Below are 144179 nucleotides of genomic sequence, written 5' to 3' on the forward strand. Positions count from 1 at the left end.
TAGAGGAATGGGAACCCTCTTGCACTGTTGGTGGGAATGCCAACTGGTGCAGCCGCTCTGGAGAACAGTGTGGAGGTTCCTCAAAATGTTAAAAATAGAACTACCCTATGACCCAACAATAGCACTGCTAGGGATTTACCCAAGGGATACAGGAGTACTGATGCATAGGGGCACTTGTACCCCAATGTTTATAGCAGCATTTTCAACAATAGCCAAATTATGGAAAGAGCCTAAATGTCCATCAATTGATGAATGGATAAAGAAGATGTGGTTTATGTATACAATGGAATACTACCTGGCAATGAGAAAGAATGAAATCATTCCATTTGCAGCAATGTGGATGAAACTGGAGAGTATTATGCTAAGTGAAATAAGTCTGTCAGAGAAAGACAGATACCATATGTTTTCACTCATATGTGGATCTTGAGAAAGTTAATAGAAGACCACGGGGGAAGGGAAGGTAAAAAAGAAAAAGTTACCAATAGAGACGGAGGGAGGCAAACCATAACAGACTCTTACATACAGAGAACAAACTGAGTGTTGGGGGGGTGGGTGAGGGAAAGGGGAAAATAGGTGATGGGCATTGAGGAGGGCACTTGTTGGATGAGCACTGGGTGTTGTATGGAAGCCAATTTGACAAGAAATTATGTTAAATTGAGAAAATAATAAAAATAAAAAATAATAAAAAATAATGGATTAGGGAAGACAAGAATATAGAATAGGTAGGTCCACCAAAAACAAATAATAATATGAAGGATATAAAATTATCCACATACATGCATGCCTTTAATACAAGGAAGTAAACATTAAAAACATAAAGGGCAAAGTAAGGGATATTAAGAAAAGAAAATTAAGGCGGTGTATACACACTTAAAAAAAATTGGTAATAACCTTAAGTAAGTCACAGGAATTATATACTTTTTTTACATGCTGAATAGATAGGGACAGATGGGTTTTTATAAATATGCATATATTTGAGAAGTTTACAAAAGAAAAATAATAATCCCTTAAATTACTGGCTAGATAATTCATATATATTTACATTATTTGTTTTTATATTTATTTCTTTCCAAATTCAATAACAGCTAAATAATTCAAATAATAAAATTATCCTAAGTTCAATGTTCTATGCCTTAAACAATTAAAGAAAATTTGTATACTACCCAAATTCTTTAACATTAGTGTGGTAATATAATAATACTGTTTTCTAGAGTTGTTTTAGAAACCCATCTCTGAATTTTTTGAAAAGTAAAATGATTCTACCCAAAATGCATGTGCATGTTATCTAAAATACTGAGGATCACTAGATCAGGTACTCAGATACTGGCTTCTCACTAGATCATTAGATCAGGATTTCTCAGTTAGGATATTATTGATATCTTGAGCTGGATAATTCTTAATGTGGGGGCCTCTCCTGTGCATTGTAGGATGTTACACAGGATCTCTGGCCTCTAGCAGAGATTACCCCTAGTTGAGAACAAGTGCACCACATGACCTATAAGTATTTATTACAATTCTGAGAAAAGATACGACTTTTATTTTCAGGGAAAGATGATTTAATTTCATTGTATGCTAATTCTCCAGAAACACTGGACATCTTCATTAAACAATATATGTTATATCCCTGAAAAATTTACATATAAATATTACTTGTTTTGAAAACGCGTTGTTATGGTATACAAAAATAAGAAAATATCAAATTCTTAACCTGTATGAGAAAAAAACATTCTGCAGCAAAGATTGAAGAGTCTTGGAAGATATTTCCACAGAATTTCTTGGGACTTTCCTGTTTCTATTTTTGTGCAAAGATCAATTATGACAGGCTAGTGCAAAATCTGACCTTTATTTGGAAGAAATCTGTCACAGGCTGTCATTTATTACACGAGAAATTATAAACATTTTGTACTAAACAAGAACATTATCAGCATTTACAGTGACTGCACATCTGCTTAGTGAGATTCCATTCATACTTAATATCACCCTGTTGCCTGAGTTGGAAATAACCTCACTTTTTCCTCTACAGCAAGAACAAAGGATTTGGTTTATAAAAGTAGTCTTCTTGAATCATACCACCTTTTTATTCTCTCACTGATAGTTATATTTCAAATGACATCTACTTCAGTAGTATGCATATCTTTCCTACATACATTCTTCATATATTCATTTTAAAATGCATATCCACTGATTATTAGAGGGCAGGTGTTATGATAGCTTGACATAAACCTTGAATAAAATGCAAATGTCTGACATTTAAAGAAAGACATAGGCAAGTAAATAAATTGTCATAGCTGATAACATATTTAAAAGAAGTTTAAACAAATTATTTTTTCAGGATTAATTCTATCTGGTATTTTATTTTCAAAAAATGACTTATAATGAGGATTACAAATATAAAGTATTTAACAGCAGGTAAAATATAGGAGTCTCTAAATTTGACATGCACTCACCTGGGAGTACCTGAAGATTTTTCTAGGGAATATTGACAAAAAGATGCATTTAAATGGTATGCAGATCCTCAACAAAGACTAGCCTGTGATCAAAAGGTATATTTTCATAATTACCATTCTGCCATTTATCCACCCAATTCATGAGTGAGGGAAGCAAGATTAGGCAGAGGAAGAAACTGAACTGAAATTCAGTTGACAGAGGTCCTTGCTGATGGCACTTCAGAAGTATCCCATATGGAGGCTATGGGCCTTTCTACTCCACATGGACCAATTTTTGGAAGTGGGCTTCCCCTGAGAGAGGTTATAACTGGGGAAGCTGTTACCTTTAACAATGGGAAGTTCCTTGGGTATCACCTTTCAGCTGTCTGCAATTCTCACTTCTAGCAGTATTGAGTGCTTTGGTCTTAAAGGTGTGGATCTGGGTCAAATCTATAACATCCAACATAGTAAACTTCTTAAATAACTACCAACTGTTTGCTTTGTATAATAACCTCACCTTATCTGGGAACATATTCTCCAAGATTCTGCCTGATTTATTTTCTGGACAGTTTATAAGAAGAAGGTTAGTGGAACAAAAATGTCCTCAACACCACAGCTGATTTCATGGCTACACTATTTATTCATTATTTGTTTCCTATACCCTATGTTTTAGATTTCCTTCACTGTTGGCCAAAATCTCTGCTAGTCTAGGTGACTTACCCATTGAGATGACCCAGATTTGCATACCTAAGTGGTCTGAGTTTATTGATCTCCATGTCCTTCTTAGATCATTGATGTTATACTTGCTCACTTGCCAAAAGAATTGGGCAGAGGAGGTCAAACAGATGCTCCGGGGGATTAATATGGTGGTAAACACTGTCTTCCCAGTCCCCATTATATAAGATCAACCCTATCTACCCCTGGTGGTCAAGATCAATTATCCTTGATAGTAGCATCACTTTTAATTGACTACAGGGCTCTTGGCACAGAGAGCCCAAGGTGATTGTGGGGCAGCAACAGATTATGTTTAGTCAAACTCCTAGAAGCATTCAACTTCTGAAAACTGCAATACCTAGTACTGTAGCGTTTCAGGTCAGGAAGCACAGATAATCCAAATAAATCACTGGGATTGAGGCAAATAAGGGCAATTCCTAGGGCCACCAGTTGGTTCTACACACATGTATTCTACTTACTGGGGACACATCACCGTAAAGAGTGACACCTCTCCCATAACTTCATCTGTATGTCTCTTTACCAGATGTCTATGTCCCCGACGTTTCATATTTCTTTTCCCAATCAGCAAAACCACTCACTACTCTGCATGAACCAGCCTTATAATTATGTCTCCCACCTCTCAAAGCCTAAGAAATATACTTTCCAGTGTACTCCCTTCTGCAGTAATTCTATCCTAGATTATCACTGTTGGACATTTTAGCAATTGTGGTCCTGCACCAATGTCAGTAGCTATGATACCCTACTCTCCACAAGTGATAAGAGTCCTCATTCCTAGCTTGTCTGCAGGACAAGCAGTCTTGGAAACAGACTTTAAGATTTGGCCGCACAAGGTATGTTTAGTAATGTTCTCAGGAACAACTCCAGTAAGATAGTAGTACAGCAGGATTGGGAAAATGGAGAAGTTGAACTGTGGTGCTATTGAAACAGGGGTCCCAGGCAATCCCCTGAGGGGTCCTGCAGGGATGTCACTAATTTAAGCATTTACCAGCTATTACGTGCAGGTCATCCTGTTCTCACTTCCAGAAAGCCAATGGCCATAAGATAGCCTGCATTATCACTTTCCTAGGACTGCTGTAATTCCTCTTCAACAGAATATAATTTTTGATTCTCTTCTTGGGTCTAATTTGCCCCAAACTTAATTAAGTAATTTTGTTTCCTGGCATTGTTGTAGCCTGAGAAGTATTCTTTGACTTGTAGCCTATAGTGCTTCTTCATCCTTAAGAAAAAAGAATGAATTCCATTTATACTACCTGCATCTCTGTTTAAAGCTGTGAGCAGTCATAAATTAAATGTTTTATGTTAATCATAAAAGTTGCCACATTTAATAGGTTCAATTCAATTTTAATTTAACATGAAAGGAAGAGCTTCGTATCAGCTCCAGTTGGGAAAATTAATATGTGAATTAAAAAAATTTTCTAAATCAGCTCATTTGACACTTCTTTCAATGAAGACAGAAATAAGAGCCAATGCCAAATTTACATATACTCACTAATATTAAATTACAGTCCTCAAATAAATTCTTCAATTTTGGGTCTTATTGGAATGTAATGAAATGCAAGTAGAGATTTATAGAATTTTTATAATTTGATGATAACTATACTAAACATAATTACCTTCTACTATTTTGCTAAACATACAGTAAAAAGTAAAAAATGAAAACATTATAGAATATATAATTTATTAACACTTATTAAAAAACCCTACTAAATACAAACCACTGAAATAGTTGTTGCAGTGAACAAACATTAACAAAAAGAGGTATATTTCTCAGAAAGATCTTCTCCTAAAATAGGTTGGAGTTTGAGTGTGGACAGGAATGGCTGAGTCCAAGTAGTGTTCAGTGGTTTAGACAGGGCAGCTGGTATAATGTTAACAATGGGATAAACCAGGTCAAGGAAGGAAATAAACACGGGGAGAATTTGAGAATTTATAAACATCTTTTAAAGATTTAAGCAAAAATAATTATGTCAAGTTCAGTACTGAGGGATGAATATAGAAGCTAAAATAATCCGTGTTGGGTAGCAGAAGAAAATTCAATAAATGCTAGGAGGATTTGAAGATTTTGTTTTAGAGAATTCATAAGATTAAAATATATAGTTCATAATCCAGTTAGCCCATATGAAATAAATAAATGTTAATTTTTGCTTATTTGAAGTTCTGAAATTTTGTGATATTTAAGAAAGATGTTATTTGCATTTACTTAGGCATATTTTCCCATATACAAACATTTCTTATTTAAAAGATGTCACTTAATAGCATATTACTATGCCATCCTTGGCCCTTGGATTAGATATAGGTAATAATTTGGAGAAAATAATTAGGTATAATCTCAGGAACAGGATATAGAACTACTTAACATGGTAGAGTAGTAGTATTTACTCTAAATTTTCTGGTAGAATTTCTAGTTGGAAGGAAAACTGAAAATAGACTCTCTCTTTTTATGGCAAAAGAAAAAATATATACCTTTTGTTTATATCATTTCAAGACCGGTGGATCCCCAATTTTCTGACATAATTGCATAGCTTTACAGTTTTTGGCTTGGAATGAACCCAGGCATAACATTCAAAATGCTTTAGAACCACACAGGTAAAGTAAGAACCAGTTAGAGATGATATCAGCCATTGCAGTGGAGCTCAATCCTGGAGAACCTATGTTGCATCAAGAGATGACAGCATATTATGTACCTGATAGAAGCAAGGTGCAGAAGTGTCCAGAATATCAAGCATGCAAAAGTGAGAACACTGAGCAATGAAGAAATATTTTAACAACCAGTATGGACATACCGTTTCCTCCTGGGGAAATATAAAGTCTGGCCTACCTCTTGGCTCTCAGACATGAAGAGTCATTCATTCGCACGTATCCATCACTTCTTATGAATCCATGCTAATGTTACATACAATATCTTAGGGAAAATGTGGATCTATGTGCATAAGGAACATAGATTTCTCTCTAAAATAATATGACCAAGACACCAACCCCTGACTTTTGAGATTTTAAATTATTTAATAAACTGAGGTGGTCCTGACTGATGCCAAATGGAGGATTTCACTGAAAAGAAATGCACCAAAAAAGATAATGAAGTTTGGATGGATACCAGAATTTAAGGTTAGGTAAGTTTTGTTTTCAGCACAGTTTGTATATGGAAGTCCCCAATTCCAGGAACTTTGGCAGCATTGAGAAAAATGAATATATGTTTAAAAACTAAAGAAGTTAAAGAGTAGAGCTTTAGCTCTGGGAACTCGGATAGGTTTTTTTTTTTTAATTTTTTTGATATAGCAGTGATTGGTGATAACAGAGAATATTTTCTATTCCTTTACTACAATACACATAAGAATTGGAGTTATTGCAGGGTTCATTGCTATAACAAACAGGGCATTAGAAACTATGATGTTTCCTTTGGTCAATAGGCACTGTTTTCAGATTAGGACAAGGCCTGTTTTACACGATGATACCATTTGCCAACACCAGTGGAATGTTTGGTGACAAATGTGGCCCACTGCCGATTTAACAGGCTTCCAAGTTCCTAATATTTCTTACAAAGGTAACAAAGACTGGCCCTTTGGACTAAGTGAGTGACACTAAGGCACTGAATTTAATATTTCCAATAAATTATGTGACCTTATGTTGTTTCCTTCATTCATGAAGTAGAATATAACACATCCATTTAGATAATCAGCAGAACAATTTTGTTCCTATTTATAATAAGAATACAGTGATAATTTGTGGTGGAATCTGTTTTGGGCTTGACATCCCTTTTCCTTATTCATTGGCTTCACAGAACTCTGATTAATGTTTCTAGTCCCCAAACTATAGATGACAATTGAATTAAGTCAATCGTGGTTTGATTTTTTTTCTATTTTTCTCACCACTTTTGAAGCTAGAAGTGGCCATGTGATCTAGTTCTGTCTTAAAGCATGTTAAATTTAAGCAGAAATCTGCTGGGAAAAAAGGTTCTCTCAAAACTTTTGCTCTGTGGGCTATTAGGGGAGCTATGATCGCCTAGAACATGCCATTCCTCTGCTTTGCCTGACTTTAGGATAAATGTGACTTCTAAAACAATAGTGACTATCCTGTAACCATAAGGTTACAGCTTATACAGATAGGCTGGGGGAATTGTAGGACTCACTCTGCATCACAAGACGTCCGAGTCCTTGCCAGTAATGGCCTGCTTCAGACCTCTTCAGTTTCTGTTAGCCTAATACAATAGTAGCTCATACAATGTTGCATTTGAAAACATCATGAAAATTAAAAGGCAAAAAAAAAATGGACTTACTAAGTTAATTTCTTCTTTAAATTAATTTAAAGAACATTTAAATGCTAGCCTATTAATTGAACATCCCAGGTTTTCCTAGAATCGCTAAGTCTTTGACATCTTGATCAAAAAAGAAAGAAAGAAGAAAGAAAGAAAGAAAGAAAGAAAGAAAGAAAGAAAGAAAGAAAGAGATTTATCAGCAAATGAACTAGGGCCAATTTCTTCTCCCAGTTCTTTTGACAATTAATTTAGATTTCATTATGTATTCGCTCTAACCTAAATTGCCTATCCATATTTAGCATCAATTTTCTGGAGGTCATATGTAGGCCTAATTTTCTTTTTTATTTTTATTATGCAAAAAAATTTTTAATGTGATTTGTCCAATGTAATGTATCAGATTAGTCTTTGGCATATGGACAAAGCCAGGTTTGATTTTTTTTTTTTTTTACCTATAAGGTATTATTTGTTACACAAAATGTATATCTATGTATGTTAGCTAATGCCCTTGACTAGTAATTACAACAGTTAATTGACTGATTACTTAAAATTTTAATCAAGTGTTACAGTATATCTCATTCATTGTATAATGATATAATCATTGAAAATATATCCTGAGAATATTGATAAAGTATATGAGTAAAGACAATTTTTCAGCTAACAATCAATATTTTTCATTCCCAAAGTTTTTGATGTTACCCTTATTGGTATACTTAATAGTTCAGTGATGTTCTGTGCTTTGTGAAGCCTGTCAGATACAACTTAGAATAAAGTCACTTGAATATATAAATGGATTTTTTAAATGCCTTGCACAGGCACGGTCTAAAGGCTAACGTTTTAATTTTAAGAGTTAGGTGCTTGGGATACCTGGGTGGTTCATTTGCTTACGCGTCCTACGCTTGATTTTGGCTCAGGTCATGATCTCACAGTCATGAGATTGAGCCTTCTTTGGGCTCTGTGCTGGGCATCAAGCCTGCTTGAGATTCTCTCTCTCCCTCTCCCTCTGTCCCTCCAAGGCTTGTGTGCTTGCATGTGCTCTCTCTCTCTCCCTCTCTCTCTCAAAAAAAAAAAAAAAGATGTACTTAAGAAAAGAGAAATTAGTGTTTTCAGATCTAAAACTCTTGGCTTGCAATAGCAAGAGCACGTATCCTAGGAAATTTAGAGCACAGTTAATACATGGATTGAAAATGTGCTCATGATTGTATAAAAGCTTGCTTTTTTAACCTCCACATAGAAAGGAAATGTGAACCATTCCTGGATTTCAGGTTAGGATTTAAACAAAGAAAGAAGAAAAAAGAAAAATTATTCACTGTTAGGGACTTGCAGTCCCTATATCCCCTCAGATCTGATCCCTAAGGGGAATTAGAAACAACAGAAACCAAAGGTAATTTGAGGTGATCTCAAAGTACAGGGCAAATCTAATAATTTTCCAAAGTAGTAGGAAAGGGAGAGAGCAAACTATTTAGTAGAGTTTCTTGTCCTTTGTGATACCACAGGGCCAGAACATGAATGAGATGACCTCACACAGAGGATTGTGGGCAGTTTTACAGAGACCTACTCTGAGAAATGTGGGGACAATTTTGAAAATTTTAGGAAAAATAGCCAGATGCTACATAGGTGGCATCCTTTAAGGTATTTAAACAAAGCGGCCATTAGACTAAGTTAACTCTAAAGTCTGTGGTGGCCGACATAAACAACCCTAAATCTGTCTATAAATGCCTCAAGTTTATGAAATCAAAATCTAAGGATAACCAATCACAAACAGCCAACTAGGCTTGAGGTTATAGCCAATCAAATAATTTTCTCTCTTTTCTTCCAACCTTCTCTATAGAAATCTTTCTCCTACCTCCTTTGAGAGGAGTGCTTCCAACCACTCCCAGTTTGGCAATGGCTGATTGGAATTAGCTTTGCTCACATACGCTCTTGAAATTGTTAACATGCTTCAGTTTCTCTTTCAATATACCAAAAAAAATCATCTCCGCCCTGATAAGGGACACCAGAGCTCATAGTTGTCATCAACCACAGATGTAAGCAAAGGCAGAGTTAGACAAACACCAAACAGGAGCGACAGCACTCCACAGTGAGGCCAGCAGGTAAGTGCCTGCTAAACTAGAACTGGCAAGAACAAGTTTTATGATTCCACAAGAAATTGAAAGCTTGAAAATCAAGTTGGGTTTAGTTATAGAAATGAAGAGATTCATGTCTTTGGACATTCTAGTGTTATGACTGTGTAATTTAAACCTAAAAGATACTGAATTTCCAATTCAGGTTGACTAGGAATACTTCTTAACATGTGTGTTTGTGTGTTTGTGTGTTTGATTTTTTGGTTCCATTTTATTTTTCAGACAGAAGAGGGTATATGAATGAGACATGACTAAGTTTAATCAGATGACCTGGTTTCAAATTTTGGTTTTGATATCTATAAGGCATAATTTCTTACGGGGATGAGGAGGGAGCCATTACCTTCCCTGCACTTCAATTGCCTTAATGCAAATGAAGTGATACGGCATCCAGCCTAGTATTTAATGCAAACACAAAAGGGATGTTGAATGACGTATTTGGGGAAGTAACATTGCAAATGGCAAAATATTAAATTATCAAATATTGGATAAGTGTACACAATACAGTAGATATTGGAAAACGATGCTTCAATTCTTACTACTTTCCTTTTAACCTATATTTTAGTTATTTCTATTTTTAGTTTCATGAGATGCTTCTGTATCTCAATCTATGTTCTTTCCTCAAACAGAGATTTTTTTGGCAATTGCTTAATCGTCCCATTCTTGACTATTTGTCAATTCTACCTATTCTCTATGATTAAAAAGCAGACATCACTTTGTTAGGAATGCTTTCCCATCTTCAACAAATCTGTGCATATATATCTTAGGTGTCTAGACAGAAGCCTATACAGTTCTTTGTCATTAAATTTGGTTTAGTGTTTGAGAATTACTTTACTTACCTGTACGATTCAGGGTAAGCGCTAGGAGGACAGGACCATTGTGTGCTTTATATCACTTCTCCGGCTCCTGCCAACAACTATGTTATGCACACAGCTACTCTTAATTATATAAATAATGAAAAGCAGATCAGCACATGAAAGTAAGTTCTGGCTAAAAGATTTGTCTAAACCGCAATTTTCTGTTGACTGTCATGGTTACTGAGAGCAACAGGAGCTTAATTATGCTGAATACTCATTATAGTTGTTTTGAGACACCAATGAACTACATTTCCTTTACTACTTTCCAAGTTGAATTCCTCCATCAGTTTCAAAGATTATGTCTGTGTTCATATATATTTTGTTGAGTACCTGGTACAATGTAGTCTTTTATAGTTATTTGTGGGTTTTAATTTACCATGAATTTAGACCGAAATATATGTGAAATATAATAGAAAAATATAGAATCCCTTTAGGAAGTATAAATTTCATGGTATAAAGGCAAACCACAGGAAAACTCTCTAGTACATTGTGTACTGGGGATAAGTTGAATGACAGTTTTTTAAATGGAAACTCTTTTATCACCATTTAGATACAGTCATGCTTATGAAATAAGCTAGGTGAAAATTTACTTGTTTAAGCTTTGTAAGGTAAATTCTTTGTTCACTTGTTTTAATAGATTTTGACATGCATATGCAGTGACTGTGAATTTTATATTAGAGGTCAGTAGGTTATTAACTGAACCTACTTCCTAGTTGTCTGGATTTCAGGATGGTTAATAAGAGAGAGCTAAAGTGCATACAATTCTACATCTGACAAATCTATACATCAAGTGTGAATTTTTAAAAAGGCTATATACTGTTTTTCTTCAATTCTTGCTAAATTAGCTGAAAAGCTGAGAAAAACATGCTTAATCAAAAAGGAAGACTGGAATAAATGTCAGAACATACTACAAAATTTTGTAAAAATTTAAATTGTCCTTTCAAAAGTTTTTCACTTTCACCTTTTCTGCTAATAGGGAATTTAATTTGATAAAATTATTAGAATGTTACACAGTACAAGCTCTTTACATGATAAGTGCTTAATCACTTAACTTGTAAATTTTTATGAAAACCTACAGTTAAATGGCTTTAAAATATGCTTAAAATAAGCAGTTTTGAAAGAGCTGATTATATGAGTAAAATATGCACATTATGAAATGCAGAAAATATATGAAAGAAATAGAATCCATCCAAAGAACCCCACTCAGTGACCACAGTTAACTGACTTCTGGTAAATTTCCCTCTTTCTTGTATAATATTTTAGATGACAGAGTATTTCGCATATATAATTTGATATTCTAACTTTTCACTTAATGTGAAGGTGTAAGCATTTCCAAAACTGTTAACATTTTGTACACACTTTAAATGACTCTATGATTCTATTTATGAATTGGCCACAAATTACATTATTTAATTAATTTTCTAATGGTGTGCATTACTGTGAGTTTATATTTTGTTTTTCTAGTTTGTTTAGCTAATCTAAAAACAGATCCAATGAACATGCAATGTGAAAGACCATGAGTACTTTTAGAGTAATTGAAAATTTCTGAGAGTCACAGAGTTTATTGTGGCCTAAACATATGGTTTCAGGCTGAGCATTTCATATTTTATTTTATAGCAATGTCTCTTGAAAGAAAAACTCATACTATATTCAGGAACGGTATCTGCTAACTATACAACGTTCATCTTATGAAGATGATTTAAGTAAAGGGTTTTCTATTTTGGTAAGGAAAAACAAGAATCTTTTTATGTGCTTAAGCATTAAAGAGGGTTATGACAAATATGAAGATTTCACATGAATTCTGATCATCCAAGGCCAAGGTATAGACACAAAGGAGGAGCATTACTAGATAAAGTATACTTTCTTCAAAGACTATTGACAAAGAGAAATAATTCTTATATAGGTTATCACATTCCTCAAAGAATATCAGATTAGTATCAGAGTGTTCTGGCGTTAACCATCACCATGGAATTGTGAAAAGCACACTTTTCAGAGGTGACATGGCAGTAAGTTTGTATCATGGATAAATCATAAATAAGCTGTGTTTACCATTTGACTATTCAGGAAAATGATGTTTTTGCCTCTCCTTCTCATAAACGTATTCATCTTCTTTCCTAGAATCTTTAGTATTGTTTTGTCCAGAGGAATAATACAGTGGAGTATTTGTAGAAACCTGGTGATGATATAAACCAAAAGTACAATATTATCATTATTTTGCTAGCAATATCTAAAATAATAGTGAATTAATTAATAGACATGTAAAATTTATTTTTATAACTAGTGGGTTAAAATTCTAAGCTACTGAAACCTTTATTATCCTGAATACATACAAACAGATGGTTTGAGTGACCTGATAAAGTGGTTATCATTTATCACAATATCTTTATGCTAATCACATGAAGCTTCTGGGGGCACAGATAGGTTATTTTTTTAATAAAGAATTAGTTTATGCCTATATAGGGTAATAGCATAAGATTTGTATTCAGTATTCTCCTTCTCTAGGAAGCTATCCTTTAGTGATGTTAAAAAAAAAAATAAAAACAAAAAAACAAACAACAAAAAAAAACGACCTGAACCGTTATGAAATGTTGGGAGCCATGTACTCATTAAACTTACAGGCATATGTTTTTCTTTCTTCCAGTAAGTGCTCACTCTAATGCAAGCATGCCTATCTGAAAAGTAAGGAAAATATTTTCATGTCTAGAGCCTAATTTTTCTAATAAGAGACCATCTTTGGAATGTAAAAGAAAGGTACTGAACGATTATATATTTAAAAACAGAAACTTCTCTTTACTGAATTACTTTTTTCAGAATAACCAGAGTGCTTTCACAAATAAACCCTTTCTCAAATATCAATATGTATAATTGATTTGAAAAGAAGATATTATTATAAACATAATTTCTGAGTCTAAATGTCTGGAATAAAGTAAAAAGAACTGGCAGAGTTGTTGACTTGGAGACTAAGAATTAAGTGGCTGTATGACAAGAGTGAAAAGAATTTTACTTTTTGTATTTTTCAGATTGTCTGGTTTATGTATGCATGACTTATTGTAATGAAATTTAATATTTATTTTCAATATTGGGTGTTGAAGGTAAAATATCTATGTTTAACACTCAGGTCATTTACTATATAATTAAAAGTTAATCTTTCCGAGGCTCTTTCCATAGTAGTAAAATAGATAAAATAATCTTGGCAATTTCATAGTTCTTATGAAGACAAACCAATGTTCTATTCAGAAGTACTTTGGTTGCAAGTAAGAGAAACCATCCTCATTTTTCTAAAGAAAACACCCATAAACAGTGGGCTTTATTATAAAAGAAGGAGTTTAGGGAATTTAAAACTTTTATAATGTTCAGTAATTCTGCCTCACCTTTGCCCTGATGGAGACAACACTTTCTTATACTGAGCTTAAAGACAACCCGTCCTTTGAAATGAAAGGACATGTTATAACCTTCCAAGAATGTTTGCTACACAAGTGCGCTTACAAAGATAGCCTGTAATAAAGCCATTGAGTGTCTCCACTCCCAAAATGTTCAGAAAGGCAAGATACATTCTGCAGTTGTGGATATATGTTTGTCTGTGACACTCACAGCCTGCAGAAAAGTTAACAAAAAAGTGATTACTGTCACCATGCAGGAACCAGTGTGTGCCTCTACCAACTGGAACAGTGCAATTCTGGAGTTCGAATGAAGCTTATGATACTTCCCTAGCTTGGAAATATTTTGAAATATAACTTGCCATCACATGGGCAGCCACAAAAGAACCAGATAATTTTAGGGAAATGATAAAACTGTGTGCTGTCAATTGTCCTCTGTGAGACTTTAGACATCCTACTAATGGAAAACACTGTGGCCACTTTTAGAATAATTTAAGAGAAGACAATAAAAAAGTCTACATTGTTTTCCACATTTATTATTTAAAACTTATCATTAGATGATTTGCTGAACATACTAATATTTTCCCAAAGAAAATTGTGTTCTTTATAAAATGTACAGTGAAAATTATATTTTCTTATATTTATTTTTTATTTTAACCAGAAAAAAAAAGTCCATCTCTGAGTCAGCATTTGTTATGCTATCCACCAATTTAGACGCTCTCTTCCTGAACCATCCTGACAAACACACCCCAAAATAGTGTTTCACCAGCTGTGCAGGCATTCGTTGTTCCAGGCAAATTAGTCTACGTAAAATAAGTCATCACAAGTCTTCCATAATCTCCATGTAGGTGATAAAGTTCATTCACTGTATATACAATTTTGGGTAAACACTACTTTGCAGGTCCTTCTGAATAGCTTCATAACCCATTTTGTAATTTGGTTTCAATGATCTCCAGGCTTCCATTGAAATAGAAAATGAGTCCAATTTTAATTCTGTAATCACTTTAAAAATTACACAATTTAGTTTCTGAGCATTAGATTTATCCTAAGAAAGCAATTCATTTTGCTCCTATGTATTTATCATCTATTAGCAAATGGCGCTGAGAAGATGCTCTAGAAAGTGAGATGGACATGGTGGTGTCAGAGATTACTCGTTGTTCAGTGAACTTGCACGTCCCCTGCCATCATCTTGTTCTCCTACACGTATTATTCCTCAAACTCAATGATGTATATTTTAAGGGAGTTATAAGTATTGTTCATTTTTTTTGGATGGACATGTTTCTTAGGTTGTAAAACCCCTGAAAGTAGAAAGTATGTAGTACATTGTTTTGTTTATGTAACACATTAATAATAAGGGCAGTGCATTGCTCAGAAAAGTCATGCAATATATTATTTGTGGTGGAATAAACATTTTCACCACATGTAACTAAGTCCTATACTAGTTCAAAATGCTTAGCCCCATGCATTTGAGTTGCAATTTTATAACATGAAGCATGTGGAATATTCTTAGTAGCAATTCAAGACTGTCATTTTGCTTGGAGGTTTTTGTTTACCTCTCTTCTTTCTACTTTCCCTACCAAAAAAAAAAAAAAAATCAGGAATAAAAAGAAAGTTCACAGATGAAAACCATCTTTTTATTCTAAAATGCATTAGTTAATTAGTTCAGTTGAAAGTTGGTTAACCCCTACTGGCAATCAAGCTGTGTTAAAGAGTTTAATTTATCATTTAATTTTAAGAAATAATGTTTCATCTGGAGGTGGGCTTTCCCTACCACTTTACCTGTGAGAGTGTTAGGGCTTCTCAAGAAAATGATGGAGGACTAGAAGCGGTAAATGGGTTGCTAGAGGGAAAATGCTATATATCATCCTGAAGTCACATCATTAGAATGGATGCTTAATTAAAAAATAAAAGTAAAGAACAACATGGTCTCTCCCTCCCCATGGTTCCTCACTTTTCCCTCCCCTCTTCTTTAGCACACGCATGCACAGGCGAACACACTCAGCAATATTTAAAGCAACAACCATTAACAAAGAAAGGAAGGACCAAATACAAAGAGATGCTAAGAAAATGTAGTTGGATTGTTCATTAAGGCGATAGTTCTCAGGAACAGAGAACCTGTAACATTTAAGTGTGTAGTTGAGATCCTGAAATTGTGGCTGTTTAAGAAAGCAAACAAACAAAACCAAAAAGCACATTTAATTGGCACTTCTCTTTCCTGACTTATTCCACTCCACTCATTCTATATCTGCTGGTGTAATCTTCTTTAAGGTGTAAGCAGCTAGGCAAAGTCTGATGATAAATTAATAAGACCAGTATGAATTAGCAACCCAAGAAAATCTTTCTGAAAACTTATTCACTTTTTGGCGAGTCTTACAAGAGTTATCGTTTTCTCACTCTTATTTTAACAATGTTTAGTCATGAGGGTGGCTGGGTGGCTCAGTCAGTTAAGCGTCTGACTTCAGCTCAGGTCATGATCTCACAGTTCGTGGGTTTGAGCCCCTCATCGGGCTCTGTGGTGGCAGCTCAGAGCCTGGAGGCTGCTTCTGATTCTGTCTCCCTCTCTCTCTGCCCCTCCCCCATCACACTGTGTCTGCCTCTCAAAAATAAATAAATGTAAAAAAAAAAAAAACAATGCTTAGTCATGTAGCTTATGAAGAAATGTGGAAGATCTAAGTAGGTTTTTTGGCATGTTTAAATCTAGTCATATTGAATAATCATTACTATGTGCCTAGTACATGCAATCATGTGCTAAGCTGCTGGAAAGATACTTAAAGAATACATCTTTCTGAAAAGGATTCATTACCCTACGTCCCAGTCTCCAATTGCAATAAAACATATGGTTCCATTTTACATTCAAGCCATGGGAGTATCTACTTTTACCTGCAAAGTTTCTTTGCTCTATCATGACCTATGAGATTTAACTGGAATATTAGTCATGCACCTGTTATTTGCAATGGCTTTTACAGAGCATGAAGTCAAGGACAAATAAACTAATGCTCGAGTAATTGCTTATTTTACAAGAGGAACCAAAATGCGCATGCGCTTGCGCGCATGCAAACACACACAGACACATATGTGTGCATTCATGAACATGGATTCTTATTGCAGGGCAGCAAAGAGTCTTCTCAGAGGAGAGAAAATTGAGCAGCCTCAATCAATTATTAGTTTCTGGTAATTTTAACAATAATTTGAAAAAGGTATAACTTGCCATCATTACCATCCCTTTTCGTCATATGTCTTTAACATGGGGATTATTTCACTCTGCTTAAAACTTTTAATTACTCACTGCAATGAAGAAAATTCTTCAGCTGAGGAAAAATCATAAGATATCATTAAGACAGATACCTATAGCCAAAGTCATTGCAGACACTAAGAAAGGCCTCCAAATACATTAATGCATGAAGAAACAAGAGAAGAGACTGCAATTTAAGATCTGACCCAGTAGATGAAAATAACTTAAATTCTTGTTGTATATCATTGACATAGTGCTACTGATAGTCTTTCAGTTAATTTCTCGCATTAAAGGAATTGACTAGAGTTAGTAAATTCACACACACACATACACACACACATATATTTTATAGATAAAATATTTCTATATATGTTTTCAGACTTTGGCAAAACTAAAACATCCTATTATTGTTTAGATTTTTTCCTCTGCTTTGAGGCGCTTAAAATTTAGTGGGTGTACTAAATGTGTACAGGATATATGTGAGTTTCTGTTTTACAGTAATAAATACAGAAATGAAAAGTAAATGTTTCCATTTCCAGTTAAGACTACAGTATGAACACAATATACATAGTGTGAACAGTATAAAAAATCTATTGGCACAGTAAGACCCTGATAGAGTCATAGACATTTTTATAGAAATATGCCTGTAATATAACCAGGTTTTGTTTGTTCCTGTTTCTCAGCCAAAGTGACATTAGAAACTTGCTTCAATATAGCAACTTTTCAAAGCTACAGTCAATATTTAATAATAATGCTCTTGTGTAATGTATTGTATTTTGGTATTGGAAGTGGGTTCTTTAATAAATCACCTTCAGAGTCCTTTAGATAAATGGACTTTTCTCAGAGATGAATGTTATCAGTGTATTCAATAAGCAAACATTCATTGGACTTGACTCCAAATAACCTTGAATGGCTTCCAAAACGAATTTATTATCAATGAGTGTAAAGTTTTCATCACTAAGGATAGTCAAACGTATGTGTCATGATTTCTGAAATGAAAGAAAAAAATACCATTTTTAAGTGGGACAAGATTGCTTTGGCCGCTATATTGCCTATCAAGCATACTATTTTGAATAATAAGAATATTTCATATAGTTTTCCTTTGGAATGTTTGTCAAATAATTAGTTTCATGGGTTGCTTATATTCTACCTGAGACCCTGATTCAACTTCTTAAAATAACTTCATTAGTATTCTGTTTATATACCACATTGATGAATTGACAACCTGATAATACGCTATAGAAAAATATAAATGTGTGTGCATTTGTGTGTGTGTGTGTGTGTGTGTGTGTGTATTCAATTATTCTTCAACCAAAATTGCAGGTTTCACTTTAATATTTTCTATGCTCTGGTTTCACTTAATAAGCAAAATTTTTCCTGCAATAATTGGGGGCTGTGAGGTAAAAATACAAGTTTCTTAAAAAGGACAAAGTGTTCTCCTGAGGAGACTTGGAGGGTCTGGAAAAATATTGAAGCATAATTTAGTCTATTTTTATTATGTCTCCTGAGAGCTTAGATGCTCGGGAGTTTTCACCCTAAAAAAAGTCCATGTCCAAAGTAATAAACCTCATCAACTTTTCATCTATAATGCTGTTTCTACATTTGTAAAGTTAAAAATAAGTCTAAAGCAAATAACCTAAGACTTTTGGTACTATTATCATGTAAGGAATAAGGAATAAGTGGTGTAAGGAATTTTTATTGTAAGACTTGTGCTCGCTCGGTGAGTACAAGGAAGAAAACAGCGGTGACTCACTATCTGAGGTTCAGCTTCCAGGAAGGCACGGATCGAGGACCCTGGCTCCCAGCCCGAATGTTGCAGCTCGAGTACCTTACCGGAACTAAAAGATTTCACCTCCTATCTTTGTTCTGCTCCCAGTTTGCTAGGAGAACCTGAGTGAAATATTAATTTGCCTCCAATTCTTCTTTTGTAAAAGTGAGAAGAACTGATCAAATTCGCAGGATTTTTATGAATGCTAATTTGTTTGACTTTCCTAGATGTGACTATGGAAATACACAAGACATACTATTATTTTGCATAGAAAAGGCAAATGTTTTCCAGTCACCAGACTATAAAGTATTGTCAAAAGTTTTAGCATTCTAAAGATGAAGGATGAATACAGGCGCAATGATGGCAGGTAAAATTTGTCTTTGTTGATCCTTCCACTCTACCCGTTCTTTTTCTTCTATTTCCTAAAATTTTGTCCCCACTGATCTCAGATCACCCTATTCTTTTATTCTGCCTAAAGGAATAACCTAAATAAATTAATAAATAAAATTAAAGGGCTGATAAAATAATTCATAGGAAGTTTTAGATAATAATTTTTCATTTATTCCAGGGAAATTCGCTATTTAAAGAAAACTACAGGAAAAGGGTTCAGCCAAAAAAGTTAATGTAAACTTGTTCAATTTCAGTAATAGAGTTACCCAAGTAATACCTGAGTAATACCCTCGTAACAGAAATGCTATCTTGAATGATGCATAGAGGCATAACTATTCCAACTAGTCAGGTATTTCTTTATTTTGTTAGCATTTCAGAGGTGGCTTCTTCTCCTTCTTTCAAAAATCTGACAATGCAGCCAACAACTCAGTATCCAGAAAAATGACATTATACCGATGAATTTGTATAATACTTTTCTTTATATTTTGAATTTGTGTTATTTGATAGCTTCTTTAACTGACAATAATTTTATAATTATAAACATTAATTATATATTGTATAATAAACAACTTAAAATTTAAATTGGAAATTTATAAATTGAAAAGACAGAGATAAGTCAATATTTCTTCTGGCATTATTCACTGTTGATAAAGTGATGTATCAAGTATTGGCAATTTTATACGCTACATAATCAAGTATATTTTTTACAAGAAGGAACTTTTATTTTGATGAGGCTATTATGAACATGGAATTCTTCAATTATAACTTTGAGTATCTGAATATTAGAGAAGTTCCATAGACAAGCTTCAGGCTCTATAAATTTCAAACTCTATTCTCTACTATCCATATACTTCCAGTGTCTGATGCTTTGGGATATACTCATATAACAATTATACATGTGTGTGTATTTATACATATATGTATATATATATGTAAATATATACAATTTCTAAAGATGTATGTTACAATGCATCTGGTGCCGGAAGTATGTAGATATGAGTGGGTATTCATATAGAAATTATATGTGTATACATTATATACACAACATTATGCATTATACATCTATATGTATGTGAACATAATTTCTATAGGAGTACATCCCAAATCATACATAGAATATGTACATATGCATATTTATGTGTGTGTGTGTGTGTGTGTGTGTGTGTGTACACATGAATAATAGCACAAAGTACTATGTCTCACTGGAATCAAACTAGTATATTTGATGTGGAGCATGATGGTAAAAAGTATTTTCTAACCCCTACAACAACCACTAAGACAAAACTCAACAAATATAGTTGAAAAGATCAAGTTACGTCAGTGATTGTCAGACCTGGAATGTATGAAATCCCACTAAGTAGATTGCTTTGTGCCTGGATTTTTTTTTTTTTTTCACTAAGTGTTGCTTTACACCCATGTGGGTCAACATTCCAATAAAACTTTATTTACAGAACCAGACAGTGCAGCAAATTTGACCTTGAGACTGTTCTAGGTGATAAAGGGTGAAACTAGTATAGCATGAAACTTTATAAAAATGGACATATTACTTTGATAGTTTTATTTGCTCTACATCTCATCTAATTAGTTAAGCAATAATTGTTTTACAGGCAGGCTGAACTTAAAAATGGCAGGATAGGGGCGCCTGGGTGGCTCAGTCAGTTAAGCGTCCGACTTTGGCTCAGGTCATAATCTTGCAGTTTGTGAGTTCGAGCCCCACATCAGGCTCTGTGCTGACAGCTTGAAACCTGGAGCCTGCTTCGGATTCTGGGCTTCCTTCTCTTTCTGCCCCTCCCTCACTTGTGTTTGTCTCTCTCTGTCTATCAAAAAATAAATAAATGCAAAAAAAATTTTTAAATGGCAGGATAAAATGTCATTAATGGAAAATAGCCATTTAATCAGTGTTATAACAAGTGCTTTGCAAGTTCTAAACTCATAATGACAAAGGATAAAAAAATTATTCCTATGAAGCTGAAAAACTAAAAACTGAAGAGAACAATGTTAAACAACATATACAAAATGTTATAACTAGAACATTTGTAATTATGACTTTAACAAATACATTTGTGTTTTATGTTGTATTAGCCTGGTCATTGACAGGAAATAAGAGTTATAAACAAACCTATAAATTTCAGAGTGACCAAATATTGTCATTGAGATAGTTTTCATAGACCTGTTTTTTGTGTTTTTTTCTTTTTTAGCCATAACTTTATGATTCATTAGATTATCAGCTAAATCATCAGAAATAACAAAAGGTGCCAGCCATAAAAATGGTAAGATAAAAACGAACAACAAAAAAAAGGGTGAATGAAGTCTATTCTGTATTATTCATTTGGAAAAAATAATGTAGCTGTATTGCTAATATGTGTCCATTTATTATGGCCTGAAATGATATTTTGAATTATCAAAAATATAATAAATATCAGTTTTAATATAATGTATCATGTAAGTGTATTTTATTATATAAAGCTTTATGAAAATTGTTAACTAAGTGATGTTTGTTAACTAGGCTTACTAAATCAATGAGAATGACCTATTCCCTAAACATTCTCAAAAAACACTCAATCCTCTATTTATTTTAAAAATATCTAACACTATCGGTACAGAAATTTTAGTCCAGTGACATTCAATATTCTAATAGAAGTTTCAAGAAAGATTGAAAGCACATAAAATGGTCATCTAGGTGTTTCCAGATTTTGCAGTCATCTTTTCTGCTCCCATTTCCATTCAGGCACTTCTCTCTTCAGAACAGATTCTCTGAAAATCATGACAGACTTTACAGAGCATATTCATGTGTACTCCACGGCACACTTTATTATCATTGTTTCCACAGCTTGTATATCCTTTATGCAAATCACAAGAAAAAATATGACAATTGACAGTGTTCCTGAATTAATTTTACAAAATATGGCTTTTTTCTTCATATTCCTTGGGTCAAGTGTCCCATTTATAGCCTTCTTACTGATTTTGAAGGCTTTATAAAAATGTCTTTCACTATTGGTTTTTAGTGCCCATTTGCAATTTAATTCTAATTGTATCCTGTTAACAGTTTGGTGGGCATATTTTTGGTTTAGAATTAAACATATATATATGTATATATATTTATGTATATGAATATACAGAATTAAATATGATATATATAGAATTAAATATATATATGTAATATGTATTCTATTTTAAGTCTACTTCCTTTTTCTTCCTGATCCTTCTTTTTTGAAAAACTGATTTCTATGCTGTCTTCAATTTTAAAAATGAACATTCAACAAGCTTGTTAGGGGTACATAATTAATTGAGTTTCTCTGACAATGAATTTCAAATAGATTTTGTGTATGGGATTATTAAAAGGTAAAGATATTCCACATCTTCCTAAAAGGAATACTCCATTTATTTAATGGGCGGTTTGTTTGCTTAAAGGCACGCTTTCAATTTGTACCACTTGGTAATATACCCACCAGGAGGTAGGTTGCCCTTCTCACCCTAAATATATTTAATGCTTTCTTCAGCCCCCAGCATCCATTTTCCCTAACCAGTTGGGGCATATCTTGTAAACAGAATAAATAATTAGCTACTTAACAGCTTCTTACTTGGAACATGAATTTTTAATCACTTAAGTGCAACATGGCAGAATGAGTGAACATATGCCTATATTCTCCTAAGAAAATAATGATCAGAATCACTATTCTCAGCAGGGCTCTTAAAAAAAAAGAAAAAGAAAAAGAAAGAAAGATTTAATGGAGCTTGGTGGCCTTAGGACACTATTCAGTAACCAAGAATGCAGCTGGGTTTCTTAGAAAAACTTTGGCTTCCACATTAAGAAAGAACACCTGTGAGCTAGATATCTCCTCAACAACTTCTTTTTATGATCCTGCCTGCCATATTAGCCGTCAGAGAAATCCATGCTTTAGTTACAGTACGGGTACCTTGTAATCAGTGTCCTGTTATTGTTCATATATTCCTAAAACATAGTCAGATAAAAGAGAATTCAAAATACAAGTTATTTGAACACTTGAAAGCCTTACCTTACAATTGTTTTTTTTTTTCTATTTTTACAGCAATGGAATTGTTCATATCTTTCATGACTATAAATTTTCCACTCCCCCTTTTTTCCCCCAGTAATTAAAGCAATACTGCCATAAGGATATTATTGTAAGTCACACTGAGGAGCCAATTAGGTTTTTTTGTACATGATTTACACAAGCAAGCTTTAGCATGTCCTGAGATATTTATCCTAAATTAGGTCACATGCCCCAATTTTAAAATGTTACAGTTCTCCTTTGTCTCTTGAGAAAAACAGCTAGTGGGATGAGTTTACATGTGCTATGCCCTTTATTAATTATTGCCTGTTAGACGATATTTTCAAAGTACTGAATCTTCTGATTCATTCAGTTTTTCTTAACGTGTCATATCCTGAGTTGCTCAGTAGAAAGTTTTATTTGTGTACTTACAAAGAACAAGAGCAAGAAACTTTCCTTTCCTTTCCCTTCCTTCTTTCCTTTTCCTTCCTCCCTTCCTTCCTTCCTTCCTTCCTTCCTTCCTTCCTTCCTTCCTCCCTTCTTCCTCCCTTCCTTCCTTCCTTCCTCCCTTCCTTCCTTCCTCCCTTCTTCCTTCCTTCTTTCCTTCCTTCCTTCCTTCCTTCCTTCCTTCCTTCCTTCCTTCTCCCTTCTTCTTCCTTCCTTCCTTCCTTCCTTCCTTCCTTCCTTCCTTCCTTCCTTCCTTCTTTCCTTCCTTCTTCCCTCCCTCCCTCCCTTCCTTCCTTCTCTTCCTTCCTTCCTCTTCTTTCTCTTCCCTTTTTGAATTAAATGGGGGGAGGGGGGGAAGGAAAGCCCTGCTTTCCAATTTAAACCATTAGCAAGACCTGTGGTTGGATGCCATTATGTTCCTAATGGCTCTACAGTGCAATGTGACACCGCTTGTGATCTCCACTGGGAGATACGTGCACATAATACATATGTTTAAGTCTAAAAGGGTATACTAATGGTTTCAGCACTTTAGTGTTAAGTAATGAAAAAATTTCCCCTTTGGTAGGAAACGTGTTGTAATGTAACCCATGTTTTCATGGGATGATAGGGCCTTTTCTCTTTATTGGAATTATGCTGAAGTTTCAAATTAGATTCATGAATTAAGATGGATATGCTGGTAGTTTGCTACAATTAACTCTCACCTCACCTTCTGTCATCTATGCTTCAGAGACCTTATTCTCAGAGTCTTCAACTAGACACATAGGTCAATATCCAGCACATTGCTCTAAGATTGTAACTACATTGAGGTTGTGTGCTTGTGATTCATTACATCATTGTACGGTTTGTTTGTTTTACTGAATTTCATTTGAATGCTTGATAGCTGCTAAGTCCTAATAAGATATATGACTTTAAAAAAATAAATAACAGAAGACTCTAATTCTTCAATCTAGTAAAGACTATCATATGCAAAATTTCAGATTAGGAAACAAAGGTCCTGTGAATTTGCTAAAGCAATAAATCTTGAATCAATTAATTAACTGGTGAATATATTCCGCTTTTTTTTTAATGTTTTCTTATTTTTTTATATTGCTGTTGACAGTCCAAACCATAGTAGGAAATAATACAATTTAGGTCTTAGCTACTGGAAATTTTACATTTGAGAATGTGGAGGAAATATTTAAATTAGATGGGGATATGAGGATATGCTGCTTCCAGTTTGGATTCCAAGAAACCAGAGACCATCAGTGGGGTAACCGGAGAATAAGCACTTACTGTGGATCTCTCACATTCTTAGCTGCTTCCCAGGCACTTTTTTTATCCAAGTAGGGAAGAAAGAACACTCATGATGACCACATTTTCTTAGGGATACAATTTGTCAAGTTGCTAAATTCAAGTATAAATCTTTCTGTTCTTCTCCTTTTCAAATTCAATCTTTACTCAGGAAGGCACACGTTGGTGTAGCATCAAGAATAAAGTAAAAACCTGGGTGCCTGGGTGGCTCAGTCGGTTGAGCGTCCGACTTTGGCTCAGGTCATGATCTCACAGTTTGTGAGTTCAAGCCCCATGTCTGGCTCTCTGCTGACAGCTCAGAACCTGGAGCCTACTTCGGATTCTGTGTCTCCCTCCCTCTGCCCCTTCCCTGCTTATGCTTTCTCTCTGTCTCTCAAAAATGAGAGAACATTAAAATTTTTTAATAAAAAAAGAATAAAGACCAATAAAATAATAAAATAAAATACCCACATAAGTATAAACAAAATCTGGCATTTGAAAGCATTTAGGAAGACTATATGTCCCCTGAAACCATCAAATGTGTAGTATTGAATACTGCATGCTTTGTAGTATGCTGTGATAATATGGATGCTTAGCTCCTTGCAAGATGGATATCAAATAACAGTAGAATACTACAATGTTGCATAAAGATTAGTGACTTGTAGGGGTAGTTTAGTATTAGCTAAGTTTCATTGTGAATATCCGCAGCTTCTTATATAATGTTTGCACACCTTCACTGGCTACAGAGTTCAGTGAAAAAGAGGACATCTACAGATACCAAGCCTTTTATGCACAAATGTGGGTATCTTTAATAGTCACTTCAAGGTGGCATTACAAAAAGAGTGACTTTTCCTAGAGATGATCCAGTGTTAATATTACGCCATCATCTTTTATACTATTATTTCTTAAATCTATTTTTGTTTTTCTTTTGGGTCAGTATTTATGTCATGGAAATGGAGTTGTTAGACAACATTAATTTTGGTATAATTTTTTACAAATATTGCTCATATCATATATTTTTTTCATTTGTTGCTAAGCCTATTAAATAATATTACAAACTGAATAAAATAAAAAAATTAAAGTCTGTCTACCTCAGGAGAGCAAATGTTGCCTAAAAACTTTTAAAATACTTGAATAGAGAATTAGAACAGTTGAGCTTCTGAATAGGATAATATTTCACAAAAAGTTATATTTTCCCTAAACGTGTACTAGTTTTTTAAACTCAAATTGTAAACTAAATGAAAATAAAGCACCCTGGAGGTCTACTATTATTCAAAAACTACGAAATTAATAATTATAACATTTCTGGCTTTTGGTCTTCCAAAGGTCTAAGAAGTCAGCAACATTTCACCTGTTTCATTCAGTTTCTTCTCACCCCACTGATGAAAATACACACAGAGCAGGCATCACATACTCACTGTGCACTAAGTAAACGGAGTTGAAGAAGAACTCTGTGGCTCAGCCATCATTAGAGAGCTGGCTTTCAGCAGGACTAAGGCCAGATTCACATTTTATTTTCTCAATTCACCTGTTCTTTACATTTCAACTCTTCTATTTATGTTAACGATGCAAGATAAAGGCTGTAGCAATAAAAAAAGGTTTATACATTTTAGGTATTAAGTGTGGAATGATACTTTCATACTGCATTTATGTAATTAGATCGTCATGTGGCCTACATCTAATTTTACTTCTTTGCTTAAAACTTACCCAATTGCTTAAAAATTCTCATCATTTTAAAATCTAATGATTGGACAATTCTGCTTTAAGTGGCAGAAATGGTTAATTTGGACACACACTGACAAGAAAAGGCAATGGAAGACAGTAATAGGGCAGTCAATGCCAAGTGAAATAAAACAATTGTGCCAGTAGTTGGAATGCCATATGGAAAAATGAAGCCTGGTTTCATAGCCAGAATGGAGAAAAATCTGTCAAGGGTTATTTTTGTTGCATATTCATGACCTGATAAATTGTGTTAATTGCTAAAAGAATGAAGAGTCAAGCAAGGATGGATTTGTTGTGATAGGAATGGGATACGTTAAGAATAGCAAATGCAGTTTCAAAAATCTATATAGTTGGTAGTTCAAGGTTTTTATTTCACTTAGAACCGGCAAGGGAAAAATATTTTGTCCCTATTAAAATACATTTTGAAATGTCTTACATCTTCCTCATAAAACAGAAATCTTGAGTCATTTAATGTGTACTTAATTTTATTTATTACATATATAAATAGATATGGGATAAAGGCATACACTAAAGGACAAGAGTTTGAGGCAATTTTCTATGTATTTATTTTAAATTCTGTTTTATTCCATAAAATGCTACCTGCTACACTTCTCCCACCATACACAAAATACTTTTGTTGTTGTTGTTATTGGTGGTGGTGGTGGTGGTTTTTGCACAGAACCTAGAAGGAATGGTTAATATTTGAAGTCCAAACAAATGTGAACACGTTAATTTTAGGCTCACATTTCCAAACACCCCTTTCAAATCCCCCAAGTAAATCAAATATAATTTAAAACAATCCACTTTACATAGGAACCATGAACACCCTTTTGAGTGCTAGCTTTCAGCAGATTATAAGAAGCAAGTTTAAGAGAACAAAGACATAAAAACTACTGAGCAGGGGCGCCTGGGTGGCTCAGTCAGTTAAGCATCTGACTTCAGCTCAGGTCATGATCTCACAGTTCATGAGTTCAAGCCCCTGCATTGGGCTGTGTGCTGACAACTCAGAGCCTGAAGCCTGCTCTGGATTCTGTGTCTCCCTCTCTCTGCTCCTCTCCTGCTCACACACACACACACTCTCTCTCTCTCAAAAGTAAATAAACATTAAGAAGAAATTTTTAAAAAACCTACTAAGCAAATACTTCCTGTTTTTTCAGTAGTCAGAGATAAATTTAAAAGATTGTATTTAATGACTAAGCTATGAAAAAGGTGTCAAATTGAGTACTAAGTGAAAGAAGCATTTCATATACTCTTTAGCAATTATCCAAAGCTTTGGCTTAATTTGCATGGATAACTCATAAGATCCATTCAAGGAAGTCTGTGATTTAGGAGTAGTTCTAGAATAAGCTTTTCTTTCAAAAGTTCCCTGAAGTATTCTCATCGCCTAGAACTATTGTATATTCTCACTAGGTTTTCCTAACTCCACACCAATCTCAAAAAGCCTCTGAATTTCAGAATGAACCAACTGACCTAGCTTCTAAGATGTGGAAACTAGCCTTCTTTTAAGTCAGTGATTTCAGAAAACAATTAGATATCTATCTTTCAGTATTCTAACATGGAAAGCAAAGTTATGACTCATTACCAAGAAGTATTTAAGTAAAGCTATAATAGTTGAGATACCATCTACAGGCGAAGTATAAATCTGTCTTTGAAATTACTATATATAGACTTTTGTCAGAGGCATGCCTAATGGCTCCATTGTGCCAACCTGAAACAATAAGAAATATGCACTAAACAAATTGAACAAACCAACTAATGGCGTACTATCCATTGATGTATCCTCAACTTATTCAATAACTTTCACCAGTATCAATTTCTAGGGTAATAAGTGTCTTCCCATTTGCTACCATTATATAGGAATGTTTAGAGAGTAAGGAAGTATTCAATGTGCATTGCATTGAAATGTAATATAAGAATAATACGATATGAAAATAACAGTACTATTTTAATAGATAAAAAGTTGCAGAATATGATTTAGATTCTCCTACTGTAGCCCATATCACACTGTACTTCTCCTTTGAAATACATTACCCTTATATTAACATGTCTTCTTTTTATATTGTAAACTCTATGAGAGCAAGACCTCTATCTGTGTCATCACCACTAGATTTTGCTACTAAGCACAGTGTTTGCTACATAGAATAGGTCTTAGAAATATTTTTGAGTGAATAAGAACTCCTCCTAAAATTTGATTAATTGGAGTACAGGTTTCTGGAGTAATGTAAACATACTTACAGGTAATGAATTTCAAAGTGGTCACAAATTAAATACATGTCTCTTAATAATGAATCACTTTCTTTATAATCAGCCAGTATTAGATGTTATATGAATCCATATGTCACATGGGTCTAAAGCATACATATTCCATCAAGCTGGCTCATTACTAACAAATCTAGCATTTATAAAGCAAATATATAGATGAAATACTGTAAGCTCTTCATTTTAATGCCAATGCCCAATAGTATACAGAAAATCAACACACACACACACACACACACACACACACACACGCACGCACTTTTTTCTCAAACTGAATTGTAGGGAAATCAACCTCTTTACCTAGAGTACCCCTTAATATCAAGTCAATGCTTAACTGGATACAGGCTACTAAACATATTTTTAGAAAGTAATTTATTATGTTTATTTGTTTTAAGAGACAGAGAATACTAGTGGGCTAGGGGCAGAGAGACAGGGAGAGAGAATTCCAAGCAGACTCTATGTTGTCGGCACAGAGCCTGAAGTGGGGCTCAAACTCATGAACTATGAGGTCATAACCTGAGCCGAGATTAAGAGTTGGACGCTTAACCGACTGAACCACCAGGCAACCCTAGATAGTGTTTCTTTTTTCTCCTATTTAATATTGAAAACAAACCAAGGATGAAACTATATGCATATTTCAGCAGGTGGTAAGATAATAACCACAAAGATAAAATATGCATAATAAATACTACTATTTATCAAGCAGCTAGGAAATGTCAGGCAATTTAAAAGGACTTTAAACACACTATCTCATGCCATCTTCACATCTACTTTATAGATGAGGAAATTCATTTTCAAGTGACATGCAGGAAGTTTCAACTATTCAAAGGCACATGATTAAGTTAAAGAGCTAACATTTGACATCAGGTTTATTGAATATTCAAATACATGTATTTTCTTCTGTTCAATATTCTTTTAGTTATGTATATTAACTCTGTAAATCCAAGCTGCGGTTGGCATTCCACATGTTTATTTCTCTGATTGCAATTTCATTTAATGTCATTAAAAAGTAATTTTCCTTGAGGAAATTCAGCAACAACCACAATAGTCTATCCAAATAAGATGAACTTCATATTTGGTAATAAATTTCCTAATATTGCCTATGATATTTAGCCTTTTAATTGATAGCAAGGAAAGTTGCCAGGTTTGACCGAGAATAATAAAGAGTAAAACTTGTTCCACCCCATAATGAAAAGAATGTTTAATATGACAAAAACAAATCATGCCCTCATATGAACATGTACTAACTCCCAAAAAACTTTTCAAAACTCATCCAGTTCACAGAGGTGTTATAATAGAATACAGGAATAATAGTAGATACAGTGACTGGAAAACTAATTGGGTATCGATTCTTATTTACTCATTTTCAGATTGTTCCATTATTTTCATTTTGTCTAAGAATACTTCATTGATTTTGTTGATTATCTTTCCTCACATGTATTAGAATTTTAGTTTGCAAGCTCATTTAGTGTAGTTTCAAACTTTTTTTCCTTGCTCACTCCTATCTATTATCACATTTGATTGTACAGAATAAGTTTTCACTTTTTTTTTTATTGAAGCCTTATTTCTCCCATCCCGTAGTGATATTGAGCATATGAACATTACAGAGCCAATCACCTTATCATTAGGCAACTTACCTCAAGTTCTGCTTACAAGTTCTCCCTCCAATCGCCCAGGCATAGGTCACTTGCAGCCTCCTTTTGCAGTTAGAAGAACAAGTCCCCATTATACACCAAGCTTGGTTCAAGTAACTCACGCTGTTTTTGGCATTCCTTTTTGTTAGTTTCTTTGTTTCTTTTGGGGCACATTGATCATTTTCCTCTTTTTGTTTGTTTGTGTGCCTACTGCAGAGACGCAGAGGGTGAGGCCATCTATTGGCTGCACTCACTCCTCCCTAGCCTCATTGCTTTACCTCATTATCTTTCACCTCCTGTAATAATATCGCAAAGATTTCCTCTTGAGAAGGCCTTCAGAGGTAAAAATAAATAAATAAATAAATTACATAACTTTAAGGCTGATAGAATAATGTAGAAGTCTAGGTCAAAATGTATATTTTGGATAGCTAAATGAATGGGACCAGTATTAATACAGAAATACAAAAGGAGGAGGGAGTTAAAAGATTAGATAAGGAGTTCAGTTTTGAAATAGTATTCGGTTTTGAGACCCAGTCATGTACCTAGGGAACTCTAGGTCTAATTTAGGCACATCAGATAATGTGTCTCTAAGAATGGCTAATGAAAAGAACACTGACCTGCATATCATATTTGTTGTTGCTGTTCTTACCCTTTGTTCTTTACTCATATTTGTTTTAATGTTTTCTTTTTGTTTTGGTGTCTGTGTGTTGCTTTTAACATTAAGCAGATTATTTACTATGTAGATTGTTTCTTTTATATGTAGAAACTATTTTTCATAGTAATACCAGCTTGGTAATTATACCAAGTTGTTATAAAAATCAATAGGTTATACTTATCAAAGAATTTGTACGGCCCTGTACAAAATTAAACTGCAGAGTCCTATACATTACTAGGAATTATTATTAGGTGATTTAGTCCCACATTTAATGAGACTAGACCTAGATGATATTTCTACTATTATTAGATACTCATAATTAGATACATAAGTAGTGTCATTTAAAGATGAATCTAAAACATAGTGTTAACTTGTTCTACATATTACAGATCCTATGACCTCTTGTGTAACATTGTAAAAAAATATTTTAGTTTTTCCATAGGCTTCCACCTTAATTTCTGAGAGCCTCTCTGCATCTTAAAATCCATATATCCTATATATATATATATATATATATCTCACTGGCATAAAGGTTAATTAAGTGGTCAATGAATTTACAATAGATTAAAAGAACTTCAAAATAGTAAACAAAGATTGCAACTTGTTTAAAAATATACTAAGGTGCTGTATTAGTTGTAAGGATATTTTGGAAAATAAAGCCTATGTTTACTGAGTAAATTTCCTTATGTTATATGTTCTAATACTTGAGAAATTTTTCCTAGGAAACAAATTTCCATGACACAAGTCTTCTCAAATTTATTGTTAGAAATTTGCTTTTCCATGCAGTTCATGTTTCCACTGTGGTTTGGAGAGATGTTCCCATAAACTCTCAGAATCACATCCCTCACTTCTTGCATTTCTCTCTGTCTCTGCTGACAGGACCACTTGCTAATGGCTGTTTCTCTGAATCCTCTGCCTCCCCGTGACTTTGCTACTGCCCTCTGACTTCAGGCAATGGATCATTACTCTGTCATGCATCAATTATTAACTTCATATTTATCTAAGGAAAGCATTCCTATTTTCATTCCCCAATTCTATATCAAAGTCTTCGCAAGATGACTGGTACTCAAAGTTATTTTCTCCTTAGAAATACCTTTACTCCTTCCATAGATGCATGACCTCTCTTGATCTTTACATTAGGGTTCCATGTCAGTACATTTCCACAAAATCTGGGTTATTCAGTGGTACTCCTGGTATGTTTATTAAATGCTTATTATTTTCTAATCTAGGCAATACTGACTGGAGAATAAAGGTGAGGTTGGAAACTGAATTTATGCCGGACATAAGGAGAAATTCAAAGTGAAGAGGGGTTGCATCTATGGCAATTTTGGTACCTACTCTCCCTTTACTAATTTTCACACTCTAATGAAGCTTCGCTATAGAAGAAAACAGTAGAGGTTTAGACCTATGGAAACACTTATAAACACCCACCCTGCCAGGCCAAAGTGCATCCAGGTGATGACACAGTGCATCTTCCTCTAATTATGTCTCATTTTGTTTAGTCCTTTATTTGAATTTATTTTATCCTTTTTTGAATATGCCATTTAAGTCCCTCCCTCTAATGGAAATAGTCAGATAAGTATTCTCCAGCAACATTTTCTAATGTTTTCTTCCTGGGTGCACAGCCATAGTGCATTTTCCAGGTTCCAGTGTAGGTGTGGCCCTGTGATTGAATCCAGGTCAGTGCATCTGACAAGAAGTAATAAGTGGAACTTCCATGATAGAACATAAAAATCTCTCCATGCACTTGCATTTTCCTTTCTTCCAGCTACAAACTGATGGTGGCAACTTAGGCTTGACCGGACAGGTAAGAAGAGACTGATGTTGGAAACCAATGCCAAAGATGGGACAATGTCTGGCAAAGTGAGTGTCTGAAAGATTTCATAAGTAGGACAGCCCCCAGTGACCTGTGTACCTGCATAGATACTCTATTATAAATCACTGAGATTATGGTGTATATTTGTTACCACAGCAGAGACCACACAAACTAATGTAGTATCTGTGAGATTCGTGAAAAATTGCTGATTTATAAATCCTGACTACATAAAGGATTTTATTTCTTTATGTCTTCAGTCTTCAAGGTTTTGTGATTTTGTGGACAGTGATGAGTTTTCTTTCTTTCTTCTGTCTAAATGATTGTTTTACCACAGAATAACTAATCTGTGGGAAGTTCAACTCAAACCACCCCAACAGCTATTGAATATCTGGAAATTAAGCTTTTTCCTTTGGGGCAAAAAGGCCTAATTTGTATTCAATTGCCTAATTAATGGTCACAAATCACCTCTGCCTGAAGTGGTTACACTAAGAAGAAACCACTGTATATTCAGATATAAAACACAGTTAATTTCCATTTCACTGGAGTTCTCAATGATCCCTTGAGATATGATTAAGCAATCATATAGACCTTAGCACTGCTTGTAAGTATTCAACAGCATTTGAGATACTTTATCGCCTAGAAATTAATAATTTATTATTAGCATTCAATCTTCATTTATCAAATAGTCAGTGTAGAGGGAATAACATATTGTAAAAGACTCTTTTTCATGAACCATTGATAGAAAGTAAGTAAATTGGAGTTAAGTTATCCACCATCACTGTTGAGTGATGATGGATATAGATATACTTCTGAAAGGGCCAGTATATTCTTTTGGTGGTATATGACAGATCGAAAGTGAGAGACATTTCCTTCTTGAAATTTTGTCGTGATCCCATATATATGCAGAAGTATATGTGTGTCTTGTAAGATATGAGATATACAAGTTTTACATCAAATAAGTGCCATTATATTATAGTGTTAAATGTTGTCTTTATGTTTCTAAGTGGCTTTAAAGATTCCAGTTATCTCTTGTGTAGAACATTTCTCCTCCATGAATTGTTTATATTGCAATCAAGGGTAAAATATCAAATATGCATTGGATAAATTGTTTGAGTGCATTTATATTTTAAAATCTTTACATCATGTCCTGCTCTGTGTGGCATATATGATAATAATAGTTAATGCTCACTTGAGGGCTTACTATATTTCACACACTGTTCTATGTGCAATACATGTGTTAACTCATGTAATACTCTCGATGACTCTACAAGAGTCTACCAAATTTACAAATAAGAAACTGGATTTTAGAAAGGTTAAATATCTTGCCTAAGGTCACACAACTAGACAGAGATGCCATTTGAGCCCAGTTGATCCGGCTCCAGAATTCAGTATATATATTGACCATATTTCTATTTACAAGCATCTAAATAAGCTTTGAGATATATTTTAGGGTTTTTTTTTCACAAAGTTCATTTAAAATTACAAAAGGGCCAAAATAAAAATATCAAGCCAGCTTATTTCATTGCACAAAGATTTTCATAGAAAATGTCTCGAGGTGATTATACATGATGAATTTTATCTGAAGCAGCTTAAGTTAATATTGTTTTTTCATTTCAAACTTCTGCTCAAAATCAAATACAAGTAATGGAAGCCATGAGAGTTTTAGGCTATTTGGTTAAAAACAAGTTAGGCTATTTTTCATAAATTAGTGTTTAAGTTTTGGTCCTAATTCCTCCTTCCTCATTTTCCTACCCCTCACTTCCTTTTTAAAAAAGTATAGTTATTTTTGTGTTTATTTCAGGATATCAGTCAGACTTCGGTTCATTTCTTGCTCTACCACTTAATGCTTCTGACACATAGCATATTATAAACAATCTTAGCATCTTTTTTCTCTTGGAAGTAAATCACAGCTGGTAATTCCAAATGGTAATAGCAATATTGTTTACCTCGTAAAGCTAGGGATCAAGTTAATGTTCTAGGTAAGTCATACTGCTTTTGGTTAGGAACAAAAGGGGGCCACAATAAGTGATATTTAATTATTATAATAGTCATAACAATGCAAATCTGTATAGAAATAGTAAGGTATGTCTTCTTATGGTTAACTTTGAAAATGAATCACAAACTAAAATGTGAAAAAAAAATTATTTTTATGGGCTTTATGAATTACAACTGAAAGGCACCGTAATTGTTCTCGAGCTATTGTTCCTTTAATCCAGCTAACGTCATAACCGCAGGAAACATAACTCCTACCACCCCCTAAAGACTATGATACCTCCTTGAATTCCTACTAAACTTACAATGACAAGAGAGAGCAAAAACAGTGCAAGGACTGTAGTACTGATTAGCACTATAGCCACTGGAGAGAAAAATAGATACGAGACCGGGGTAGATATAACAGAGACTAGATGCTGAGCTCACAAATGTCCAAAAGAAATATTCTCGTTACTCAGGAGGCAAGGGAGTCCTCACTAACTCATTTTCGTAGTCAACCCTTTGAAATGTCTTAGTTTGAAAGTAAAGAACCATCTGAGAATCCATTGCAATCTGCTAACTGTAGTGAGAAGTTAGCAACCATACTAGGAATGGTTTTGAATGTTCTATAGTCGTAGACCATCTGACATTGTGCTAAGATTTATTTTCTTCAGTCAGGTTTATGTTAAGCTACTGCCCTGGAAAGACCAATTTAACTCCACTTAATTCATACACTATTGATATTTATTCAGCCTTTGTAGTATCATTTTATATGCTCATATTAGTTTCCCTCAATTACATTCAAAAAGTCTCATTCCTATAATAATTTTCTTTAATCATTTTTGTCAGTTTTTCTAGTACACTATTAGTGAGTGTGTATATTATGTGATGTTTTAAATGATACATAATATCCTTTATACATTATCTCTTTTAGATTTTTAATTAAATCAACTTGAACCATATTAAGAGGTTGAGTGTTAAATAGATAGAGCTTATTTTTGTCATTTGTGTTGGCAAATTGTACTCTTTTGTCCCATTGCACAGCCAAGAAGTGGTAACTCCGTGCTCATTTACCTCAATGTTCTATTTCAGATAAACATAAAACTACAATGTGCTTATCTACCTTGCTTCAATATAATCCTTAGAAAAATCTTTGGGGAAGATATCTAGATAATGCCATCCATTCTGCTTTCCTGTGTTTCCCCTCTCTCCTCAGATATCAATCCTGCTACCTCTCCAAACCCATGTGGAATTATTAGGGGACAGATTTCCTAGTTTCCTCTGCTTCCTTAGCATTAGTTTCTAATTTGTAATCACCCAAATGTAAATATTTACTCTCTGGCACTAATTTTAGTGTATTTGACCCTCTATTTTTAAAAACAACATTAATTTATAACATTGGTTGCTTATATTTTTACTAAAAATGGTTAAATTCCTTGTTTAAGTTCCAAATAATTATCCCAAGTCAATCCCTTTTGTTTTAACAAATAAATTGAATTGCTTTTCTTTACATGAGAACCAGTTTACATGAACATAGCTGAAATAAAACAGGCAGGAAGAAAAATACAAAACCAACTTTTCAATATATCTAATATATTTTTGCATCCTATGCATATATATGCCTTTTCTAATTAGCTTGTACCTCAGCTTCATTTGGGATGGAGAAGTTGGTATGAAAAAACCAATGAGGATAGTTCTCTCACTCACCAAATGTAAAATTCTCTTAGCTTCATAGAACCAAGACTCACAATATAAAAGTATGGATGGTTTATATTATACAGCATGAATTATCCTCCAAATTGATGGTCTTTTTGAACATTGTCCTAATTGATGACTTCATCACTGCCTCATCTTAGCTGGAGCATTATTCAAGTAATGAAATTTTTGTGCCGGGTCTTTTCTTCAGTACTTCCTTCAAAGTCATTTCAAAATGCATTTTATAAAAATACAACTACCCTTTATAATATAACTCACATAAATACGTGTTATTAGAAAATAAGCTCATCCATGGTTGAATACATTTGAAACATGTTCAGTGAAAAAGTACAACTGGTGAGCGTTAGAGTTTTTAATTAGCTAATGTGGATTTTTAACTCCAAAAGAATGATAGAACATTCAGCATTTCCCTAACCTAATTGACCAAGGTACACTTTCGCCTAGCATCACAGCAAACTAGCATAATGAAATATACAGAATGAGAAAGTTTGGCAGTACAGCACAGTAAACTCCCAAGGGCTGGGGGTTGTTGGTTTGTTGGTTGGTTTGTTTTGTTTAAAGAACAGAACCCATTATGAACACATTTATTTCTTTTTCTTTTCTTTTTTTTTCTTCATGCATCACACACTAGAAAGACTTGCATTGTTGTAGTACCTTCCCTAGCCCACCGTGTTTTATAGGATTTTTTTTTCCTTTTGGTTTCTATGTCCCCTCTGCATTGAATAATCTCTCTTTTCATACACTACTTCTTGAAGATATGGACTGACACCACTAATGCCATATCCATCTTTTATTCCTGACACCTTACATAGTATCTGACACGAATCTGACATGCAGTAAATATTTACTGAATAAGTCAGTAAATATATGTGTAGTGGGTAATGCACACAAACTACAGATGATCAGTAACTGCTTTTGGTTTCCTCTATTCGTTTGCTTAACGCTTTCTTTTGCACTAGCAATCAGAATTTACCATAACTTCACACTATAAAAAAAAAAACTTCAAATTATTAAGGAATACAAATTCCAGGGGTTAACAGGGTAACAAGGAACACTTACTTTCTTTTTCTAATTACAGGAGCTGTGAACTCAGTTAAGCTTATCATAACCTATTTTTACTTTTCAAACATTAAAAGTGGATTCTGTTCTTTAAATTGGATTCATCTGATAGATTTATGATGATTCTATTTTCTTATTAATTATTCTTTTTGAAGAGTAGAACTTATTTGCCAATATAACTTTGTATTAATTAAGAATGTGTTTAGCAGCAAAGAATTATGTCACATCAAACATCTGAAATTCTGGCATTTCCTATATGGTCATAATATGGCTGCTGAATATCCAGTCATTATTCTGTCTTCAAGGCAGTAAGAAGGAAGGTAGGATTCACTTGCATCTATACTTTTTTTTTTTTAAGAAAGTAAATGTTTTCCCAGAAGCCAGATGTTTTCCCAGTTCCTTAAAGTTCCCCAGAGTGGGCTTCTGTTTAGTCACATTAGCCTGACCTGTATCGTATGTCCAACCTTAGCTGCAATTGAATCTAGGAAATGTGGAGTGGGATTTTCTTATTTGACTTCCATTAAGATCCATCCCTTAGGACCAAGCATATTGCAACAGCAGAGTTGTGCTAATAAGGTAGAAGAGGGTATTGTTTACTTGCTTGCCTTTGAAACTTCTTTTTTTTCTATATCACTTAATATGGAAACAGAACCTTATAAATATTTTTGCAACAGAAACAATTATTAAACTACATAAGAATCTAATTGACTTCCTAGGTTAAAATATATATATTTGTTTCTATGATGTGATGGGAAAAGGTCTGTAATATAAACTGTAAGAGGAAGGAGGATTGTCCTAGATTTTCAGTATTAAAAATACATTTCTTTATAATATTACAAAAGTGTATACAATTGAAATTTTCAGTCTTTGAAATTTGGTAATATATTTTTCCGACAATTTCTGACCATTTTTGACAAAGAATTCATGTTTTACAATTTGAAGGCCTGAAAAAGAACAATTTTCTAAAGAAAAGCGGGAAAAAAAGCAATCTTCATGGGGTGGAGGGTGCTGGGAGATAGAGAAGTCTAGATGAACACACTGACGAGGTGGGTTTTCACAGTGGAGGTACCTCCTTTCTAGAGCGGTGATGAGTACTGAGGTAAGAAGAGACACCAAATGAGAGAAGGGAGGAAAGGCAGCACTTCACAGATTTAACTATCTTACATTTTCCAAGGAACCAACAGTTCTTGGTCTGTGTCTTTCTCAAAGTACTTAAAAGGTCTACAGTTTTTAAAAGATTGTATTTGTTTTTCATTTGTAACATTATATTATTAGATAGAACATAGTCATTCAGGCTCATCTGACCACTAGAAAACTTTTGGAGAATTATCAAATAAGTGACACTCTTAATTCCATTTATCTAACTGTATTCATGGTTAAAATAGTCCTGAATTTACATATGTAATGTTTTCTTCTCAGCTTAAGAAGATGCTCTCTTGCTTTGCCCAACAGTAGTCCTAAATATGTCCCCTCAAATACATACTTCTGAATTATTTGTATACTATTAACATATCAAAGAGATGCAGATGGATTAATCAGACTCAGCTGTGATTCACTCCTTTGTTAGACTATCAGAAGAAAAGATATAAAGTGCAATATAATCATCAGTTCCACAGTTTCCCAGCTATAGAACAATGGAAGAGTGACTGGCATTAGCCCTGATATATACAGTATAGTATCCTATGGTTGCTGTAACAAATTATCACAAACTTACCAGTTTAAAACAAGTGTTCTTAATATCTTTATCATCCAGCTTTACTTAACTATTTCGCAAACTAAACTTGCTGTGATTTCTCTTATATTTGAATCTTTGCATATCTAATATTTCAACTTAATCCAGTGCTTCTGCTGTCTCCTCCTCCATCTCCAATTTCTTATCTATAGTTAACTGAATCATACTTCTACAATGTGGATTGGCACTCATCCTGTCTAAGACTAGTTATAACATCCTGTCCAAGACTAGGATAACAATGGTTATCCTCATTGTTTCCTGTAGAACCCTTCACTTATCTCTCATACCACTCCTCATCCATTCCATAATTGCTTCCTTATCTGTATTTCCTCTTACAAAATAAGCTAAGTGAAGACAGGGATATTGCTTTCTCACTTTCGGTTGGATTTCTTCTGCTTAGCACTCATCCAAATAAACGTGTGTTGAATAAACACTTTAATAAATTAATTAAATAATGAGATTTTTTTTTCAACGTTTATTTATTTTTGGGACAGAGAGAGACAGAGCATGAACGGGGGAGGGGCAGAGAGAGAGGGAGACACAGAATCGGAAACAGGCTCCAGGCTCTGAGCCATCAGCCCAGAGCCTGACGCGGGGCTCGAACTCACGGACCGCGAGATCGTGACCTGGCTGAAGTCAGACGCTTAACCGACTGTGCCACCCAGGCGCCCCAAATAATGAGATATTTAAATTGGTGTCTTAAGGTATTTAATGCTCACATTGTCTCATAAAATCCAGGAATATCTGACTAGACAACGACACCAATATATGTTCATCCATTAATGGAAACATTTGCAACTATCATATTTTTACTGAAGATCCTAGATATTGAAATTTAAATTCATCTAGAAAACTTTAAGGAGTTACCTGCTTTCATTGAATGAACCTGGAATGTCTGTCAGTATTCTAAAGAATTTCATAATCAGTACTTCTAGAAATGTTGATTGTTAGGCTGAAGGAATTTCAAATCTGACTTAATTTGAGCACTTTTTTGTTTTTGAAAAAAAATTGTGAATCTTTAGTAAATTCCATTAATTTGGAAAATTTAAAGGTATATATCTAGAAAGCAAATAGGAAAAGGCTTTAAAAATAACAGGGAAAGATATGTCTAAAAGAGCATTCAGAGATGCTGAAAAATTAACACATCTTCTATTCATTCTCTTTTTTAAAGTTTATTTATTCATTTTGAGAGAGTGAGAGAGAGAGTGAGAGTGAGCGAGCATGAGTGAAGGAGGGGCAGAGAGGGAGAGAGAGAATCCCAAGTAGGCTCTGTGGTAACAGAGTTGTGGGGCTTGATTCTAGGAACAGTGAGATCATGACCAGAGCTGAAACCAAGAGTTGGATGCTTAGCCAACTGAGACACCCAGGAGCCCCTCTTTATTTTTTTTTAAGATTTGTTTTATTTATTTATTTTTAGAGAGAGAGAGAGAGAGAGAAAGAAAGAGAGAGACAGAGAGTCTGAGCAGGTGAAAGAAGCAGAGGGAGAGAGAGAGAATCTCAAGCACACTCCACGCTCAGCACAGAGCCCAATGTAGGGCTTGATCCCATGACCCTGGGAACGTGACCTGAGCCAGAATCAAGAGTCATACACTCAATCTACTCTCTCTTTTTGAAAAATAATGTTTTGGGTTTATAGGAAATTTATGGGATATTTGCCCTGTTTTTCCTAATCTAAAGATATTTGCATTTAGAGAAGAGTGTAAAAGGTTAGTGGCAAATTGCTCCAGAGGAGGTTTCTTAGTGTATTAGTTAGAATTCTTCAGAAAAACAGAAACAACAGGGTATGTGTATACATAGAGAATGATTTATTTTAACTTGTCTCACACAATTCTGGAGTTTTGGCAAGTCCAAAATCTGCAGGGTAAGCTGGCAGCCCCAAGGAAGAGTTATAGTTTGAGTCTGAAGTCTGTCTCCAAGGACAATTTCCTATTCTTACAGGGAAGTCAGTCTTCTTATTAAGGCCTTCAACTTATTAGATGAGATTGAACCACTTTATGGAAGGTCATTGGCTTTACTCAAGAACTACTGACTTAAATGTTAACCTCATTTGAAAAATTCCTTCACAGAAACATCTCGAATAATGTTTGAACAAAGAATACCATAGGCTAACCAAATTGATGCATAAAATTAATCATATAACTTTCTTAAGTCCTCATTTGTGTTTTTGCTTTTTAGACAGTGTAGCATGATCCTCTTTCACACTGCACGTCTGTTCCTGTTCTCAAAATCTCTCTCACCATTGGTGATTTATAAAATAAAACTGATAACCACATAGATAATATTTTCATTTTATCTTCACTTAATCCACTATAATACTCTTTCTTTATGTAGAACTGAGTTTCTGACCTACATCATTTACCTTATCTCTAAAGAACTTTTTTTTTTTTTAACATTTCTTGAAAGGCAAATCTACTAGGAATAAATTCCCAATTTTATTTCTCTGAGAAAGCATTTCTCCATCACTTTTAAAGGCAAAATTTCTGGATATAAAATTTTATGAGGGTGATTTTTTTTCTCTCAACACTTTAAATAGTTCCTTCCACTCTCTTCTTGATTGAATGTTTTCTGAGAGAAGTATGATGTAATTCTTATCCTTGCTTCTCTATAGCCAAGTGATATTTTCCTCTGGCTTTGTTCAAGATTTTTTCTTTATCTTTGATGCTCTGCAGTCTGAATTTGATATGCTTTGGTGTAGATATTTTGACATTTATCCTGCCTTGTATTTTATGACTTTTCTGGATCTGTGTGTTGTTTGGTGTCTGGTGCTAATTTGAGGAAATTCTCAGTCATTATTATTTAAAATATTTCTTGTGTTTCTTTATCTTTTCTTTTCTCTTTCTGTATTCCCATTATACCTATGTTTTACCTTTTGGAGTTGCCTCACAGTTTGTGCATATTTTGTTATATTTTTTTCCTCCAATATTTTTTTTCTCTTTGATTTTCAGTTTGGAAGTTTTGACTGACATACCCTCAAGCTCAGCTATTCTTTTCTCAGCTATGACCAGTCTACTAAGGAGCCTATCAAGTACCCTCCATTTCTATTACAGTGTTTTTCAATCTCTATCATCTCTTCTTGATTTTTTGGTTCTTAAAATTTCCACTCCTCTGTTTATATTATCCATTTACTCCTGGATGTTGTCTTTTCTTTTTTTTTAGTATAGCTCATTGTACATTACTCATAGTTATTTTAAATTCTTGGTCTGGTAATTCTAGCCTTTCTACCATATCTGAGCCTTTTTCTGACATTGTTTTGTCTCTTCAAACTATATTTCATGTCCTTTAGTACATCTTTTCATTTATTGGTCAAATCTGGCCATGATACACAGAATAAAGGGAAGTATGGGATGTATGACTTTGGTGATATTAATGTAAGGTGTCAAGGACAGGAAGTTCTGTAGTCCTATGATTAGGTCATATTCTTTTAGAAAAACCCTGTGTCCCTACGATGTGACCTTCACAAGTGCTTCTGAGTTTTTCCCTCCTAGTAGATAGCACAGAAAGGCTAGAGAGAACTGGAGTTGAGTATTTACATTCCCATGGGAAAACAGTTTCTTCTGCAAGCAGGCCTTGTTAGGGAGAACAGAATGCTCAGGGTGTATTTCAAAAGGCTATTTTTCCTTTCTATGTGCAAAAAGCATGAGGGGATTTCTCTCTGACCTTTACTGTAAGAACATGCCAATGCTCCTGCAAGTAAAATCCATAAAAGTTCAGCAAACCTCCATATCACTGAGCCCTCCTAAAGCTTTAACGTTTGGACACGTCCAAACTAAGCGTCTGCAATTCAGGTTCTCCTGCCCTGGCACTGGTTCCTGTGGAACTTCTGCTCCTCAATTTCTATTCCTATAAATTGTGATTCACTGTATCTGTCCAATATCTCCAATATTGGGGCAGTAGTTTCCCCTGTGATCTCATTTCTTTGATAGATCTTTAGAACACTATTGATTTTCAGTGTGTTCAGTTTTTTACTTGTCAAGATGGAGTGACACCTTCCAAGCTCCTAGCATGCTAGCCTGGAAACCAGAAATCCTGACTCACTTTTAAGCAGTCAGTGGTCAATTAGAAACAGAATAATACCTTTGTCATCTTCCTTGAGACAGTGTTTGAAATTCAGTCACACAATATGGTGACTGGACAGACATATACATGATACTCATTATGATACCAGCAGTGAACATGTAAAAGCTAAAATTAAAATGCTGAATAGTGGGACACTTGGGTGGCTCAGTTGGATGGGCATCCAACTCTTGGTTTTGGCTCAGGCCATGATCTCACGGTTCATGAGTTCCAGCCCTGCATCAGTTTCTGTGCTAACAGCACAGAGCCTGCTTGGGAGTGTCTCTCACTCTCCCTTTCTGTCTGCCCCTCCCCGACATGCATTTGTGTTCTCTGTCTCTCTCTCAAAATAAATAAATAAACGTTTAAAAAAATAATGAAATGCTGAATACTTACCACATGACTTTAATTGTCCTTTCGTAACCAACAATTCTTGTCAAACATGCTACCTATTGCCGCTGGTTTCTTCAGGCTGACAGGTAAAGCAATCATTGTCCATGTGCCTTGAAATTACCTATATGAAGGAAAGATGGGAGATTTTAAACAAGGACACAGAACCTAGTTTCCCTAAAACTAAAAAAAGAAAGAAAGAAAGAATAAAAGAAACAAAGAAAAAAAAGGAAATAAAAGAAAAAAGAAAAAATTATGAAAAGCAAAGATATACTAGCAATACTCGAAAGTAAACAAATGGCCCATATTTTAAATTGTCTCTGCCTGATAGGAAGGTAAGAGAGCACAAAAAATTTGAACGATCCAATAATATGTAATATTACGTATAGATATTCCAGAAGATGAAGGAAAAATAAGCTAGATATATATCTCCAAGGTGATGATCAAAGAGGGAGGGAAGGGGTGAAAGGCCCCTGTGAAGTTCTCCTTTCCTACAGAAAACAGGTTGCTCTAAGTGATTGTACCCCCTTAGTGTCATCATTGTCATCATCCTCCCTCAATCCTGTCAGAAAGTTGGGCTTAATGACTCAGTATGGATTCAGAAGAAAACTCACAAAACTGAGACAATTTCCACAGAGTCTCATACATACTGGACTATTCTGCCATGAAATCAAAATTCTGTCTTGTCATCTGGGTAGTAATCTGTATCTCCTTCAGAATCTGTTCATATGATTTGGCAACATGAAAAAATGCTCACATATTTTATAAAGGTAGTGCACATTTCTGACTAAACCTAACTTGTATGTTATTAATAGACAGTATACTAAAAATTGACTTTAAAATTTAGCCTTCTGAGTAACAAGGACTAAAATTTCACATAGATTAATTCATAGGATGTGGGAGGGTTCTGAATTAAATGGCATCCATGGCAATTAGGGAAGTATACTTTCATATAAATCCAGAAGAATAAGTTACATGTATCTGGGCACACAGTCAATTATAACTGAAAAGTTACTCTGAATTCAACAAAACTACATGAATTTCATGACCTGTGTTTTCAGATTCCACTATTTATATAGCACTGCTCTTCTCAGTACAAACACTAGAGATGGCTGGAAATGTACAAACATTGCTACGGAGAGAAATGCAAAGGGGATATATAGAATAACTAAATCCACACAAATTTACAATGATTGGAAAGAGGAGAAAGAGAAACAAAACAAGAAATGTTTTAGGTACAGAAATGACTAAGTACGTGCCATGCTTTTTCCCCCAATGTCCAACCATAAAAACTATGTCTCATTTAAATATATTTTATTATATATTTTAAATATATGACTATAATTTAAATATATAAGCGAACTTTCTTCACCTAAATAAGCTATGTTGCCAAAATCTTAATGTTTATAAATTTCAGGGTATTATATTATAGTATTGCTTTTAGCCCAATAATCAAATTCCTGCTAAATTTCTGAAATAAAGAAATGATAAAATATCCATTCAGGGAATAAGCCTTCCCTCTTTTTAGTCAACAAACTTTCAGTGAGTAATCTGTAATAGCTGTTTTTGAAGAATAGTATTATTATTTAATTCTGTTAGTCACTAATGACAGCAACCTCTGCTGAAAGAGGCAGTAAATATGCATGTTTGCGAAAAAAGAGGGATAATAAATGATGAATTTTGGTTATCAACATAATTTTCATTTCAGCTGTCATAAGTAATAGGGAAAGTAATAGATAGCAAGAAGAGTTTTTATAATTACTATTTCAATCCTACACCCAGCTGCTTACTATTTGTAGTACCAGTGAAATTGTAGGGAAATGTAGATACTGGGTTTATTACATATCGCCTTGTATTGCAAAAACAAGTAACAGCTAAAAAAATTCAATGTGCTGATTGACCTAGCAAAATATGAATATGTCCACTTATATCCATACTCAGACTTTCTTCAGTCAACATAAGATCAAGCACATCTCTGGTAAAATAAGAGTGTCATTTATTTTCTAATATATTATGCTTGGTTAATTATGACTTGGTTATACTCCAGAGGGGAAAAGTCAAAATGCCGTATTTGAAACCCTCTTGAATGTAATAGAACATATTTTGGAAAAAGAAAGAAATAGGTTGCAACTTGAGTTTATTTTTAATGACTTATAATTTTCTGTTTTCATTATCCTCGTTAGTTCTGACATACTTTCATGTCTTGGTAAATTTTCCATGTAACATAATACAGTGCTTCACATACCCAGAGCCCATCCAAGTCTCACTTTTTCAAAACTGTTTTTGAGGAATTACAACACTTCCTTTCATCCTGGAGGTGAACCCATGGTTAAAATATGTACACTATAGGCTTAAAACAAATCATGCTAAGCCAGCTTTGTATTTTAATTAAGAAAACAAAAACAAAAACATTATCACTTAAAGTTCTCTTTTCACAAAATCACAGCTTTCAGAGTTAAAAGCTTTCTCTATAATCTTTAACCACCTGTTTGATTCTATTCTAAATAATCTCAGTTAGACACCCTCACAAATTCAGAAGTTTATTTCCTAGACAGACCTCTAACCATGGTGGAAATAAAACAAAAATATAGGACAACTGAGATAGCAAATGTCCAGAAACTTTCAGCAGTGATCAATGCAAAAAACCTTCAGGTACTGAGCTTAGAGTCTTCTACCTAGCTTATCAATGAATATTGATTAATTGAATGAAATAAATGAATAACTAAATCAGTCCCTGAAAAAAATACTGTGATAGAAAAATAATCATGGACAGGATGGTGAATTGGTAGGGACACCAACTTTAGGGAAACTCTCAACACTTAAGAATATCTTTCAGGATTATGCAAATACCCTGTGTTATAGTAATATTAAGATTATAGTGATATTTAAGAAATAGACAAAACCAAATAAAAATACAGTATTTTTGTGAAAAAAATATTGTGTGAAAACCCACCAAGTTTTTCAGTCTTTCTGAAGCTATTTATTCAATATAAAAAGGACAGTAGAAATCATATTTGTAACCAATCACTCAAATGTGGTACCTCCTAGATCATCATGCTTTTCTCAGGTTTAGCCTAGTATTATGAAATCATCCTTCAAATGAATGGAAGTTTCCTTTAAGCCAAAACTGATGGTTTTTCTAAACATTTACCTTTTATTGCCTAATTCCATGCAGAATGCCTTTGTAAATGGTATCTCCTTTTGTGGTAAGTATGGGAAGCAACGTTTTCTATGCCCTTAACAAATAACAAGGAAGACTCCAGAGATGATAACACTACATTGAGAAGTAGATGAGTGGTGTATGAATACATATGCAGAGACCCTGGGACAAAAACCTGCTTCACAGAGAGAACCAATCCTCAAGTCTAGGTGTTATCTACATAGCAAATCAAAGTATGTAAATGGATTTCCCACCCTCCTCCCCACCCCCACCCCAGGGCAGGGAGGGGAGGGTCTTTGCTTCCTTGCCTCAGTGTTGAAAACGGTACAATTATATTAGAATAAGAATCGACTGCTGTATTTTGGAGAGTCAACACAACCGGGAACAAAAGGTACTATTCTGAGTTTATTACTACCTGACGAATGGGGATTCATTTGACAGATTCTAATCAGGACAGCCATCTCCTCCTGGCACTACTGCTGAGGCTGGAAAATGACATTTTATTAAATTCAGATGCTGGTGAATTGTCAGCACTTATTTTGCTTGTATGTTCTGCAGCTTTCAGCGTTATTGATCATGAAATTTTAATATAAGGCTTGGAAACGTATGCCTGCATTTCAAGAGCAGCCTCAGATTGATTTAGGCCTTAGCTGCCCCCAAGAGAATAGTCAGCACTGGTTTGTGTATGATTCTTCTTTCCTTTTCTCCCCTCTTTTTCTCTGTCTTCTGATCCTCCCTCACCTAATTTCTCCTTCTTTTTTCTCCTAGAAAGGAAGCATGCCACTAAATGAAAGAAAGATACCAAATCTGGTTTGGTTTAATTTGCAATATCCAAAGTACTCTGGATACTCGTAATTGAAAAGGTTTACATAACTGAGCCATGTATTGTAACTTGCTTACATTTACCTATATTTAAACATCAGTACCCTATGCTACTTTCCTGAGTTTTACATAACTTTGTAAAAATAGTAATAATCGCATTTTTTACGATCAACTCACACAAATAATTGTAAACATTCTCTGAAACCCTTTAAATTACTTTACAGTTAGCCATCATTCCATTTTATGTTTGACAGAAATGGCAAATTTCATGATTTTAGGATTTATTTAGACACTTCATGGCCTTTTGAATGATATCTTTTCCTTTAGAGCTATAAAGTCATTTTTCTTTTTATTTTTTTCCCCTCCTCCTATCCACGTTGCTGCTGGCAGAGGAGGACCACTGCCTGTCTACTTGTGTTGGTCTTATAATAAGATTGAAAGTCTGTTCAGTACATTGATTTTTTTTCCCCCAACAACTTGATTACTGCAATTCCCTGTTAGTTGGCCGCTTTTCAACTACAATATCAAATTGCAACATGTACACAGCCGAGCTACCAGACTGGTGGTCTGCAACCACATGTTGGGGGAGAGCAGAACCAGTTTGATTCTTTTTCTTCAGTCTCTTTTCAAAAAGGTGTAGCATGGACCATAATCTCTTTTATTTTAATACAAATTTTTCATATCTTTTTCTATAGTGAAAAATTTTCAAGACCATATCACAGTAGCAGGGAAATAACCCGCAAAAATCACAGACACACACAATATGTCTTTTGTAGAAGTTAACTGCAAGGGTTCCAGTAACTAAATTCGACTTTATTAAAGTATGGAGAGGGTGCCTGGGTGGCTCAGTAGGTTAAGCATCTGACTTCGCTCCGGTCGTGATCTCATGGTTCCTTGGGTTCAAACCCCACATCCTGCTCTGTGCTGACAGCTCAGAACCTGGAGCCTGCTTCGGATCCTGTCTCCACCCCCTTCTCTGCCCCTCCTCTGCTCATGCTCTGTGTCTCTCTCAAAAATAAATAAACATTAAAAAACAATAAAGTATGGAGAAAATTGGTTAAGAGTTGCACTGTGACTATGATGAGGGAGCATAAGGCAAGTTGACACCCAGCAAACACCACCACCCTCTCCAGGTGGGATACCTGTGACATTCCTCAGGCACTCCAGGCTCCCCTAAAGCTAAGAGAAGGAGAAAACAAGTGGTTAACTGATAGAGATCACAGTCATGCAGGCCAGGAGTCTCCATCAGTTTGTAAATGTAAATTATAAGAAAAAGGCAATCTTCTCAATAGCCTAACCTCCAGAAACCCACAGATTCTGTTTCCTGGAGCCTTAACCTTCCCTCTCCCCTCCATGGTGATGTGGGGAACAAAAGCAAGAAGGAAATGGTAAATAAGATTAAATTTCTTTATAACCTGCAGCCCATGGAAAAATACTTGAGGCAAATACATAGTATCACATTTCTCCAGGAACTCCCTACTGTCATTAATGCCTTATTAGAGGAAAAACAACCTTGGTTTGATGATAGCTAGGCCATCAGTACCTTAGGAGTCCCCTTTAGCACCTTAAAGTCATTCTGGAGGCCTCCCTTTTGCCTCTATCTCCCCCAACTACATAGTATATAACCAGCCACTCTTTGCAACCCCAGTGCAGCTCTTTCCTCTCCCTGTGTTTTAATAAAATAACCTTTTGGCACCAAAGACAGCTCAAGAACTCTTTCTTGGCTGCCAGCTCCGGACCCTTGCCATTCCAACACCCCATCAAATATACCGCAAGAGGAACTGCTTGCTCTGAGTGCCATCTGTCAGAAGCATTGATGTGCTTAACAAATTGCCTTTCATTTAGCAGAATGAATAAATAAATGAATGAAAGGAAGAAATTACAAGAGTGATGTGTCTTGGAGAAAACTGGAAAATATTCCGAAAGAAATTTCAGAGTTTGGTTTTGAAATATTGGCATCAGCATAAAAAAAAAAAATTAAAAAATGACACACACACATATTACATAGACATATAACTTTAAAATACTGACATTGTTGAGATAAAATAATTATTGAATCTTTATGTAATAAAGCATCAATAAATGAAAGGAGAAACATACTTTAAAGTATTTTTTGTTTAATATGCAAAATGCTTAATAGTTCTACCACATACAGAAAACTCGTTTTAACTTTGAAGAAAAATACAAATTCATTATTGGATAAATTCAGATGGTCTTGCACTTCATAAGGAAAATGCATCTGTTAGTGACCAAAACATAATACATCTGAAGCTTTGAGATACATTTTTATACTTAGAAAATGGACATAAAACTTAGTAATCAGTAGGTTGTGGCTAAATTCATATACTCACATAGACCTATAATGCCTACTTTGCAATTCTGAAATCCAAACAGGTCTAGAAATCAAAGATTAAATAATTAATTTAAGTTTTTAATGTGGGTAGCTCATTTGACAGCCAAATTTATCTATATTCTTTTGATAGTAAAATCTCACTTCAGCTGAAGTGTCTATTTATAAGTATTCATTATCACAGTACCATTGTTATGAGGCCATTTATTACTATTTACTCCACTTAGTAGGACTATTCATATGTTTTTCTACAAAAATATCAACCTACTTTATTACTTAATATTGTTCTGAAATCCACTGGATTGCTATATAATTTGTGGTATTTGTACCCCATTACCATTCTGAATGGATTACCTAGATTCTAAACAGTCTGAATTCTGAAACACTCTGGTTCTATGGGTTTAAGATAAAGGATCATGGAACTGTACAGTGTTAGTGTCATTGTATAAGGATTTTTTTCATTCATTCATTCATTCATTCATTCAACAAATACATGTTCTGCAACAACTACATTCCAAGGAATGTTCTAGGCAATGGAAAGATGAATAGACCTCAAATAGCTTACAGTCTAAAGGAAAAGACTTATCTGAACAGAATTGCATTTAACTTTGGTGAGTACTAGAGAGATGGAGGATTAAGAGGGTTATGAATCCTTTAACCTAGCCTGTGGGACAGGGGTTGATGAAGGAGATTCTTGCATGTGAGGAAAACATCTTGGTGCCAGCTGAAATCTCCATGGAGTCAGATGCACTAATTGGATTTAGTGAGACCAAATATTGGATGTGAAGGCTCAGACAAAGATAATCTAGCAAAACTTGATCTGGGATCTCCCACATAGATGACTCTGGCTGAAAATGAAGAATGAGAAAGCAAAATTACTACGCATAAGCAAAGGATAGGATTGTTTGATTTATTCAGAAGATTCCAGGATGCTTGTGCAGGATTTTATGCAAAAGCTGAGATGATCATGATTGCTTTATTGATATTGGATTTTTTTTTCACTAAATAATTGATTGGAAGGAGCTAAACCCAATAAATATCTGGGATACCAGGTAGTAGGTTGTTGTAGTAATACAAATAATAATAGATGAAGGCCTTAACTAAGACAATGCTCTGTGAAATTGTACTTCTGTAAAGAATTTTCAAATTCATGTACTCCTTATATGGATTTAAAATGATGTTAACTTTTGTTTATTTATTTATTTTTGAGAGAGAGAGGGATATAGAGAGCAGGCAGGGGAAGGGCAGAGAGCGGATGGGGAGGGGGGTTTGGATAGAACCCCAAGCAGGCTCTGTACCATCAGCACAGAGCCTGATGCAGGGCTTGAACCCATGAACCGTGAGATCATGACCTGAGCCGAAACCAAGAGTTGGATGCTTAACTGACCAAGCCACCCAGGCACCCCTATGATGTTAACTTTTGATAATCAGGTTAAAAGACGAAACTGATGCTGTTAGTCTATATCAACAGTTCTGTACAATATATAACCATGACAACAAAGAAAAAAACCAAAGAGATTAGGCTAGTAAATTTGAAAAAATACATTGCTTTTAAAATAGTTTTTTTTTTTTTTTTTAAAGAACATCCTATCATTTATCTACTGTGGCTTTGAGTGAAACTGGGAACATATTCCTCTTTTAGTTCAAGACAGTAAGTGTACATGCAAAGTAGTAATCTCTGGAACTTCAAGAGACAGAAAATCACAACCTGTCCTCCATTGTTTTCCTATACCACTCCACCTGTATTAAATAGATGATTTTAATGTACTAAGTAATAAAATAAGAACTATCTTGAAAAGAGTGCTGTGTGACAGGCATGGTACATACATTATTGCATATATTCCATAAAAAACATCAATAACATAAATGTTATAGATATCATTTTAAATGTGTTTTTTATGTTTATTTATTTATGTTTTTAGAGAGAGAGAGAGAGAGAGCGCACTCATGGGCAAGGAAGGGGCAGAGAGAGAAAGAGGAAGACAGAGAATCCAAAGCAGGCTCAGAGCTGTTAGTGTGGAGCCCAACGTGGGGCTTGAACTCAGGAACCATGAGATCATAACCTGAGCCAAAGTCCCACGCCTAACTGACTGAGTGACTTAACCAGGGATCGAGATATCATTTTAGAGGTCTGGAAATGAAGTTTAGTAAATGAAATAATTCCTTTTAGATCTCAAGCTTAGTAAATGGCAGAGCTAAAATTTCAAGACTAGCTAACTTGAAAGTCATGCTTCTCTCTCACTGCAATGAGTGAGAAGCCAAACTTAATAACTACAGGTATGTTCTTGACGATCTTTGACAACTGGCATGTATAAAAATTTAATCAAATGCATTTTTTAAATAACTCAGTGCTAAATAACGAGTCTGAGAGCTCCAGTGTTGTGTTTTGACTCACATTAATTTGTTTCGTCCTATGAACATTCAGTTTCATTCTTGTAACAACCAATAGTAAATTTCTTCTTTTTTATTTTTTTATTTTATTGTATTTTTAAATTTTTTTCCATCTTGATTTATCTTTGAAAGATAGAAAAAAAGGGCATGAGCAAGGGAGGGGCAGAGAGAGAGGGAGACACAGAATATGAAGCAGCTCCAAGCTCTGAGCTGTCAGCATAGAGCCCAACATGGGGCTCTAACCCATAAGCCTTAAGATCATGACCTGAGCTGAAGTCAGAAGTTTAACTGACTGAGCCACCCAGGCACCCCTCTTCTTTTTTAACTGAAGTATAGTTGACATACATTATGATAGTTTTAGTGTGCAACATAATGATTCAACTTTTATATATATTGTGAAATGATCACCCATAAAGTCTATTTAAATGCTACCACACTTAGTTACAGCATTTGTTTTCTAGGCTGAGAAGTAAATATTTCTTAAACAGTAAATATTTTCACCTCTTTTTCCTCCTTGTCCACCTTCTCTTCTTCTTCCTATTTTTTTTTTCTAAAATGGCAATTAAAGGTTCATGTCAGCTATAAATAGTTTCTCCCCCCCCTCAGCTATATTGTATATAATTGGTATACAAAAGACTACACATAATTAATGTTTACAGTTTGTGAGTTTGGATGTATCCATACACCCATGATACCATCACCACATTCCACAATCCACAATCACAATCCACCACAATCACAACTCCAAAAGTTTCCTTATGTCCTTGGGTTTTGTTGAGGGGAGGTAGGGTTGTGTGCATGAGTGTATGTATGTGTGGCAAGAACACAACATGAGATCTGTCTTCGTAACAAACGTTTAAGTACACAATAACTTATAGTTAACTATTGGTACTATGTTGTACAGCAGATCTCTGGAACTTACTCATGTTGTATAATTATTAGTTTGTACCTATTGAACAACAAGTAAAATCTAATGTATTCATCAGAGAATATTTTATTCAGTTGAAGCCACGATAACCTATCTATTCATCAGCTATTTTTATTAGACATCATGATTTGTGTGAATATTTTGAGAAAAAAAAAAGCAGCTGAAGATAAAAGCCAAAGGCAAGGAATACAGAGCTGGTTGGGGTTAATGGTGTCCTCAATAGTTCCACAAAATGAATTTAAAACTCCCTGGGTGAAAGGTCAGGGAGTAAAGTAGTAGCGCATAAACCATTACGGCCATGCTCTCAGACCCTGCATGATCAGGGGTCATCATGAGATTTGTAATAAATCACACAGATTAATTTGACACTACACCCAGTGTCTTTAGATTCTATAAATCTTACGTGCAGGGTTCCATTAATTTAAAACAAAACACTCAGGAAAAGTCTATAAAGCCAGATAAAATTACCTTTTTTTCCCCAAAAGTGACCTTTATTTTGTGATCTTCCAAATTTCAGAAGAACTATTGGAAACCCATTTATCTAAAATGTAGTTTCTAGTGAAATACACTTGTCCAAAAGCTACCACTATGAAGGGGACTTTTTGCAACATTCTGGCACTACATAAAACAGAGAGAAGTGGTCTGTATGTCTTAGCTAGTAGCTACATTTGGAAGGTGGGATAATTTGCTTTGATTCTTCTTATTACTCCTTGCTACTACGTAAACAAAGTTGCAGTTATATTTTCACCAAAAATGGGGCTAATGTTTGCAGTTTTACATATATATTACAAAAATTTAATTTCAATATTTGTTTAGCTAAATGTTTCTGGATGTTAAAGAATTATGCTACTCTAAACTATTCTGATTATAAACTTTTTTTTTTCAACGTTTATTTATTTTTGGGACAGAGAGAGACAGAGCATGAACGGGGGAGGGGCAGAGAGAGAGGGACACACAGAATCGGAAACAGGCTCCAGGCTCCGAGCCATCAGCCCAGAGCCCGACGCGGGGCTCGAACTCACGGACCGCGAGATCGTGACCTGGCTGAAGTCGGACGCTTAACCGACTGCGCCACCCAGGCGCCCCCTGATTATAAACTTTAAAGAAATGTATAATACAAATCAAGGCTTTATTTCTTTTTTATTATTACTCTAGAAAATAATTGTAGACAACTAACCTGACTTTAATTATAAACTTTATCAACAACCAATTTCTCTTATTTTCCAGTCTCTAGTCTGTGTTTTAAGTGATCTTTTCAGCTTTTCCACAAAATAATCTTTCAGAAAAGCAAGAAACGCAAGGTTTCAAATTGTTTTTAGTAATAACATCAAAGTACTTTTAATGAAGAGAAGTAGGTCGATTAAAAACAAGTTTGAAATAAATGACAAGATAATGAAATACCATTTGTATTCTACATCTATCATACAGAATAAAGCATAATAGCTTACCACGACATCTATTAAATCCTTATGATAAACGTTCAAAATTATTCCGATCATAAAATAGCTTTAGGTCTTTCAATCTGTACTGCTACTGTTTAGAGAGCAAGAGAGAGAGAGAAGAAGGACTCTAAAATATGCAAAATGTGGCAACAGTTTTAATGAGATGATCACTTGATGAACCCTGCTAATTTTTGTGACTCTGATCACTGGTGGCATGAGTGTTACAGTTAGTTGTATTTTTATCCTTATGCTTAGCTAATATACTATCATGTCTGTGCCAATTTCCAAAGATAGCTATCTACAAGTGTAGAAATTTCTTTAATCATTTCCAGACTACCAGTTGCTACTAATACAGATTCGGCTATTTAGATTATTAATTTAAGTGACTACACAGGTGATTCATTTGTTTAGAGAAAAAAAAATCCACAAGGCATGAATATTCTCTATAATTAATATTATTTCTGATTAACTTAATTGCTAAAATAATAGAGTGCATGAGTTCTAGAATTATATATTGTTCTTATTTACCCACTACTTATGCTTCAGAATGAACACCCCAGAGCTTAATGAAGGGTGAAAACTTTGGAGAAAAGTGGTTTAATTATGTTTTCCAAAGAAATAAAATCAATATAAAAATCTATTATAGGAACTGGCTCACACAAGCTGAACAACCAGGAAAGCCAGTGATATAATTCAGTCTAAGACCAAAGGCCTAAGAACCAGAAGTTCCAATGTCTGAAAGCAGGCAAAATAACCGCCCTGTTTTTGTTTTGTTTTGTTTATTTTTTGTTTTTTTGTTTTGTTTAATTTTAGACGAAATGCTACAGTGTCATGTTTACAAGTTTTAAATGTTTAGTTCAACTAAAAAAAAGATTTTGTCAGTTTCAATAACTGGAAAATTTTTAAATATTGGTATCAATAAATGGACACAAATAAATGGATGCAAATGACAAATATGTTTCTCACTACTTTTTGATCTATATCAAGAGGACCTCTAAGAAGAGATGCATAGCATTGTGTCAAAATGTTGGCATGGGGCACACTTTCATGTTACTCTTGATGGAAATCTCAAAAAGAATATTTTCTTGTTGTAAGGTCAAAGGACCTCTCATTCACTGCTCGGCCTTTCAAGGAAATAGTTCCTGAAAAATGTTTTTCAAGAAGAAAGTAAACTGCTAATGGAATGAATTTAACTACAGATTTTATCATCTTTCATCTCAAATCTGTCTTCCATTTTGTAATCTGACTATAGAAGACATATTATTCACAAAATCACTTGCACTAGAAAAACACACACACACAAAATTGCAATATTGCTTGAAAGTATTCTCATCAGTTAAACATTAAATATTGTGATGTTTACTTGTCTTCACAGACATTATTTTCTAAATATAAGCAAGACCAGCAAAATGGCTATGTTACTTGCTCTCATCCAACTTTATGGTACAGAAACAGTTTAGACACAGTTTACACAATTGGTTGTTTAAACCTGATATTTGACATATTCAAGTGCCCAGTTTGATGCTAGGATTGTTTTGACAAAGAATGAGCAGTTAAGGACACTGGTGACAATAGAATAACTTTTCCTTGTGATTTGCCAACTTACTCCTCCCCCCCCACTTCAAATATATTTCTTTCCTAAGATTATCAGATTTTGAATTTTCATACAACAACAAACACATACCATATGTAAATTTTCAATCATTTGAGTCATGTAAATTTATAGAAAAAATTATTTTACAGCCACATAAAACATAAGATTGCCTGACATATTATATGGCATTTGACCTGCCCACTCTTGTCATGATTTTAAAGAGAATAAAAGCTCAAATATTTTAACTGAATCTCAGGGTAAAATCAATGCTAAAGGAAGATGCATCATTTTTATTTCTTTGGCTTTGGACATTCCTTGACAAATCGTTACAATCCTTAGTTTGAGAAGCGCAACCTGAAGGTATATTGAACTTTCTCTTTTTTCATAAAGTGTAAAGATTTCCCATGGCAGAGTGGTCACTGCTGCACATTAACAAATATTTGGGAATTATAAGCATCTTACCAATTATGAATGTCACTAACGCAAGATTTGTAAGTGGAAAATAGGCACTTACGAAATAGAATGGCAATTTCAAAAACTATGTTTAGGTCAATAACTGCATTGAAAACAGAAGTTTGTTTTAGTATGTGTACTTATTCAGTTATATTAGGAGTGCCTATAATGTCATAAAGTGTTCTAAATAAAACTCCAGAATTGCTGGTAAGTCAATGAAAGCTATTTACTGATTGACCTGCCTCTTAATCAGTGAATGAATTATGTTGTGAGTTAGAAATGTATTTGTAATTATATACCTAGGATGACTCCAAAACACAGGAAATTTTTTGTCATAGAATTCAGTACAAAATTTCAGTCCAACTAAATATTATAAAGCCATGTTCCTCAAAATTTCTTAACTCATGTCTTTTTATAAGAAAAAAAAGTCTTTATGTGTTGTTTGATTCTTGAAATTGTATAAAATATTGTGAACAAAAGTTAAAATATATTGATTTAAATGTATTGATTGATTATATTACAATTTGTAATTAGCTTATTTACTTAGTTTATGTAGATATAGTCTTAAAAAACAATATTCCCGGGGGCACCTGGGTGGCTCAGTCGGTTAAGCGCCAACTCTTGGTTTCGACTCAGAGCTTGATCTCACAGGTGCTTGAGTTTGAGCCCTGCATTGGGCTCTGCACAGCTAGCAGTGCAAAGCCTGCTTGGGAATTCTGTCTATCTCCCTCTCTCTCCCCTCCCCAACTTGCACCACCTCTGTCTCTCTCAAAATAAATAAATTAATTAAAAAAAACCCTAACATTCCCAATGCCTCCTCATACTTTCAATTCATTCTGCTTTCCTTCCACAGCTCTTAGACTTACTATGGTTTGCACATTTTCAGAAAGAGTTGTGGGAGTGGATAAAGCCAAAGAAGCTGTTTCTAGAAGGAAGAAAGGTTTTTGCCATATATTTGGAAATCGTTTTCTTTTTTTTTAACTTGGGTATTACAAGGCAAAAACATGGGTATATTTCCGGAAAAAATTGTTTGAGAGCTAATGGTACATATTTTACCTTTATGGTAAAAAAAAAAAAAAGCAAGCTTTACTAGTTCATGTATAATAATATACATCTCTTAACTAAACATGAATGTATACCCAAAATAAAGTAAAACTAGGTTTAATCACATACTGGTGGAGATATGCAATAGCTCTTACAAACTTTCCATAAAATTGAACCCATACCAGATTGAGTTTTTATTGTAACTACCAACTTACAGAAAATAAAGATCATGGAAAACGTTAAATAGTGATGCCAATGAGATGAAATCAATAAATTTAGGTTTGAGGAAATCCTGCAGGACAAATAACTAGTTGGAGGAAAATAATTTCCAGTTTGAGGAAAAGAGATGGGAAAAGAAACTACACATTATAAAACAAATGATTTAAAAAAAAATATGAACAAATTACAATTCATGGACCTTAACTTTATCTGGATTTGTACAAACAACTAGTTAAAGGATAGTCTTAGTAGTGTGAAAACTCAATGGGCATATTAATTAATGTTCTTAATGTTGTGGTTATGTTTTTTAAAATACTCATTTTTTACATATGTATACTTACATATTTATGGATGGAATAATGTGCTGTCTGAAATTTGGGAATGCTGGACATATACAGGGCTTTGATGTTATTAGACTATACAAAATTACAGTGGATCCACCAGGATTCATTATACTCGTATCTCTATTTTGTTATGTGTGTGAAATTTTCCATAATGAAAGTTAGAAATAAAAAAGAAAAGTAAAATTTGGAGAGATAGACTGAACTCAGACAATTTGCATAGAATGGAAATTTTTGAGGGTCACAGATGAAAATAGAGTGAGTCCAGGTATGATTAGTGTTTTGAGGCAACACTAATAAAGAAAAGCAAACCAAGGAAATTAACTCTTTTTAAGTATGCATTTATTTTTTAAAACTTTTTCAATGTTTATTTATTTTTGAGAGAGAGAGAGAGAGAGAGAGACAGAGCACAAGTGGGGGAGGGGTAGAGAGAGAAAGGGAGACACAGAATCTGAAACAGGCCCCAGGCTCTGAGCTGTCATCACAGAGCCCACACAGGGCTCGAAGCCATGAATCATGAGATCATGACCTGAGCCGAAGTCGGATGCTTAACCGACTGAGTCACCCAGGTGCCCCTTAAGAATTTAAGGGCATTTAAACATGGGGCACCTGGGTGGCTCAGTGGGTTAAGTGGCCGACTTCAGCTCAGGTCATGATCTCGTGGTTTGTGAGTTCGAGCCCTGCGTCGGGCTCAGTGCTGACAGCTCAGTGCCTGCAGCCTGTTTCAGAATCTGTGTCTCCCTCTCTCTGACCCTCCCCCGTTCATGCTCTGTCTCTCTCTGTCTCAAAAATAAATAAACGTTAAAAAAAAAAATTTAACCTTAATCTTAAAATTTATTTTTGCTCTGACAAAAACATGAAAATCTTTTGCCAGAAGTAGCAGTTAAGGATTGTGAGAAAGTTCCTTGGAGGATAATCTTGCCTTTTTGTTTATTTCACTCCCAATTGTCCCCTTGTTGCCCAAGAAGTTTGAAGACTGCGCTTTGTCTGATTCTCCATACACAATTTCCTCAGCAAATGAACCTGCCATGACATTGCTTTTACTTTCTCAAAGAAGCTGGCTGCTTTGTTTCCAGATATGTGTATCATGGGCAATATTTATTTAAATAAATCCTTTACAATCTGTACTGAAAGACAATATTTTCAGAGCCATACATTGTGGGCCAGCAGCATTGTCACAACCGCTGCCTTGAAATCTTAGGGTTATAACTAAATTAAGAAGTCTCTTTTGACACTAGCTATAATACATAAGGCATCAGGATAGCAAGAATTTTGTCTTTTTCATTTAGTCTCAAGCCTTTGGTAATGCCAGATTTCAGTCCCTAACAAGTGATCAAAATTCCAGAATCTGGCTTATTTTATTGCTGAATAAATCACTAAATATGAGGCTAATTACAAAAGAGATTGCTGCTATTTATGGGCCAAATATATGTACAATCTCAACAGACTGGATATAAAGAAATTTTAATCAGGAAATACTAAAAATATGTGGCAAATAAATAGACATTTTGTTAATGTATTTTCTCCTGGGGTTTCCTTGAAGGTTGTTAAAATTATTTAAGGGAAAAGTCATAAACTCCTAGGGAATACAATTCAAAAATTTAGAACTAATCATATTATTAGCAATGTGATCATTGCATTTCAAATTAAGATAGGTTTAAGTCATTTTGCTTTAATGTCAGCTTATCAATTTTTTTAGCACCATATGAGCATTATGTAATTACAGTGAATTATACAATTATGTGATATGAGATGCCTTGGTAGGTTTTACTTCTAAAAATGGAATGATTTAATTTGAATTGATTGTTGTTTATATACCATTAAACTACATGCATGAGCTGATCACATCATAAAAAATAGTGCTTGCCATGATGGCAATTAAAGAACATTTAGTTTGATATCAAAATAACAGTGGCAAGTTTAAAATTCTAGCCTTTAATGCGACAGTTGTAAAATACGTATCTTGACTTTCTGCCTCAGTTTATCTATTATTAAAGTGAAGATAAAAGATTAGTGACACTTATATGTCATGTCAAAATAATGAAAGTAACCATAGGGAAGAGAACTATTTGTAGCTACAGATATAAATTCGAGAAATACTATTTATAAACTATTTTCTGCATTTCAATATGTTTACATTCTGGTCTCAAATGTAATTAATTTTATCTTAATTGCCATACTCAACCTTTTCTCTATTCATTTTCTTAGCATCCACCCTGCCAGAATTTGCAATGTAGGCTCTGATTCATGGACATTCTCTTCCTCTGGATTCTCATTATCTTGTTTTTATTTCTAACTCTTTTTTGGCACCTTCAGTTTCTTTTTCTTTCTTTCTCTCTCTCCCTTCCTTCCTTCCTTCCTTCCTTCCTTCCTTCCTTCCTTTCATTCTCTTTCTCTCTTTCTCTCTTTCTTTCTTTCTTTCCTTCTTTCTAGAGAGTGCAAGCAGGGGAGGGGTAGAGAGAAAGGGGGGCAGAGGATCCAAAGTGAGCTCTAGGCAGACAGGGTGACAGCAGTGAGCCTGATGTGGAGCTTGAACCGTGAGATCTTTGCCTCAGCCGAAGTTGGATGCTCAACGAACTGAGTCACCCAGGCACCCTGGCACCTTCAGTTTATTTCAACTAACGTGTCTTAAAACCCATGACAATGTGCCATCCATGTACATATATATTATTTAAAACTCTAAATAACATGCCCAAAGTCTCTACATGAAAGTAAGAGATGGTCAAAACAACTCTTTGTAATAGGTAACGCCCTCTCCTCTTCCTTTCTTGCTTCCCACTCTGGATGTGAACATTTCCTAGGTTTATGTTTCTGATCAACTCTTCTCTACAAGAGAGCCAACTCTTCTTACAATCGTAACTAGTACATCCACGTGGATGAGTTTCAAACTTATATCTTTAAGCTTGCCTTTCCATCTAAACTTTCACTTCATTTTGAACCGGCTACCAGACATTTCCACGTGAACATTTTTCTAGTACGTTCTAGTGCAACATATCTAAAATGGAAATCATCATCCAAGCACCACCTCATGCCTATACTTCTGACATTCCAAATACAACACTTCAGTCACTCAGACAAGAAATGTTAAACAGTCCTTAATAATTACCTCTTCTTTGTCTCCTACAGCAAGTAAGATATCGTAAACCAGAGTATTATGTTGTTATTATCAACCACAATTATTTTTGCCTTTTAACTCCCACCACTACAAAGTCAGCTCAGCGTTCTGCCACTTCCTATATTCAGCTTATTAAAGGAGATCCAAACTTTATTCTTCTCTTGATCAAAATATTGTGTGAATACTTTTTTTCAGAATAATTTTCACAAAATGATTTTGCATTACTTTCCTTAATTAAAAAGCCTCAGCAGCTGTTCCATTTCCTTTAGCATAAAATTTATCTTGTGCACACTTGAACTTCTACCCTGGCCTGTAGAAAACTTCCAAGTCTTCTACAAATATCATAACTATCCCTCAATATGAATCCTTTAATCCCAACTTGATAAAATGAAACACTTTGGTGAAAAAAAAAAAAAAGCAAAGACCTAGATGTTGTATTAACCATGGATCAAAGTGGTCATACGGAAAGCTAGATGATAAACATAAAAACAAAGATCAGGAACAATTTATACGTGGTCTTGAAAGTAAGTGCAGGATTCATTCATACTATATTTCAGGCTAAAAATTTAGACTTTGAAAGTAGTCAGAGAAAGAGAAACCCAGCTACCAAAGGGTAATGGTCTTGAATAAAAGCTAGGAATTCCACTTGTGGTAGACTAGGATTGAGCAACACATGTACACAATGAATTTAAAGTTTTAGTCAAGTAGCCAAAGAACAGTAAATGTGGCATGGGACAAGAACTTGAGCCGGTGGGTTTAAGAATAACAGACCAGGAGTGGATCAAGTTGGTAAAGACAAATACAAATGTGGAAGTCTAAGGATTAGCAACAGGTAACTAATGAATTAAAACAAAATGGAAAGGAAATAAAAATGATGTCAATTTACAAATAGTCAGAAGAAAGAATATTTAAGTGGGAGAGAAAGTAATTTAAACTTGCCTATGATACTGTTATTGTGGCATGTACTGACTTTGGTATCCAGAAAAACTGGTTTGGAATCCAATTTCTTTTACTTCCTATTTATACTAGCTTTGTGTTTTGTATATAAAGTGCTCAGCACAGTTCTGGGCAGAAATGAAATAATTAATAAACAGGAGTTTTTAATATAATTTTCCCCTGCATCCTTCAATCGGAAGCTTCCCAATATGTAAGGACACTTTGCCTTACAGCCACATCACTTCTGCCTCCACAGAAAAAGTTATAAAACTATTTATGTGTCAAAACCCTTAAGTTAAAATCAATTGCCTGAAAGAAAAGTTGTCTGTAATATTGTTCTTACTTTGGATAAATAATGATGTAATAAGGTCATCCTTCAGCTAATTGGGAAAACTTGTTACATTATGGAAGATATATTCCTTCATTCTGCTGTATACCTGAAATGATGGGTTGCTCAATGCCTATAAATTTGTGTCAACTGATTGATTATGTGACAACATCATGTAGCATTTTCCTCCTGGACCTTATGAAATCCATCCGTGCTGGCTGCCACATATAAGATCATGGAAATAGTCAACTCTTTGTAGTTTAATTCAAAACCACCCCATTCTTAAATAACTTATTTTGTAAATAATCTACATTTTCTTTTTAAACTGTATAATGTATTCCAAACATATAGGAAAGCAAATTATAAATAGATAAACATCCACAGTGTTTATACATGTATTTAAAATGGCTTGATATTATGTTTAAAAATTTAAAATAGAGATTGACCATGCATAGCAAAATAAAATAATTTTATGTAATGTATCTATCAGCCTAATAAGCTATATAATCACAATCAGATGATTTGTTCACATGCTAATCAGAGCAACATTTCAGTATTTGTCATTTATTGTTGTTGTTGTTGTTGTTTTTGCATATATGACTTGGTTTTAAACTGGACACATTGACACCTTTTTAGAGATTTTTAAAAATCTGTGTAGTGGGTTCCAGATATGGCAATAGACCTAATAAAGACAATTAACCCTGACAGTTTCTATTGCCTATTTCAAGAGGTAATAGAAATATGGCAAAAGGGCATGAAATGCCCCATGATATCCTGGTGATAAAGCTTCTGTTACATTGTTATTGAACACTGTGATAATATCAGCAGGAGAAATGCTTTTAAAGAGTTGGACAGAAGTACAGATGGCTTCTCACCAGGTCATTTTGTATTTCTCACTAGTCTATCTAGTCAACCAGTGTATCATATAGAGACAGCAGAGGTAATTAATCATTTTTCTTATATTTCAATTTGATTACCATTTGGATATGGTGGAGTTAATGATGCAATAATAATAAAAAACAGACTAAAATTGATTTTATTTATAACATTTTGAACAATAAATTTAAAGTCACTCATCACCATTGTTGCCTCAAAAATATTTCATGAAGTTATAATATCTCTTTCATGCAGAAATGAAATATTCTACTTAAAATGTAATGTGTAATATTGTTTTAGAAAAGAAGATAATTCCTCTAGTAATACCAACCTAGATACCTTTCATCTTTATTTGAATCATGCAGGTTAACATTTGGTTATGAAGTGATTGGTTTATATTACATAAACTTCTGTATTACACACACACACACACACACACACAATTTTTTACACTCATATAAACAGTACAATATTTTAGAACAAATGAGCAAAAATTCCTGAATAAACAAAGGAGACATTTGATATATTTCCTTTTAAAAGTTTTAAGTGCATGCTTCTTTTGTATTTTACTTTAAAATTGTATTTATTTATTTAATTTATTTTTAATATATTTTATCCTCATTTTATATGCATGTTTACTTATATGCATGCATAGTTATACACAAATGTGTAATTAAAAAAAATAATAGTGCCTGATGATTATTTTGTTTTATATAGCTTTCATTCTTCTAATGTCTATATTGTTAATGATCTTTTACATTATTGGATATCCTTATTTTACATAATTTTAACATTTATTGATGTTTTCTTAAAATATTTTCATTTTTTTTTACATTTTATTTATTTTTGAGAGAGAGAGAGAGAGAGACAGAGCACAAGTAGGGGAGAGGCAGAAGGAGAGGGAGACACAGAATCTGAAGCAGGTTCCAGGCTCTGAGCTGTCAGCACAGAGCCCGACATGGGGCTCGAACTCACAAACTGGGAGATCATGACCTGAGCCAATGTCGGATGCTCAACTGACTGAGCCACGCAGGGGCCCCTCTTAAAATATTTTCTATAAATTATAATTAAAAGTAAATGTTTTCAGTTACCTCCAGCCCATATGCTCTGTAACCAAGAGGTAATCCTTTTTAACTATTTCTATTCAGTGTCCTTTTGAACTCTGGTGGAGACCACTTGCTGCTTACCTCAATGTGTGTTTTCACCATCTTTTGGCTTATCCTTTGTTGGACCTAATGTGAAAGAATAAAGACTACATTTTTTAACTTTTCTTGTATAGGAGAGATTATTTAATTAATATCTGGTCCCTGAGATATAAATAGGAAAGTATATGGTTCAAAGAGATGTTCTTTTTTTAATGCTAAAAATATTTACTTTTTCAAATTTTTATTTAAATTCTAGTTAGTTAACATATAGTATAATATTGGTTTCAGGAGTAGAATTTAGTGACTCATCACTTACATGTCACACCCAGTGCTCCACACAAGTGCCCTCCTTAATGCCCGTCACTCATTTAGCCCATCCCCCAACCTCCAAAGAGGTGTTCTTAATGAGAAGAAACACATTCATCTTTTATCCCTTCCATTTTCTTATAGACTTGTATTCAAAATTTATGCTTGCATATTAGCATATTCATTACACTAAAAAAGCATTTTGTCTTTATTTCTTATAAAAGTAGAAAATATAAAGTTATATATATGCATACACACACACACACACACACACACACATACATACAGAGATTAAGAAAATAAAAACAAACATAAATCAAAGGAAAGAAGCCAACATTTGATTGTTTGAAATAACATTCGTAGATTCACAGCCCTCTTGGGAGCTTTCTTGGTGTTATATGACAACAGCCGTCTTACTCAGAGCAGGGAGAGACCAAAGAGAAGCTTTCCACTCCATGTTGGTAGGTGGCAATTTTAATAATAACCAAGGGAATTTACATAAGAGTCTTGTCTAGGGTGACAGCAAGGGGAATGGATCCTCACACCTGCCCTCTAAATATTAAACACTTAGAAAGAGGCCCTAACTCGGCTTAGTCACTTATACCATGCAGGTGTTTTTAACACCACATTACTATCTCAACTCTGTGTCCTTGGAGCAGCCTCTGGGAGTGGAAAAGGCTACCACTGTCCAAGGACAAGGGAAGGGGTGAGGAACCTCCAAAGTGCCCAGGTCCAGCTCACAGGTCAGTTGGACCACATCTTTTTTGATAATGTTCTCCAACACATTATTAAAATTGATAAATGCTTACCACGACTGTTATGATGAGAAAAAAAGATAAAGTATTTAATATCAGGAGTGAAATTAATATTCCTAAAAATCTTCAGACATCAAAAGATATTTAAAAGAACATTATAAATAACTGGATGGCAAACCTTTGACAATGTGGATGAAATGGACAAATCCCTAGATAAATACAACCTAATAAAGATGATAGAAGAAATGGAAAATTAGAATAGTCTGATGTCTATTAAAAGAATCACTTCTGCTATAAAAGACTTTCCACATGGGGCACCTGGGTGGCTCAGTTGGTTTAGTGTCCAACTTCGGTTCAGGACATGATATCATCATTCCTAAGTTTGAGCCCTGAATCTGGCTTTGTGCTGACAGTGTGGAACTTGCTTGGGATTTTAACTCTCTCACTCTCTCTCTCTCTGCCCCTCCATGCTCTGTCTCAAAATAAATAAACTTAAAAAAAAATAAAGATTTCCACAAAAAATAAAAAATAAATACAGAAAACAAACTAAAAATTTGAGATTTTTAAGCACAGATTAATTCAATTACAGTTTCTTCCAAGCTAGTGAACTGTCCAAGATTTTTCTGGGGCAATGGGAGAAGAGTTTAGATTCTTACTTTATGTTCTTGTAAACCAGTTATGTATCACCATATTTCTTTTGTTCATAAATCTGTCTCACTGTGTGTATTATTCTGTTAATTTTTTAAGGCCAAGATTCTTGTGGGAATAACCAATGTATACAGCAGACTGCTTTGAACAAAATCTAGCTTTATGCTTTGGATTCTAAAGTCAAAAATATATTTAGATATTTATGGAAAAAATAATGTATTAATTAATGAATGAGTGAAAATAACATAAAAACTATCTGCAAGAAGTTGTGAGCATTTATTTCAGTTGATTATAGTAGGCCACTGAGATTAGCATTTTGAGAAGCCAATGTTGAGACAAAGTTGGTAGGGCAAAAGTTCTACTGAGGAATAAACTTGTAAAAGGAGAAAGAGAAAGCAGCATGGTCAAACAGAGGTACTGTCAGATCAAGATGTAGACCTAACAGAGTATCTACCAACACAACCATGAACTCTAAAGAAAAAAGCCTGTTAGACAAGTTCTGTTGACTGGGATGACTGTGTCACTGCACTGCCCCCTTGGTCAGCCATTGCATGGGTACCACTCTAAGATGAGCTTAATATTGTCTGCCACCGACTTGATCAGTCATTGGCCAGAGGTTGTCCCTGGAAAATCATGGCCTTATCTTGAATACTGAAGAACTAAGAACTAGAAACTGCCAGATTAAGCATATTATTTGCAGCTGAGCAACAGGTCCTGAATTATATAACCCAGATCCACTGTTCTATGCACATTAAAAAGAAGAAAAAGCCCCTCTAGAGTGATTATTCTTTCTGAGGGAATATTTAGAAGTGGGATGTTAGTAGGATAAACTTCAGTGCTCATCACTGTAGTTGGTCTCAAATGCTTAAATGGCACTTGCCATCTATCTATTCTACTTATTCTTCCAAATTTAGCTCACCATCAGCTACCATCTTTATTGGTTTGTTTAGTGGTGTAAAATAAACCTTCATTTCTGAGAGATCTGAGATCCTGATACCCTTCAACCTCTCACATAAAAGTTGCTGCGCTTGTCCATTCACATATTGGCAGGGAGAACCAACAAGAACCCAAATACATTAACTGAATTATGCACATAATCTATACTTCCACTGTAAAAAAAGAGCCCTACTTCCTCCTGTAAATTATAATTATTTACTCCTCCCAAGATAGTGACCCCTCTTGTGTACTGCTGATTGGACATAAGGATCTCACAATGACCAGGTGATAGTTATTTCTGGTAATTTGGTGACCCCCATGAGCGTGTGCATTCTTTGAGGAGCAGGAGCTCTGATCATGCAGGGCCCAGAGTTGGAGAGATGGGAGGCACAAAGTCTCCAAGTGAATCACTAGAAAAAATGGTACATGTGCTGACCACTACTTCTGCTCCTTTGTTCCTGGACTCATGTATCTATCTTCTTTGGGGCATAACATCATGTACAGTTCTCTAATCCAATGTAGACACATGCCCTAGAGTATGACATCTCATCTTCTAAGGGTACTGGCTCTAAACTAGCTTTACTTTCAATGGGTCCTCCTAGTGCTCAATCGGGTTAGTAGATATTGAGTGATGTGGTACGTGATAGGATCAAAAGATTCCACAGTATTGAATCTACTGCCACACCTTATTCCCTGTAAAATGGTTTCTCTATTCAAATGGTATATTGTATAGGATTCCTTTCATGTGGTTCAGGCACTCTGAACATTCTAAGAGAGTGATGCTAACTGAGATTTTGAAGGCAGTAAAGTCACATCCATATGAAGAATATGTACCCATTTCTGTGAAAACAATTCAGTGACCCTTGATGTTGAAAGAATCTCAAAGAACTCATCTTGCCACCAACTGGCTAGTTTCTCTTCACAAAGAATTCTATGATACTGGGAAATCAATAACCTGCTGCCAGACAACCAGAGGCTGCAGTTGTTGTATTGTCCTCGTTATGTGAGAGTCCATGATGTAGGGCTTATGCCTAGCTTCTGTCACTGTCACTGTGGCCATTTTGTTTGTGTGCCCATTGTGTCAGCACTGGAATGTGTGCTGAAAAATGCTAGTTAATATCAACTAGCTAAGTCATTGTGCCTCCTTGAATGTGATACTTTCTGGTGGGTTTTAATATATGATTTAAAGATCTTGGCACTTTGTGCTCACTTTCATATGTTTATTCACATGCCTCTAAGGTGGGCCTTCTTTCCCATGTTCTTTCGATCTTGCTCCTTTCAGGCTTCTATCTGGCCAGGCTACTCACTACTGCCCAGGGGCCCTATGTATTTTCTTCTGAGATTACTTTGTCAATTGCACAGCGTGAAAGATCAGATGAAAATTCCAAAGCTCCACCCACCATGAACACTTTTACTTCATTGTCTTTCAAGGCTACTTACATGCAATGCTATAAACTAGTCATTCTCCATTTTTGGTTTATATACAATTATTGAGAAACTCATGTATAAACAAAGCTCAGGTTTTTGTTTTTTGTTGTTTGTTTGTTTGTTTGTTTTTTCCATGTGGAACCACCAATGGAGTTTGAGGGGCACTTATGCAATCATGCTATGTGACATGGAGGTCACAGGAAGGACATGCGGCATGGAGTACTACTTGCTCATGTAGCTTATTTATACTCTCTGTCCCTACTTGTGCTTGGTATTGAGTATTCCATTTGTATCTGATGAATAATTGCTGCAGGACCAGCCCAAATTCATGACTTGATGGTTTTAAAAGGACTGGGATCATGGTAGTCAGTTCCAGATCTATAGCCACTTGGTGTCCCATGGTCAAGTATTCCATTTCTACCAGTGCTCGGTCACATGGCAGTAGCTATTTACAATAGAAACATAATTCTCTACTACAAATTGCATAGCCTTGCTCTAGGGGTCTATTTTTAGTCTTTCTCTAGGGCCTGCCATAAATACCACACAGGATGTTTTTCAATAATGACCCATGCAACACAGTATCACGTTCTGATGGAGCATATGACCTAGGGGGCAAGACTGCTTGGATTACAAACTGGGAATATCACAGAGCTTTCCCGTCACCTGGTATATGAGTAAGAATAGCATTCTCATATATAAAATATTATTTTCATAAGGTGTAGGGATCAATTAGGCATTGTGCCTACTTCTTTGTTTAGAGGATGTAAGGTGGTGCAATTTGTCTTTTAATTTTAAAGGGATATCTGGAATGCTTCTGACCAATAAATCTCTAAATAATTTATTGAAGTGTCAGGTCCCTGAATCTTTGTTAGAATTAATCCCACCCTTTGAATCAGACAAGTCTCAAAAGTCTTCCATTATTGTAGCTACCTCTTGTTCTTCTGTATAATCAGTATGAGGCCATCAACATAGTGGATCAAAGTGATGTTTCTTGTAATGTCTGGATGATCCAGATTCCTTTGGAATGTGATTTAACTCTGTTTATAAGCCTGATATCCACAAGAAGAGGAGGGAGTAGCTCATGAAAGGGGCACCTTTTACCTTGGTGAAGAAAAGTCTCTTTATTAGCTTTTCACATAGAGGAGAGTGAATCAAAATCTTTGAGTTATCCTTATCCTAAGTTTTAGTGGCTTGACTTTTCTGAGTAAGAGACCTGATCTTGGCATAACTGATTTGCTTGGGCCAAGCATTCAATCATCTTGCAAGTTCAACACTCTATTAAATCCTGGAGTTTATGTTCATAATTTCTCCTTACCAATTGCACAAAATGGGATTTTCTTGTAAAAAAAACTCTCTTAATCTCACATTATTTTCACTTTCCTGTTAATTGCCCAGATATTTTTTATCCATCTCCAGGGAATCAATATAGACATATTGCTTGTTAGAGGAATGCCATGTTTGGCAAAGATGGTTAGGCTCTTATACTATCACCCATTCAGTGCCCGTAGAAGAGAAGCACCTCACCAATGAGCTGAGGCACATACTGAGGATGTAGGCTGTGGAGTTTGTAAGCTAACCCCTCACCTGTAGCTGGGCAGTGAATTCTGGAAAGGGTCCTTGGGAAGCCCAAATAAGTGTCTGCCACATAAGTACTCACAATGTTCTCTAAACCAAATATTTTTTTTAAAATGTTGCATTCTTTAAAATTTAACTTGAATTAAAGGCAAAGGCATATTATCAACAAGATCAACATAGTGTGAGTTTGGGGGAAATACAAAGACTAGACAACAATAAAAAAAAGCTTTCAACAAATTTTAGTGTTATATTTTTACTTTTGCTAAAATTAGTAGCAAAAAATCCTGCATTTCTCTTTGTCAAATTTAACACAAATCATTTACTGATATCACAAAATATATTAAATTTTTTTGTAATACATTACAAGTATTAGATTCTAAATATGTGAATTGAAGCATGTAACATAAATAGGAAAATACACTCTAATGAGCATTAAATTCTTTTGCCCAAAGTAGTGGTTAAAATGTAGGACAGGTTTATATGCACTTCGTCCCTCAGCCCCTCTTACTGCCCAATGAAATGTTCTCATCATGGGTTCCTAATTACTGCAAGGTTTATTTAGGGGTGGTTATGTCTGGGAATACTTGATTTTTATCCCTCTGGTCTTTGAGGAAGAGGCTCTAAGTGGATTTTTAAATCTCATGGTGGGCACTTATTATTCTTACTGCATTCAGTAAAACAGAGCAGGGAATTAGCCCCTGTCTCCTGTTTGGCCTAGGACTACATAATAAAAGCATTCTATTATAAAATTCACATTGATTTTACATAGAGCTTTTCTATTTAAGAAAATTAGAACCTAACATTGAATTCAAAAGCTCATTATAGCTTTAGGGAAGTTGAAGGTAAGCTAAATTTCCCTTTGCAATGGATTTTTCTTATGACAGTTACCAAATTTAGGTTAATATTTTACACGAACATTTGCATTTGCTGTATAATCACTTTTATTCTATGTTTCTCCTATTAATCTCCTGAGATTGGGTAATAGGAGCATTATCTTGATTTTTTAGTGGAGAAATTCAAGTTGGACAGAAGCTGCTGGCTTGTGACACTCCAGTAGCACGTTATCAATAGATCTAAACTGAGGAATTAGAGCATACAAACGAGAGCCTTCCTTCTGACTCTGTTCCCTCACTTTAATGTAACTATGCAACTCAGGGAATATTAGGGATTAATGTCAATTGCTCACATTTGAATTCTATGTCTTTTCTTATTCCCCTCAGAAATTCTTTCATCTCAGCAGCTGTAGATTTTGCGAAGACAAGAAACCCAGTTCATTAATTGCCTTAGCTCTACTGTCCATGGTGAGTTAATGCTACTTGAGTGTTTCTGAGAGCCAAACACCTACAGACCTCTGTGGAAATGATGGGTCATTAACATGTTTAATTAATAGTTTTAAAATGTTGGCTACTTACATAAGAGATTGGCAATGGAGCCTCTACTTTAATTGGGCATTTACCACATTATAAATTGTATTTTGTTCATCAAATAGCTTCTGAAAGTAAAAATCTACTCATTTTAGCTTATCGTTGTGTAAAGCATGAATTTATCTTCATACAAAATGCCATAGTATTTCCTAAGCCATCGTTGGTTAGTATGTCTTTTAAGACATTGATTCCAGAGGGAAGTGAGAGTGTTTCAAATTTATATATAACATTATTGCTTTAGTACTGAATAAATCATTTCTGACAAGGTGTCTACAACATAATAGAAAGCAATTTCACTGTGAGTTTTAACTTAAACATTTGCAACAGTATCACATATTTTAGATTCCCAGTTACATGTCATGCCTTACATATACATATTCTCTATTATAGCAGAAAATAAGTATATTTTAGGTAGAATTATTATCTTAGAAGACCATGAGCTCCCTTGCAAAGAAGAAATTGGAAGGGTAGTGTATCAGAAGAACGTGGACAAAGAGTAGGGACATGAGTAGCTAAAGAAAAGAAAAAGAAGAGTGTATACATTTCTAACTAAAATTGATATCAGACAAAGGTAAATGAGGTGTTCTACACTTTCTCTCTTTCTCTTCCTGGTGTTCCAAGATCCAGAGTTTCCATACTCCCGTATTGATTGGGTGAAAGGAAAACCTACCACTTTTTTTTGGTAAATTTATGGTATCTTTATAAAAGTATTCCATTTGCCACATTTTTGGGGGGGGTGGAGAAAAGATATGTGTGCACAAGTTTTATTTCTTTTTAACACATTTTCAAGCATACTTATTGATGTTTAATATGCATGCCAGAAATTTTACTAATTTGAGCATTTAATTTCCTGATCTTTCACATACTTCTGAGTATGCTCTCCCTATCATGTAGAAATCATATTTACTGTGAAGTTTTTATCTCACCTTTCATTACACAAGTGATCATTTTTATATGTTCACTTATTTATTAGAAAATAAACTACAATTCTTTATCTCTAGATTTCATATTTTCTTTCAATAAGACTTCTTAATACTTAAAATAATTTTAAAATATGGAATTTATATTTTTATGTTTATTAAACCAAGAAAGGGAGGGGCAGAGAAAAAGAGAGAGAGAGAGAGAGAGAGAGAGAATGAGAATCCCAAGCAGGCTCCACACTGTCCGTGCAAAGTCCAATGTGGGGCTCAATCCCACAAACCATGGAATTTCTTTTCTCTAAATTTATCACTTTTCATTTTTCCATAGACTAAATATGAACTGAACATATATTTTAAAATTTCAGAAAGTTGAGAGTACACAATATTAATCATTTCCTATATCCAACCCTATAAATTCATTTCTTACTTTAGCTAAAACTTCTACTTGAGGTATACAGAGTAAGTCAGGCTAACTACAGCCAAGTCTAAATCAGAGCAGTTTAATATTTCTTTCTACATCAGAAAAATATCCTCTTAGATACACCTCTATAGCATTTCAGGGATTACTTTGAATTAATAAGTACAGTAATGTATTTCCTTGCTTCTTAAAGAAAATATAAATTTTACCTATCTTTGCCTTTTTATAAAATAAAATATACAATCACTTGATAAGCACATAAAACATTTCATAAGTCCCATTTCTCCTACCCTTCTAGACTCACCTGCTATGGAGTCTCCATAAGAATTCATTCATCAGTTACAAGAAGCAGTTTATTATTCCTGAATTGTTGCCATACTTGATACCTTTTCATGTGCTATTTTATCTACCAGTGATCCCATTTTCCCCAGAATTCACTGGATTCACCATTTTAGATATGATACAGGTGTTTTGGTTGGATGCCTTTTTCTATGCTCCTATAGCATCCTGTTTCTGTCTCTCATATGATAATCATCATAATATTAAAAATGATAATGTTATGCCAGGTTCAATATCCACAGCACATAATAGCATATAAGCAACTAATGCACTATGTCAGCATTAATAAATCTTTACTATTAATTGGATGGATATATAAATTAATCAGTTATCAATGATGAAAATTATCTAAGATATGGGGGAAAGATATAATAATTATCATTCATGGAATATGTATTTTGTGTATTAAGTTTTAAACATCCTTATAACTCTAGGAGGAGGAAACTGAGGCAAAGAAAATTAAATGACTGGTCAAAGGCATCTAACTAATAGATAGGGGAGTCAAAATATGAACAGAAGAAGGATCAGGGCATGTGTACTCAGATGTGGATAAATACAGGGATTTATTTACAGCAATCAGAAAAAAAATAGAACCAAAATAAAATATTAAAACATATATACTCCCTGAAAAAAAAAAAACAAAACAAAACCTTGATATGTAAGCTCCAACAGATCCTCAAGTATCTCAAAAATCTTATACTGTTTATTAGCTTTATAATTTTTACCTCATAAGTCTGAATTATGTCATAAATGTCTTAGCTATTCATTTCTCTCAAGGATTTGTTGTTTCTAGAGTATGCTTCAATTTTGTACATTATTTTTTAGACCTAACATAAATTTATAAGTTTTCAATTAATTTTTTGGAAACAAAGAACATGTTTAAAGTATCCCCTTAAAGAAGTACCTTACGCAGTTATCAAAGATATGTCTTTGTGGAATTTCCTGTGCCCTTGTGGATATTCCCACAAGGATATTCCCTTGTGGATATGCCCTTGTGGAATTTCCTATCTGTGTGTGGGCTGGACCTAGTGACAGGTAACCAATAGAATACAATAAAGGTAATTTGGATGCCCTTCTATGATTAGATTACAACAGATTTTGACTTCATCTTACCTGAAGACTCTTTCTTAGTGGCTTTGAGGAAGCACACTGCCACTTTGGAGAGGTTCACCTGGCAAGGAACAGCTGAATGTTGCCAACAGCTACTGAGTGAAAATTGGAAGTACAGTCTCCTCCACTTGCTGCTTCCGATGGGAGCACAGACCCTGGGCCCACATGGTGATTTCACCCTTGTGAGTGACTGTAAAGCAAAGGACCCAGATAAGCGCTGTCCAGATTCCTAACCGACAGAAAGCCTATCTGAGATAATCTATGTGTAAGTGTATGTTTTGCTTTCAGTGATTACGTTGCATAGCAATTTGTTACACAGCAATAGATAACCAATGTAAGAAGTATTCACAAAAATTTATATATATAAAATTGCTTACCTGAAGGGATTTGGTGTGTTTGTTCAAATCCAAGGCCAGGAGCCTAAATTGGAACATTTCATAAAAATAATATGTATATTAGTTATTACTGAGTCTTTTAAGCTTAATTTGATCCATAATATAATAATTTTGGGTAGCATAGCTTTTAAATTACATTTCACTTGAAATCATATGGTATAAATATCAGTTTTTATTTTAGATAAAACCATAGATCATATTTTTCTTCTTGTTTTTTAAATAACTAAATAACTACCTTGGATTTCAGTTAGTTGTGTATGCAGATCAATTTTAGTACCAAAACTTACCACTTTATATCATTTTTAGTAAACTACAATGGTCTACTTACTTGTCTATCCAATATGACCCTTCTCAGGCTATTATTTACTTTGCCAGCTTTTCCTACAAATAAGAAAAGAAAGATGGGAGGTTAACATTTATTGGCATCTGCTAACATTTTATTTCATATTAATATTCTTTGAGGAAAAGTAGGTTTGAATTTAAAGGATACATTATATCACCCAGAGTTTTTGTTTTTTGTTTTATTTTGTTTTTTCCTCAAATCTGCATTCTTTGTTCTAATAGAATGAGAGGGAATAAAGGTTCCTATACATATTGGAATAACCTCCTGAGAATGAAGCTTCTCAGTGAGATTTCAATAAGATTTTCATGGCGGGGGGGGGGGGAGGCACTGGGCAACTATGGAGAGTAACCGCAGACATTAATCTATAAACATTACATGGTGTAAATAAAGACCTTAAGTTATTTTCACTTTAATGTGTAAAGCAAATGAAAGGACAATTCTGGCACCTCCCAAAGGAGAAAGAAAAAAAAAAGAAAATTCCGTAATCTCAGACATTAGAGAATGCTTGAGATTCTATTTGCAATAAGATTTAAATAATTTTCTCAACTTGTAAATGACATGTTAAGCATAGAGTTCTGAGTGCATAGTGCAGAGAATGGAATCTGATTCCCTCATTCTGATATATGGCAGCATGTGACTGTGAACAAATCATTTAACCTCTGTTGTGATGCACTGGTGTCTATTTAATGGCTTTCAAGTAGAAGAGAAATGGGTTAGACAAGTTCATCACTTAGGCTATTTTTAGCTGAATGTCATTTAACTGATAAACTGAATTTTATTCCCATCACTAAGGAAAGTTAGACATTTTCCTTCTCACTATTTTTGCCAACCAATCATTGTTATGCTTTCTCCATGAAAACTGGAAGTTATCAATAAGGACTAGAATACTAGTATTTAATAGTCACTTTAATAATGTTGGCTTATTGGTGAAGCAAACTTGTTAAATATCTTCATTTGATAACTTAGAAAAACTGAGGAAATACTGTGAATTTTCCAGGGACAAAGAACCCTAAAATTGGTGTTCAAACTCAACGATAGCATCTGAGTATCATGGTTGATGACATGTAAGTTCAAGTGCTCTTAGCAAAACAGTTTAATATAAATTTAGAATACTGACTATTGAGTCATAAACATGGACATTATTCTCAAGTTCTTCAAGTGATGAAAAATAATTGTTGCTAAAATAGAGATGCATCTTAAAGTCTATACATTTATCTCTTAGATATAAGAATTAGCCATTTGAAATGCCTAAGTAGTTATGATTGTCAGGATTCTCCAGGAAGCACAGCAGTGAATGTTGAAGAAATAGTACCCAATCACTGTTACTTTGTGAAAATTGGTTCAAGAGAATGTACACAAAAAAGCCCAGGAAATTTCAGCATGGACTGATCTACTCTGAAGGCAGTTTTTGCTTCTTCTCTAAGACTTCTCTGCAAATGCAACTGCCTATCAATACACTTTATCTTTGATGTTTATCTTTATGACTTCATGGATACTCTTAACTTGGAATTTCACAATCATTTCCTTAAATATACAGAAAGTGAATGAACTTGGATTTTCTCAGTAAAGCATATGCTATATTTTCTAAATGCCTCTCTAATTCTTTCTCTCAGAGATTTGATTGTATCCTAACCTGAAGTTTATTGTAACTGCAGCAAAATACTACCACCATTTTGTTGACCCAATCAAAGTCCTAGCATCAACTCATCTTAGGCAACATAAATACAACTAAAACATCTCCTTAATGGAGAGTTTACATTTAAGCCTGTATGGAAACCACCTTTAGCACATTTATGATGATTACGATTGGGTCTTACACAAAGGAACTCCCCATGAGTGTTTGGGGATTAGGAAGTGGGCTAGGAAGAAAACCAAGGCAGACTGCAGCCACCTTGTGTAATAGAGCAACATGCAGGAGGCTCCTAGGAGGCACTGAGTGTATTGCTTTGTGTGGTGGAGGTCGCACAGTGTTGTATTCCCATTACTATTCTCATCACATAGAGATATAAAGATAATTGGGTCTCACATATAACTTTCTAAGCCTACGTTTCCCTATATGCAGAATATGGTTATTGGTTCTATGTTTTCTCACAGAGCTGCTTTGCTCATTAATGAGATCATGACTACCGCTTCCTTTGAGCTCTTTGAACTAAGGAACTCTATAAATAAAAGACCCTATTATTTTGCCACTCTTGTTACTCACTGAAGAAACGTTCCCTGAAAATACAGCCTTTCACTTGCTCTGTGTGTAAAATCTCGGTTGCCCGCAATGGGAGGGTTTGTGTGCCATAATTACAGGAATCTGCCTGTTCTGCAGGGTATTGTACAGTTGCATTCCAAAACATTTTAAAGAAAAGAGATGCTAACACCCACCCACACTTCACCTACACTGCAAATGCAGAACACTGGCTCCAGATGTCTGCAGTTTGCTTCCAAAAACCCTTCCTCTCAGGATACTCTGAAATTTAAATGCTAAAAAAATGTCCCTGAAGAGTGGCTATTAGGGTTTTATCAATAACTCTATTAGTACTTTTAGGAGTCTTGACTATGTTTTCATCAGATTTTATTTTAGGGGCTTGCTTTTTTGTACTCTTTTGAATAGAGAGAGATTAACAACATTGGCACTGCAATTAATCCTGACAGGCCTAAGAGCTTTCTCCTCATTTTCCCTATTTTTCTTTAGTTTATAAAAGACTAAATTGGTGATGAATAGAGACAAAACAATAATGCTTATTCATGTAGTTTTTTGCACCTCCAATGCTATTATACTATATCATGAATACATTTTATTATGGTGATTTAAGTAAAATTCCAGAAGATAATTTAGCAATGTGCAAATGATGCATATCCGGTATATTTCTAAAAATTATGTAACACTAAGTATAGTCCATGCCACAAGAGACTGGAACTTTAAATTATTTTCATCTAATATTTATATATTCCATGTATTTAGTACTATATCATAGCTTTGAGCTATTTTTTTCTGTAAATAAGATCAGTTAATATATAAAATGATATTATTGATATCATTTGCATTATTCTAATTCCTGGAAATTTGTGGTCAGGATTTATTTATGTATTCTCCCTATGCCACTTATTGGCTTAAGTGTTCTAAGAAGGGTTTCCTTTATCTCCATAATTTCAGTATTTTTTCCTGTAATCCTTACTATTTAAAATGTATTTTACTTTATTAAATCTTGTGATGTGGAATCTGTAATGAGCTACAACTTTTGTACAAGAGCTCATTTATATGTGAGCACACTGAAAAACACTTGGAAATAATCAGCATTCTAAAAACCAGTTCCTAAAATCAGACAACTAGGCATCCTGCATTCAGTCCATCTGTGTTTGATCTCTAAGCTAAAAACTCTTCTAATAGTCACAAAAGTTAACAAATGTGAACTATTAGGCAGTAACAGACACAAAGTAAAATCTAATCCATTTTTACAGAAATATAAGAATCACATCTTAATGTTCCTTGAAAATGCTCATATTAAGTACCTTCATTTTGTAGAATCTGTTTTTGCATGTCGGCTTTTCCCCAACTCCTTTCTCTTCATATTACTGTTTTAACTTTACTTGAACAACTTTTGATATTATACATTTCTAATAATGGGAAAATAATTAAATTAAACTTGCTTCATTTCATGATCTTCTAAATACCAAATAAGCACTTAAAGCCCACTAATTTTAAGACTTTTCTAAACTCAGTATTGACGTACATATGCAATATAAAATAATATATATACAATATATGTTCAATATAAAAATATGTAATATAAAAATAATGTATATAAATAACATATATGTATATTAGATCTGTAGTCAATAAAACCACATTGTCCAGTACAGAAAAATGCTGCACAGTCTGAGTTATTGAAATACTTGTGTTTGTGTGAGTATGTGAATGCACTCAAGCATACTTGCTTTAGTACGTATATATTTTTATAAATGTTTATTCATTTTTGAGAGAGAGCTTGAGCAGGGCACAGGCAGAGAGAGAGGGGACAGAGGATTCAAAGCAAGCTCTGTGCAGACAGCAGCAAGCCTGATGCAGGGCTGTGATCTGTGAGATCACAAACTGTGAGATCATACCTGAGCTGAAGTCGGTACTCAACTTGCTGAGCCACCCAGGTGCCCCCGATTTGTTTTGCAACCAGTTTTGCATATATATGTTTTAAGTTCTTACTTTAATTCCACTTAGTTAACATACCAACTTATGTTAGTTTTAGGTGTACAATATAGTAATTCAACACTTCCATACATCACCCTGTGCTCATCTCCAGAAATGCACTCCTAAATCCTCATCACCTATTTAACTCATCCCCCCACCTCCCCTCCTCTCTGGTAACCATAAGTTTGTTCTCTATAGTCAAGAGAACTTGGTCTCTTTCTTTCTTTCTTTCTCTCTCTCTCTCTCTTATTATTTCCCTTTGCTCATTTGTTTTGTTTCTTAAATTCCACATATGAGTGAAATCATATGGCATTTGTCTTTCTCTGACTAACTTATTTTTCTGAGTATTATACTCTGTAGTTCTATCCACATTGTTGCGAATGGCAGATTCCATTCTTTTTATGGCTGAACAACATTCCATTCATGTATAATATGTAACACACACACACACACACACACACACACACACACACTGGAATATTCTTCATCCAGTCATCAATCAATGGACACTTGGGCTGATTCCATACCTTGGCCATTGTTAATCATAGCGCTATAAACATAGGGGTGTATATATACCTTTGATTAGTGTTCTTGTATTATTGATTTAAATACCCAGTAGTATTCCTGGAACATAAGGTAGTTCTATGTTCAACTTTTTGAGGAAACACCATACTGTCTTCCATAGTGGCTGTACCACTTTGCATTGTCACCAACAGAGCACAACTTATTCCTTTTCTCCACATCCTCACCAATACCTGCTATTTTTTGTGCTGTTGATCTTAGACATCCTGTTAGGTGTGAGGTGGTATCTCATTGTAGTTTTTATTTGCATTTTCCTGATGAAAAGTGATGATGAGCATCTTTTCATATGTCTGTTGGCCATCTGTATGTCTTTTTTGGAGAAATGTCTTCATGTCTTCTGCCTATTTTTTAACTGGATAATTTGGTTTTTGGGGTGTGAGTTTTAATTTTTTTTGATGTTTATTTATTTTTGAGAGACAGAGAGATGGCGTGCAAGTGGGGGAGGGACAGAGAGAGAGAAAGAGAGATACAGAATCCAAAGCAGGCTGCAGGCTCCAGGCTCCAAGCTGTCAGCACAGAGACCAATGCAGGCTCGAAACAAACTGTGAGATCATGACCTGAGCCAAAGTCGAATGATAACTGACTGAGCCACCCAGGTGCCCAGGAGTTGAGTTTTATAAGTACTTTCTCCGTTTTTGTGGGGAAGGGGAGGAGAGGACCTAGGCTAGTGGCAGGCTAGACTTGGGTCACAGGCTATAGTTTGCTTACCTTTATGATATATATCATAAATATATAATATGTATATAATATAGTGGATATATTAGTGGATAATATAGTGGACTGGGGACCAATGGGTGAGGAGGTATGCAGCAGAATGCAGGCAAAGAGCAATTTTTAAACTCTGGCTTAAGACAGACCTGTCCTTCAAGCTCAATTATTCTATTTGCACAGTGCATATAGCAGCTGTTATGGGCTGAATGTGTGTGCCCTCCCCCCCCCCCTCAAATTTATATGTTGAAGCCCTAACTTGCCATTCAATAGTATATGAAGGTGGGGTCTTTGGGAGGCAATTAAGTTTAGATGAGGTCATAAGGGTGGGGCTCCATGATGGGATTAGTGTCCTTGTAAGAGGAGAAAGAGAGATCAGAGCTTTCTTTTTTTCTCTCTACTATATGAAGACACAACGAGAATGCAAAGATTGATTGACAACCCAGCAAAAGGACCATTAGTAGGAATTGAATTGGCAGGTACCTCGATTGTGGAATTTCCAGCCTCCAGAACTGTGACAAATAAATGTGTGTTGTTTACACCACTCAATCATGATATTTTTTTATGGAAGCTCAAGCTAAGACAATAGACATTCAAAAATATAAGAGAATGTTTACCAGATAATCAGACTTTGATCAAAAATTGTCATTTCAGGATACAATGATGACTTCAGGAATAAGGGAGAAAAGATTGTAGGATAGATCATTCTTTCTCTAAATATTGCCTCTGGTCCCTTCCCTACTTCTCTCCTCCCAGTACTCTAGTTACCCAGGTTTATAGGTTTTTTTTTTCTTTTTCAGGTTTTTATTTAAATTCCAGTTAGTTAACATATAGTGTACTATTAGTTCCAGGTGTAGAATTTAGTGATTCATCACTTACATACAACACTCATTGCTCATCACAACAAGTGCCCTTCTTAATACCCATCACCCATTTAACCCATTCCCAACCCACATCTCCTCCAGTAACTCTCTGTTTTTTCTCAGTAAGAGTCTTTTCTGGTTTGCCCCTCTTTTTTCTTTTCCCCTATGCGCATCTATTTTGTTTCTTAAATCCAAGTATGAGTGAAATCATATGGTATTTGTCTCTCTCTGACAGGCTTATTTTGCTTAGCATAGTACTCTCCAGCTCCATCCATGTCATTGCAAATGGGAATATTTCATTCTTTTTTTATGGTCAGGTAATGCTCCATTGTATATATGTATATATCACATCTTCTTTATCCATTCATCAGTCGATGGACATTCAGGTTATTTTCATAATTTGTCTATTGTTGACAATGCTGCTATAAACATCGGGGTTCATGTGTCTCTTCAAATCAGTATTTTTGTATCCTCTGGATTAATACCCAGCAGTGCAATTGCTGGATCATAAGGTAGTTCTATTTTTAACTTTTTGAGGAACACCTATACTGTTTTCCAGAGTGGCTGCACCAGTTTGCATTCCCACCAACAGTGTTAGAGGGTTTCCCTTTTCCTGCATCCTCACCAACATCTGTTGTTTCCTGTGTTGTTAATTTTAGCTATTCTGATAGGTGTTAGTTGGTCTCTCCTTGTAGTTTTGATTTGTAATTCTCTGATAATGAGTGTTGTTGAGTGCCTTTTCATGTGACTGTTAGCCATCTGTAAGTCTTCTTTGGAAAACTTTCTATTCATGTTTTCTACCCATTTTTTAACTGGATTATTTTTGTGGGGGGTGTTGAATTTTATAAGTTCTTTGTATATTTTGGATACTAATCCTTTATCAGATATGTCATTTGCAATTTTTTTCTCCCATTCTGTAGGTTGCTTTTTAGTTTTGTTATTTCCTTTGTTGTACGGAAGCTTCTTATTTTGATGTAGTTCCAATAGTGTATTTTTGTTTTGGTTTCCCTTGCCTCAGGAGACATATCTAGAAAGAAGTTACAAAGGCTGATGTCAAAGAACTTACCGCCTGTGTTCTCTTCTAGAATTTTTATGCTTTCAGGTCTCACATTTAGGTCTTTAATCCATTTTGAGTTTCTTTGTGTGTGAATGGTGTAAGAAAGTGGTTCAGTTTCATTCTTTTGCAGGTTGTTGTCCAGTTTTCCCAACATTATTTGTTGAAGACAGTCTCTTTTTTCCCATTGGATATTCTTTCTTTCTTTGTCAAGGATTAATTGATCTTATAATTGTGTGTTTATTTCTGGGTTTTCCGTTCTGTTCTATTGATCAATGTGTCTATTTTTGTGCCAGTATATTACTGTTTCTATTACTGTTGCCTTGTAATATAACTTGAAGTCTGGAATTGTGATGCCTCCAGCTTTGTTTTTCTTTTTCAAGGTGGCTTTGGCTATTCAGGGTCTTTTGTGGTTCCATATAAATTTTAGGATTGTTTGTTCTAGCTCTGTGAAAAATTCTGTCGGTATTTTGATAAGAATTTCATTGAATCTGTAGATTGCTTTGGGTAGCAGAGACACCTTAACAATATTTGTTCTTCCAGTCCATGAGCAGGGAATATCTTTCTATTTCTTTGTGTCATCTTCAATTTCTTTCATCAGTGTTTTATAGTTTTCAGAATACTGGTCTTTCACCTCTTTGGTTAGGTTTATTTCTAAGTATCTTATTACTTTTGGTGTAACTATAAATAGGATTGTTTTCTTAATTTCTCTTTCTGCTGCTTAATTATTGGTGTATAGAAAGGCAACAGATTTTTGTACATTGATTTTGTATCCTATGACTTTACTGAATTGATTTACAGTTCTAGCGGGTTTTGATGGAGTTTCCTGGGTTTTCTACATATAATATCATGTCATCGGCAAATAGTCAAAGTTTTACTTCTTCCTTACCAATTTGGATTCCTTTTATTTCTCTTTGTTGTCTGAATGCTGTGGTTGGGATTTCTAGTACTATGTTGAATAAAAGTGGTAAGAGTGGACATCTTTGTTTTGTTCCTGACCTAAAAGGAAAGCCCTCATTTTTTCCCCATCAAGGATGATATTAACTGTGGGTTTTTCATAGCTGGCCTTAATTATGTTGAGATATGTTCCCTCCAAACCTACTTTATTGAGGGTTTTTATCATGAATGGATATTGTACTTTTTCTGTGTCTATGTAAATGATCATATGGTTCTTATACTTTCTCTTATTGATGGTATGAATCACTGCTGATTCATTTGTGAATATTGAACCACCTTTGTAACCCAGGAATAAATCCCATGTAATTTTAGATTAGAAATTCTTCTAAAGTGATAATATTAGTTCATGTTAGCTATATTTTTGAATAATTGTTTTTATTTTTCTGAATAAAAAGTAATACAATTCATATAAATTTTATACATTTCTGTAATATGAAATGCATTACAGAAATATTAAATGGGAATTTTTCTCTATTGATGTGAAATGTCTTTTTTTTAATATAGTAAATTCCAAAACAGGTATGTTTGTGTTTCTTATTTCCATACATTTTCTCTTTTTTACATACTTATTATCAATTTGCAAAATTTCAGCCTTGATTTCAATTGTGGGATGTTCCTATGTAAGAATCAGAGGAAGTACATTGGATTTAACATAGAACAAATTCTGGAATTACTCTTTCATCTCCAAGAGTAGGTAAACAGGTAAACAATCAATTCCTTAGAGAAACTAATACCATTTACCCTTACCTTGTTCTCTTCCATTTTCTAGGCCTAGAAGAAACAGACTTTTCAGCCTCCTCGTAGCCAGATAAACCATGTTACCACTTCTAGTCAGTTAAATGTAAGCAGAAATGACACGTGATACTTCAAGTTGAGATTTGTGAGCCAGTGAAGAGAGAATAGGGAAAATGGGCTCAGGTGCCAAAATTGTAGATAGAATTGGCCTGAATCCTTATGTCACTGCATGGAAGAGGGATGTCTTGCAGGTTGCAGAATAAATCTTTATATCTGCATATCCTAGCATATTCTGACAAATAATTCAAAAATGTCTATTTGAACTCACAGATTTCCATGCATGCCATCATGCAATCATTCCAGAGATATGTAGACAAAACTCACTCATTCCAGAAATTTCCCTGTAAGCAGTTGTGGTTCGAGAAACTCATCCTCTATACTTTGGCCACTTTGGATAATGATTTGACTCATGCAAGTTTTTACTGCCTAGATTAACCTAGTAGCTTCCAGCCTGCATATCCCCATGTTGAATTATGATGGAGAAAAATTATTTCCTTGCCACATTTTACATCAATGTTTTATTATTGAATTATATCCAATTCTGAGTCAAAACCCAAAGCAGACAAGATGACATAGAAGTAATGTCATAAGACGATGAGTGAAGCACTGTTCATGTGGCTATCCTTGACCCACTCACAGTGTGAGAGAGATTTGAGGTACTGATTATCCAGGCCCAAGTCCCATGTTAACCCTTAAATGAACAGAGCAGCCCATCGTCCTAAGTGCACAGACTGAAAGTAATGGTGGAACACTGTCCCCAATAAAGTATTAAAATAATAATCCCTGTCTAATAATATTAATTCTGAAAGAAAAGAATGGCTAGCATACTTTTTCTTATTAAGAAGCCCTAGGATAGTAAATATGACTTTATAATTATAAAGAAGAAAATTATTACTCTTTATGCCACATAGTCTAATTGAAAAAATAATTATAATTAATTAGAAAACAAATAGAATTAAAAATGTTTTAAAAGTCTCTGGTTATAATATAAATAAAAATAATCTTCATGAACTTGGAGCAGGTAAGTGGTATGGATGCTGACATTGCCAAGACAATTAAGAACTAAATTAGAAATAGAAATTTAATATAAATTCGAAACTTCAAACTGTTAAAAAATCATAAAAATAATTTTAATAAATATAAGCACTGCATTGTGCATGCATGTATCAAACACTATTGAGATATTAGTTTCCACCAATCTTCTTAAAGTTTTACACAGCCACAATAAAAATTCCAAAGAAATTGAAGCACAAGGATGGGCAAACAGACATTGACAAAGAGATTTTAAGTTTTAAGCATATAAGGAATAAAAGGATACATTAGCATTATCAAAGATTAAAGAGCATTGTAAGTCTAAAATATTTGAATCACTGTATTCTGAAGCATTAATAAACAGAAATGGAACAAGGTAGAGGCTCCAAAATAACTCATGCATGTGTTTATGTGTGTGTGTGTGTGTGTGTGTGTGTGTATCTGGTATGACATATATACATATGTATGTATATATATGACATGTATATGTAACATGTATTATATATAAATATTAATACAAATATTATATAATATATACAATATGATAAGTAATAACCAAGGGCTTCATATCAAGAAGGTTAAAATACCTCTAAGAAAATAGTTAACTCTTTGGAAAAAAATAAATTAAAATTAATGCTTATTTCATACCACATACAAAATTAAATTCTGAATATGTTAAAGATGAAAATTAAGCATAAAAATACTTTATAATTTAGATATATTTTTAAATAAAAGGTAAATGTAGAATAAAAGAAAATTTTTATACATTTGATTAGATAAAATAGTAAACTTCTATATAAGATTCAAAGTAAAAGCAAATGGAAAAAAAGACATAAAACACATGTCATGCAAATTATTAACATCTTTAAAAAATAGTTTCTACCACCTAATCAAAAATAAAGAAGGGAATAACTAAAACTGTGTGAAAAGAAATGCCAAAAACCAGTGATATTAAAATGGTTACATCAATTTTAGTCACAAAGGAGATGAAATTTTTCATTTATACATTGACAGTACACACACACACACACATAAACAAAACACTCCAGGATCAGTGTAGATACAGTAAGAGTCACTCTGATATACTATGTGTCAGATTATAAATTCTTAATATTCAAAGAAAGCAGATAAACATAGGGGAAAAACAAAGACAGGCAAACCATAAGTGATTCTTAACGATAGAGGACTGAGGGTTGATGGAGGGTGGTGGGCAGGGGATGGGCTAGATGGGTGATGGGTATTGAGGAGGGCACCTGTGATGAGGACTGGGTTTGCATGTAACTGATGAATCATTAAATTCTACACCTGAAACTAATATTACATGATATGCTAACTAATTAGAATTTAAGTAAAAACTTAAAAGAAATGTAAAAAACAATTTAAAAAAGATAAAGAAACAGAACGACATGTATCAAGAACATTAGATAAACTTACATTATGATCAGTAGTTACGCTTCCAAAAATATATTCTGAAGAAACCTTCCATGATATTGGTTCATTGATTTATGGTGTATTATTTATGATTGTAGGAAAGCAGAACAATCTAAATTCTAAAGGTAAAACGTTACTTAAATGAATCTTATTTCAGATATTCAGTGAAATGTAATGGAGTACTTAAAATAATGCTTTAGAAGAACAGTTAATGAAAAGCCCAAAATTCATTCTGAATTTGAAAGCATTATCTGAGATAAGATGTCAACTCTGAAAAAAAAGAAAAAAAAAAGAAAGAAAGAAAGAAAGAAAGAAAGAAAGAAAAAAAGAAAGATGATTACAGCCTACAGCCTGCATAATTAGTATCTCCAGGCCCAAATGAGGTCGTTTTACACTAATATTCATATTAACCAGAAACGTATGGGACACTGAAGTGTTAACTAGAGACTGGGTGGCTGGCAAACCCATCCCAAAGTTTGTGGACTGTTTCCTAATCCCTAACCATAGAAATATGTAGGTTCACTCATCAATTTATTCAGAAAAAAATCTCATATATATATTCACATATATGAATACATATGTATATATGTACATGCACACAGTAAATACACATGCATAACAAATATATATGATATATACATATATATGATAGATATACATGATATATGTATATTATACATGCATATCTATCATATATACATGTATCCTTTCCTCTTTAACAAAGTAATACTCAGTATTTTTGTTACCCATGAGAGTGTGTCATGAACAAGTTTCATGAAAATAGGTAGTCATGAACAAATGTCTATCAGATGGCAACTGTGTTTTCTCTGCCAGCACTCTCGAAAATAAAGCAATCCCAGCTTTTTGTCTTGATTTTCTCAATATGGTAGCCAGAATTTGGCAACATCACAGTCTACGAATCATTATTTGGCAACTAAGTAATTCATGCTTGGTACTGCAGTTCCCATCTGATGCCTTAGCTGCGTGGAAAACATACTTGTTTTGTGGAAAAGTTTACCTTTAAAAAATATGCACTTGCTTGATACCTTGGTAAGTTCTCCCATAATAGAAATGAGGTTTTCATTCTAGCATTTTGAAACACACAGAGAAGAGCTCAGGACAATTCTCTATCACACAAATAATATAAAACAATATGTAGTTTCAGGATATTTCAGAGGTTATTATGATAGAAATTTTATTTTTATATTTAGACTTTTCTGGTATATTCATGCTGCTTTAGTATTATTCAATTGTACAGACTAGTGGAAAGCTTTGCCTTTAATTAAATTTAATAAACAATTGCAAATTTCTGAAGAGTAGTTTTTGGGAAGCCGAGTTAGGATAATGAATTTAATCTACAAAAATAAAATTCAAAAGGTACATTCTTAAATTCAATTTAATGAGAAAAAAAATGCCTCAAAATAGTATTTCCTATTATAAGCTAACAAGCTTTCTTACTTTCTGTATTAAAATTCAGATTACATGGAAATCAAACCAAAATAGCAGTGATTATATTATCGCTTTGAAAGTAGCTAGTCTCCAGTAGCAATTGCATATTTAACAAACAAAAAAAAAAGGTATTCTATTACTCAGCACTTCACTAAATATGGCCAGTTAATGGAACACAGAACACTAAGCTTCAAAATCCCTATAATGCTTCAATCATTTTGCAAGAGAAAAACACATACTTTAAAATACATATTAGCTCAACAAACTAAAATATTCAATTAAAAGGTAATCGTATTGATTTGAGAAGATTAAAATAACTTTGTACATTACTTTTGATTCCGGGAAGTTGTAATTGAAATATTAAAACATTATACTTGGCAGCTACTGGAATTCATTAAAAAATGGAATTAATATACAGGGAAAATGAAAACTATTTCAAATAAACTGAACAATCATGAGTCTTCTTCAACTCAGCCTATAATGCTAAGTCTTAGCTAATCTCCTGCTGAATTACATAACTTGCTTGTTCCAGCATTTCTGTAATATGGTTGTCAAATAGTTTACTGCCTGGATAGGCTGATTCTTTCTGAAGATCATTAACAATATGATAATCGCTGGTCATCATTGTTGAGCAGTGCATATATAAGCAAGATGAAAACCAAACTAGGTTTTCCTGCTTTCTCAGTTTCAACAGCAATCTCAACCAGTTTGATATCAAGAAGTCATTGTTTCTACCGTATATGTGAAATTTTTCTTTCAGATACAGTTGAGGTATTTCTGATTTTTTTCTCTTGAGTTTAAGTTTATAATCTGAAAAAAAAAAAGAAATTCTAAATCCCATTTAATAAACAACCTAACAATTCTTTTTTTTTTTCAGTTATCAGGGATGTACAAATGTCTTTTTATTCAAAAATACAAAATAAATTATCTGTAGGCATGGATAATGACAGCAGTAAACCATTATATGTTGTCAACTGACACCAGTAACTGATGGTTATAGTGATTTTCTTAAACATCAGCCAGCCTTTTCTTTAGTCATTTCCTTCAATTGAGGTGGCTCAGTCAGTTAAGTGTCTGACTTTGGCTCAGCTCATGATCTTGAGGTTCTAAGTTCGAGCCCCACATCGGACACTCTGCTGTCAGCACAGAGCCCACTTCGGATTCTCTGTCTCCCTCTTTTTCTGCCCCCTCCCCCACCTGCTCATGCTCTCTCTCTCTCTCCTAAAAATAAATAAAAATTAAAATTAAAAAAAATAACAATTCAATTATTATTTTTTTTAAGTTTATTTATTTATTTTGAGAGAGAAAAATAGAGAGGGAGAGGCAGAGAGAGAGAAGGAGAGAGAGAATCCCAAGCAGTCTCCATGCTGATAGCGGGGCTCAAACTCACAAACTGTGATATCATGACCTGAGCTGAAATAAAGAGTCAGATGCTTAACTGACTGAGCCAACCAGGTGCCCCTCAAACAATATGTTTTTAAAGTTAATTTGCCTTTTACTGGAAACTTGAACTATTTATTTTGTCTTTGATTTTTTAAAAATGCATTCTGCAATACAAGGGACTACATGCGTGCACACACACACACACACGTGCACTCACATGCACACACAAGATAGCCTATGATCATGAGCAACTTCTACTTCCATATAGAAGACAAAATGTAGTTCTGAAATTCCTTGAAATGTTACCTATAATTAACTTCAACAAATCAAGCAAATGACCATATTCTGAACTATATTATACTCATAAAATTCCAACTTCTGGAATTTTATATGCTGTTCTTAAATCCCTTCTTGAGTCTTTTGAGTTAGTATCCAAACCTTCCTAATGCAAAGTTCTAAGTAACTACTCCCAGTACTTCAGTTTTGGTTCACAAGAAAAATTCACTTACCAAAACAACTGTGTATTTGTTTAATGAGGGCCCACTAGGCACCTGGTTCATTTCTAAGTGCTTACAGTGAATTGAAAAATTTAACAGTGATCAAAGCACTATAGGTAGGACACATTATTAACTCCATTTTACAGACAATGAAACTGACACAAAGGGGTTCAGTGATTTGCTAGAGGTTGCTGTCCTGATAAGGGCACAGACAGGCATCCATACAGCTCATCTGGATGTAGAGTTCCTACTCTCCATTCCCGCTGAGGTAACTTCTCCATGATGAAAGCAGGCTGGATTTAAGTGCTTCCATTTTCTTTTAGATATGTCATTCCCTGAGCAGCTCACCATGGTCCCCACTACTCTTGATTATATCCTCTCACAGAGGTCAGAAAAACTATGCTTGCATTTCTACTTCCCATATACATATGAAAATATGAATAAATGTAAATAGGAAAGCAATATATGGATAAAAATAAATATATAAATAAATGTAAATATGAATAAATATAAATGGGAATAAAGAAATATACATATTTCTTTGTGGATATAAGCACATTATTTCTCTTAAAATAAGCAAAGGCCTACTTTATATTATCAGAATGGCCACTGTTAACACCTGAGTTTGTAACCCTTTTTTCAGTCTTTCCAAATACTCTCTACTCTGAATCAACAACTTTTTTTTAACTTCTTAGATACCTCCAGTTATAGAACTTCCCCTTCAGTCAAAATTCCTTACCACTTTTGCTTTTTCTTGTCTTCTATTTTTTAATTTTTTTTTTTTTTTTTTTTTTTAGCCCGAATGGTAAAATGCTTCAACCATTTTACTTCAGTTACCTCATCAGGTTCCAACCCATGGTACTTAATCTGCACCTATACTTCCTAATTGAAACATTCCAAAATAGTCCTGCTTTCTTATCTGTTGGTACCAAATACATTTCCTTCTCAAATCTAACTGATGAATCTTCCCTTTGAAACGCTCATTGATTTTACCTTTTTAATATTTTCGTACACTTCTCAAGTTATTCTATCCTGATAATTTGCATCTTATCTCAAGATCCCATTCTTTCAATGGAACAATCTCTTAATGGATTCATTGCACTGAATTGTGCTCTAGTCTGTAGTCTTGCCACCTCCTATTCTTCTTTGACACTGTTCACTGAGGGATCTTTCAAAAATGTAAGTCTGATCCTGTTATCCACCCACTTGTAGTATTCTGTGGCTGTCTACAGCCTACAGAATGAAGGTCAAGCTTTTTAATACTCAGATCACATTCTGAACTCTGTCACTCAAGCTGTGACTAAATTCAATCTCTGTGTATTAAATTAACACCGAATCTTTGGAATATAGAGAATTTTTGCCTCATTTGTACAGAATTCCTTGATACTCCAATAGTTTAGAAGTGTTGGGTCCTGTCATAGAAATCTGTGAAAGTTCTACAAATTTAGAATATGTAGTCTTAATGATATCTAAACACTTTGTTTTCTAGAATTCTTGTGACTGCCTTAGAAAGAATTTAAGTATGAATGGATTCTTTCTATATAGTTCGTAACAGTGGCTTTAACCTCAATTTTTTTTAATGAAAGATTCCCCTAATTGCTCAGAAGTTGTCTTACTTTTCTTATAGTATTTTTTAAACTTCATTTATTTTGAGAGAGAGAGAGAGAGAGAGAGAGAGAGAGAGAGAGAGAATCCCAAGTAGGCTCTGTGCTATCAGCACAAAGCCCACCATGGGGCTCAAACTCATGAACCATGAGATTATAACCTGTGCTGATATCAAGAGTCAGAAGCTTAATCCACTGAGTTACCCAGGTGCTCCTTTTATTTCCCTTTTTCTTAAATGTAAACCATACAAAAACAGATTACCCATTTTTTCTACTCCTCAGATATATATATATGTATCTGTATTCATTAAAAAATGGGATTAATATCCCACATATGTATCATATATATACACACACATATACATATGTATATATATACACTTATATATATATACACACATATATATACGACATATATATAAGTGTATATATATAATCTGTATCATATATATACACACACACACATATACATATGTATATATATATACACAAACACATTCATTCCACATATAAGAGAAATCATATAGTATTTGCCCTTCCCTGTCTGCCTTGTTTCACTTAGCATAATCCCTCAAGGTCTACCCATGTTGTTACAAATAGCAAGATTTTATTCTTTTTTATGTCTTTTTTTATTCATTCATCCATCAATAGACCCTTAGATTGTTTCCATATCTTAGCTACTGTAAATAATGCCACAATGAATATGGGGGCTCATATATACTTTCAAATTAGTGATTTGACTTTCCTTGGATAACTACCACAAATGGAATTAGTGGATCATATAGTAGTTCTATTTTCAAATTTGTGAGGAACCTCCATATTGTAGCTGCACCAATTTACATTCCCACCAGCAATGCACAATTGTTCCATTTCTCCACATCATCACCAACACTCATTTCTAGTCTTTTTGATAATAACCATTCTAACCATTTTTATGGTAATCCATATCTTTTGTGGTTTTGATTTGAATGCCCCTGATGATAAATGACATAGGACATTTTTTCCTGTGTCTCTTTACCATCTGTATGTCTTCTTTGGAAACATGTTTATTCAGATCTTCTGCCCATTTTTTCATCAGATCACTTGGGGCCTTTTTTGCTATTGAGTTATATGAGTTCTTTATATGTTTTAGGTATTACCTCCTTTCCCCATTGTATCTTCTTGACTCCTTTTTTTGTAATTTAATTGACCATATATACATATATTTATTTCTGGGATCTTTATTCTGTTCTATTGACTTATATGTGTGTTTCAATGCTAATAACATACTGTTTTAATTACTGTAGCTTTGTAATTTAGTTTGAAATAAGGGATTGTGTTGCCTCCAGATTTGTTCTTCTATCTCAATACTGCTTTAGCTATTCAGCATATTTTGTTTTCTTTGAATGTTTGGTAGAACTCACCAGTGATGCCATCTGGTCCTGGACTTTTATTGGTTGGGAGGTTTACTGATTCAATCTCCTTACTAGTAATTGGTCTGTTCAGTTTTCTATTTCATCATGATTCAGTCTGACAGGTTACGTGTTTCTAGAAATTTATCAATTTTCATAGGTTGTCCAATTTGTTAGTATATAATTTTTTGTAACTGTCTCTTATGATCCCTTGTATTTCTGTGGTATCAGTTGCAATATCTTTTTCTCCATTTCTATTTTTCTATTTTTATTTATTGAAGTCCTCTCTTTTTTTTATTCTTTTCTGGATGAGTCTAGCTAAAGGTTAGTCCACTTTCTTCTTCTTTTAAAGAACATGCTCTTAGTTTCAGTGATCTTTTTCATTGTTGTTTTAGTCTCTATTTTATTTATTTCTGCTCTAATCTTTATTATTTCTGTCTTTCTAACTAACTTTGAGTTTACATCTATGTTCTTCAGGGATATTGGCCTATATTTTCTTTAAAGTTAGGTTCTTTATTTTAGATTTTTTTGTTTGTTTGTTTCTTGAAGTAGGCATTTGTCACTATGAACTTTCCTCTTAGAACTATTTTTGATGCATCCCATACATTTTGGTATGTTACATTCCCATTTTCATTTATTTCAAGGCATTTTTAAATTTATTTTTTTTTGTTTTCTTCTTTGTCCCATTCAGTAGCCTGTTGATTAATCTTCACATATTTGTAAATTTTCTAGTTTTCTTCATGGAAATAATTTCTAGTTATATAACTCTGTAGTCAGATAAAAGACTTGCTATTATTTCAATCATTTTTTAATTTATTAAAACTTCTTTTGTGACCTAGTATATTATCTACCTTGGAAAATGTTTCATGTGCAATTGAAAAGAATGTGTATTCAGTTGCTTTGGATGAAATGTTCTGCAAATATCTGTTGGTCAGTCTGGTCTAATGTGTCACCTAAGGCTGATGTTTCCTCAATTAATTATCTGTTTAAATGATCTATGCATTCATGTAAGTGGGGTGTTATGGTCCCCTACTATTATTGTATTGCTGTCTATTTCTTCCTTTAGGTCTGTTAATATTTCCTTTATATATTTAAGTGCTTTATGTTGGATGCATAAATATTTACAAATGTTCTATCCTCTTATTGGATTGATCCCTTTAACATTAAATGCTTTTCTTAATCAAACACTGTAAATCTATATAGATGTTAAAATCAAAAGACTTTTTTTGAGGGTGTTTTTTTTTCTTTACCTGAAATGTGATGATTTTTCTATTTCAATATTTCAATATATATTTTGCCATATACATATGTGGGCAGCTAAGGAAGCATGCTTGTATCTAGGTTTCTATAAGTGGTGTTTGCATGGCTGTCTACTCTTTGTGGCCTTTCAGTCAGAATTGATCTGCCATGATTCTCATATTAAGAACCAGAATAGAAGAAAACCCCTGCTAGCACTTCCTGTGAATTCAAATCATTCTCCTATTTGCTCACAGGATCTTCTATCACCTTCTTTTACCTTTCAATTTCTGTGAACTCCTGGTTCCACATCCTTGTCTCTAAGAATTTACATAAACCCCTCCCTATGTTTAATCAGCAGCTATAAATGATCTATTCCAGAAACCCCACCTCATTTTTCTCTCAACAAGCTTCTTATTTTGTTTTCTACAAGAATGCAGTGTTTCAGCAAATGCTCAATATTGCTATTTTTTGGATAAATGAATGAATGAAATTACCCAAACTTGGGATAATTTATTATTCCCTTAGCCATGGGCTTTTGAGACCTGAACAACATGAGGCAATAGTTTTAGTCCAACATGAGTTAGTGGGTTCCCATAAGTAGATAGGAATTAATAAACCCTTGTGTCTGCTGGCAAAATTCATAATTTGGCTAACTCTCTTGCATTTGGCTAACTCTCTCTGATGAGAAATATAAAATGTGAGTTATATATTAAGCAGGAGTGTTTATATGAAAAATATTCTGTGATTTATGAATTGCCTCCCGGCTATCAGAAATACTCTGAACTTTGGGTTTTCCTAAGTGCAGTAACTCTTGTAATTGACATGACTATTGCAGGGATCCTACCCATGCGTATAAAGTAGTTACGCATATTACATCCTGAGAAGCATGGGGTTTTTTAAATCAAAGGAGAAGATATTGAATTTTGCCTCCTTGTACCTGAGCTATCTGCTGAATGGTTTCCTCAAAAACTTCTAGGAAGAGTTATGCCTAATGTTAGCATGCTACCAAGCTGGGGTTTTTGACCAATATTCTTCTGGATATACTGCCTACGAAGGCTGTGTAAGCTAAGAAAACTTCCTTGTGGGAACTGCAAAAACTAATAGTGTTTAGAGTATAGATATTTTACTTCTTTAGTTAGGTTTATTCCTATACATCTTATTGTTTTTGATGTAATTGAAAATGGTATCAATTCTTTGATTTCTTTTTCTCTGATTTGCTATTGGTATATAGAAATGAAACAGATTTCTACACATTGATTTTATATCTTGCAAGTTTGCTGATTCATGTTTTTGTTCTATTTTTGGGGGAATCAATTTTTGGTGGAGTCCCTCAGGTTTTCTACATAGAGTATCATCTGAAAATAGTGAAAGTTTGACTTCTTCTTTGCTGATTTGCATGCCCTTTATTTCTTTTTGTTGTATGATTGCTGAGGCTAAGAATTCCAGTACTATGTTAAACAGTAATGGTGAGAGTGGACATCCTCATCTTGTTTCTGATCATAGGGGAAAAACTGAGAGTTTTGACGATGATGGTAGTTGTGGGTTTTTGGTATATGGCTTTTATGATGTTGAGGTATGTTTCATCTACCCTACCTTGACAGTCTTTATCAAGAATAGGTGCTGTATTTTGTCAAATCTTTTTCTGCATCTATTGACAGGATCATATGGTTCTTACCCTTTCTTTTACCAATGTAGTATATCACGTTGATTGATTTGCAAATATTGGGCCACCCCTGCAACCCAGGAATAAATCCCACTTGATCATGGTGAATAATTCTTTTAGCATACTGATGAATTTGATTTGCTAATATCTTGAGAATTTTTGCCACCATGTTCATCAAGGATACTAGCCTGTAATTCTTTTTAGTGAGGTCTTTGTCTGGCTTTGGAATCAAGGTCTTCATAGAGGAGTTTGGAAGTTTTCCTTTCATTTCTAATTTTTGAAACAGTTTGAGAAGAATAGGTATTATATCTTCTTCAAATGTCTGGTAGAATTCTCCTAGGAAGCTCTCCAATCCAGGACCCTTGTTTGTTGGGAGATTTTTGATTGGTGACTCCATTTCTTTGCTGGTTATGGGTCTGTTCAAATGTTCTATTTATTCTTATTTCAGTTGTGGTAGTTTGTGAGTTTCTAGGAATTTCTCCATTTCTTCCAGATTGCCCAGTTTGTTGACATATAATTTTTCATAGTATTCTCTTATAATTGTATTTTGGTGGTGTTAGTTTTGATCTCACTTTTTTCATTTGTTATTTTATCTACTTGGGTATTTTTGATTAGTCTGGTTAGGGGTTTATCAATTTTGTTAATTCTTTCAAAGAAGTAGCTCTTAGTTTCATTGATCTATTTTACTCTTTTTTTCTATATAATTTATTTCTGCTCTAATTTTTAATATTTCCCTTCTTCTGCTGACTTTAGGCTTTATTTGCTGTTCCTTTTCTAGATTCCTTAGGTATAAGTTTAAGTTGTGTATCTGGGACATTTCTTGCTTCTTGAGAAAGGCCTGAATTGCAATATACTTTTCTTCATAGGACTGCCTTTGCTACATCCCAAAGGTTTTGGACAATATGTTTTCCTTTTCATTTCCTTCCATGCTTTTTTATTTCTTCTTTAACTTCTTAATTGACCCATTAATTCTTTTTTTTTAATGTTTAATGTTTATGTATTTTTCAGAGAGAGAGAGACAGAGCATGAGCAGGGGAAGGGCAGAGAGAGAGGAAGACCCAGAACTTGAAGCAGTATCCAGGCTCCGCACTGTCAGCACAGAGCCCGACATGGGGCTCAAACTCACAAACTGTGAGATCATGACCTAAGCCAAGTAGGATGCTCAAGCAATTGAGCCACCCAGGTGCCCAACCCATTCATTCTTTAGTAGGATGTTCTTTGATATCCATGTATTAGAAAGCTTTCCATTTTTTTTTCTTGTGGTTGACTTTAAGTTTCATAGTGTTGTAATCTGAAAATATGCATGGTAGGATCTCAATCTTTTTGTATCCATTGAGGGCTGATTGATAACCCAATATGTGATATATTCTGGAAAATGGTCCATGTGCACTCCAGAAGAATGTGTATTCTGTTGTTTTGGGATGAAATGTTTTGACTATATCCATTAAGTCCATCCAGTCCAGTGTGTCATTCAAAGCTATTATTTCCTTGTTGTTTTTCTGCTTAAATGATCTGTCTATTGTTGTAAGTGGGTATCAAAGTCCCCTACTATCATTGTGTTATTATTATTAATGAGTTTATTTATTTTTATGAGTAATTGATTTATAAATTTGAGTTGTTTCATGTTGGGGGCATAAATATTTACAATTGTTGGACCTTCTTAATTATGATATAATGCCCTTCATCATCTGTTGTTACATTCTTTGTTTTTTAAAATCTAGTTTATTTGATAGAAGTATGGCTAATCCAGCTCTCTTTTGACATCCATTAGCATGATAGGTGGTTATCCATTCCCTCACTTTCAATCTTCGGGTGTCTTTAAGTCTAATAAAAGTCTCTTGTAGGCAGCATATAGATAAATCTTTTTTTTTTTTTTTATCCATTACAATACCCTATGTATTCTGATCGAAGCATTTAGTCTTTTTATATTCAGAGTTCCTCTTAAAGTTTCTTGCAACGCTGGTTTGGTGGGTTTTGTTTGTCTGAGAAAATCTTTCTCTTATTCTGAATGACAGCCTTGCTGGATAAGGAATTCTTCACTACGTATTTTTCCCATTCAGCAGGTTGAATATTTCCTGCTCCTCCTTTCTGGCTTGCCAAATTTCTCTGGACAAGTATGCTGCTAACCTTATGTGTCTGCCCTTGTGGGTTAAGGACCTTTTGTCCATGGATGCTTTCAAAATTCTCTTTTGACCTTTGTATTTTGCAAGTTTCACTATGATATGTCATGGTGTTGATTTGTTTTTGTTGATTTTGAGAAGAGTTCTCTGTACTTCTTGGACTTGAATGTCTATTTCCTTCCCCAAATTAAGGAAGTTCTCAGCTATAATTTGTTCAAATAAACTTTCTCTCTCATTTTCCTCCTCCTCTTCTTCTGGAACTCCTATGCTATGGATATTATTTTGCATTATGGAATTGCTGAGTTCCCTACATTTATCTTCATGATCTGTAAGCTTTTTTCCCTCTTCAGCTTCATTATTTTCCATAATTTTATCTTGTATATCACCTATTCTCTCCTTTGCTTTTTCAATTCTCATTGTGACTATATCTTGTCAGTTTTGCATTTCAGTTACAGCATTTTTTTCGGTTTTTGATATCTAGTGTCTTCTACTTTTTGCTCAAGCCCAGATAGTAGTCTTCCAACTGTTGCTCTAAATTCTTGTTCAGATACATTGCTCACATCTGTTCTGAACAAGTTCCTGGCTGTGATTTCTTCTTGACCTTTCTTTCGGAGAGAATTCCTCCATCTTGTCATTTTGGCTATGTTTCTGTCTTTTGTGTGTTTTCAAAGCTTGTTATGTTTTCTGCACCTGAGAGTACCACTATACTAAAAGGGGTCATACACTGTCCAGGGTCTGGCACTTCAGAAAGTGTTTCTGGTATATGTGGTGTGCATTCTGCTGTTGCATTTTGGCTGTTCTTTCCCACTGGTTAGTGCTCTACAGAGCACTACAGAGCTCTACAGAGCTCCCCCTTGCTTGCAGTGATAAGTGCTTGGACCTTTAATTATGTGTGCTTTGATTTCTTTGTTAAAATAAACATGGGAAAAAACGAAAAACAGAAAAGATAGAAAAATAAAAGCTGATCTCAAAGGAAAAGGAATAATAATAATAAAAAAAAACTATAAGTCTTATTTCAAAGAAAAAGAAAGGGGGAAAAAGAAAAATAAAGAAATAAAGAATGCTGATTCTGAGAGAGAGAGAGAAGGGGGAGGAAATGAAAGAAAGAAACAAAAAAACTAAAGTAAACATCTGAGAACAAAGTAACAAAAAGAAGGGGGTAAAAAATAAAAGGAAGCCTGATGATCCCGTTTCCACCAGAACTGCCATGATGTTTTAAAGTACTCTAAGATGAGTACACTTGGTGCATGTGGGATCCTGCCTGTGCTGGTTTTCTAGAGAAGAGATCTACTGTGCTGGTTCAGAGTCACTCCAGCCCCAGTTAATATGCAGTTGCCAGGCACAGGGGGACACAGTTTAGTGTAACCAGGTCCTGTCTCCAATGTAGGCTGCTGTGTTGCTCTCTGAAGTCCCACTGTGTTGGTGTTGAGGGAAATAGCGCCAACCTACTCTCTCCTTCCTGGATAGGGGATCTGACATCTCCCACTATTCAGGAAGCCCTCACAGAATAACAAGGGCAGTCAGTGCACCTTGCACCACAACTATCCTGCTTTTTATCTTTGGTGTGCAGTGAAATTCAAATTACGAAAACTATAGAAAACTTATGAAAGAAATTGAAGAGGACACAAAGACATAGAAAAGCATTCCATGCCCATGAATTGGAAAAAGAAACATTGTTAGAATGTCTATACTACCCAAGACAATCTATACATATAATGCAACCCCTATCAAAATGCCACCAGCATTATTCTCAAAGCTAGAACAAATAATCCTAAAATATGTATAGAATCACAAAATACCCTGAATAGCCAAAGCAATACTGAAAAAGAACTACAAAACTGGAGGCATCACGATTCTGGATTTCAAGCTATATTACAAATCTGTAGCCATCAAGAGAGCATGTTACTGGCACAAAAATGGACACATAGATCAAAGGAACAGAATAGAAAACCCAGAAATGGACCCACGACTATATGGTCCACTAACCTTGACACAGCATGAAAGAATATCCTGTGGGAAAAAGTCTCTTCAACAAATGGTGTTGGGAAAACTGGACAGTGACACACAAAAGAGTGAAACTGGACCATTTTCTCACACCATACATAAAGATAAATACAAAATGGTTGAAATACCTAAATATGAGACAGGAAACCACAAAATTCCAAGAAGAGAACATAGGCAGCAACCTCTTTGACCGTGGCCAGAGCAACTTTTTACTAGACACATCACTGAAGGCAATGGAAACAAAAGCAAACATGTTTTGCAAATGAAACAATAAAACAAAAAGGCAGTTTACAGAATAGGAGAAGATATTTGTAGATTACATAACTGATAAAGCATTAGTATTCAAAATCTGTAAAGAACTTATCAAACTCAACACCCAAAAACCAAACAACCTAGTTAATAAATGGGCAGAAGACATAAATAGACACTTTTACAAAGAAGACATCTAGGTGGCTAACAGACATGAAAAGATGTTCAATATCACTCATAATGAGGGGAATATAAATCAAAACTATGATGAGATACCACCTCACACCTTTCAGAATGGCTAAAATTAACCACACAGAAACAACAGGGGATGGTGAAGATGTGGAGAAAGGGGGACCCTCTAGCATTGTTGATGGAAATGCAAATGGGTGCAACCACTCTGGAAAATGGTATGGAGGTTCCTCCAAAAGTAAAACTAGAACTGCCCCATGATCTAGCAATTGCACTATTAGGTATTCACTCAAAAGATAAAAATACTGATTTGAAAGTGTACATGCACCCTGTTGTTTATAGTAGCATTATCAACAATAGCCAACTATGGAGAAAGCCCAAATGTCCATCACTGATGAATGGATAAAGAAGAAGTGGTATCTATCTATCTATCTATCTATCTATATCTATATATATATATAAACATACATACACACAATGGAATATTACTCAGCCATCAAAAAGAATGAAATCTTGCCATTTGCAATGACATGCATGGAGGTAGAAAGTATTATACTAAGTGAAATAAGTCAATCATAGAAAGACAAATACCATATGATTTCACTCATGTGGAACTTAAGAAATAAAACAGATGAACATATGGGAAGGGGGGGAAAACAAGCCACAAGAGACTCTCAGCAATAGAGAAGAAACTGAGGGTTGATGGAAGGAAGTCGGTGGTAAATGGGCTAGTTGGTTGATGGTATTAAGGAGGGCACTTGTGATGTTGTATGTTGTATGTAAGTGTTGTATGTAAGTGATGAATCACTGAATTCTACTCCTGAAACCAATATTGTATGTTAACTAACTAAAATTTAAATAAAAAAAGGAACTAAGAATGTTTAGCAAACCAATTTCAAATTAATTTTGAAATAGTTTTATTGTAAATTTGGAAAATCAAATAACATTTTAAAGAATTTAAATATTTTGGGGCACCTGGGTGGCTCAATTGGTTAAGAGTTGACTCTTGCTTTCAGCTTAGGTCATGACCTCATGGTTCCTGGGATCAAGCCCCACATTGGGGTCCACCCTGACAGCATGGAGCCTGCTTGGGATTCTTGCTCTCCCTCTCTCTTTGCCCCTTTCACTTGCATTCTCTCTGTTTCTCAAAATAAATAAATAAACATTTAAAAAATTTTAAATACTTTGCTATAAATCATGTAATGCATTCAAGAACTTCAAAATGATATTAGGTTTTATACTTCTAGTAATATGATCTCAAAAGTAAATAAAATACTAGAAAAGTCATAAAAGAAACCAAAAATTATAATCAAAGCAATAATTGACTCTCTTCTTTCAGCAAGTACTTGGAAAGGATAAAATTTCATTTTAGATAAATTTTAATAACATTAATAACAGAGCATCATTACTGTGTTATAGAACCCTATGCTCAAAAACCATAAACGTAACATTTTCAAGCACATATAGGAAAGACATTTCAGAATAACAGAAATTATATGAGTCAAAAAAAGGAAATCCAGTGGAAATTAGAATGTATCTCAATTAAACAATAAGATCACTACACACCAAATATTAACTGCAACCAAAGGTGTACTTCAATAGAAATGTATAGCGTTATATATGTAATTAAGACAATTAATGGGGTAAGTCATTATATTACAAAGTAAGAGAAAAGAAAAACAGCTAACTAATCATCCCCCAATAGAAGAGAAAATATAAACTTAAGAGAAAAAAAACAATGAAATATACAACAAACATACAAGAGCATCAACAAAGCCAAAGACAGATTCTTTGGAATGACCAAAATAAAATAAAACAAACAATCATAAATCTGGTGAGACAGATCAAGAAAGTAATCATTATCAATAATAAAAATAAGGGCATATTACCATATGTTCTGCAAACATTAATAAGATAAGTTGATATTATGAACAAATATATTTTGTTTATATTATGAACAAATGCATTTTAAAATTTAGATGTAATGGAGAAAATCATCAAAATATATCACTTAACAAAACAATTCAGAATGATCTGGAAAGCATCCCTTATTAAATTCTAATATTTAAGGAAGTAAAAATTCTTTCTTACACAAGTTCTGTTGGGCACAGAAAAGGAACACTTACTACCTCATTCTATGACATGAGAATCACATTGATATTTTAAAAAGAAAGAATAACACGAGGAAAGAAAATTACACAACAATCTCACTTATTAGCATTTATAGAATGCAGAACACCCAAACCAAAACTACATTAAAATAACATTGAATCATGAGCAAATTATGCAAACATAATTTAACAAGAGAAAATGAGTTAATGTCTTTTAGTATTTACTATTACTAAACAAAATTTGAGTGTCAATGTAATTTTATTTCTTTAATTATATCAGTTTTGTTTTAATTATTGTTTCTGTGTGTTGTCCTTTTTTCTTCTCTGATAATGTTTGATTTTTTTTTGTTGCTGTTGCTTGAGTGTTTTTTTCTTTTTTTATGTCCTGAATGTTCTCTTAATGTGTCTGGATCAATTTATTTTTCTTTTATTTACTTTGCTTTACATATCAGCATATATCGTTGACTCCCATATGGGCATCTCTTGCTCCAGTCCTCTCTCCTACTAGAAACCCTCCAACAGTTTCCATCTCACCTGAAAAATTTCCACAGCCCACAAGGCCCTACCTGCTATCACACAGATCTCATTTCCTATCATACTCGCTTGGATCACTCAACTCTAGCACACTAACCTCCTACTCTGAGGGACTTTGTTGGATAGATGTGACAGCAAGAAAGCAATTACAGTACAACTTGCTAGCAGTCCACTATAAGGACGAACACAGAACACAGGGTTAGGTAGCCATAGGAACGCCACCCATCTAGTCTTGGAAGAATAACAACAACAAAAAATCCCTAGGGAAATAAAATGTAAAAATAAGTCTGAAGCAGATAAGAGTTTTCAAAGCAGAAAGGAATTTTAAGTAGATACTCACATCCTGTGTAAATGAGGCGGTGAGACAGGCTGTGTTGTGTTTGTGGAATCACAAGTCATTAAGTAGGGCAAGAGGCAGAGCAGAGAGAATAATGAGAGGTAAAGCTAGAGATGCAAGCCTGGACCAAAGAATCAAGAATTTTCACATCATTTTAAGGAGTCAGACCTAAGACAACAACAACAAAAATAATGCAGTCATTGAAATGTTTCAAGCATTGGGGTTACACAACCGAAGTGGAAATTTTGAGTGACCCCTCTGACTACAGTGTGGAAACCTCTTGTGGGGGAGGCAGCCTGAGGCAGAGAGACCAGATAGGAGGCTCTCAACATAATTCAGGTTACATAGGGTTATAAAGGGTTATAAACTAAAATAATTCAAAGGAAACGAGAGAGAGCAACAGAGACAAGGAGACAGAGAGATGGAGAGGCAGACAGGGAGGAGAGGCAGAGGGAAAGAGCTACTTAAAAAGTTTAAAGAAATAGTGGTGATTAAGCCTTGACAATTGATTAGGACTAAAGGTCAGAGGTTCCTAGTATGTTTGACCATCTAGAATCAGGTGTAGTCAAGAAGAAAGTCTGGAACAGATGTTAAATGCTACACACCACATCAAAGAGGCAAGGTGTTACCTCTCTTCGACTAAGAATGAGAATATGACAAAAAAGAACAAGTACAAAAGTTCAAAATGTAGTTAATCACCCAAATGTCAGTCTCAGATAAAGGCCATCATTTCGATGCCTGACATGACAAGAAGACAGCCCTGTTTTGTCAGAGTCTCATAGTTCCCATGAGATACTCTCAGGCAGTTACCAAAACCTATTGCTGTAGTTGGCCTTGAATTCTCCCTAATGGATGCCATTCAGTTACCGTTCTCTGATCATTCTGACAGAAAATTGAAGTCTGAAGAGACCTTGTTTGTTTGTCCTTTAATATCCAGGGGGAACAGTGTGCTTCATGTTCCATCTGTGAATCATCCTTATTTTAATCACTATCTCTTACATAAGCTAAAAGAGAAATTGATTGAAGCTGTTACTCGGCTGGCAAAGAAAAAAAATATTTGCAAAAACCTCAAGAATAAACTATGGTTTTTCGGAGGCATACACAGAGCAGTTACATTTGGAGCGTCTACACACACTATTACTGCTTTAAACAGCATACCTCAAAAAGTGATACAATTCGGATGTTGTTTAGGGAAATCTGAAACTTGTCCTACTTTGATTGTAAAGTGGCACAAATATTTCCCTCTTTCCAATTCTCTTTCTCTCTTGATGACATATAATGACACCTTTGCTAGTTGATAAACAATCAGCACTGAAACTCTATTTTCACTTTTTTAGTCTCCTAAGCAACAGAGAATTCATGGACTTAGGACTCTGGACTCTTGAGTAAGGAGAATTTTCTTCATGCACAATGCAACTGTCTTGGATTTTCTTACCCAGGCTGATCAAAGAATCAACCAAGTAACACTTTGGAAATGAGCACTTTGTAAGAAGAAATAAAAACAAAATATATTTTAGTTTTGAATTCTAAATTAGGGCATTGATCCATAACTTGACAAATCACTAGCCAGCTTCCTATTATTAAAACACAGGAAGCAGAGCATGGCCTGAATATAATGCAGTAGCAAAGGGGGTGACTTGGTGAACCTCTTAAGTCGCAAGGCTACCTGTGCAGAAAGGTCTAGATGCAGAGAGAAAACAAGGGTGAATGTGTCCTATGCAGCTTGTAGCAACTCAGTTTTCAGGGACCACAGCACATTTTCAGAAAACACAAAACATGATCCCAAGAGCAAAGGAGGAAAAATATCACTGACATATACTATTGGCGATGAGGAGTTGGGAAGACAAAGTGTTTGGTTTTTCACATCTCACAATGTAACATACAAAACCAACTTTTTTCCATTTTCTTTGCATTTTGATGTTGATCTAACTTGTTCAGTTTTCTAGAAGAACAGCATTAAGTGTTAAATTCTCACTAAAGACCATAGCTATCCTATCAACTCTAACCGTAAAGGTTGATAGTGATTTTTAGGAAATTAAAATTATTATTTCTAATACCATCCAATATAGTCAAATGTAATGTAAAAAGAACAAGTTTTACATGTAACGTTCTTATTATAAAAGTGTATTAGTTGGTACCATAAATATGCCTGAAAAAAATAAGCAAGAAAATACAAAATAATGTATTCTTTGAAGTTGTAATGTAACACAAATATAGATAAAATGATGATATAATTTAAAGTATTTTTAAGTTTATTGTTACTTTAAAAATGGTATAATTACAGTGGTTTACATCATTTTGAAATAGTTTCCTTATTGGAATATTTGGAGGTAAGAACTGTTAACGAACAATCAAAGAACCTGGACTCTCGTTTAAGTTCTGCAATTATTATAAAGTATATCTTTGTCACTTAGTTTTTCTAAGTGTAGTTTCCTTACCTCTTAAAGGAGGTGGTTTAATCAAACAAATATACAAATCACCTACAAGCTCCTCAATTTACCAAAATATTTGATATCTCAATTCTCTTATACCTAAACTGTTTTATTTCCTAAAGTCTTCTGGTCTGCCTCCTGCATTGCCCAGATCCACTTGCTTGTTACAGAATTACAGCTTCTCTAGGATCTTGACTTGCTATTGTTTTTTGGGGAAATATAAAGTTAAGGTTAAATAAATGAATTATTGCTTGTGTGCTGCAGTTGACCAAATGCTAGAAGAGATACTCTTCATCTTCACTGCCCACCATCAATTCCAGAATCCCTTCAGGCTCAGAAAGGAACTGACGGGATGATCAAGAACAGGAATCCAGTGGTGACTACGTCTTTCTCAGGCCATGACTGCTGCATCCCAATTTACTGCTTAAACTGGGAGCCCCAAGAGACACCCTGGTGATTGTCCTCACCACCAAACATATCTCTCTTTGTCATTCTTCAGAGATACCAGTTGCTGACAGTAGGATCTCCTGGATCCTAGGATTAGCTGAAGCCTCAGTCCCCAGTACATGATGGATCAGCTCTCCCTCCTCCCCAGCTCTGCTTCAGGATCTTCACAAGTGTGGCTCCTAAGAGAACTCCCTGATAAACTTTCCCAATGCAACTCAACCTATAACAGATTGATAGTCTCTTTCCTGGGAACACAATCCCGGACAATATCAGGTCAAAATATTAAACAGAGCAAAGATTATTCCATTCATATAAGTTCTACACTTTAATTTGTGTTTGTTTCATTAGCACATAACTGACAAATTGCAGTATGCTAATCCTCCAAATTTTAAGCGGGGCTCTAAACACATACAAAATTTTCAAATAAAATATCATCTATTGATATTTGAGAATTGTCTATCAATTTCATAGGGTAAAATCCCGGCTCATTTTAGGTTGCATCGAAACATCAAACGTATGCTGTGCACCGAGACTAAGTATCTCAATTATATGCTTGCTGTTAGCAAGGAATACCACCAATTAATTTGATTTGATCTCCAAATCAGGTACAAATATGCATTCTGGCTTCTAATTGGCATTAAAAATAGAAAGGATCATGCAAATAATTGAAAGAACTATATTTGGACAGAAAATTTTTATTTCAACTCTCTTGGTGCTAATGAAAGAAAGCATGTGATATTTGAGGCATCTTTTTCCTCTGAACTATCACCAAGTAGAATTTTTGTAATAATTGAGGATCTTATTTGTAATTTAAAACCTGATGACTTTTTCATTAAAAAGTAACATCACAAGATGTTTCATGAAATCCTTTTAAACACACATCATATCTTTAACACTCCTCATTTCTCTTCTCTCCTACCCACCCCAATTTTAAATATAAACAAAGATATATAAACATTTCAATTGTGTCTGATGATAGATTCCAACCTAGTGAAAAATGACATGTGAGCCAATAGAGAGGCAAATTGTGGCGAGTCCTCTGTGATGTCACTCTATGTGTCCTTATCCCTCCCCTTCCATCAACAGGAAAGTTTATCAGGGAGTTCTCTCAGGAGACTAAACCTCTTATCTAAGGTAAAATAAATACAATGGGTTTAAGATACATAGTGTAGACAGGAAGATTGGTATAGTTTTTTTTTTTAAACCCCTATTAATTTTGATGTAGTTTAACTTGCTTCACCTCTCTCAAGAGTCACTGGCTACTAAAGTGCAAGGAATGTAGTGCAAGTACCATTTTAGAGACATTTGCACTGGAAAAAGAAACATAAGAAAAGAGAAATATTTAGTATTCAGAAATAAATTTCTACTTATTGAATTTTAGACATTAATGAAATATATATTTGACAAAGGTCTATCTCAGGGTCCATCAAGTTACACCACTAACCTCTTTTTATCATAAATGTGAAAATTATCTCCTCTGTTGAATATTGTTTAAACAATGATCAGTATAGTATCCTAATAAAGTTCTAATTATCTATTTTTCTAAAGCAATGTGGATTAAACATCATGTCCTTACCAATTTTAATACTTTGTAGAAATGGACGCCCTCTCTCCATGCTGACAGCTCAGAGCCTGGAGCCTGCCTCAGATTCTGTGTCTCCCTCTCTCTCTGCCCCGCCCTCCCTCACGTTCTATCTCTCTCCTTCAAGAGTAAATAAAAATTAAAAAAAAAATTAAGAAATGGATGCCCTATGACGTCACAGCATATTGCATATTAACCTCGTAAACACTTTTACTAATTCATATCCTGTCATAAACGGAAGAAATGGAAAATAGTGAGTTTTTTTTTAACTAAATATGTTACATAAATGTAAACATAGTTAATATCAATTGTGTAGAGTGTTACTGGTCAGATCCTGGATCTTTATCCAGCTGTTAATTGTGCTAGACCATCCTTGGTTTCTTCCCTAGTTTGGGGGTCTTTATCTCTTTTGGTAAAGTGCAGCATTGTTTATTTCATCCCTTCCTATTTAATAATCAGTAAACAAGTGGTCTTGTGAGAACTGATAAGAATGTTTTCAGAGATCAAAATTTAGCTATACAAAATAGATCCTCTTTTTTCTACAATCTTTGAACACCTTTATACACATTCTATAAACTTAGCTTGAAAGGGTGAATTCTGCATCCAGGTTTGTCTCAGCCTATTCAGTTAACAGAGAAACAGCTTGCTACCCACATAGTTTCTTTAAACCTATTACTCATGGTATGTTCCCTAAGCAACTAATATGGCAAACATTAAAATTATGCTTTGTACCCTATAGACAACCATCTACAAATTCATATTGATACCATACCTACTAAAATTTGTCAATATTACCTAGGTAATTCTTGGAATTTTGAATGTAAATTGATTTTGTTTGGCTCCATCAGGCCCCTGGTGTATTTGGACCCTAGTCATGGGTCATGGGGCAAGTTGCTTAAAGATTCAGTTAAAAAAAAAAAAAGCAGTGAAAACTGCTTCCAATGGGGCATATGTTTTGTACTTTTTACAGCAACAACTTGCTTTCTTTCTAGTCTTACATCTGTGTATTTATTCAGTGTTTGCTCAGGTTTTGCCAGGTGTTAGGCGTGGCTCTTGCTGCTACAGACAGAACACTGCTATGGGTATAGTGAAAATGAGGAGTAAATGATCCATCCATCTACTATCTATTTTCTACCATCTATCTATCTGTTTGATAGTTTCAGAAAATAAGCACAGTGAGTACAATAACAGAGTGTGATAAGGTAGAGAGTGATTGTGATGATGAACTGGTTCGATTCCCCCAGATACGCTACCTTCTGGTGACATGGTCCCAATTTTTGTAATAAGAGCTCCAACTTTAGCCATGGAAATAAACCAGGTTGAAAATTTATGTGATGTTGAATTTTGAGATTATGAGCAGCATATTTTGTAACCTAGCTTTCATCAGTCTTAGGGCACTTAAAGGCCATCCTTCAACAGGGCTGTCATAATTTCACAGCTTATGCGCCTGGAACTAGGAAATGTGGTATCAGAATATTTCTTTCGCACTCTACTTAAGGCTGAGCAAGCAATCATCAGGCCCATTGTCCTTCTCTCGTATATTATCATGTGTCCTAATATCCTCAACTTAAGTGCACATGGTTTGTGTTCCTAATGGCCCGCAGAGTGTAGGTTACTTAATCCTTCACTAGAATGAAATTCTCATGGTCTTCACCCTTTCACTTCATCATAACCATTTTGAAATGCTCTATGTTCCAGTTAGGGATCTATCCCTTGCTAAGTCTTACCAGTATTAATTTCTTTATGTTCTAGGTTCACTGTTTTAGGAGTAAAAACAAGGATTGTGATGGGTTCTAAAAATGAAACCAGAAATGTCTGAAAACACAGAGGTCATGGGACAAATAAGACCAAAAGTGGCAATCCTCAATTAATGGTATGTAAAATTTTCTTCTGACAGCTCTTATTCAGTCTAAATTTCTGACTGGAAGAATCAGGTTTGTCCAGGTGAAGTCTATCACTAATCACCAATCCAATAAATAATAATTCTAATAAAATCAAGAGACCATTTTTATTAGGCCTACTCATACATTATTAGTTAGACTAAGAACAGGTTGCTCTAGAGCCAGATGACTTTCCTTCACTGCTGTTGGGGAATTAAAGACTGTATTATATTTGCCTTTCCTGTTCAAGCAGTAGCTTCCCTTAACAGGAAATAAGGAACATGATAGTTTTAAGTAAAATGAGTTGAGTGCTTGGCAATCATCTTAGTACAGTACTCCAATGCACCCAGAATGGCAGCACAGCATGGAATCTAACATTATGTATTCAACATCAAAACCATCTCTTGTCCAGCCAAATATCATGCTTCTGTAATCAATCTCAGGGCAGCGGAATACTGTACTGGTTACGAATCCCAGAAAGGATTTAAAATGCTTTTGCTCATCACATCTTGGTATCAAAGTCACCAAGCAAAACACAATGAAGTCAAGCGCTGGATATAACAACACTTAATTCACATAAAGAGAGAGTGCAAAATCAGCTTCAAAAAATGTGTCATTCCCTTCATCCCCAGTGAGTACCAACTTCCTTCCTTGCAGCCAATGTAAGGGAATTAGCCTATGCATATCCTTCTCATGCTCCAGAAAAACCTGACCCTTCCCCTTTGCAGTCTAAAATACTGAAAACTGGGGCATGCCTGAAGGTAACTGATATATATGTTTAGGCAAAATAATACTCACTGACCCTGAAACAGGGAGAGATATTGCCATACAAGTGATAAGCCTGACCCAGGCTGTGTGAGCTCATCTCTTGGTAAAAAATTGTTCTAGGCCTAAGGCCCAATCTTATGAGAGGGGTTCAAAAAAGCGTGCATTTTAGATTTTCTTTCCTAACATCTCTTGACTCCACTTTGACTGCCAGTTATCACTTATCTTTACTCTCTCTTAAAGCAAAATACCTTGATGAAGATATTTATACTTGCTGTTTTCAATCTCTCTACACCAATTTTCTTTTTTAAAAAAAGTGTTGGTGTCTCTCAACTTGATAGATTAGAAGTAGCAGGCAAATGCTAGTGTTCCCATCTATCTTGTAGACATCCATCCATCGAGGATCACCAAGGCACAACAGGTATACTCATTAAATGTTTGCAAAACATTCACCTTAAGTTTCAGCATCATGAATGGTACCTCATCCAGATTTCAAATCTAAAACAAACTATAATCCTTTTGCATCACATAAAACTATTATCATTTTTTACAGCTCTGATTTCAGAACTGGATTCTACAGTATTCTACAGGATTTTAGAAAGGGACCATTTGACTTGCTATACAAAGACCAACCTATAAAACTCAATAAAATATTCTACTCTTTATATTTAGCTTTAGTGAATGCACATCAGTATTTAAATTTTTAAAGGCATGTATAATATATCCAACATTTATCACATTTCCTAAAGTATTAAGATTCTATGACACTGACAGGTATAAGGTCATATTTAACTGTGGTTTTAATTTTCATTCCCTTAATGATTAGTAATGTGGAATATCTTTTTCATGTGTTAGTTGACCATCTGTAAGTCTTCTTTGGAAAAATAAAAATCTTCTTTGGAAAAAAAAAGTAAAATCTTCAAGTTGAACAATCATTCTCCCTATATTAATGCTTTAAATGAGATTATAGTTGAATTTTAGTGGTCTGTAACATACATGTTGTGACGGGAGAAAGGTAATTTATGAATCTAAGCTATGATATTATAAACTTCCAATTTAAGACTCTGATTATGATCTTTCTTCTTGTAGTACTGGATTATTTACCAAACATCCATTAAAATTTTTTTAATGTTTATTTATTTTTGAGAGAGAGATAGAGAGAGTGGGAGGGGCAAAGAGAGAGGGAGACACAGAATCTGAAGCAGGCTCCAGGCTCTGAGCTGTCAGCACAGAGGCCAATGCAGGGCTCGAACCCACAAGTTCTGATGATCATGGCCTAAGTAGAAGTCAGACAGTTAACCAACTGATCCACCCAGGTGCCCTGGATGTCCATTTTAGACTTCATGAAATTTTAACATTCAGAAAAAATAATGCAAGTAATTGGACACAATTGAAAAAGTAATATTGACTCTGAAAGTAATAATATAATCACCTACACTGAAGAGCCTCACCTGAAAATCTAACTGGGAAGTCTATTGACGATGTCAGGCAACCATCTCATTACTGTGGTAGAACTTAAAGTTTTTCAAATGTTCTGACCTTTATATTTTACCAGAGAGATTTCAAAGATGAAGAATGTCAAACTAATATATCAGAAAACACAGATCCCACAGAGCTTAACTGATACCATTTCAGACTGCAAGAGAAGAAAACATATCAGATTGTATGAAGGAGAATTTTTTATGGCAGATGATAATAAGATTTTCTAATTCTAATAGAGAGACTATAATCCAGATACTGTAGAAGGCAGTTTAGTTAGGAGGGAAGGCAGTTTCTTTAAAAGTAAGGGTCACACACAAAAAAAATTGTGCATCACTCATCATCAGAGAAATACAAATCAAAACTACAATGAGATACCACCTTACACATGTCAGAATGGTCAACATTAAGAACACAAGAAACAACAGATGTTGGAGAGGATGTAGAGAAAGGAGAACCTTCTTACACTGTTGGTGGGAATGCAAACTGGTGCAGCCACTCTGGAAAACAGCATGGAGGTTCCTCAAAAAGTTTAAAATGGAACTACCCTACAACCCAGCAATTGCACTACTAAGTATTTACCCAAATGATACAGAAACACTGATTTGAAAGGGCACATGCACCCCAAAGTTTATAGCAGCTCTAACAACAATAGCCAAATTATGGAAAGAACCCAAATATGTCCATCGACTGATGAATGGATAAAGACGATGTAACATATACATATCTATCTATCTATCATCTATCTATCTATCTATCTATCTATCTATCTATCTATATCATCTATCTAATGGAATATTACTCATCCATAAAAAGAATGAAATCTTGCCACTTGTAATGATGTGAATAGTGTATTATGCTAAACAAAATAAGTCAGTCAGAGAAAGACAAACAACATATTATTTCACTCATATGTGGAATTTAAGAAACAAAACTTATGAACATAGGAGAAGGAATTTAAAAAAGAGCGAGGGAAGCAAAGTATAAGAGAGAGTCTTAACTATAAAGAACAAGGTGAGGGTTGCTGGAGGGGGGGTGGGCAGGGGACGGGCTAAATGGGTGATGGGGATTAAAGAAGGCACTTGTGACAAGCACTGGCTATTAAATGTAAGTCATGAATCAGTAAATTTTACTCCTGAAACCAATATTCCACTATATGTTAGCTAACTAGAATTTAAATAAAAACTTGACACATTAAGAAAAAAAGTAAGAGTCAAAAAAGTTTTTGCTTGTTTACCAAGGGGCTGGATTACATTCTCTGGAAGTCTTGGTAAAGGTTTCATGATCAAATCATTTACTTTTAAATGGCTTAGGTGTGCCATTACCTGAAGATAATAAGGATGGGTGTATGATCTCCTGGGTCCCCCTAGTCACATGTTTTTATGTCACAACAGTGGTTTTTTTCAGGCTAGTGACAAGCCAAGGAATATGATGTGAACTTACCCACCCATTTTTTTTTCATGTAACTTTTGCAATATTTTAGAAAATGATATAATCAGCAATCTAATTCCCTAAAGATCACATGAAATAATATAAAAGCATAAGTAAATCTCATTCTTAGTCCAGGCCAGTTTGTGACCTCAGATGAAGCTGAGAATATGAAGCTACAAAAATGATGTAAAATATATTTGAAAGTATCAACAGTTTAGTATTGAATGTTAATAAGAGACAATGAACATGTAACCAATAATACTTTATTCAGAATCCCAAGACCAGTCCTTTATAAATGAAGATGGCACATTGATCTATTTATCTAAGGGGGCACTAATATGGCTTAAAGATAGCATATGTATAGTTGAAAACATGGCTTTCCTTTATACTGTTTTCATTTTTGTTTTGTCACAAAATTTTCTAGTTTAATAGTTTCTTTCAAATTGTACTATCTGCAAAGTGTGTGCATATTTTTATGCTTCTTATATGAATAATAAGATTTTATAATGGAATTTTTCAAAAGCAGTAAAAATAATAGTGAGTATGTGTATTCTGCTTATCATATAACTATATTAAGATGACAGCTGATGTTAAAATGGCTAATTAATTCATAACAATCAAATAAGGCAGATGCTTTTTCTTCTAAAGCAACTGACATTTCAATACTTCATAAGGAAGTATGAAGGTTAAGAAATGTGAATTAAACTAATCTATAAGAAAATGAAGAAAACAAAAATACCTCATAAGCCTGTTGTAAATAGTTAAGTAAAATCCTTCAAGCTTAGCTGAACTCTGGAAAAAGTCTGAATTCAAATGTCTTAATCCCAGCTCAATCTCAAATTGTGTAATCTCTTAACAAGTCATTGAGCCTGCAATTCAGCCCCTTGATATACATAAAATGAGGATAATAATTCCAGACTATACTGTGAGGTTGGTACATTCTACAAAAATGATACCTTATTCACATTACATTTTTATTATAATAATCCATTATGATAAATTTAAATCTAGATAGCTAGTGAAGTGTTGTACTTTGTATAAGCTGTGTTACTAACGGAAATCATGTCTATATGCTTTATTTTATATAAGACACCATTATTTTAGGTGCCATTAGAAAAGAATAAAATGCTGACAGTAGAAATAGGACAATTCTTTCTTGTCAGTTCAAATTTATTGTTGTGTTATTTTATTTGTTTTTATCTTATTTATTAAGACAGTTCTTTATAATTACATAGACATTGATTTTTGATATATGATTCATAATTATTTTGTTCCATTCTGAAAGCACTATACATTTTGCTTTCAAGATGAAAACATGTTCCAAACTTTTAAGTTTTGTGCGTGTGTGTGTGTGTGTGTGTGTGTAAAAGTTTGAATATATACAAAGAGAGATAAGTATAGTGAATCACAATGTATCTATCACTCAGTTTCAATAATTATGAAGTAATTTATAGCTTTGTTCATTTCTCTCCTTTTTCCTTGAAATATTATATAATTTGTTTATAGTTCAACATGTATGTATAGTTCAATGTATATCTCTAGAGTACATCTTTAAGATATTTACTACATAATATTAATATCATTGTCACAACTAAAATATGAATGCTTCTCCAATGTTATCAAATTTCTGGATAGTGTGGAAAGACATTTTTAAATGTCCATTACATTTAAAATTCAAATACTATATAATAATGCATAAAACTCAAAAGAGGTAAAAATAATAGTTTAAATGACTATTTTTAAGTTTGTGCTCAGGGACAGAGACATCTATATCATAAATGATGATTGCATTAAATATATTTAAGATGCATATCAATTCCTGAGATTGATTGATTGATTGATTGATGATTGATTTTTGAGACAGAGAAAGAGAGACAGAGTGCCAGCAGGGGAGGGGCAGAGATAGAGAGAGACACAGAATCCAAAGCAGGCCCCAGGCTCTGAGCTATCAGCACAGGGCCTGATGAGGGGCTCAAACTCACAAACCATGAGATGATGACCTGAGCCAAGGGCAGACACTTAACCCACTGAGCCACCCAGATGCCCATCAAGTCCTAAAATTAAAAAAAATAATAATAATTTAATTTATTTTTTAGAGAAGACAGAGACAAAGGATGAGTGAGGGAGGGGCAGAGAGAGGGTGACACAGGATCTGAAGTAGGTTCCAAGCTCCCAGATGTCAGCAGAGCCCAATGGGGCTTGAACTCACAAACTGTAAGATCATGACCTGAGCCGAAGTTGGACACTTAACCGACTGAGCCACCCAGGTACCCCACTCCTGAGATTATAAAGTGAAAGAATGTGTTTCTTACAATGTGATGTATGATTTAAGTACTATGATTATTTTCTTCTTTCCCATATAATTTATGACATTCTGAGATTATGTGGAAAATATTTTTGTAAATAATGAATAAACTGGACCCTCCAAAGATACCAACATTGGTGTAGCATTGTTTAAACAGCATAGTTCTCAATATTTGACATTCATTTAGTATATTCTAGTCAAAGACTCATACAAAAAAAAAATTTATTTGTTCTCTCCGCAGTACCCAAACTAACCATTAATCATAGTTCACTGAGTTGTTCATATAGTGAAGAATAATTCTTAGGTGATAAAAACAGTTAGGTGTCTTCTGTGCTTGCTACAAATACAAAATTTTCAACTATGTGCCAACAAATTCCCACAGAGTATGCCACCCCACAAAAGCAAGTGTAGGCCAACTTCCTCAGCAACGTTCTTTTGGCAGACATTGTCAATCTGCTGACTCAGCATCCATTCCAGTTTCCTCGAGTATTCATTTCTATGCTACAGAGACCAGATGCTAGAAAGTTTATGACTCAATTCACAGATATGTTTGAAGTTTCACCCATCAAATTCATCTTCAAAATATTTGGAAAGCAGAAATAGAACACTGCAAGGTAGAAGCCTGCCTAACATCTGCTACTTTTGCTATTTACTCTCACAACTGCAACAGCGATAGAATTTGCCTCACTTTCCCCATCCCAGTCCTTCCCAGCAGCTATCGGAGGTCCTGGTGCCCATTCTCTTGCTTTAAAGGCCTCCAGAGGCAGTGTGTGAGCATTTATTTTGCTTGTGAATGCTGGAACAGAAGCAGCATAGTTCTGGAGTTGACATCTGTACCAGCATTTTTCCATTTTTGCACAAGGCTTCGTGGTAATGGCAGGAATAGCATGCTGCTGTGGCGATAATTTCCTGAATCTACCACTTTCTGGTAGTTCTTGTGGCGGTCAACATCGTGGCAGCACAGAGCTACAGTGAAAGTCTGGGTATCATTCTTGGAAGATCAGCTTAGGTGTATGTCTTCAGCCTCTCCAACTATTTTTACAAGCTATATCAAGCCATTATAATATATTACATATTTTTTAAAAATAATGTGGAATCTCTAATATTTTATCTGAGTGAGACACTACTTTTCTGTACGCCATATAACAAATATGCCACATAATATTCGGATATTTCTTATCCCTTAATAATAGTTTATTAGATTAAAGAGGCCACAAAAATAATGGAAAAAATATCTATTTAGGACTCTTATCAGCTCATCTCACCTTCAACAAACATGGCTAATCTTCAGATGCAAAAACAAACAAACAAACAAAAAAACATTCACAAACAGCCAGAAGATGTATAGCCAGGGTAGCATACTTGAATTCATGTTTTAGTACTAGCCTCATTCTGCAGGAAAATGTCTCCATCAATCTGAAAGCCTTCATTGTGCCCGGTACTGTGGTTTTCAATGTTCATTTTGAGGCAGTTACTTAGCATTCCCTTGATCTTCCATTTTCCCATTTGGAAAACAGAGATAGTAATATTGAATCCATACAGTAATTGGCAGGGTTTTATAGAACTTCGACATGCACTGATCTTGGCACAATATTTACCATAGGGGAGACGTGGCATTGGTAGTGCTGTGTGTACTTGTCACGTGGTTGTGATTCTTGGAGGTGTGGCTGTTGATATTCTAGCACACGTTAATTAGACCTGGAGTCTCCAGGTAAGATTAAATACCACAGACAATGGCCTTTTATTACAAATTTCAATCAGTAAGATTCTGCAGCATGCTATAATATATATATGTAATTATATAGACAATATGTAAACATATATTTAAAATAAGTACTGATATTAATTACAAAAAATATGGAGTGTATGGGGAAATGAGAAGTGAATGAATAATTATTACTCTATCGTAATGTAGAATGCTTCAAGAAAGTTTTAATTTGGACAAATATTGAGCACCTTGCAACATACAAAGGCAATAAAGAATATCTAACCTGTCATCCTTTTTTTGTTGTTTTTATTGTTAACTTTTAATATGAGCGCTACTCTCTCAGCAAGTTGTTACATTTATGATATAGTAATGTTAACTATTGGCACAATGTTATATAGCAGATCTCCAGACCTTATGCACATTGCTTAACTGTAACTTTATACCTGTTGACAGCAGCTCCCATCTCCGCTCCACCCCCACCACCAGTCCTGACAACCACTCTTATACTCTCTGCTTCTTTGAATTTGACTATTCTATTTTTTTTTAATTTTTTAAAGCTTATATCTTTTGAGAGAGAGAAGGGGGAGACGTGGGGCAGAGAAAGAGGGAGAGAGAGAATCCCAAGTAGGCTCTGTGCTGTCAGCATGGAGCCCGAACCGGGGCTACATCCCAGAAACTGTGAGATTATGACCTGAGTCGAAATCAAGTCAGGTCACTTACTGACTGCGTCTCTCAGGCACCCTGAGTTTGACTATTTCAGATACCCCACATGAATGATGTCATGCAATATTTGTCTTTCCGTGACTGGCTTATTTCACTAAGTTTAATGTCTTCGAGGTTTATCCATATTGTACCATAAGACAGGATTTGTTTTCTAAAGTTGAATAATATTCCATTCTATGTTTATGGCACATATTTTTATCCATTCATCCATTGGTGGACATTTAGGTTGCTTTCACATCTTGGCTATTAGAAATAACACTGCAAAAAATATAATCCGTTTTAAATAGAGAGTTTTGGGGAAAAATAGAATTCTTGAGTTAGAATAATTTTAATAATTTTTTACTGTTTATTTATTTTTGAGAGAAAGATAGAGCATGAGCGGGGGAGGTACAAAGAGAGACACAGACACAGGCTCCAGGCCCTGAGTTGTCAGCACAGAGCCCGACAGGTGGCTCGAACCCCTGAGCTGTGAGATCATGACCTGAGCCGAAGTCAGACGCTCAACTGACTAAGCCACCTAGGCACCCCTAGAGTAACTTTAAATATTGGATGTCTACATGAAAACCAATTGGAAATGTATATATTACAAAATCACAGTGTTGTATTTTAATTTATAAAATAATTCATTATTCAAAATAAATGTTACAATTGAACTGCTTTAATTTTATTAAAAAATTTTTGCTGAACTGTAAAAGCATAAAATGGAACATATTTCATATTCATTAGATTAAATAATTTACAATGTTTTATATTGTGATAATGAAAATAATTTAAGTTGTAATGTCAAAATTGTATTTAATTTTCTTGTTAAAGTATACAGAACATATACTATTCACAGTATAAACTACTTTAAATATTTCATGGTAACCTTACTTTATTACTTAAAATTAATTACACATCAAAATATTAATAAATATTTTAAATAAGCTAAAGTGTCCATATTTTTTCAAATTAAAACACCTATTTCTAGTTTTATACATTGCTATCCAATATTTTTTTAAAAAAATGTTTAATGTTTATTTATTTTTCAGAGAGAGAGAGAGAGAGACAAAGTGCGAGTGGGGGAGGGGCAAAGAGAGAGGGAGAAAGAGAATCTGAAGCAGGCTCCAGACTCTGAGCTACTAGCACAGAGCCCCATGCGTGGCTCGAACCCACAAGACATGAGATCATGACCTGAGCTGAAGTTGGACGCTCAACTGACTGAGCCACCCAGGCACCCTGCTATCCAATCTTAATTTACATATGTGCTCAGTTAAAGGTATTTAAGTTCATATTACATGTGCTTCTTTTCTGTTTTGGCTACTTCTCCTTCAATACCATGTTATTAAATATTATGCTGGCAATGTAGTCTAAATAATCATCATTTACAATAGCTGACCAATGGTATGTCACATGTATCACAGTTTAATAACCTCTTCCCCCTTTCCATTTTTTAATCAATCAAAAAATGTCACATGTATATTTTTATAGGTTTTTCTTTTTGTTTTGACTTTGGTTCAAGTATTTTTTTCAACTTACGTTTCTCAGAGTGCAATTCCTGAGTCAAAAGATAAGGCTATCTAAATGATTATGTCTCTGTTTCATACTGCCTTTCTGTTTTTCTAATGTCTTAAAAAGTCACCAACAGTATAAGTATATGCCAATTTAAGCACAGCATGACACACATTTGGAGTTATCAGTTTCTTTCCCCTAATTTAATGGGTAGAGAAATGGACGTAATCATTTTTTATCTCTTAAAGTATACCTACTTTAGCCAAATTCTCTATTCTAATATGTATCATTTTCTTAGCAGGAAAATTTTACTGCATTATGATGGTGTCAGCATTTGCATTTAAATAACATGATACATTAGAATGAATTTAATAGAGCAGCATTTTCATTGCATGATTGAAAATACTTACCCTGTAAATATAGATGTTCTTCACACACACACAAAAAAAGTCGGTACAATGAAAAAACTAATGAATTCTGCCAAAATTAAACATTGACTGCCTATAAACAACAAAACTGGGGAATTTGAACATATGCTGAACAGATCAGCATATTGGGAAAGAAGATACACGTTGAAATTGTTCAATAATTGCTGGACAGTATTTTAGTTCTATGAAAACATGCTTGGAACTCAGAAAGTTAAATAGTTATAATGGGCAGGAAGAGAAAAAATGTTGAAAGAATTCTTTATAAATTTTTATGAAAATAATTATCGCCCAAACTTACTATTATATTTGATCCTATAAAGATCTATAAACATTTTAAGAGGACAATAGAATTTTGAGCATTAAGCAGCAGGAGGTTTATTAAGAATAGATATGCCACAGAAGCTTAATAGCTTCTTTTGATTCATTGTTAATTACAAAATTAGGGCATGCTGTGAATAGGCTCTACCTTCAATATTAGACTCTACTAAGTGTTTTAGATTACTGTTTTTAAAGTACACTTTACCATCGTAACATCTAATACACTATTAGTATGAAGTAGGTTTGGAACTAGATATTGTCAATAACCTACCTTACTGAGAAGAGGCTGAGGTAAAGTTATGTAAGCTTTTGTAACACTGGACAGTAATTTGGTTAGGGCAGAACCTAACAATGTTCTAATTTAAAATTTTTACAATTTGATAACCACATATTATCCATGTGAATTCAGTAAAATAACATTTCAATTAAAATAAAATTTTGAGGCAAAATGAATTAAAATTGATAAACAGAAAATATTAATATCTGAATAAAAGTTCAAATGTACATCAAGAACAATATATATCAATACCAAAAAATACTAATTAAATGAGAAATAAGACCTATAATGAAGTTCCATTTTAATCTCGCCTTTTCAGGTAAATTATAAGAAATCAGATACATTTTAGCTATGATACCAACAAGCAGAATGTATTGATTTTACAAGCAAGCAGAATCATTTTGTACTTTGTTAATAGGTAGGTTTTAGGCAGTCTTAGTGTCATTCCAATGCACTGAACATTGTATTCAAGACTAGTTTTAAAGAAATAACATTGTTATTATTATAATTCACATATTTAAGCTTGATAAATTTTATATATTACATTTAAAAGGAGAGGGAGAATGTTTTATGTCCCTTTGACTAAACACAAAACAACTTCTAAATCAAATTATTTCACTTCCTTGCTTAAAACTCTCCAGTGGTTTCCCACTATAACCTAAACCACGTTTAGTATATGGCATCAGCTTATGTCTCTAAAACTCATTTCATGCTACTTTCCATGTGGTATAGCTTAATCCACAATCAGCTCACTGTCTTCTTGCCGATTCTTGGATCTATCAAGCTTATTTCTTCCCCAGGGTATTTTCATACATGTTTTTTTCTGTTTCTGATCTTTCTTTAGCTATTTGCATAATTCGCTGTATCATTTCATTGAAGTCTCTGCTAATACGTGCCTTTCCTCCCAAAGTTCTTCCCTGAGCACCACTTCTTTAATAGCATCTTCACTGCCTGTCACTCTTTATTCCCATTAGCACATAGTAAGTAACCCTATATATTTGCTGAATGAATGCATGAATGAGTTTCAGTTTTTCAATGGCAGAGTGAATATGTTATAATAGGTGATTTCTGCAATTCCTACTAGTCATACCTTATGATAAAAATAAAGTTGCTACATCCCCACTGTCTACCACATGCTATATACTTTATATTGAATAAACTTATAAGTAATTTTTATTGTTTCCATTTTATATATGAGCAGACTAAAGTGTGAAAGGGTGAAGTACATGGCTCAGCAACACAATTCTAGTAAGTAAAAGAATTAGAATTCAAATTCAGGCTTTCTAAACTGCAATGCTAATAAACTTTATGCTACTGAGGATTTAAGAAAAGTAGTTCTTATTTCAGTAGACTCATATGGAAGCAGATCCATGAAAGTTGCTCTAATAAAAGCAGGATGGATCTAATTGCAGCAAAGGAAAGGAGACTCACAATGACATCTTTACAAATTATTTCTCTCTCCCTTCAGAGAAGCACATACGAGCTCAGTTTGAAGACCAAATGTGTTACCTAACACAGCCTCTTAAATATTAACTAGGAAATATTGGTGAGAACTATTTCCTGTAAGCCTTCTAGCTCATCTCAGGTTTTTCCAATAATAATCCACAGATGGAAAGTGTCTGGAAATATACGTACCAAATAAGTATTAGAAGAACTTAGAGTCCCCAAATAATTGGAGCAGTAAAATGTGTGCATGAATTGGAAAATTCAATAATTTAAAAAACACTCTACTAAAATAATCTATGAATCTACATATTGAATACAGTCTCCATCAAAATATTATGACCTTTTTTTCTATATATAACCAAAAACTATTTATAAACCTGTACATGGAAAGAAAGAGCCAAATATTGGTAAAATAATGTTGAAGGAAAAAGAAAGCCAAAGTTTGAGGTCTCACAGTACCAGTTATCAAAACTATTGTAATAAGACTGTGTTGTTTTGATATAAAATGGATAAAGTGGAACAGGATATAAAGCGCAGAAACAGGTCTGAAATTCTGTGGATATTTGGTTCATTACAAAGATGGCACTTCAGAGCAGTGGTCTTCTGAATCTGTGGTGCCAGCTGGAAGAATATAGAAATAATCATGACTCTACTTCACCACAATAGTCACAAAAATGGCTCTCGGCAGACTACTAGAGGTACTCAAATCAAAAGAAGGCAGGCAAAGAGGAAAACAGGAACAAAAAACAGATGTGACGATTTAGTGAGGTGAAGATTTAAGTCCAAATAATTACATTGAATATAAATTATCTAAACATTCTGATTAAAGAGAAACCTTAACAGGCTGAATTAATATCAAGACACATCTGGATGTTGTCTATAGAAAAGCTACTTTAAATATCAAAACGAGGGGGGTACAAAGAAAATCATGGAAAAAGATATAATATGCAAACACGAACCAAACATGAACCAAAAAAAGGTGGGGGAAGGCTGGAATGACTATATCAGTATCCAGATATTTAGATTTCAGAGTAAGGAATATTTCCAGGGATAAACAGGAGTTTGTCAAAGGGGACAGTTCATCAAGAAGAAATAATAATGCTAAAATACGCACCTAATAACAAAGCTAAAACTGAGATCACTGAAGAGTAAAATAGACATATACAATATACAATTATATTGGCAATTTCAATAATTTCTGTTAATCATAAAAAAGTAGACATAAAATTAATGAGAGGTACAGATTTAAATTGGATCTAGATAATATTTATGGAACATATCACCAAAAAATAACATATTTTAAGTTCAAATGGAGGATTCAACAAAATAAATGATTTGTTGCACCAGTAAATAAGTCTCAGTGTATTCAGAATGAGAGAAATAGTGCAAGACATATTCTCTGGACAACTAGAATTAATTTATAAAGCCCATAAATCAATGGAAATTAAAAAAAACTTTTGAATAATATGTGGTTTAAAATTCTGAAGAGAAATTAGAAATATTTTGTACTAAATAAAAATTTTGAAAATGTATCCAAATTTTGGCTTTGCTGTTAAAACAGTGTTTATAGGGAAAATGATAGCCTAAGATATTTATATAAAAACAATGAGTTACAAGCTACCTTTAAACACCAACTAGAAACACTGTAATTCAAATTTAAAAAAACTGAATATAGTAATTTTGGTGAGATTGTGGAGTTACAGGACACATAATATATTGCTAGTGGGAAGGTAAAATTGTACAATAATCTGTTAAAACAATTCTTTTCTCTGCCCCTTTCTCTAGATAAATAGCTATAACACATATGTGTTGTTATAAGAAACCATGAGCCAGCAACACTAATCCTATGCGTTTATCCAACAAAAGTAGACATGTTCTTATCAAAGTGTACAAAAATGTTTACTGCAGCTTTACTGAAAATAGAAAAGATAACCAATAAAAGTACCTGGCATATCATAATTAAGGATGTCAGAGAAAGAGGACACAGAGAACCAAGAAGACATACCCCAAGAATCAGAAAGAAAATACACAGATCACCAAAAGAAAAAAAAAAAAAACAGAAAGTTTTAAGAATGCAGTAAGTAGTATTGCTAAATAGTAGAATGTGATCAAATAAGTGAAGAAAGTAACCATTTGAGCTGGTAACTAGATGTCACCTGATAACCTTGGCAAGGTAAATATTATTCCACTGTTCAGTCCAAAGCCACTTGAACTTTTTCAGGAATGAATATTAGAAACAGCATACAGGAAAGTTATATAATTTGGTGGTCAGTGGGATGATACAGGCAAAGTTATGGAAGATATAGGGGGACGCTTTTTATGACAAGGTTACTGTGAAAATTAAAATGAAAAAGACTAGTGCTGAAATGGTATCTTGTTTAAAAGGAATGTTTCCCAACCACATAAGGGAAACGAATAAATACTGAGAAGAAAATAAGGCATAATTCTAAATCCTACTTTTGCAATTTTGAATACATTTCTTTCTTCATTTTATATGATACCTAATCACATGAAAATACAAGTTGTCATGTTGAATTTTGTAATCTGAAAATCTGTCTTACCTATCTTCCTAGCCTAGCATTATCATTTGAAATATGTTTTTGAAATTATAACCAAGTAGTACCAACTTTAGGGTGGCATTAAGCCACTGTACATCTGCTTCTTGAGAGTATAGTTTACAATTATATATATTTGTCTCCTTCCTTGCTAATGAGCATTAACTTCAGCACAGATAAATTTCTAGGAAATATTTAAGAAATCATTAAGTGAATCAAGAAAATGTCATGATTCATCTGTTTCTGGCATGCAGTTTTAACTTGTCAACAGTAAGACTGACATAGATAGTGGTTTCATGCTTCTGCTAAAGTGATGATCTGAATACCGTTTGTGGATTTTGACTGCAGATGTGAGAGGCAAACCATTTCTAACAGATGTATAATCTGATTAAATATGCAATGCAATGATATTGTCAAAACCTATTAATCACTCTTTCAAGACACATTAGTGTAGGCTTTCCTGACAGCTGTGAGGATTGGAAAGCCTCCGCAGTTACAGGTACCGCTGCTCATCCCCACCACCCAATGGATTTTAAAGGGAAAAATACCTGTATAGGCAAGTGCACAGTGCATTTCAAATGTTGGATGTTGTCTTTTGTATCCCATCATCAGAGAGAAGATCTACATATTTTTTTCCCTCCAGTAATGTTTATCCTACCTGTATTTATTTTCTTCTTACTCCCAAATTGCAGGGATTGCTTTCTGTCATGCTGGGACTAATTCAAAAATGCAGATACAGAGCTCAACCTCCAGCACGCATATATTAGGATGCAGTCCCATGACTGATGATTGTACAATATGTGTTCACAGACGAATAGCAAAGCCTTTTTCCCCACTGAGAATGCTAACAAGTATTGATTTCTCGGCCATTGACATACACAGGTGCCGTAATTTATTTTAGAAAGGCTAGCACCTTAATTTTATAATCATCAGCCCCCAGGTTTTATTTTTGTCCTTGGTTCACCCTTACAGTTTGAGATTCCTGACAGTATTAATGATCTTCAGTAAAACTGAACAACTGTTTGCCAATATGCAATCCAAATGTTCCCACACGGAATTTTTCTGAGTTTCAGAATTTTTACACCATGGTCTGTTACAAAAGTGTCAACCATTAGGCTGCTCAAGTGTTATGTGATGAGGAGTGAGTCACTGGGCTATCAAGGGAAAAAGAAAGACGAAAACGTACTACCCATTAAAGCTTGCATTGACTAGTTGTTATTTTAGGAAGGTAGGAAGTAGCAATAGCACTAAGAGTAGCAGTGGCAGGGGTAGTAACAGTAGTAATAGTAATAGAAGTAGTAATAGTAGCAGTGGCCATCTCTTCCAGGTCTCTCCAGGGAAGGACGCTCTCACTTTCCACTCTTTTCTCCTAAGACAGACATGACTGATCGTAGCTGCTATTTTGCTCTTTCCTATACCATGACTTGGTTATGTTGGTTCCCTACAAAAGCTTTTTTTCTTATGGGGAAATCTACAGCATTCAATTAGGCCTAAAAATGGCTCCCTTTGCTGTAGCATATGTATCATGGCAACTACATCTTGCTGAACCAATACTCAGTACCTTCATTTTGTTCACTCCAGCTAGTAAGAGAAGAGGAACTTTGAATTTCACAGATTTATATCTTTAAAGATTGCTACAGCAGAAGTGAGAAGTATGTTTCAATGATAAATTAGTTCTTAGATATGAGCATTTCATTGTGTCAATGACTTCCTTAAGGAAAAGTTTCGGTAAAAATATCAACTCAATTTACTGTGCTCCATTCAGCAAGAATACTGCAACAGTTGTCACTCTGTAGACTTTGAGAGTAAGAACAAATTTATTAATCATCTCTTTTTTCCTTCAATTTCTGAGTCAAAATAATCAGAATGAGATAGCTTAAGCATTAAATAAGAAGGTCAAGAATTGTTTCTAACATTTCCACAATAACTTCTAGTTTTCTGCAAAAGGTTACTAAGTAATGTTTTTGTCTTCAATTGCATGTATTCATTTGGGCATCCTAGTGAATCCTTGGATCATTGAAACGTTTTAATGTCACTTTGCAGGAATAGTTGCAAATAACTCTGTAATAATTAGCTACCAAAATTTTTAGAAAATGAAAGGAATATACCTGATTTTTCTTTAATATTTTCTTATTTCAAATCCTATCATCGGTAAAAAAAAAGATCATAGAACTTGCTTGTATAAAAGTAGAGTTGGTTTCAAAAATAATTCATACTATGCTGACATGGGGGACTCCATGAAATTAAATATAGTGCTTATTAGAAAATAAAAAGTAATCCCATTAAGTAATGTTTCTCTAGAAAGTTCAGTAGCTTTCTTCTGGGATATAGCAATAATTACTATTTTAGGATTTTTCTTTTCTTCTGAGAAAAGGAATGACTTAATTATAAATATTAAAATAATATTAAATAAATCAACAGGACTATGTTTTTTTCCTTTGAGAATTGTAAATTTCTTTATGATATTTGAATTAAACTCAAAAGGAATCTTTTTTTTAAAAGAGTTACTATACGCAAGAAAGTGTATATAACACATAAATCCAATAGTTGTACATGTAGGTTCATATTCTGAAATAATATTGTGTGATTTTATTTAACTGGAACTCAGGCCTACCACTGTTACTGATTTAATTTAGTGTTAAAAAGCATATTTAAATGGCAAGTGGCAAGACCAGGACTATTTTATGGGCCAGCTCACTAGAACAAAATAAGAAATCTCTTACTCGGATTTCATAATTCAGAAAAATATAATGGAAGATTACTGCCAAGTTATACTAAATTATTACTTATATCAGAGCAATGCATGTATATGTTTTAAAATGTCAAATAATTCTACAAGGCTTAATTAAAAACATTTTATGTTTCCAAATTTCCACTAGTAACTTCTCTTCTTCAAAAGCTTTTACCTTTAGTTGCACTTGTCTTTCTTTCTAGTACTTAATTCCTTATTGTTAGTATTAATTACAGCTATAATTCTCTTTTTTTACTTAGTTTTAGATATTATTTGTTAATTTTCTGTTATGGAAGCCGAGTATTCAACTTTGTTATATTTTTCCAAAACCAAAAGCATATCTGCAGTCACTATCCTAATCACAACACTGGGATTCAACTCTTAGTCTCCATTCTCTCAATGTCACAGTTTGGGGCTATATAAATAGAAGGTATATATTATCATAACAATGCATGCGATACCCACTATGTACTGTATACTGTTTCACATTGCCCTTTCTGAATGTATTTTGTTTCTCTTGAGTTATTAATTGCCTTTATCTCAATGGCTACTAGAGTCATATTAATTTCTTCCCAATTCTTGCAGAGTGTTTAAACTCATCAACTATTTGATCAGTTCTTTTTATATGCTTATAGATAACTCATTCAAAGCACTTATCTTGCCCCTATAAATTTAAAGGGCTAGCTGCTTAGATTACATCCTGGGAGTTCCGCCACCACCATCCTAAAGATTCCCTTTACATTTGTCATGTTGAATCTTGTTTCCTGGATACCATGACTTCCACTTTCTTGCCTTCTTTTCTCTTTTAGTGGAGCGTATCTTCCTGTAGGTCCCAAGAGTGTGTGTATATGTGAATATCTGATGATGTGCTACAGACATGCTTATGGGAATGTGTATGTGTGGGGAATACACTTAGGAATCCCTCAGGCTTACACCAATAGGTTAACAAGGCATAAAGAAGTAGAAAGCCATAGGATGCTCACACCTGAGTTTGGGTAAACAAGATTAGGCGAATAAGGATAGAGAAGGGGGGCTGGAGCCCCCAGAATAAGGAACTGAAAAGGCACCCATAATAGGGAGTGGCAAAGGCCCAAATATAGAACATAGGTATATGAAATAAACAAGATTAGGTATTCAGGGCAGAAGCACCCCCCAAATTTAGTACTATAGCAGAAATCTGCTTTCACCAGAAATCTGGGAAGATTTCCTGGCAGAAATCTGGGAAGAACCAAGTCAGGTAAACAGGTAAATTGGGTTATAGACTGCTGCACTGTGCTGCAGGTGAAGTTGTCCAGAGTGGAGACGATTAACAAAAGAAAAGGTGCCTTGTTAACCCTGAGGTTATCCCCTAGGCTAGATAAGATAAACAGACTTAGCACCTCCTGTCTGCCTTAACAACCATCTGCCCATCTGCCCGGTGCCAGGATTTTGTTTTATATTGACCGAAACCCCAAACACCTTATGTCTTCAAAACCCCATTTCCCTCATGCCCATGAGTTAATGTTCACCGATTCATTGTCTCTTTATGCACGCCCATCACGCTTGTAAGCCTTCTGAACTTAATAAATACGGGACAAGGACACTTATTCCATGTTCTTTCTTTTCCTGGGCATTAGCCATCTCTCACTTTTCATCCTGCCTCCCACTCTTTTGTTGGCCAAAAGAGAACTTTAAACTTAGAGTCTATAACATGTATATGTATGTGTGACAAAACTCTGTGTATAAATATCTGTGTACATATGTATATGTATATTTGTTATCATTTTTAATTAAAATATGGTTGGATACTATATTTATAGGTTGCTAATAATTTATCGTTAAACTTTGGGGACCTCGTTTTATCTTTCATATTAATTACCTTTCTACAAGTCCAAAGCTATTCAGATGCTTAGAAGCAAAATTTTTTCCTTATAAGTACTTTCTGAAATTTCATTACATTATTCTTTATTTCATTCACTGTACTAGATATCTACAAAACCTTTAATTCTGGAAACATATGTCTTGAGTTGGGAAAAAATATTTGTAGTCCTTTGATAGCTTTTTCTTCTACATTTTTTCAGTGGCAATTAACATATTGGATTTTTTTCACTAATCTCTTCTTTTTAGTTACTTTATTTAATTTGTGCTATTTTTTTATTTTTAAGAACAGTTTCTTATTATCTGAATTCTCTTTATTTCATTCTTTGTAAGGATAATAAATCTTTAAGAAATATTATACTTCTTGTATTGTCTTTATTTTCCTCTAGGTAATCTTTTTTTGTTGTTTTTTTTTATTTTTCTTTCCTGTTAGAGTTTTATGCAAATGTATGTTTTTACTTGGTTTTTCATTAGCTGATAAGTCATTGTATGTTTGTATTTGGAAGGAAGAGGATGAGGTTTGTGGCTATGCCGGACCAACACTGCATCATCAGATCACATCATTTCACTAAGCAATCCAGCATCTGTAGGTCCTTTTGTCTTTGGCTTGTCATTTGCACTAATAGGACAATTTCAACTTCTGTAGTATGTGGAAATGGAAATAAGCCTAGCTCTCCATATTTTCTACTCTGTAGGGGGAGGGTATCAGTGTTTTCCATATTCTGTCTGAAGACAAATAAGTAATGCTGGGAAAACTAGATAACCACAAAAGAATAAAATTAGATCCTTACCTTACACCATATATAAAAATTAACTCAAAATAAATCAAAGATCCAAACACAAGAGTTAAAACTATACAACTCTCAGAAGAAAACACACAAGAAAAGCTTCATGATATTGTATTTGGCAATGGTTTTTTTTTTTTTTTTTTTTTTTTTTTGGATACGACACCAATAGCACAGGAAACAACAACAATGAAAATGATGAACTGGACTTCATTAGGATAAAGAAAAGTTTGTGTATCAAAGGATACTATCAAAAGAATGAAAGGCACCCCTAGAATGGGAGAGAACATTTGCAAATTATATACCTGGTAAGGATTTGTGTCCAGTATGCATAAAGAACTTCTATAACTCATCATCAACAAGAACAAAATCAAACAGGACAATTTAAAAATGGGAAAAGGATGTGAATAGACATTTCTGCACAGAACATATACTAATGGGCAACAAGCACATGACGAGATGCTCAATAACACTAGTCTTCAGGAAATGCAAATAAAAACCACAAAAAATAACACTTCATGCTCATTAGGATGTTTATTATCAAGAAGAGAAAATAACAAGTGTTGATGAGAATATGGAGAATTTGGAATATTTGTGCACTGTTGGTGGGAATGTAAATGGTGCAACCACTATAGAAAATGGTATAGCGGTTTCTCAAAGAATTGAGCATAGAATTACCATCCACTTCTAGTTAGATACCCAAAAGAACTGAATAGAGGGGCCCGAACAGATATTTGTACATGAATGCTTATAGTAGTTTTATTCACAAGAGTAGCTAAAAGATGTAAAGAATCCAAATGTTCATCAATAGATGAATGGATAAAAAAACCCATCATGCTAAGTGAAATAAGGCAGACACAAAGGACAAATATTGCTTGATTCCACTTACATGAAGAACCTAGAGTAGTCAAATTCAGGCACAGAAAGCAGTATTTACCATGGGGAATGGGAAATTACTATTTTATGAGTACATACTTTCAGTTTGGGAAGGTGAAAAATTCTGGAGATGGACAGTGGTGATGGCTTTGCAATAATGTAAATGTACCTAATGCCACTGAATTATACACTTAAAAGTAGTAAAATGATAAATTTTATGTTATGTATATTTTATCATAATAAAGATGCAAATAACATCACTATAAATACTTCAACTTTAAAAAAAATAAAAACAGAATAATGTGAGCAACTTTTTTTTCCAAATAGATCAATCTTGGAAAGCATAAGTCAAAGGAAGGGCAGGTAGTCATGTAAACATAAATTATTTTTTTAATAAAAAGATATGAAGGTAGACATAACTATCCAGAAGTTTTATAAATGTGTTCAATTTATAAAAGCTTGTTAATAGTTTTTCAATTCTTTTGGAAAGTGATATATTCTCATTTTTCTTGATTTCACAGCCATAAAAATGAAGAAATAATTATAACACTGTAATTCCCTTTATACACAGACTGTGGTTCCTTGTGCAAAAACTGTAAAAGAGTAAAGGTGAGGCCATCTTGCAAATAATGCACAGTAGAGAATCAGAGAAGGCATGAAATGTTGTAGGTATCCAGGGATCAAGCCTACAGACAAGAATGAAGTAGACATTCTGTGCACTAAAAGGTTGACATCGCACATTTTAGGTGTTCCAACACTGCACATTCCAAATAAACTGACCTTTGATTGACTTCTGGGAAATAACCACTTAGCCCCTTTAGTATCTTACTCGATGAAAATATTTTGTACATCTGATGCCTTTGGCTACACCAGAGAGTTTAGGCTCACTAAGTGATGTATGTTGGGTCCTTGAGCCATGCAGTAGTATTAACTTGATCTCTGGAGGGGTTGGAGACTCATTATCTAATGTCAGTCATACAGGTACATGCCTATGTGACCACCCTCCAATAAAACTCCTGAGCACGGAGTCTCAAGCGGGCTTTCTTGCTTGGCGATACTCCATATGTATTGTCATACTCCACTAGTGAGAGATTTAAGTGCTGTTCATGTAATTCAAATGAGGGAGGAAAACTGGAATCTTGTATCTGCTTTCATGGATTCAGTCCTCAAAACATTTTTCTTTTTTTTTTAATTCCAAGTTTTTATTTAAATTCTAGTTAATAAACATAAAATGTAATATTAGTTTTAGGAATAGAATTTAGGGATTCATTACTTACATATAACCCCAGTGCTCATCACAAGTCCTCCTTAGCAAGCATCATCCACTTAGCCCATCCCCTGTCTACCTCTCCTCCAGCAGCCCTCAAATAGTCTCCTATAGTTTACATCTCTTTTTTGTCTTTGTTCCCCTTTGTTCATCTGTTTTGTTTCTCAAAGTCCACTTATGAGTTAAATCATATATTTGTCTTTCTCTGACAGACTTATTTCACTTAGCATATTACACACTAACTCCACTCGTGTCATTGCAAACGGCAAGATCTCAATCTTTTTATGGTTGAGTAATATTCCATTGTGTATATATACCATTTCTTCTTTACCCATTCATCAGTTGATGGATAACTGGGCTGTTTCCATTATTTGGCTATTATTGATAATGCTGTTATAAACATCAGGGTGCATATATTCTTCAGTATTTTTTAATAATTTAGGCCAATATACAGTAGTGCAATTGGTGGTTCATGGAGTAGTTCTTTTTGAACTTTATGAGAAACTTCCATGCTGTTTTCCAGAGTGGCTACACCGTTTGCATTCTTCCAACAGTGCAAGAGGGTTCCACGTTCTCCTCATTCTCACCATCTGTCGTTTCCTGTGTTGTTAATTTTAGTCATTCTGACAGGCGTGAGGGGGTATCTTATCATAATTTTGATTTGTATTTCCCTAATGATGAGTGATGCTGAGCATCTTTTCATGTGTTAGCCATTTATATGTCTTCTTCGGAAAAATGCCCATTTCTTAGCAGAACTATTTGTTTTTTGAGTATTCAGTTTGATAAGTTTTTTATAGATTTTGGCTACTAACCCTTTGCCAGACATGCCATTTCCAAATGTCTTCTCCCATTCTTTTTGGTTTTATTAATTGCTGTGCAGAAGATTTTAATCTTGATGAAGTACCAATAGTTCATTTTTGCTTTTGTTTTCCTTGGCTCCAAAGGCGTGTCTAGAAACAAATTGCTTCCTCTGTTCTTCTCTGGGATTTTGAGGGTTTCCTGTCTCACATTTAGATATTTCATCCATTTTAAATTTATTTTTGTGTATGGTGTAAAAAAGTGGTCCAGTTACATTCTTCTGCATGATGCCATCCAGTTTTCCCAACACAATTTGTTGAAAAGCCTGTCTTTTTTCCATTGGATATTTTTTCCTGCTTTGTTGAAGATTAGTTGACCATTTGGTGTAGGTCCATTTTTGGGGTTTCTATTTTGTTCCATTAATCTATGTGTCTATTGTTGAAACAATATCATAAAGTCTTGATGCCTACAGCTTTGTGATATAACTTGAAGTCCAGAATTGGGATGCATCCATCTTTGCTTCTCTGTTTCAAGATTGCTTTGGCTATTCTTTTCTGGTTCCATATGAATTTTAAGACTGTTTGTTCCAGTTCTGTGAACAATACTGTTGGTATTTTGATATGGTTTGCATTAAATGTGTAGATTGCTTTGGGTAGTATAGACATTTAACAATATTTGTTATTCCAATCCTTGAGCATGGAATATATTTCCATCTCTTAGGATCCTCTTCAATTTCTTCTATAAGTGCTCTATAGTTTTCAGAGAACAGATTGTCTACTTCCTTGGTTAGGTTTATTCCTAGGTATATTATGGGTTTTCGTGCAGTATAAATGAGATCAATTCCTTTATTTCTTTCTGCTGCTTCATCACTGGTGTACAGAAATGCCACAATTTCTGTACATTGATTTTGTTTCCTGCAACTCTACTGAATTTGTGTATCAGTTCTAGCAAATTTTTGGTGGAGTCTTTCAAGTTTTCTCCATAGAGTACTATGTCATCTGCAAATAGTGAAAGTTTGACTTCTTCCTAGCCGATTTGGATGCCTTTCATTTCATGTTGTTGTCTGATTGCAGAGTCTAGCATTTCCAGTACTATGCTAAATAAAAATGGTGACAGAGGACAACACTGTCTTGTTGCTGACCCTAGAGGAAAAACTCTCAGTGTTTGCCCATTGAGGATAATATTAGCTGTGGGACTTTCATATATAGCCTTTATGATTTTGAGGTATGTTCTGTCTATCCCTACTTTGTTGAGGATTTTTATCAAGAATGATTGCTGTATTTAGTCAAATACACATTCTTCATCTATTGACAGGATCATATGGTTCTTATCTTTTCTTTTATTAATGTGTTGTATCACATTATGTGTGTGTAAGTTAGGGATTTCTTTCCCATGCTGCTTTTAGGATTTTTTCCTTATAGCTGTACTTTGCAAATTTTACTATGATATGTCTTGGTATTGTCCACTTTGTTGATTTTGATGGGAGTTCTCTGTGCCTCCTGGATTTCAATGTCTGTTTCTCTCTCTAGATTAGGGGAGTTTTCAGCTATAATTTGCTCAAATAAACCTTAGCTCCCTTTTCCCTATGTTTTTTCTGAGACTCCTATGATACAAATGTTATGCTTTATGGAGTCGCTGAGTTCCTAAGTCTACCTTCATGATCCAATATTTTTTCTTTCTCTCTTCTTTTCACCTGATTTTCCATAAGTTTATCTTCTACATCAATTATTTGTTTCCCTGACTCTTCCATCCCTGTGTAATTATAACCAGTCCATTTTGTATCTTGACTATAGCATTTTTTTTTATTTTGACTTGACTAGTTTTAGGTCTTTTATCTCTGTGGTAATGGACTCCCTGGTGTCTTCTGTGCTTTTATTAAGCCCAGCCAGTATCCTTACAATTGTTGTTTTAAATTATGGATCAGGTATATTACTTATATCTCTTTTAATTAGAAGTCTGGCCATAACCTCTTCTTGTTCTTTCTTTTGGGATGAATTCCTCTGTCTTGGTATTTTGTCTAAGTCTCTGTCTTCTTCTTCATGTTAGGAAAGCTGATTATGTTTCCTGAATCTGAGAGTAATGGCTTTATTTAGAAGAGGTCATATACAATCCTGGGCCTTGTGCTTCAGTAAGTGTCTCTGGTATATGCTGTGTCCACTGTGCTGTTGTGTCTTGGTGACCCTTTCCTTCAGGCTAGTCCTCTGCAGTGGGGAATTTTTGGACTTTGTCCAGTGTGTGGTGAGTTTTAACTAGGAGCGCTTTGGTCTGCTTGTTAAATGAGGCCAGATCCTATTTTCCCTAGACCTGAAGCTTTGCTGCACTCTCTGGTCAGTGGATTTGGTGCATGTGTGCTGGTCTTTTGTGGGAAGGGCCCACTGCTGTTCTGGCTTTCAGGCACACTTTCCCTAGTACAGAAGCACTTAGAGAACACAGTGGGACAGGGCTTGATGTAAGTGGCTCAAGTTTCTATTGTGGGTGCTGTACTGCTCACTGAGGTTGGTCTATGCTTCTGGGAAAGGGATAAAAATGGCATTTGCCCTCTCACTCATCTCTGGAGAGAAGAGTTCATGTCCACTGTTGTCTGGGAAGCCCCCACAGTGGAGTAAACAAACTTCCTTCACATGTCCTAGCTCAGATCCCTGCCTCTACCCTGTCTCGGTCTTGGCTGTCTGCCCACCTGACAATGCATTGAACCTGTGTTTTATCTCAGGCATGCCAGCTGAGCTTCAAAACTCTAAATTTTAGGAATTGAGCACAGCATGGACCCATACCGATATTCTAGGGCAGGGTCTCACTGCTCTGTGGCTGGTGCTGGTTTGTCTCTAGAGGGCAGTCACACAAATGTGCAGGGGCTTGGAGTTTATGGTATAGTGCACCAAAAAGCCCATCCTCAGCAAGTGTCTCTGACTTATGCTAATGAATAGGGCAGTGCAATGGTGCCCGCTGACTCTTTCGTCCCCTGAGAGGCAATGCCACCTCTTCCAAATGCATTCCAAGAAGGGTAATTTCTCTTAGTGCATCCCAGGGGATCCTCATGTTGTCTGCTCCCAGATCTCTGGTCTCCTTCACCACAGGAGTACTGCTATGTCCCCAGGCTCCACCCTGGCTACTAAGCAGACTTCTAAAAGTTCAGGCTGAACATCATTGACTGTAAGAATTCCCCTCTAATTTTCCTAGTCAATGGTTTTGGGGAAGTGTTTTTCTTGTGCAATCCCCTGCATACCTCTCTCCCTTTTTCTCTCTCCCCATCCACCCTCTGTCTCCTGTGTCTCTGTGATCTGTGCTCCCTCCCCTCCACAGCACCTATAGTTCTTTTCTCCCCAAATCCACATCTCCATAGCCCCTACCTTCCATGATGTGCCTCTTTTCTCCCTCTAGTTGTGTAGTTTACTCTCAGTCCTCTGATCAATATCTTGGGTATTCAGGATGATTTGATATTTATCGAGCTGTATTCAAGGGATGTGGACTAGTTCCCCCACTAGTTCACAATATCAACTACTACCTATGTCTAAATCTTTTTTCTTGCTTATTTGAATCTGTATTGTTTTGTTGTAATAAGCCATAATCATGAGTATCACAACTTTTCTGAATTCCGTGAGTTCTATCAAATCACTGAAACTGACAATGGTATAGGAAACAGAAACACATAATCTGAGGAGAGCATCATTCAAAGGGATCATACAAAAGGCAAAAAAAAAAAAAAGTTAAAAACAATGGGGAAGCATTCAGAGCAAGGCAAAGCAAGTAAGTTTGTAAAATGAGTACAGTAAAATACTCACCCGGAAACAATTTCTAGGCATAGTTATAGTGTACCTGAGTCTGGCCCTATTGGCAATGAAAGGACCTGATGCAATTAAATTTAAGATTTTTTTTTTTCAAATCCATTCTGATCATGAATATGAGACTTTAGTTCCCTACTGTGTAAGGCTTACAGGATAAGTGAGGATCTCAATCAAGGAGGCGTGGGCTCTGATTGAGCTTCTCCAATATTGTCTGGGTATCCTTTGGCAAATCAGATGCACTATCTCAGTATGTCAGTTTTACACATGACAGTAGTGATACTATTTATGCTGACTTCATAATTTATGGGCATTATGCAATTTAATACAGCAAAATATTTATTCAGGGCTTAGTAAGAGTTCAATAAAACATTTTATAAATATCCCAAAAGGCATTACAAAGAAATGAATTAATGTTTTGGTCTAAAAACATCTTATAAAGTTCACTCTTAAGTTATATACATAAAACAAGCATTTTTTCTTTACAATTATAAACACTCCTGTCATTTTATTTTGCATCTGTGAAAAATTGTTGTTACTGATTTTAAGAGCATTACTTTAAAATGCTCTTTTTTAGCTTTCAGTCACTAATATGAATCATTGAGTATGCCATACTTATTTATAAAATACTTTCTTTGAAAGACAATTTATACCACAAAAAAGATACATCTACAGGAGGAACCAAGATGGCGGAACAGCATGGAAGCTTTTTGTGTGTCTCGCGTCCATGAAATACAGCCAGACCAACACTAAACCATCCTACACACCTAGAAAACTGATTGGAGGATTAACACAACAATCTACACAACCTGAACCACAGAATTCAGCAGGTACATGGCATGGAGAGGTGAATTTGGGGAGCGAGAAGCCATGGAAGGTAGGGGACCACTTTTGTGGCCAGAGAGAGGACAGAGCCTGGGGGAGGGGAGAATATGGGAAAAGCACCCCTCCCCAAAAGCAGCTGGACAGAAAGTAGAAAATTGGAAACAGCAGCAGGGACTAAACTAAAAAGGGAGAAAGAAGAGGGTTTAAATTCAATTAAGACTGTGAACAAGGGGAGCTCAAAGACTGCAACTCCACAGCTTGATACCTGGCGGTGCTCTGGTGGGAAGGACGAATCCCCAGGAACAGAGTGGGGTCTGGGAGGTTCTTGGGCCACATAGAGAAAAGCAGTTCCACTGCTGGAAGGACTGTTGGAGCCACCTGGTCCCAGCAGGCCCCGGAAGGCAGCCACATTTGCTGGTGCTGGGGCAAGGTCATTAAGGGTGAAGCCTGGTGCCAGATGTGTGTTGTGATTTTCCATAATCCCTGAAATGCTGCTGCTACACTGTCTCGTGATGGTGGGGCAGTCTGGCAGCTGGCACAATCTCAGGGCACCAGCAGCAGCAGCAGGGTCCAGCAAGCGTTCCTTGATGCCGCCGACATTTGGCCATTGCTTGGTGAGACCCTTCCGCAGAGGGGCAGAACAGGTCAAAGCCACAGTCCTTCAGAAGTAAGGGGCCAGGAAAAACAGCTGCATCTGAGACAAAACTTGGGAGAGAGGTACTGCCTAGGGCCTGGTCACAGAGAGTGAAAAAGCGGGGAGTGGACGAAAGCTGAAGACAGAAGACTGGTGTGCAATTGCTGATCTGGGAGAACAGACTGGGTAGCTGGGTGGCACCATTTTCACCGCTCCCACGCACGTGCATATGCACCTATGAGTGCAGCAACAATCCACCCCAGTAGGATGGCAGTGCCACCTAGTGGAGAGCAGAGCTGTTACACTGAGTCCTGCCCAACTGGGCCAACTTCGCTTTTCAAGAAAAGAAGTCACCACTGGCTTAGTTTATGGACTATAGAGCGCTACATAGACTGGCTTCTAGGGGAAAACAAAGCAATTTCAGTCCTACTTCAATCTGTTAACAGGTTCATCTATTCAATCTTCTTTCTTTTTTTTCTTTTTTCTCTTTTACCCTTTTTCTTCAATACAGAAAAAATTTATTTTTATTTGCAATTTTTGTTAAAAATATTTTTCTGTATTATTACTGTATTTTTTCTTTTGTGTAAATTTTTTCAAATTCTATTTTACTCCCATCATTTTATTTTAGTCTACTTCAGTGTATTCACCTTTTCAAATTTTCAATTTTCTTTTTTTTCTTTTTCTTTTTTTATTTTTCTTTTTCTTAAATGCAGAATGAGAAAAACTTCCTTTTGCTTCCAATTTCTATTAAAAATATTTTTATTTAATTTTTTACTATATTTTTTGCTTTTATGTAAATTTTTTTAAATTTTATTTTACTTCCGTCATTTTATTTTATTCTACTACAGTGTATTCACTTTTTCAAATTTTCAAACTATTTCCTTTTTTTCCTTTTTTTCTTTTTAAATCTTTTTTCTGTTTTTTGTTTCCTTTCTTTATTCTTAAATACATAAAAAGAAAAAATCATATTTATTTTTAATTTTTATTAAAATAATTTTCTTTAATTTTTTTCTACCATATCCTTTACTTTTGTGTATATTTTTTTCAACTTCTATTTTACCCCCATCATCTCATTTTAGTCTACTTCAGTGCATTCATTTTTTCAAATTCTCAAACAATTTCCTTTTTATTCCCCTCCCTTTTCTCTCTCTAATCTGTGAAACCACTTTCAGCACCCAGACCAAACCAAACCTAGGATCTAACATCATCTATTCAATTTTTGTGTGTGAGTGTGTTTTTAATTTTTAATCTTAATATTTTTATTTTTAATTTTGTTTTAATTTCAAGTTTTCTACCTCACTAATTCCTTTTGTCCCTTCAAAATGACAAAAAGAAGGAATTCACCCCAAAAGAAAGACATGAAGAAGCGACAGCCAGGGATTTAACCAACACAGATACAAGCAAGATGTCTGAACCAGAATTTAGAATAATGATAATAAGAATACTAGCTGGAGTTGAAAATCGATTAGAATCCCTTTCTGCAGAGATAAAATAAGCAAAAAAATAGCCAGAATGACATTAAAAATGCTACAACTGAGCTGCAATCATGGATGGATGCAGCGGTGGCAAGGATGGATGAGGCAGAACAGAGAATCACTGATATAAAGGACAAACTTATAAAGAATAATGAAGCAGAAAAAAAGAGGGACATTAAGGCAAAAGAGCACGATTTAAGAATTAGAGAAATCAGTGACTCGTTAAAAAGGAACAACATCAGAATCATAGGGGTTCCAGAAGAGGAAGAGAGAGAAATAGGGGTAGAAGGGTTATGTGAGAAAATCACAGCAGAAAACTTTCCTAACCTGGGGAAAGACACAGACATCAAAATCCAGGAATCACAGAGGACCCCCATTAGATTCAACAAAAACTGACCATCAACAAGGCACATCATAGTCAAATTCACAAAATACTCAGGCAAGGAGAGAATCCTGAAAGCAGCAAGGGAAAAAAAGTCCCTAACCTACAAGGGAACACAGATCAGGTTTGCAGCAGACCTATCCACAGAAACCTGGCAGTCCAGAAAGGAATGGCGGGATATATTCAGTGTGCTGAATCAGAAACCTATGCAGCCAAGAATTCTTTATCCAGCAAGGCTGTCATTCAAAATAAAAGGAGACATAAAAAGTTTCCCAGACAAAATTTAAAGGAGTTTGTGACCACTAAACTAGCCCTGCAAGAAACTTTAAGGGGCACACTCTGAGGGGAGAAAAGATGAAAAAATATATATAGAAATAAATAAATACCAAAGCAACAAAGATTAGAAAGGACCAGAGAACACCACCAGAAACTCCAACTCTACAAGCATCATAATGGCAATAAATTCATATCTTTCAGCACTCACTCTAAATGTCAGTGGACTCAATGTTCCAATCAAAAGACATAAGGTAACAGAATGGATAAGAAAACAAGATCCATCTATATGCTGTTCACAAGAGACCCACTTCAGACCTAAAGACAACTTCAGATTGAAAATAAGGGGATCTATCATGCTAATGGTCAACAAAAGAAAGCCGGAGTAGCCATACTTATAACAGACAATCTAGACTTTAAAATAAAGACTGTATCAAGAGATGCAGAAGGGCATTATTTCATAATCAAGGGGTCTATCCACCAAGAAGACCTAATAATTGTAAACATTTATGCACCAAATGTGGAGCACCCAAATATATAAATCAATTAATCACAAACATAAAGAAACTCATCGATAGTAATACCACAATAGTAGGAGACTTCAACACCCCACTCACAGCAATGGACAGATCATCTAATCAAAAAATCAACAAGGAAACAATGGCTTTGAATGACACACTGGACCAGATGGACTTAACAGATATATTCAGAACATTTCATCCTAAAGCAGCAGAATATACATTCTTTTCCAGTGCACATGGAACATTCTCCAGAATACACCATACAGTGGGACACAAATCAGTCCTAAGTAGGTACAAAAAGATCGAGATCATACCGTGCGTATTTTCAGACCACAACGCTATGAAACTAGAAATCAACCACAAGAAAAAATTTGGAAAGGTAACAAATACTTGGAGACTGAAGAACATCCTACTAAAGAATGAATGGGCTAGCTAAGAAGTTAAAGAGGAAATGAAAAAGTATATGTAAGTCAATGAAAATGATATCACCACAACCAAAACCTCTGGGACACAGCAAAGGTGGTCATAAGAGGAAAGTATATGGAATCCAGGCCTTCCTAAAGAAGGAAGAAAGATCTCAGATACACAACTTAACCTTATGCCTTAGGGAGCTGGAAAAAGCACAGCAAATAAAACCAAAAACCAGCAGAACACAGGAAATAATAAAGATTAGAGCAGAAATTAATGCTTTTGAAACCAAAAAAAAAAAAAAAAAAAAAAAAACCAGTAGAACAGATCAATGAAAACAGAAGCTGGTTCTTTGAAAGAATTAACAAAATTGATAAACCTCTAGCCAATTTGATCAAAAAGAAAAAGGAAAGGACACAAATAAATAAAATCAAGAATGAAAGAGGAGAGATCACAACCAACACAACAGAAATAAAAACAATAGTAAGAGAATATTATGAGCAATTATATGCCTATAAAATGGGCAATCTGGAAGAAATGGACAAATTCCTAGAAACATATACACTACCAAAACTGAAACAGGAAGAAATAGAAAATTTGAACAGACCCATAACCAGTAAGGAAATCGAATTAGTAATGAAAAATCTGTCAAAAAACAAAAGTCCAGGGACAGATGGCTTTCCAGGGAAATTCTACCAAACATTTAAGGGAGAGTTAACATCTATTATCTTGAAACTGTTCCAAAAAATAGAAATGGAAAGAAAACTTCCAAACTCTTTCTATGAAGCCAGCATTACCTTGATTCCAAAACCAGACAGAGACCCCACTAAAAAGGAGAACTATAGACCAATTTACCTAATGAACATGGATGCAAAAATCCTCAAAAAGATATTAGCCAACCAGATCCAATAACACATTAAAAAATTATTCACCACAACCCAGTGGGATTTATACCTGGGATGCAGGGCTGGTTCAATATGCGCAAAACAATTAATGTGATTCATCACTTCAATAAAAGAAAGGACAAGAGCCATATGATCCTCTCAATAGATGCAGAGAAAGCATTTGACAAAATACAGCATCCTTTCTTGATAAAAACCAAGAAAGTAGGGATAGAAGGAACATACCTAGAGATCATAAAAGCCATATATGAACGACCCAATGCTAATATCATCCTCAATGGGAAAAAAACTGAGAGCTTTCCCCCTAAGGTCAGGAACGAGTCAGGGATGTCTACTCTCGCCACTGCTATTCGACATAGTATTGGAATTACATCTTAGCCTCTGCAATCAGACAACACAAAGAAATAAAAGGCATCCAAATCGGCCAGGAGGAGGTCAAATTTTCACTCTTCGCAGATGACATGATACTCTATATGGAAAGCCCAAAGGATTCCACCAAAAAACTGCTAGAACTGATTCATGAATTCAGCAAAGTTGCAGGATATAAAATCAATGCACAGAAATCAGTTGCATTCTTATACACCAACAATGAAGCAACAGAAAGAGAAATCAAGGAATTGATCCCATTTACAGTTGCACAAAAAAAACATAAAATACCCAGGAATAAATCTAACCAAAGAGGTGAAAAATCTATACACTGAAAACTATAGAAAGCTTATGACAGAAATTGAAGAAGACACAAAAAAATGGAAAAAGATTCCATGCTCCTGGATAGGAAGAACAAATATTGTTAAAATGTCGATACTACCCTAAGCAATCTACACATTCAATGCAATCTCTATCAAAGTAACACCAGCATTCTTCAAGAGCTAGAACAAATAATGTTAAAATATGTATGGAACCAGAAAAGGCCCCGGATAGCCAAAGCGATCTTGAAAAAGAAAACCAAAGCAGGAGGCATCACAATCCCAGACTTCAATCTATACTACAAAGCTGTAATCATCAAGACAGTATGGTACTGGCACAAAAACAGTCACTCAGATCAATGGAACAGAATACAGAACCCAGAAATGGACCCACAAACACATGGCCAACTAATCTTTGACAAAGCAGGAAAGAATATCCAATGGAATAAAGACGGTCTCTTCAGCAAGTGGTGCTGAGAAAACTGGACAGCGACATGCAGAAGAATGAACCTGGACCACTTTCTTACACCATACACAAAAATAAACTCAAAATGGATGAAAGACCTCAATGTAAGACAGGAAGCCATCAAAATCCTCGAGGAGAAAGCAGGCAAAAACCTCTTTGATCTTGCCCACGGCAACTTCTTACTCAACACGTCTCTGGAGGCAAGGGAAACAAAAGCAAAAATGAACTACTGGGACCTCATGAAAATAAAAAG

Source organism: Acinonyx jubatus, chromosome B1 (genome assembly GCF_027475565.1).
Source record: "Acinonyx jubatus isolate Ajub_Pintada_27869175 chromosome B1, VMU_Ajub_asm_v1.0, whole genome shotgun sequence".
Taxonomy (NCBI): Eukaryota; Metazoa; Chordata; class Mammalia; order Carnivora; family Felidae; genus Acinonyx; species Acinonyx jubatus.